This window comes from Lycorma delicatula, chromosome 5 (genome assembly GCF_047948215.1).
Source record: "Lycorma delicatula isolate Av1 chromosome 5, ASM4794821v1, whole genome shotgun sequence".
In the NCBI taxonomy this organism is placed as follows: domain Eukaryota; kingdom Metazoa; phylum Arthropoda; class Insecta; order Hemiptera; family Fulgoridae; genus Lycorma; species Lycorma delicatula.
This window is the reverse complement of record NC_134459.1, coordinates 145,199,635-145,323,484: the sequence shown is the minus strand read 5'-3', so window position 1 is coordinate 145,323,484 and position 123,850 is coordinate 145,199,635. Positions and strand designations below refer to the sequence as shown.

General features: G+C 30.9%; 1 protein-coding gene across 1 annotated transcript; it reads left to right on the top strand.

Moving 5' to 3' along the window:
* The first annotated feature begins 51,100 nt into the window (after window positions 1–51,100).
* LOC142325759 (abl interactor 2-like) lies at window positions 51,101–107,608 on the top strand. Its single transcript, XM_075367791.1, has 10 exons — window positions 51,101–51,223; window positions 61,539–61,606; window positions 66,012–66,178; window positions 83,077–83,244; window positions 89,552–89,699; window positions 90,215–90,266; window positions 92,432–92,637; window positions 96,239–96,574; window positions 98,310–98,529; window positions 100,844–107,608. The coding sequence occupies exons 1-9, from the start codon at window positions 51,153–51,155 to the stop codon at window positions 98,471–98,473; spliced, it is 1,380 nt and encodes a 459-aa protein (XP_075223906.1). The 5' UTR covers window positions 51,101–51,152; the 3' UTR covers window positions 98,474–98,529; window positions 100,844–107,608.
* Window positions 107,609–123,850: the final 16,242 nt, after the last annotated feature.

The window sequence follows — 123,850 nt, the reverse complement described above, 5'->3', positions numbered from 1 at the left end:
AAAAAACCAAAAGTGAGATAAAAGATGAACAGATTTGTTCATTATTTATAATAAATCATTTATATTACAGAGCTTGCTTACTCACGTATTATCCCCCCTCTCTCTCTCTCTCTCTCTATCTGTCTGTCTATCTATCTATCTCTCTCCCCCGCCACTCTCTCTCTCTCTCTCTACACAAATATATATATTTGTATATATACAGGTGATTCAAAGAAACTGGAAATTTTGAAAGTTGTGTTGGTAGCCGTGGGCGATTACCACTTGATAAGTGGCGCCAGCCTCTCTAACCTAACCTCTCTTTTCTTGTTTAGCCTCCGGTAACTATCGTTTAGATAATACTTCAGAGGATGATATGTATAAGTGTAAATGAAGTGTAGTCTTCTACATTCTCAGTTCGACTATTCCTGAGATGTGAGGTTAATTGAAACCCAACCACCAAAGAACACCGATATCCATGACCTAGTATTCAAATCCGTGTAAAAATAACTAGCTTTACTAGGACTTCAATGCTGGAACTCTCGGCTTCCAAATCATCTGATTTGGGAAGACGCGTTCACCACTAGACCAACCCGGTGAGTCTCTCTAACCTAACCTGCCATTTAGTTGTCGTGGATCCTTGGAGTGGTGTGTAACGTGCATTTGCTATCAAAGCGTTTTACAAAATCAATGACAGTGTGGAGGGAGCGCATAGAGAATTTCGCCGTTATTTTAATCTGGGACAGCACGACTGTGTTTCATCAGCACATGTAATTAAAACACGGATATCTAATTTTTATATCCTCCACTTTACATTCAGTTCAATTAACTGTTTTTATTTACAGTCGATTGTAGTATGTATCAAATTAAGTAATAATTTACTCCCGTAGTAATTACATCATAAAATTACAACGTCGACTTTTTCCTGTAACTCGACTATTTGTTACCCGATTTAAAAAATAAAATGACATTTTGTTCAAAATTAAAGGCGTAATATTTTAGCAAAGATAAAACCAACGTTTACGGAGATATAACGGATTGAAAAATAAACATTGCCGCCGTTTTGTAATTTAGGAAGGTATTTAATTTCTGATTTTTTTCTACTTTTAAAACTTTATTACCGAGACGCTTACCAAATATTAATCTTATTCCTCTATCCAATCTCGAGATATAAAGTTTTATATAAAAATAAGAAACTGGCGGACAGGGGGAGAACAAAGGAGAAATTGCTGTAACTAAGGATATTTTTCGTTTAGTTTTACCAGTAGAATCCGAAAAAGTATTGCCAGCCCAGTATTTTAGAAACACTCTGTATACACATACGTAATCGTGCCATTTAAAAATTAAAGCTCTATGGTTTATTCGTTTGGGAATTTTTTGTTTAGTTTTACCAGTAGAATTCGAAAAAATATTGCCAGCCCAGTACTTTAGAAACACTCTGTATACACATACGTAATCGTCCCTATTAAAAATACATTTAAAAATTAAGCTCCATGGTTTATTGGTTTGGGATATTTTTCGTTTAGTTTTACAAGTAGAATTCGAAAAAATATTGCCAGCCCAGTACTTTAGAAATACCCTGTATACACATACGTAATTGTGCCTATTTAAAAATTCAATATCTATGAAAATTGAATGTTTGGATTAATCGTATTAAAGATCTCTTTAAATTTTAAATTACTGCTTTTAAATGTTTTCTTATCCATGTAACACCTAGTGAGGACTTTAATCTTTAAATGTCTACTATTTCTACAACGACATAATTCATTTAAAAATTAAACCTCTCTGAAAATCGATTTTTTCGATTAATCGAATTAAAGAACTCTTTAAATTTTAAATATTTTCGTTGGAGGATAAATCGATATAAGACAGGTGAGGACTTTTAATTTTTAAATACCTCTGCTATTTCTACAACGTCATAATCCATTTAAAAATTAAACCTCTCTCAAAGTTGATTTATTATTTAAATCCCTCGTAACTATGTTTAATCCTTCATTTAATTACCTTGATTTCTTTTTTTTTAATTTATTATTTTCTTTAGTCAAATTTAATTCTTTTAAAAAGATATTTTTAATTTTTCCTTTTTTTTTAATTTTTACAATTGCTTTTATTATTATAAACATTTATTGTTATATTATTATTATATATCTATATACCGAACACACACACATATATATATATATATATATATATATATCGTGGCTTGGGAAAAATGTAGTACTTTTTAATAGGATCCGAATTTTTGAAAGAAAATCGCAAATATCTCGAAAACGGTCGGTCCTAGCGCTCTGAAAAATTTTCTCAACTCACCTCGACGCAACCCCATCCCCTCCCAGCGTTTCCCGACAGACGATAATGTTTTCAAGCGCCCCCGGGGTGCCGTTCGGAAATTGGGGAGGGGGTGCCGCCGTGATATCTCGGCAACCGGTCGTCCGATTTTTACTATTCAAACGGCGTAAGTATCGGCAGGTCGAGCGCTAATCGTTTAACTCATCTGGTACACTCTCGATCGACCGGATCTCGATTATCCGGAAATTAATTCATTTAGCCCTCTGTTTTGATCGCACTCACCCGACGTAATACCTACAGATCTGATCTTTCGCTAAATACGCTGAAATCTGTGCGCTAGCAATTACCGGTCTACAGGGTCTAGCTGCGGAGGGCACGCCTCTGCAGTTAGTATATGCGCAAAATAAGAATATGCGACGGAAGCTAAGAAGAAATATAATCGCCGAATCCTTCATTAAAAAAAAAACGTGTAAATATATTGTAATTCAAAAAAAGCGGGTACGGGCGCAGAAAGAAATGGGGTTCAGGAAAGTTAAAAAATCGGCATTACGGTGGGCTTTTAATTTTTTCCGCCGTATTGAATCAAATTTAATTTTTTAAATAGAAAGGTTGACGTACGATACGTGATTTCGGTTCAAAATTTTATGATAAAAACAACGGTGAACGCCGTTTTTCTGTTAACGCCTTCGTTATCGAGTTTTAAACGTTCAAATTTGGAATGATGGAAAAATCATGTCGGTAATAAAACACGATCCACGATCAATTTTATCGAGAGCTTTTCGACTATATATTATAAGCGGTACTTATTTTCATCGGTTCCAGAGTTATAGCTCAATAAAATTTTAATTAATTAAATATTTGGATCTTACAAGAGGAAGGGATATCGGTTCGAATCAGACTTCATCTCCTTTTTTTTCAATTTAAATATATTGATTTATTAATAATTATTAACCTCTGATTGTAAATACTAAATAATAAGTCAAGTTAATAATGAAACAAAATTTTATGTACTTTTAAAAATGTATATATGTAATTTAATAGGAAGTCCCGGTGGGAAATTCCCTATTCCCTTAATCCCAGCTGGATGTTTGAAATTACGCAGGGGCGTCAATTTGGTTAATATTTTCGTTTTAAATATTATTTATAATAATTAATTATAAAGGTTGGTTTGAATTAAATAAATAAATAATATTTAAAGTGAAAAAAAATCTAGCCCCCTAAGACTCGAACTGTGTTTCGAGCAACGCAGCGGAAAGACGCGTTATACCAATCGGCTACAACGGCAATCTGAGGCCTCGGGTGAAAAATGTTGTATATAAGTTGCGCAGAAGAAAAATTAAACGTATATTAATACACTTAAGTATAGTAATATACTATTTTCTAGGCGTCTGAAACCAGTGTTTTATTATGTATTTTGCAGCAAATCCAGTCTTCCAGCGGGAAAATTTTACTACAAACACGGGATAATCGTGGAAAAAACACGTTTAAATTGGTTCTAGGGGTGAAAGGTTAAAGCGGCTATTGAATGTAATCGTTATACGCTACTTGTAATATATAAATATATATATTAATTCGAAACGATTGCGATCCCATACAAGTTTTCACTTCGGCCGTGCGGTCCTAAGCACCCTTTTGTTTGTTTTTTTTGTTGTTACAAATAACAATTTTTAGGCGAGAATTAAGGAAAAAAAATATTTTTTTACCTACGCTCGTTGACATCGACAAATTAACAATAATGTTTTCATTATTTAAATAATAAATAATTGTTACAATTACTGAATTTATTATTTAAATACTCAAACCATTACCGTGTTAATTAGGGAACGTTAGCGAGCGTAGGTTAAGTTTGATTAAATTATATTAATAAAATAAATAACTATAAATGGTTATATAGAGTGAATTCCTAATATGTTCATACTTGATTAGCGAGGAAAAATATGTTTTTTTCATTTTAAAATTATTTTTATGCCCAAAATCAAGGAAATACAGGGCAAACTTTGACAACTCATTCTTAAGGCTAAAAATAAGAAAAAAGTTCACGTAAACATAGGTCCGAAAATGCTTCGTTAGCGAGTTATACAGGATGAAAGATTACGCCCGAGTTTCAGTTCCTCCGGGTAAATTAAGACTTTCTGAAATTCTGGGAAGATCAATTAAGGGACAAATTCAATTGTTTCTTATGGTTTTTGAGCTGGGAAATCGAAAAAAGTAACTCCCAGAACTGTATCTATCTTAGTTTCTATGATATCCCGTGTAAAACGCCAAAAAATATTTAATTCGTATCGTAAAATTTTCAGAAAACTGTTAAGAAGTGTAATATTGTATTCGTTTTACAGCGCATAAAAATCCAGTCTGTTAAAAAAAGGGAAATTCTGTTAATTTTTGTTTTGAAAAATGCTGCCTATCTTCACTAATGCCGAATATTCCGACGTGATTTTCATCTATGGATTTTGCAATGGAAGTGCTGCGGCAGTGGTTACGGAATATCGAAATAGGTATCTTGGTCGTGTTGTACCAAATCGTAAAGTCCGTTGGATTATTGTTTGTGGGGACGGTTGAAAAATGAAGTTTACAAGCAAAAAGCAGACGCACGCGATGAACTGATCGCTCCCGTTCTCAACGCTGCAACTATAATCAAAGAACGCAAAGATACCGTTAGACCGGCAACACAAAATCTAGTACAACGCGTTGAAAAATGCATTGAACACAACGGTGGCATTTTTGAAAGTTATTAAACCGCATGAAATACTACTTGTAAGCAGCATTTTATCATTATCATAAAAAAAACAGTAAGTATTCTTTCTTCCTCCAGTTATTTTTTACTATATATAACGAAAAAGTTTTTTAATCTGTTAAAAATTAATCAGTTTTGTTGTTAATAAGAGTCGACGTGTTTAAAATTTTATTTATTTTCTGTCGACATTATTTACATCTCAATCTTCTTATAATTAAATTCTCTACAATTTACGTTTTAAAAATGTATGATTTATCGCCAATTTAAAAACGTTATTGTTCGTCAAACGCAAAAAATGTGTTTTTTGACCCTATTTTTGGCGTTTTACACGGGATATCTTGGAAACTAAGAGAGATACAGTTCTGGGACCTATTTTTTTCGATTTCCCAACTCAAAAACCGTAAGAAACAATTTTCCCCTTAATTGACCTTCCCAGTTTTTCAGAAAGCCTTAATTTACCGGAGCAACTGAAAGTCGGGTGAAATCTTTCACTCTGTATAACTCGCTAACGACGCGTTTTCGGACCTATGTTTTTGTGAACCTTTTTCTTATTTTTAGCCTCTAGAATGAGTTGTCAAAGTATTGCCCTATCCTACTCTGTATAATGATTGTTGAAGGGGATTTGGGGGGGGGCGGAGCCCCACCGATTTTTACAATATACGGTCTAAATGTAAAATTATAATTTTACGTTCCGATAATTTAAACAAAAATATATAGAAAAAATCGAAAAAATATTTTGCAAAAATTGAAAAACATTTTTCCCATTTTTTGTCGATTTAAAATTGGTTTTTTAACATGATAATTATTTTTGAGTGATTTGGGCAAGAATTTTTGGGTAACATATAACGAAAGAGTACTGAACATTATCGCCAGGTATAATTGCTATGTTCAGCATTTTAAAAAGTTTACGGTTCAAGAATAGAGATAGAAGAATAATTGCTGACATTTACAGGAACCAAACCTCAACAGTAATAATCGAAGAACATAAGAAAGAAGCCGTAATAAGAATGGGACTACGACAAGGAAGTTCCCTGTCCCCGTTTCTTTTTAATCTTTACATGGAACTAGCGGTTAATGATGTTAAAGAACAATTTAAATTCGGAGTAACAGTACAAGGTGAAAAGATAAAGATGCTACGATTTGCTGATGATATAGTAATTCTAGCCGAGAGTAAAAAGGATTTAGAAGAAACAATCAACGGCATAGATGAAGTCCTACGCAAGAACTATCGCGTGAAAATAAACAAGAACAAAACAAAAGTAATGAAATGTAGTAGAAATAACAAAGATAGACCGCTGAATGTGAAAATAGGAGGAGAAAAGATTATGGAGGTAGAACAATTTTGTTATTTGCGAAGTAGAATTACTAAAGATGGACGAAGCAGGGGCGATATAAGATGCCGAATAGCGTAGGCAAAACGAGCTTACAGACAGAAATGACAGTTAAGAGTCATTTCAGAATCTGTCGTTAAAAATAAACATCACAACTATAAAAAATTAAAAATCACACGCTTTCGCTGAAATTAATGATGACTGATTTATGCAGAACATCGTTAGAAATTTACAGCGTTAACAGAGTAGCTGTTAGATTACAAAAAATTGAAAACAAAATAATTTTGAAGTTTGAATCGTAAATAATGATGAATGATATGCACACATATCGCTGCAAGTAATGATGACCTACATCGACATCATAAACCGTGGCTTGGGAAAAATTTAGTACTTTTTAACAGGATCCGAATTTTTGGAACAAAATCGCAAATGTCGCGAAAACGGTCGGCCCTAGCGTTCTGAAAAGTTTTCTCAACCCCCCTGGACGATAACCCCATCGGTTCCCGTCACATAATAATATTTTCAAGTGGCGCCGTTCGGAAATTGCGGAGGGGGTGCGATGGGGCGCCACCGTAATATCTTGGCAACCGCCGGTCCGATTTTTACGATTCAAACGGCGTAAGTATCAGCAGGTCGAGCGCTAACTGTTTATCTCATCGGGTACACTCTTGATCGACCGGGTCTTCCGAAATTAATTCGTTTAGCCCTATGTTTTGATTGCAGTCGCCCGACGTAATACGTATACATCCAATCTTTCGCTAAATACGCTCAAATCTGTGCGGTAGTGATTACCGCGTCAAGGTGCATCAGAAATGTACAAGGAGGCCTCGAGTCATTGTCTGTGATTAGGCGTCGACCTCACTCCCAAATACCGATCAGAGCAAAGAGAGAAGGGTAGGTTTTTATCAGAGGCTTACTAAATCTGTTTCGAGGACTTTTGAGTAAATCGAATTGTAGGACAAAACTGAGGTTGTAGCAGTCATATCTCAGGAATGGTCGAACTGAGACTGTACAAAACTACTCTTCAATTACACTCACACATATCATCCTTTGAAAAAATACCTGAACGGTAATTCTCAGAGGCTAAACAGGAAAAAAATATACACTGAAATCATGGATATGACAAATACCTGAGAAATATCTCCATTTTTTGTTGTACTTTTAAAGCAATAGTTTCATATGTATCAAGTAAAACAAATTTGTTAAAACTCAACCACTCAAAATGAAAAGTTTCTTATACTTTTCAGCACTGACTTTTCTGGGGCTTTCTAATGTTTTTTACATTACAAATGCTCATAACGGCAGCTATTTTAGTAATCTGTAAATGTTTTCGTACAATTATTGCTAACTGAACAATGATCTTGTAATTAATGGCAAATTTAAGTAAAAGAAACATGTTATTCGCATACATTTCAGTATTTGCATATTAGTATCAAAAATGAGTGTAATTTAAATATATACCAGTTAAGTATTACTTTTTTAATAATAAATAATTTAGTGAAAAAAGAGCTAGCTAAAGTAACAACCGATTTTTATTCATCTTTCTCAGTACATTTTTACATTTTCTGGTCATATTTCATTTCTATCTTCCATTCTTTGTATTTATCCTCTTAATTAAAAAAATAGAGTGTAAAAAACTTATATTTATTAGTCCATTTTTTAAGATGCAGAACATATTTTCTCAGAAATGGCTGTATATCCAGATAACAGTGTAAAAGTTAACCTTGTATAATAACAACCTTATTAAAGAACAATTTAGATTCGGAGTAACAGTACAAGGTGAAAAGATAAAGATGCTACGATTTGCTGATGATATAGTAATTCTAGCCGAGAGTAAAAAGGATTTAGAAGAAACAATGAACGGCATAGATGAACTATCGCGTGAAAATAAACAAGAACAAAACAAAAGTAATGAAATAGTAGAAATAACAAAGATGTATCGCTGAATGTGAAAATAGGAGGAGAAAAGATTATGGAGGTAGAAGAATTTTGTTATTTGGGAAGTAAAATTACTAAAGATGGACGAAGCAGGAGCGATATAAAATGCCGAATAGCACAAGCTAAACGAGCTTTCAGTAAGAAATATAATTTGTTTACATCAAAAATTAATTTAAATGTCAGGAAAAGATTTTTGAAAGCGTATGTTTGGAGTGTCGCTTTATATGGAAGTGAAACTTGGACGATCGGAGTATCTGAGAAGAAAAGATTAGAAGCTTTTGAAATGTGGTGCTATAGGAGAATGTTAAAAATCAGATGGGTGGATAAAGTGACAAATGAAGAGGTATTGCGGCAAATAGATGAAGAAAGAAGCATTTGGAAAAATATAGTTAAAAGAAGAGACAGACTTATAGGCCACATACTAAGGCATCCTGGAATAGTCGCTTTAATATTGGAAGGACAGGTAGAAGGGAAAAATTGTGTAGGCAGGCCACGTTTGGAGTATGTAAAACAAATTGTTGGGGATGTAGGATGTAGAGGGTATACTGAAATGAAACGACTAGCACTAGATAGGGAATCTTGGAGAGCTGCATCAAACCAGTCAAATGACTGAAGACAAAAAAAAAAAAAAAAAAATATCAACCTAACCAATCACGGCAATATTATAAATTAAATTAGTAGGCAATGAAAATAGTTTACTTTCTTAATTAAAGTGCAGTAAAATTATTTTTAAGCTGCATATCTTTCATTTGGTTTTAAATGAAAGACATCAGAAAAAATGTTAATAAAGTACGGGGAATGTTAAATAATTTTTCTATCATTAAACACCGAAAAACAACATTTATTTTATATGACGGTACAGAACTACTTCAGAAGTCCTGTGACAATCTTTGAAACTAGTGGTAAAAAATACTAAACAGCTGTAAAATACTACGTAATGTAAAAAATGGTTAATAGCTGGAATAGTAAGGGGTAACATAACCTGAATTTTTTTAATGAAAAAATTGTTGTTCTGCAATCACCTTTAAAATATTGTCGCAACCTTATCCTATACTTTGGTCCTTCTGATGCGTATAATCAAAGTTGTAACCGTGACTTAGGTTAGCTTTGGTGTTTTTTTAAACCGGTGTCAAGCGGTTACGTTCCCCGGGTTTTTAATTCTTACTGACTAATGTTTTAACAGCATCTGCATAAAAAGGGGTGGATTGTTCATGATTTGACCGTTTTCACCGAGTTCCTTTCTGGTATCTGGTGTTTGATTTAGACATGCATCTGCCTCAAGAGAGCCTTGTAAAGCGATCGACTTTTTGTTTTACAAGGCACGTGGCGAAGAAGTGGCAACGACTGCTGGTGTAAATACCCTTTTTATGTCTTTCTTTTTCCTGTTTAGCCTCCGGTAACTACCGTTTAGATAATTCTTCAGAGGATGAATGAGAAGGGTATGAGTGTAAATGAAGTGTAGTCTTGTATATTCTCAGTTCGACCGTTCCTGAGATGTGTGGTTAATTGAAACCCAACCGCCAAAGAACACCGGTATCCGCGATCTAGTATTCAAATCCGTGTAAAAATAACTGGCTTTACTAGGACTTGAACGCTGTAACTCTCGACTTCCGAATCAGCTGATTTGGGAAGACGCGTTAACCACTAGACCAACCCGGTGGGTTTTGGTATAAATACCCTGTAACGAGCAAAGGTTCGCCCAGGTAGGGCGGACAGTCTACCTGGGCGAATTAAGGCGATTACTCCTGTATACGCTCTTTTCAGAGCAGGGACCGAAATTAGTATTTTCGTAATTGCTTGCACTCGCTTAAACTATTCAGCAGCGGTTAAGACGTGCAAAAAGTGACGTGAGGGAATCAGGCCACCGGCTGCTCGTATTTCAAATATGTCGGCTTGCCCGACAAAGTAGTAGATGACAGAGACTAATTAGGGATACCAAAAATTAGTCTGAATAGTGATTTAGTTAAGGCTGGTAGTTCTGTATCTCTGGTACACAATTTGAGTAACTATGTGAGCAGTTGTTGGATTTCTTGAAGACGAGTGATCCCTAGGCATAATGAGTTTAGGGAAATGTTCTCTAAACATAAATGTTTTCTAAACATGAGTTTAGGGAACTGTGCTTTGGCGAACGGATTTGAGGCGCTTGTCTCTAAGCCAACTGAAGTCAAGGAGGTTATAGTTAAAGAAAAGAGGCAAATTCCGTCCCGGTACCAGCGCCCAGCGCCTGTACTTATTAGGGCGAAGCGGAAACTCTACGCCTAGGTGCTTAAAGGCAAGCGAGAGGCCAGCTTAACTCACAAGCAACCAGAAGTCACATTCATAAACAGGAAGGAAAGCTCCACAAAACTATTAAGGAAATTAGAAAGGAATAAAAGGAAATTTCAAGGAAATTTGAAAATTAGGAACATAAAACACAGTAGGAAAGGTCTGGTTGTCTTAGCGGATGATAAAGAGACAGTAGAGTCATTTCAGAATCTGTCGTTAGTAAAAGGCTGGAGGTCAAAGTGCTTCAGAAACGTAAAAGGAGGCCTCGAGTAACTATGATGAGGTGTTGACCTCGCTCCCGAAAGCGGATCAAAGCAAAGAGAGAAGGGTATGTTTTTATTACAGGCTTATTAAATTTGTAAATCTGTTTCTTGATTTTTAAGTAAACCAAGAGGACTCTGAGTAAATTGAATTGTACAACAAAACTGTCGTTGTTGGAATCAACACTTGCTTTCTTAGCATAGTATTTTTAGCGTTTAAAGACGTAATCAAAAACGATTTGGCGCATAGTCTAATTGAAGTTAGATATAGGGAGAATTTTTATGTGAAACTTCAGTGTTAGGAAAGGCGCAAACCTAATATATCCCTTTTAATAAAAAAATATTATGTCTGGAAATTAATTTATAAACAAATTCATTTTTTATTTATCAAATTTCATCGGTATTAATTAACAAATTAATACCTTTTACTGTCTTAGAGAATATAACGTAACCAATTTTTTTTTTCTTAACTGAAAAAATAAATACCGATGCAAAAAACAAAAGTTCAGTTCTGTAAATTACTATTCAAAAAAATGTCTGTTTAATTTTCAATTAGATCGGTAATTTTGATGACGTAATTTGTTTTTATTAATAAATATATTAATACAGGTTAAAGTAAAAAAATCATTTTGAAATTAGTTCCTTCTTTTTATTTTAAATTCAAATATATATTTTAATGCTATTATGTGTTGAAGATTACAAGTTACGACAGGATGGATTCATTAGAACGATTAAACAATTTTTAATACTATTCACCAATCAGAGACGCAGAAAAGTAATTAACTTGTTTTTCAATTCTTATAACAGAGTTGGTCTATTCTTTTAACGTTGAACGGATTAAGAGACGTCGCTCGGGTCTGTAACGAAACACTCCGATATTATTGACCAATCAGAGACGCAGAAATGTAATTAACTTGTTTTTCAATTCTTATCACAGAGTTGGTCTATTCTTTTAACGTTGAACGGATTAAGAGATGTCACGAGGTAGCCGCTCGGGTCTATGACGAAACACTCCGATATCATTGACCAATCAGAGACGCAGAAACTTGTTTTTCAATCTTTTAACCTTATACGAAGTAAGACATATTTTAGTTGCGTCGTTACCGTCTAAAAGTGAACAACTGTCTGTATGGTAACTATGAACAATCTTCTAGAAAGAAAAACCATACAATTTAGGACATTATTTTAAAGTGAGGTACATTTATTTTATTGTATGCAACATAGATTTATTATTTTTTTTTAATATATCTGTTTTAAATTAAACATTTTTTTTCTTAATTTACAGTTTAATGATGATTCAAATTTAACGTAGATTTTTTAAAGCACGTTGCTACAGTTTATATGATGATCTTATTTACATGAAATTTTGTTTTTTAATTTAAAATCTATTCTAGATTAATAATTATCTTCCATTTTACAAAATTTGTTTTATTAAAAAAAACAGGGGTGATGTAACCTTTTTTTGAAATGGATACATCAACGTGGCAAAATTTTTATAAAATTAATTACCGATGAATTTTATGTAGGAACTAAAATGAATTTTATTCAAGGAAATGCTATAAAATGTATTAATATTTTAAATAATTTTATAGGAATTGCCTAATTTTTATATTACATCTGGATACATTACTTGTATAAATAGTTAAGTGTAATTTATATGAACTGAATAGACATGTTTTTTATTGCGATTGGCTACCTTTAATGTGTACTGAAAATAAGTACAAATACCTTAGTACGATGAATATCTTGAAGGAACTATCAAATTTTATTGTTTGATGTATCAAACACTTTAATTATTATTGCTGAAACAGGAAATATTGTTTAGAAACTATATTAAGAAACAGTTTGTATTTTGAATTAGGAAAATAACAATGTGCAGTTTTATATCATATTTAAAATGCAGTTATTCTTTTTTAGTTTTTTCAGATGATAATAATTGTGTTATCTTCCCGTTAGAACGATCAGAATCTTCTTTCATACAAAATCATTGAACTAAATCTTATCGGACATCCACACATTTTCACATCTACGATGTTCAATTTATTTTTTCTGTAATTCTCCAGAAAATTCTAGAAATAAAAGCCAATTATCACATCTACAAATATTTTCCATTATTGCAGAGATATTCTTCATTTATTTCTCAAGAGTTTATATTAATAAGAAATTATCTTTTATGTTAATTAAACATAGTTTTAAATTTATTTTTGTTTCCTATATTTCTAAATTTTTCCTGGACGTCAGTTGTAGTTAACCGCATTCATTTCTGGGTCTCTTGATTGTAACCTGATAAAGAAATCTTTTGTAAAGCTGTTTCACAGTGTAATCAACCAATACTGTTTCAGATTTTTTGCCAAAATTTATTCTAATTCCTTCAGTTCACAAATAAATACCAACAGAATACACTAATCCAAACAAAACTTGCTCTAATCCATTTTCAATATTTTCCCCGTCCATTTTCATTTGATTTATTACCGTGTTTAGTGAATTGCCAACAGGCACGCAAATTTCTGAATACTGTATGTAATACAATCAAAAAAGTTTAATCGTATTCTTTAATTATTTTCAAGCAGGTGCAAATTTTTTATTTTTCTGTTTATACAGGTGACTAGGTAGAAAGAAAAAATAAGGGCATAATTTTTTTAATTACTTATTCTTCTAAATGAATTTTTGTCTACGCTTTAATATATTTTTTATGTAATTCTTAACTCTCTTAGGTTAGGTACTTTGGTGGCTAAGATACTGATGGTACCTCCCTTGTCGCTACATTTATATCAAAACGTTAGCCGATTATTTCAAATAATTTCTTCGTTGAAATCATTTACAATTTTTTATTCTGCTTTTTCTTTTCAGTTACAATTGTTTTACTCAATTTATTTAATTATGTATAGCTGTTTGAAAAACTTCATTCAGGAAGAAAAATACAATCCCGGTTTATATTCGTGCCTTTAAGCAAGTAGTCAAATGATCATATACTGCAAAGGTTTTATTTATTTTCAAAATAACAAGTAGTACACTGTAATTTTGTTCTTTATGTGAATTCTCTGTTTTTTAATGTAATGCAAATAGTACAATTTTTCAAAAATGTCAATAAGCATTATTTTCCTAACCTTTTAATTAAATATTTAACTTTAACCTCTTTGGAGAGAGATAAATGTTTTTACTATTTCATATACAAATTATGTTTACAGGTTTTGTTGGCCAAATACAGTAATTTTAATAATATACATAAAATAATTAGGTAGCTTGTAATTGCATGTACTTATGTAGCTAGTAATTTCATGTTTCTTTATGTAGCTTGTAATTGCATGTTCTTTTTATGTAGCTTACAAATATAACTGTTTTATCATAAAAAATTGTTTTGGTAACATCGACTAACTTACTAACATTAATTACACTAATTTAAGTTTAGATGATGGGTATTTTATGTATATCATTCATTCTGCTGTATTTGAGTAGAATATCTAAGTTTAAAAGTAATATAATTTGATTTTCAAGTATTAAATTAGAAATGTGTCTTCAAAGAGGTTAAATTATAATATGATTGATCTTAAGTAAGAAGGGTATATAAACCACTTAAGACTGTTTATACAACTTTACCATTTTTTTAAAAATAAATAGAAATTTATGATTTGTTAATTCATAGTATTGGCTTTTTTCAATCGTATTAGATCTGTTTATGTAAAACAGTCTCTCATTTTATTTTTCTTTCTGGATTCGCCTTTATTTTTATAATTATATGAAGTAATTTCTTAAATAAATAATCATATTTAACAACAAAATTAAATCCGAAATGTCCCTTTGATTATCTATATATAAATAAATTTAAGGATACAACACATCAGATTTTTTTAGCTTTCATTTAAAAACATCTTCTAAGTATTCTAAAAGCCCTAACTATTCTAAAAGCATCTAACATTACATAAATCTATTTTTGACACAGTCACACAGTATTTGAACATATACTAGTCTTCGGCCCAGAAACATCAAGGAACTATTACAGTATATCGGTCAGGAATCATTTTAGTTCTATTTAAAAGACCCATCATTATTACCTTTGATAATTTTACGGGAATATTAAACCTAAAAATACACTACATTAAACCTTTTGTATGAGCAAACTAAATATATAAACCCGCTGGTTTTAGTCTTCTAGAGTATATGCCATATCTTGCCCGATGGTTATCCACTGAAATTATTCGTTTATTTCTATAAATGTATATTTTTTATAAACCATTTTTCCAAACCGTGTAAAACTGAAATCGAGCACCTTCTCTTTTCTTATACAAGATTAGAATTTGTGATTTAATCGGTACCTGTCACCTGCTATTAATCATTCTGCACCACCCGGTGTTCACATATAGAATTCCTTTGTACTTATATTACATCGTTGATGAAAAAAGACCTCCTTACGGATTACTTAATAATAAGTTTTATTTTTTTTCTATAATCCTACAGATAAAGGTAACTTCAATATTACATTTAGTATTTGCATTATTTAATACCCCCTTTTCACTTGGATTGTCATCGATCACAATTTGATTCCATTTGCTATTCATTAGCAACTTCACCTTTTTTTCAATAATATAAATCGACTTTTTTTTAATTACAACCGGGATTGGCCATATTATGCTGTGAAAATGCATTCTTAAGAGAATCTTAAAAGGGGTAATTAAGAGGTCTGGATAGTAATGCAACATCTACACAAGTACAAAAGGGGAAAAAAGAAATATGGAAAATACAAGTAAATTCATTGATTGAAAACTCTCTGAGTAATTGATTACTTTGAAAAATCTTCTATTTTTAATATTGAAAATAATACAAAAATCCCTTAAGTTATATTTCTTCAAATCAGTAATATTTTCTTGTTGAAATAATAAAACTAAAATCTTCTGGTTAACTCATATATTTCCCTAGTTCAATCTTCTAATTCGGTTTCATTTTTAGAAATAGTTTCAAATTATGAAATTGTAAAAACACACAGATTAGAGTGTGTTATACATACAGCAAACCTGATGTGCTCTGACACAGTTCAGGGTGTATTATTTTAGATTTTTGATCAACACATAGCAAATTTGATATGCTCTGACAAAGTTCAGGGTGTATTATTTTAGATTTTTGATCAACACATGTCAAATCTGATATGATCTGACACACTTCGGGGTGTATTATTTTAGATTTTTGATCAACACAGCAAATCTGATATGCTCTGACACAGTTCAGGGTGTATTATTTTAGATTTTTGATCAACACATAGCAAATTTGATATGCTCTGACAAAGTTCAGGGTGTATTATTTTAGATTTTTGATCAACACATGTCAAATCTGATATGATCTGACACACTTCGGGGTGTATTATTTTAGATTTTTGATCAACACATAGCAAATCTGATATGCTCTGATACAGTTCAGGGTGTATTATTTTAGATTTTTGATCAACACATAGCAAATTTGATATGCTCTGACAAAGTTCAGGGTGTATTATTTTAGATTTTTGATCAACACATGTCAAATCTGATATGATCTGACACACTTCGGGGTGTATTATTTTAGATTTTTGATCAACACATAGCAAATCTGATATGCTCTGACACAGTTCAGGGTGTATTATTTTAGATATTTGATCAACCCATAGCAAATTTGATATGCTCTGACAAAGTTCAGGGTGTATTATTTTAGATTTTTGATCAACACATGTCAAATCTTATATGATCTGACACACTTCGGGGTGTATTATTTTAGATTTTTGATCAACACATAGCAAATTTGATATGCTCTGACACAGTTCAGGGTGTATTATTTTAGATTTTTGATCAACACATAGCAAATTTGATATGCTCTGACAAAGTTCAGGGTGTATTATTTTAGATTTTTGATCAACACATGTCAAATCTGATATGATCTGACACAGTTCAGGGTGTATTATTTTAGATTTTTGATCAACACATAGCAAATTTGATATGCTCTGACAAAGTTCAGGGAGTATTATTTTAGATTTTTGATCAACACATGTCAAATCTGATATGATCTGACACAGTTCAGGGTGTATTATTTTAGATTTTTGATCAACACATAGCAAATTTGATATGCTCTGACAAAGTTCAGGGTGTATTATTTTAGATTTTTGATCAACACATGTCAAATCTGATATGATCTGACACAGTTCAGGGTGTATTATTTTAGATTTTTGATCAACACAGCAAATCTGATATGCTCTGACACAGTTCAGGGTGTATTATTTTAGATTTTTGATCAACACATAGCAAATTTGATATGCTCTGACAAAGTTCAGGGTGTATTATTTTAGATTTTTGATCAACACATGTCAAATCTGATATGATCTGACACACTTCGGGGTGTATTATTTTAGATTTTTGATCAACACATAGCAAATCTGATATGCTTTGATACAGTTCAGGGTGTATTATTTTAGATTTTTGATCAACACATAGCAAATTTGATATGCTCTGACAAAGATCAGGGTGTATTATTTTAGATTTTTGATCAACACATGTCAAATCTGATATGATCTGACACACTTCGGGGTGTATTATTTTAGATTTTTGATCAACACATAGCAAATCTGATATGCTCTGACACAGTTCAGGGTGTATTATTTTAGATTTTTCTCTACAGATAGCAAATCTGATATGCTCTGACACAGTTCAGGGTGTATTATTTTAGATTTTTCCTCTACAGATAGCAAATATGATATGCTCTGACACAGTTCAGGGTGTATTATTTTAGATTTTTGATCAACACATGTCAAATCTGATATGATCTGACACACTTCGGGGTGTATTATTTTAGATTTTTGATCAACACAGCAAATCTGATATGCTCTGACACAGTTCAGGGTGTATTATTTTAGATTTTTGATCAACACATAGCAAATTTGATATGCTCTGACAAAGTTCAGGGTGTATTATTTTAGATTTTTGATCAACACATGTCAAATCTGATATGATCTGACACACTTCGGGGTGTATTATTTTAGATTTTTGATCAACACATAGCAAATCTGATATGCTCTGATACAGTTCAGGGTGTATTATTTTAGATTTTTGATCAACACATAGCAAATTTGATATGCTCTGACAAAGTTCAGGGTGTATTATTTTAGATTTTTGATCAACACATGTCAAATCTGATATGATCGACACACTTCGGGGTGTATTATTTTAGATTTTTGATCAACACATAGCAAATCTGATATGCTCTGACACAGTTCAGGGTGTATTATTTTAGATTTTTGATCAACACATAGCAAATTTGAGATGCTCTGACAAAGTTCAGGGTGTATTATTTTAGATTTTTGATCAACACATAGCAAATCTGATATGCTCTGAAACAGTTCAGGGTGTATTATTTTAGATTTTTCCTCTACAGATAGCAAATATGATATGCTCTGACACAGTTCGGGGTATATTATTTTAGATTTTTCCTCTACAGATAGCAAATCTGATATGCTGTGACACAGTTCAGGGTGTATTATTTTAGATTTTTCTCTACAGATAGCAAATCTGATATGCTCTGACACAGTTCGGGGTGTATTATTTTAGATTTTTCCTCTACAGATAGCAAATCTGGTATGCTCTGACAAAGTTCAGGGTGTATTATTCTACATTTTTGATCAACACATAGCAAAGCTGATATGCTCTGAAACAGTTCAGGGTGTATTATTTTAGATTTTTCCTCTACAGATAACAAATCTGATATGCTCTGACACAGTTCAGGGTGTATTATTTTAGATTTTTCCTTAACAGATAGCAAATCTGATACGCTCTGACACAGTTCGGGGTGTATTATTTCAACTTTTTCCTTAACGGGTAGGAGATTCGATGTGCTCTTGCACAGTTCCGGGTGTATTATTCGCATCTTAGCTTATCAGGTACCTAATATGATACAGAATTATTTTTAATTGTTATTCTTGATTACATATTGACATTTTAAATATCTATGTTGTATGCAATGAATAGCTTTCGCGAGTGCTGGGTACATAAAATATTCGTACCGCGTCAACCGCGTCGCGACCGTATTTCATCATCCCGATATCGTTCATCGGGTTTCGGTTGGGGGGTGCTGTGTATATAAATGTGTCTATATATTGGGGGGTGATATAGTTTATTTATATTTGCTCTATGTTTATTATGTTTCTTTGTCTTTTCAGCTCATCACTTTACTACCAGACCAGTGGCTGAAGTCCTCCTTATAAATCAATTTACATTTTTTTTTTAGTATTACATCACGTAAAAATTCCTTTTGTAGTTTTAATTGCTTTATAAAATTTTATTTGAAATATTAATTAGTAGGTTTTTAAAATTACCCTTTTTATAAATTATTTAAATTTTATTCATTTCATTGACAAAATTAATCATTTAGTTCAAGAAATTTAAAAAATAAGTAAAGATATAGAAGCAATTTCTTAATTAACTGTAGCTTTTAAATCTGGTTCACGTAGGATATAATATATATTTATTTATATATATATATATATATATATATTTTTTATATTTATTATATTACATAAGCTGTTTCTTAAATTTTTTTGGTAGGTGTTAATCAAATTGAAGGTTAGCATATTTATATCTAATTACAATTTTAAGAATTTTTTTTTTTATTTGAAGTATTTTAAATTTTGAATACCCCTTTGCTTTCCCCAATCAGCGTTCAGCCAGCCACCTGCTTCAAAGAAGATGCATGCTTGCATGTTAGTTTAATTTTTTCAAACCAGGGTCAGCCGATTTTAGAGGTGCCATAATAAATTATTTAACTTTATTTGCTTATTTTTTTATTTAAAAAATTAACTTAGTTGCAAAATTTACCATTTTTTTGTGGTAAACACCTAAGGAGAATGATTATTTGAAAAAATCCATCTAGCATAACAGTAATCCAAATTACTTCAAAATTTAATAATTTTTATATGTAATATATTTGCCTTGCATATTAAAAAGGCGTGAACTGACCCCGGTTTTTAGTATGTAATTATTTTATCTTTTTCATATTCTGAAATTGTGGGGTAAATAAAGTGATTAGTGTAAATAAAGTGTGAAATTAAAGTGCGATCAAGATCAAAGTGTGAACGTTATCTTCCTCACTATAAAAATTTACAAACTATAAATAAAAATGAGACTTGAAATAATACAGATTACCGGGTTATATTCAACATTTCGTCACTTCATCCTTCATTTCACTTCATCCTGCGTCCTACATCTTCACAGTACCAGATCGATCGATTCTTTCAGCTGCTCGATGGATTTGATCCTTGGATTAGCCGTGGTGATGAATGTAAAGCTGTGTAGCCAAATGGTATAATATTAAGGTACTATTAATTCTTTACTACATTATATATATTTCACAATAATACTAGTATTTATTAAAAGATTCCATCCGTTTATGTAATGTTTAGCTTCAGTTAGAACGACCAAGTAATGGAGCTTCTCTGTGGCTTCAACCAGCCATTATCACTTAACTTGTACCAGGGGCCAGGGTTAGGGCATTACCCGACCGGTCTAGTCTAGTCGTTAACTCGTCATTGCAAGTCAAATGATTTCAAAGTCGAGAGTTGTAAGGTTCAAATCCTAGTAAAGATTTTAAATGGATTTGAATACTAGATTGTGGATATCTGTGTTCTTTCACGGTAGGGTTTCAATTAACCATACATTTCAGGAATGGTTGACCTGAGACTGAACAAGACTGCACTTCATTTAAATTTTCATACATATCATCCTCTGAAGTAATATCTTACGGTGGTTCCAGAGGCTAAACAGAAAAAGAGAAGGTCAGGACATTAGTGATACTGCAGTTATTTTTATTTCTAACTTTTTTAAAAAATTTTAGGTAGATCTGATATTAAATGTCATTTGGGACACAGAAATTTTGTGTGGCAAATTACAATATAAATGCAATAAAGGAAACATCAGTATAATATAGAGACGAAACTTAGTAGCATTACATATAGAGAAGTGCCAGTATCCGGTCAATGCCTAATTTGTCTCTCATATATATTTTATTTGAAATATAAACCACCAAAACACAGTAATTATATAAAATAAACTTGCCATATAAGTTTGCACTGACTGTTTTTCGCAGTACCCCTGCATCTTCAGTCTGTATTAAATTCTGTTTTTATCGCATTTAAACTTATTCTTTTTAATGAGTTCTCTTTTTTAACATAAATTATAATGTTACTTGTTGTGAAATTTTAAATTATATTATGAACATAAATGTAGCTGTGGAAATATTTATAATGAAAAAAAAATACAAATCAATTAAAAAGAATAAGTTATAATTTAATACAAACTGAAGGTTTAAGGTACTGACTGCACAAACTAGTTATTGGAAATAAAAAAGGTAAGTGTATAAGTAATGTAATTACTGTGTTTAGGTGGTTTATATTTCATATAATGTTAAAATTTTATATATATATACACAAATTTTTATGAATTTTGTTAGTTACTGCAATGAAACTTCATAAGATTATCTTGTACATTTGTTGGCTTATATTTCAAGGGACTGTTATTCATATTTTTAACCTTCCTAATAATATTTTGAGTATTTATCGGTTAGCAGTAAATCACTTGATTTTTTCATCGTTGTTAATAAAATTGAAATGCAATATATAATTTAACTAAATTATTCTTTTTGTTGACAACAATTATTTGTTTCTAATGTAAAGAATAGTCATGAGAAACGATTGATATTGAGAGATTTCATCGTGTAAAATGAATGAAATAATTATCAAACTATTGTCGTGACAGTCATCTTTTCACTAGGATACCCCCAAACTTTTAATTATAATAAAAATGAATTTTATGTACGTTTACAGATAGAGAACGGGGTTTTGATAGATGAAACAAAGCGATATCTTCATTTAACGTATTATTTTAATAGAAGATATACTGTGTGAAAATTTAGAAGTGGTTTCACAAGTTTTTTTTTCTTTTTTGACAGAAATTTTGTTTAGTCCTTTATTGTTTTGCTTGCTTTGGCGATGAATCTCTTGCCTGGCAGCGGTTTGAAAATTGAATGAAACCGTGCTCGCACCTCATTGTCAAAACTTGTTGTAGAATATACTTGCAAATTAGACGGTACATAAATAAATATTTCATGAATTTTAAATACCAGAGCGATCAAAACAAGTGGAAACCTATATAAAATTGTAAAAATAATAAGAAAATAAATGATGCAGTTCATTCTATAAAAATATTAAGTATAATTTAAAAAAATAATATATATATAAAAATTAGTAAAAGGATCAGATGGTGTACTGAACCGACATCCTGTGTCGATTTTTGTTACCATTCGACATTATTCTTAGCTGAAAATTTTAGCTCGTCCAAATAGGTTCATATAACACACATTCCTGGATGCGATATAGATCTGCTACCATCTATATCGGTGATTCTTAATTCAGAATAATTTTTTTGCTTCTATTCTTTGTAAAAGCGCTCTGTTCTTGTAAGAGAGGAATCCCTGCTGCCTTAAAAGTGGCTTAGAATTTCTTTGAGCGAGTTGTCTTGTTTAGCGATCCTTGTGGATTACGCCTTTCTAACATCCACTTTATTCCTTTATTTTCTTTCACCTTGATCTATTAAAATGGTGTTTTTCAATGATTTCTCACAGGATATCTAACGATGTCGGAGATGTAAAAAATTCAGTGTTCTCGGTATCTATCTAGTGGAAGAGGGTATAGCTTATCTTATGTACCTACCTAGCTAGCGATTCTATTTCTATATTAAATTTAAACTATATTAATTTCACAACCGCTAATTGAATTTGTCTTATTTTCTTTTGTTTCAGGTAACTCAACGGTTCATTTAATATTCTAAGGGAGAGCTGCCATGTAAGTGGCCCTCCTTACATTGCGGTACTCCCTTTTACTGTAGGATAATTTTCTACTAAAGGTATTTACTTTTGTTATTATTGTTTAATATTATAAATTTGCATGTTAAAAATAAGTTGTGTAGTTTTTAAGTTGATAGTATAATATTCATATAAAATCGCGGTAGGTCCCAAGTCCCAGTAGGGTTCCCTGATAGGAACTTATCTGTAGAAATTTTTATGTGTATTTTTGTGTATGTTTCTGTTTCAGGTTCGACATAAATTTTACATTTTGTTATTATTGTTTAATATTATAAATTTGCATGTTACAATTAAGTTGTGTAGTTTTTAAGTTGATAGTATAATATTCTGATAAAATCGCGGTAGGTCCCAAGTCCCAGTAGGGTTCCCTGATAGGAACTTATCTGTAGGAATTTTTTATGTGTACTTTTTGTGTATGTTCTGTTTCAGGTTCGACGTAAATTTTACATTAGAATTACTTAGACAAGTAGTATAAATTAAGTTTTATGAAAATAGATGTAAAATTTTGTATATGTTGTGTATGTTTTTTCAGGTTCAACGTAGATATTATTTTATTATTACTTAGTTAAGTCGCGTCCGCGATCCCAATCCCTAATAGGGTCCCAGTAGGTTTCCCCATCGATAGAATATAATTTTTTCTATGTATTTGGCACACAACCGTGTGCCTTGTGGTTAGGTCCAGTTCCTATTTCATAAAGGGGGGAGGGTTTTTAGTCGGTGCGAGCCCGACACTACCGTCTGTTGCGGGCGCAGACGGTGGCTGCTAGAGCTTTTCCCTCCTCCTACGCAAAAAAAAAAAAAAAAAAAAAAAATTAACTATTCATATTATGTACATTACTAATCTTTTTGCCAAGTGATTTTGAGTTGTAGGTTCCGTACTGGAGGTACTTTCAAACTCACGGAAGCTGTGACAAAAAAAAGGTTACCGATTCTCAAATGTAATATTGAAAGTGGAAAATGATTATGAAAGATAAAGAAAATTTGAAACCGTAGTTTCAAATCCGGATTGAATCAAAAGTAAGTACAGTAAATGTCTAACAGAATTTTTAAAACGCAGCAAAACATAAAAAAAAAAATATGTATATCTAGAATTGTACATGGTGATTTTAACAAATTTTGGGTGCTGAATTCAAAAATAATAAAATTTTGTGTAATACATCGCATTTTTAGATACATACTATTTATTTACCGATTAATGCATAATCAGTGTGATAACAATATTTCAAAAAAGTTATTATTTGTGTTTATTCATTTATAATTTGTTTAAATCGGCTAAATTTCTGTTTATTGAAATACAGATGAATTGAAATATATTCGATACAGTTTTTAAACATTTACATCATCGGAACCGAATTTTTAAAATACGTTGACAAATGTTTTCGCTTTTACGATGTTTGATCGGTTTCTCTAAATAAAACCTAACAATAGTCAACCGTCATTTCAGGATCCCATCTTCCTTGGTAATGATGCTCCACAGTCAGAATATCCTGCCGGAAACGCTCTCATCACTGACAAAGCTCAAATTTTCAGGATAAAAGTCTACGTGGGAGTGTAGGAAATGAATTTTTAATAACATCCTACATGCTAAATGTTTGTAGGTTTTTAACCGCTTATTAACCATAAAAACATAGTTTTCATGATTTCTGTTGCCACAAAAATGCCTAATCAATGTCTTTGAAGGACTTCCATGCAGCTAATTCACATTCCCTAAATTTATCCTGAAAAGTTATATCCTTAAGCATAGTTTTAATTTGGGGACCGATAAATGTACTCTCCGTGAACTTACAATCGCTCAATTTAGGAAAACTTATTGTTAAACGATTAAATCCTCGTCCATTTTGTCTAGCGGCTTTACAAAATTTTTCATCGGTCCAAGTTTTACGCGAAAAGGCTACGGTATGATTTTACCGCTCATAATTAACGATAAATGCTTTAAATTTTTTTCACCGGCCATAAAGTTCTGCCAAAATGGCCGGATCTTTACTTAATAATGACTTTTTGTACCGCGACAACTTTCAAACGACTGCAAACTTGCAAATATGCTCTTTGTATTTTATCGCTTTTAATATCGATTCCACAGTTTCATATATTTCTTTCACGTAGACCGCATGACCAAAAAATTGATTTTTTTTGTATTTAGGTACACTTTTCTCAGCTACTATAAAAAAACTTGAAATTTTTTGTGAATGTACAAATGACTTTGCTCTTTCAACTGAATGTATAGTTTTTAAAAATGTTAAATATTTTTTGAGGAAAAAATGAAACATTTTATTATACAAAAGACTTGTACGTTCAGAATTTGTAAAACATACCAACGTATAAAATGAAAAAAAAGAAGGTATACCTATTTCGTTCAAGAGGTAAGTGTACCAATGTTAGTTAAAATTGTGTTGGATAGGGATCCATGCTGCCCTTTTATTTATATGAGTCTATACAAAACTTTTATTAAAAAACTTGAAATTTAAAAAAAAAAGCGTATGAATGAGGTGAATACATTCCTGAGATGCCAACTACCAAAGAGCACCACTATCCATGATTTAGTATAATCAGTATAATAGTAAAAACAAGAGACAACCTTTAAAGTGTTTGTAGAAATAAAATAAAATCCTTGAGTTTTGACTGTATAGAGAAATGATGCTTTGTCTTTTCATTGCAGTCAAAACTCAAGGATTTTATTTTATAGTGCTGGAATTTTTTAATTTTTTAGTCGCAGCATTTGTACAATTTTATGACCGGTCAATGTAAAATCATTTATTATTTACATTTATCATTAGAGTGTTTACTTCATAATGTGGTTTCTCCATCAATGGTTTCTCTCTGCCCTCTTTTCTTTAACCTTCTTTTGGAATTGATGTTTCGCTGATGTTTTTAAAGTTTAAAGTTAATCTTGTAGGCAAATATTGTTTGTGAATTTAAGAATTGTGTATTTTATACAGTATTTACGCAAGCCTAATGGTTAAAGCACCTGTTGATTGTAGAAAGGCTTTCTAAAATATAACGCTATTACTTTCCTTTGCTATTTGATGTATGTATAAACATTTTTTTTTTCATATTTATAAATATTTTTTATAAAATAAAACAATAAAATATTTTTATATTTTGTATTATATTTCAGACAGTTAGAAGGAAATTTTGAAAATTGAATTACACCGTGATGTTTCTGAGTTATTGGAAGTTTTCTTCAGATCATTTTTATTTATATAGAGTGTTTAAAACAATCGTGGAGAGATTATTCACTGCCGGTATGTTTTAATATATCTGTAGAGTGTTTATTTATTTATTTGTAAATCACAGTGCCTATGTGTTTGTTTCTAATTATTGATCGGGTTCTAATAAAACTTATGAACCGCCAGGCAAATCTGAATAATACTTTTACCGTTGTATTAACTGAAAATATATAGAAAATTAACATTGAGAAATGTTACAGCCATGTCACTTAGGGTCGACTGAGTCAATGTCTGCAAGGCAAAATTACCAGTTCCTCTAAGCAGTTAAAAATGTTACAAAAAAAAAAGTTCCAGTATCAAATGAGAAATCAATTTTGAACGTGTTCTATTTTACAGCTTTACAACTTTTACGTAGTAACAGGATCTCTTAGTTATCATGAAATATAAATATAATTATAAAATAAAATAAAAAGTTTCAAAATTTGCTTAGATTTATTGTGAAAGGGTCTGTCTCTATAATGAATTCAGGTCTTTTATTTTAATTAACGATTAAATTTTTCCTGTTATTATTTACTTCCAGAAATAGAAAAAAGTAATATATAGAAAATATAAGTAATTGATTATAAGTAATTTAAAAATTATGTTGTGTTTCAAAAATGTTATGGAATTATGTTTGGAGAAAGGTGTTCTACTTTATAATCTTTAGGTGAAATAGATTAAATGTATATTATGCCAATAATTGAATATAATTGCATCCTTATTTATTGCTCTTCAGTCCAAAGTGTTGTATATGGAGGTAGATTTCTGTCTTACCTACCTAAATCCTAAAGGTTTACCTACCTATAATTACCTCTTCTTTTTTAATGTTACTTGAAATGTTTGAGCAGCACACTATATCTAGTGTTTACTGAAGTTTCTCTTGTCTAGATGAAAGTAAATCTCTCCTGTACAACTGTTGAAATGAAATGAAATAAATATATAAAAAATGAAATATATATATATTTTCTAAATATATATAGTTTATATTTTCTACCTCAAAATGATCTATTTTTTTTGGTATGAGACTTCAAAAGGACATTAAACAGAAGTGTTTTGACATACAAACTTCAAGTTACAACAGTCTTAACCATAATAATGCAATTTAATAATGTCTTTCAAAAACTGTGTATAGTACCTCTTATATAACTTCTCAACAATGAAACAACATAGAAGAAAATTTAACAAATGATTTTTCTGCTTCTGCTTGTTTATAAATAAATTATAAATAAAAATTGTTTACGTAATTATTTTATTTTTAATAACTTCTGAAGCTGTAGAAAAGATTATAAATGAAATATTAACATTCAAAATTTAAATAACACTGGTAAAACTGGGGCTGCTCGTGTTGTTGGCCTTTCATAGCCAAAGCAGAGAATACCACAAAGAACAAAGAAAACGGTTAAATAGTAAAAAAAAATAAATGTTTTTATGTTTAAGTTTAAAAAACCTACAACAATTAATCAAAAGCAGCTGATCTACTGCATGCGGTTAGTACGCTTGGTTTTTAGATCAATTGTTCGTAGGTGACGTGGAAACTTTTATAAATACCGTTCATGTTATGTATGTATGTTTAATAAGATATATGTTTATGACTAGTGTGATGGTCTGATAAATTTTTACTCACTCAACTGCTGTTGGTCACACTGGGCAATAAAACGTCACTAAAAAAATTACATTCACGGTTATTTAAGTGGGGTAGTTTTTGTTCTCAGAATATGTTGATTAGATTATACATCCTGTTTGCCTGATATAATGTTTAAACAATAAATTTTAATTTTTTACTATCTGATTGCTCTTGCACTTTTTTAGGTTGTATACTTTTATTGTGTTAATTATATAATTTATAATTAAATTATTATTGCATAATAATTATAATATAAACTGACATTAAATCATCTAAGACATCCAAGTTGAATAAATTTTAGTGGAAATCACAGACTGATGAAATAACTCGTTTATGATGTATTGTTCTCCCGGCCTTGATCAGAACAGTTCATTGTTGACAATTGTTTTACAATAAAATTAGCCAAGCAAGCCTCACTCGCATATAGAGACACTTGTAGATAATATTATAAGAAATTGTTTAATTATCCTCGGTTTTTATCCTCCATTATTTTTTTTAAAATATTTAATATTTGTAGAAAAAATTTGTAAAAAAAAGATAACAAATAATAAAATTTGAACTTCTGTGTTAACGGGGATTCAATTTTGATTTTTGTTGTTTTCTGTTGGCAATATTCTTATTTACAAAATAAATAACTCGGTTTAGGTTAGTAATGTAACTAACTAACTAACTAATGATGGTTTACAAGTTTTAACGATCTAACAACCCATCCTAGAAACTTATTATTTTGACTTTTTGAAGGAGCCTCCTTCAAAAACAGATGACATATTTAGGATAACATTATTCATATACATAATATAGTCATGGGTACAAGTTTTATTAAAGCAAAAGAATAGGAATCCTAAGAGGTTGCCATCTAATATAACAACCAGAAATTTCACTCTATGGGTGATAAATATATATTATCATTATCATTACTGCTCATACAAGTAAGTAACAATGTTAGAATTATCCAAGTTTGAACATAATTATTGTCATTTAGTGTATCCTAACCGTATAAAATATTTTATTTCATTTCCACTAAGTAAATAAATTAGTCTTTATTCTGATCAGAATAATATATTATACAGATCAATCAGAAATCAGTGTAAGATAATTAATATAATATATATTATATCTGGTTATATTAATATAACCAGATTATAATAAGAAAGATTTGATTTAAAAAAATTACCACAAATTGATTCACAATTCAGAAGTCGCAATTGAAAATTATAATTTACGTACATTCTGAACAAGATGCAGATAAATCAGTTTCTTTTTAATTATCTTTTAATTAGTATTATTTAAAAATGATAGAATAATATTTATTTACACAAAAGAAAATCCTTGAGGCATCTTAAATAAATTGGTGGAAAGATTTTTCAAATTTTGTAAAAAAATCTAAAATTTCAGTGGAAGCATATTTCTTGTAAGCGTTTAGTTATAAGAAAACAGTTTTGTTGTATAGTTTGAAAGTAGAATTTTAACTGATAAATCTGTATTTTAAAAAAATGTATTTTATTAAGCTCCTACTTATAGAAGCAAAATTCACACTCCAATTTTTATCAAGGTATACGTTCGTTTGTTCATAAATGTGGTTATGAACAAAGTATAGGTTTCTTTTTTTCTTTAATTGTAAAGAATGGAAAACTGTTGAGCACTGGTTAAAAAATTTTGCTGGCATGTTAATGAAGCAAAGTTTTAGTTTGTACTGTAGCAAATAACAGATAACAGGAAATTTCTTATTAATATAATTTCTAAAGTTTAGGTTTATTAACTTACTACTGTATTTTTACTTTACAAATTGTAGCAAATAACAGATAACCTATCATTTCTACTGTTTCTATTTTAATGTAAAAAATTTTTTTTCACGATAGTAGCTAAGATTTCATCGGTATTACTACAGTTCATCGAAGTTGCCATCTGTGACAGCGATCATGAACTTTATCGAGAAGGTTTGAATCCTGATCACGGTTGGCATGATTTCATAATACAGTTACAAAATTCATTTCTTATCGTTAAAAAAAGTCTGCTGTAATTCTTCAGCCTAGTCCTGTTATTTCTTTTGTTTTTCTTGGAAACAGATATTTTGTAATTCTTTCTCATAGCAAATGTTCTTTGCTATGAAATGTTCTTAGCCTGTTAGGGTTCATATCATTCTCTGGTGTTTACTGGTGTTTATAAGTATGCGTGTAGAGCTATATTTAGAAAATTAAATATCTTATTTTTATCTTGTGTTTATTTATGAATATGCAATTCTTTGCAAAAAAAAATTGTCACATTTTAAATAAAATAACAATATCCCATCTAAATTGAACCCGACAGGAGTTCTGCTGTTTTTGTATAACTCAACACAATCTTTCATTTTACAAGTAAGAGCCTGAATTGCTGAATCGTTTTAAACGATTCAATTGAACCGCATTCTGAACAAAATATACACAAATATATGCTTAAAATAATTTTCATTAGCACCCCCTGAATTGTGAATTATTTAATGATGATTTTTGTATATTTATATATTTACATTAACATTATTTCATTTGTTTCTTATAAACAATTAATGTCGACTTTAATCGCTTTAATCCTTTTTTCATTTGTTGTGCCGATGCATCAATGCTAAAGTAATCATACAAAGGATTCCAGAATACCGATTTTAGTTTCCATTGTAGTAACCCATTTGTCGATCCATCAGGGCTTTGAGGAACGACACTTACAGCCGTAATATTATTAACTGATTAGATTAATAACATACACGACTGATAATGTATGCAAATATATATATATATAAAACGTTTTAATAAAAATAAATAAAAATTAAAAAAGGAAGGATTAGTCAGTCAAATAATCTGGTGTTAAAAATCTGAGTTTCATAATCTGGCTAAGGATGAACACAGCCTTCTTTTAAAAGGTTTTTAATATCGATGAAAAGATGTCTTGCTAATGTATTATTATTCTCTAATACACTGATTCCCATACTGTGCGCCCCAGTGCCCTGGTGTTGGAAACTGTATCCTGCAGGAATCTGAGGAACAGCAAAGTTTTCAAATGTCGAAAATGTTACGTGTGCCTTGTAACAGCGAGCTCTATGATGATGCCATTATTGTTCCGTCAGACATTAAAAAATCTGTATTATTACAGATTTCTTAATAATTGACCTTTGGTAATTATTAATTATTTTTAATTTTACAGGTTACTATCAAGGGAAGTACCAAGCGTTGCAATCCATAAATAATTCTGTGCGTGATGGAATTATAAAAAAAAAAAAATGTAAGTGTGCATATGGTGATGATGTAACAACAGAAGAAAATTTAGTCGAAAATATAAGTAGTTACCTATTCAGAAAGGAAAGAAATTGGTTTGTGAATGTTGCGATGAAAAGATTCAGATGTAAATTTTATTTAAAGAAAAAATAAAGTCTCTCATTCATGATAATGATTTAAAAACCCACCTACTACTCATAATGAAAATTTTGTCAGAAAAGTTTTAATCTACTTTAAAATTACATTACTTCAAAGACACTTTAGACACTTCTTAATACCCATACAAAAGAGGAAAAAATAAGTTTCATATGAAAAAGAAAAATTATGTCTGTAACTTCTCTCAAAAGGTTTTTTACCAACCTTAAAAGATCTTTGTAATTTAAAGAGGCATATTAATTTACACACCAAGAGAAAAATTGTTTGTAACGTTTGTCAAAAATTTTTAACGAGAGCTACACTTTAGAAAGAAATATCAATATTAGAGAATGGTTTTGACCATTAAAAATCATATATTAAGATTGATTAAGGTTGATATATTAATACCACCTCAGAGGATGAGATGAAATAGCAATTTTTACACTGTTAAAAATACTATACCTCACCTGACTGAATTTGAACCTAGGACATTGGGATTAAAGAGTGAGACACTAGAACTCTCACCACAGAGGCCAGCCTAGGTTATAAACTTCTTTAAAAAAAAAAAATGTAGATTTTTCTATTACTCTGGTTTATAATATGTGAATAACATTTATGAACATATTAAGCCGAGAACCATGCCGATCAGATATTTTGGTAGATCCTTAGGAATTCCACCGATTCAGCAAAAGCGGTGTAGATATGTAAAGTTCACAAATGAGAGTTGTCTTTGATACTGTTTTTCTCAAATGCTTTTTCACAAAACAGTAGTATTAATAATTAGAATTAGTATTTTTGTTAAGCTATTGGCTTTTTTGTTTGGTTTTTATTTTCTGTCAAAGATTCCCTTCAACTCCTGTACAGGTTCCATTGTTTTTATGTATTTGAATTTTCTTATTTAATTACTGAATATGGTTTATTGTTTAACAGATAATTTTTGTTTGGTATATAAATTATACTTAGCCAAAAACATTTAATTTCTGATTTATTTGGTAATTTTTAGTAAAGTTATTTTTTGTATGCATTTATTATATCTTTATTTATAGTTTTCTGTGGTCTCCCGATCCATTCCCTCATTTAATATTATTAACCGTGAAAAATTTGATTTGCAAAATGTATTTACTTACTTTAAAATAAGTTTGTTTTTTTATTTATCATTTATAAGTATCTTCTTTGTTTTTGATTATATTGTTTGCTAAGATCCTTAGCCACTGAAATATGCCAAGAGCATTGAGGGAAATTATATTCAGAGTTACTGAGTAATTTAATGCTATATTGAGTGTTTTTTTTATATTTGCATCAATTTTACTTTTTAACATATGCTGTAATTTACAATTTTTTTCTCATCAAAAAACAAAATCACCACTTATAATACTTGATATGTTCATTATAAATACTTAATGGTTGTAAAATTAACACGTAATTTATAAAAACTGTTTCATTAAAGGGTAAGTAGTTTTGATTTCTTTTCAGTATTGTAAAACAGGCTTTTATAACATATAATAATAGAGTAATAACAATTTAGATATATTATTTACATAAAATGATTTTAGTTTGTTATTACACTGTGTATTATTTTACATCAAAAATAATTTTTTGAAGTGAAGCTTCTTAATGCAGATTTAGGATGGGGAGTGAACTGAGAAAAAAACAAGCATATTTGTTAAATATTACTAAAAATATATTAAGTCACTATAAAAAGATAGTTATATCAATATCATTTTTTTTTTTTTTTTTATAAAGCAAGTAGTTTTGTTATTATTGACTTTGCAGGAATGTTACTGTTTCAGGATATTGTAACTATAAAAATGAGTTCTGTTAGTTTTCCATTATAATCAGTGTATCATGTAGAACATGTTGATGAGAAATAAAGTAGTATTTTCAGTCAGAAATACTGTTATGGCAAATTACTATAATGAATCAATCCATATGAAGTCATTCAACCAAAATATTTTTGGTTACTTCATCATTTTTTTTTAATTTTTTTATAAGTTATTCCCTAATAAATTGGCAATCCAAAACAGGTCTTTTTCTATTTTTATCCCAGCCTGCTTGTGACTGGTGGCCATGTTTGTTTAGCAGCACATTTCATTTTTGGCTTTGCAGACATTAGCATAAACTTTAGTGTTTTTGGACTGGATTATGCCAAAACATTGCAAGATAAACATCTCTTTTTCATCAAATTCTCCTTTTAATTTGGTCCTTTACATTGAAACCCTTAATAAGTTAATAAGTAAAAATGATCATTAAAATTTTATATCTAATAACAAATTACATTATTACAGTTTAAATTTGCAATGAAGGGGTGAAATATCAAGTTATTTTTTTAAAATTATTATTACATAAGGTACCATACTCACCGTAGCTTGAGTAAGAACTGAAAAGCTTTTCATTCTTTTTTTATTATTATTAAAAAATTTTAACTTTTGAAAGTTTTAGCTTTTTATCTGTGTTGACAGGCTTGGGACAAAAATCTTAATTTTTCCACATAATATATATAAGTCTATATAAGAACAAACTAGAGTAAACATTTCAAAATTTGATTCTGAATAAAGTTATGAATTTTCAAAATAGGTACAAATCATGTGCATTGACGCCATTATTAACCATTCTGAAATTTACACTGCGTGAAGTGTTCTGCAGATATATATGAGCGAGATAGCAATGTTTTGAAAAATGTTATTTTTTTGAAACGCTTGGACTTTTTGCCACATTTCATATATATGCTTCATTTTACCATGCCGTAAAATATTAAAATTGTTTTGTTTTACATTTCAAAAGCTTTTAATCTTTTTTTCTTAGGTACTACAATCGTCCAAGCTTCACTTTCATATAAAGCTATGCTCCAAACATATACTTTCAAAAATGTTTTTCTAACATTTAAATTAATTTTTGATGTAAGCAAATTATATTTCTGACTGAAATATATTTCATTTCTACTGTGCTATTCAGCATTTTATGTCATTCCTACTTTGTCCATCTTTAGTGATTCTACTTCCCAAAGAATAAGATTCTTCTGCTTCTGTAATCTTTTTTCTTCTTATTTTTATATTCAGTGGTCCTTCTACATTTCATCACTTTCATTTTGTTCTTGTTTATTTTCATGCAGTAGTTCTTGTGCAGGACTTCATCTATGCCATTCATTATTTCTTCTAAATCTTTTTTACTCTCGGTAAGAATTACTATCATCAGGAAATCGTAGCATCTTTATCTTTTCACCTTGCACCGATCTAAATCGGTTTTTAACATCATTAACTGCTAGTTCTATGTAAAGTTTAAAAAGTACAGGGATAGGGAACATCCTTGTCGGACTCTCTTTTTTATTACGGCTTCTTTCTTGACATCAGAAAAAGATGCAATCTTTCAATGCTTCATCTGATAGATCACATTTTTCTTGTTCTTGATAAAAGTTTAAAATTTGTCGTCATAAAATTAAAACTTTTATCAAAACCTGCCCTCTTGATAGCCTACCTGTTATTGCAGTAGTGCAGTAGATTAACACTACGTTTTCCTAGTCTAAAGTTTGCATCTGCCTAAATTCACTATAACACATTGCACTTACACAAATATAGTTGACAATCGCAATAGTTCTATCCAGAACGTCTTGCAAAATGATGGATTTTGCTAATGCAAAATACATTGAAATGAAGTCAATTTTTTCAAGTTTAAGTTTTCCTGTTTTAATAAAGCAACAAATCCTTCTTTTTTACTTCTCATGGAAAGTGCACCATCAGTGCAGACACTGGCTAAATTACTGACATTTAATTGTAATCGATGACATACTTCTCTGAAGTTTTCGAAAATGTCAAATCTGTGAGTTCTTCCAGTTAGTGTACCCAGTGGAAGAAGTTCTTCGTAATACTGAAAATCTTCAGTTACAGCACGAATAAAACGTAAAACTTGCGTTTTATCTGTGCTTTCATCTAAAGCAATTGAAAAGTAAACATCTTCATTTTGTATAATTGTACGAAGTTGTTGTGATACATTTTCAGCTAATTCTTGCTATTGATCTGTTACAGTTTTTCATGAAAGAGGCAATTGTTTGTATTTATCAAATTTTTCTGGATCTAACATACCCACCACTTCAACAACACATTCTCTAATTTCTGCATCACTAATTGGTTTGCCTCTTTTTCCAAGTATATGTGCTATTTTATAAGTAACGTCAATTGGAGTGGTATTTTTCTTTACAAAAGCACAAAAAAACGCCTGCTGATGCTTTTCATTTTTCAATTTCTAAAGCGCAGCTTGTCAAGATTCACCTTCTAAATTAAAATAATTATGTTTAACGAGTCAAATAGTGTTTATTTGCATTTGCCTTTTTCAAAGTAGTTAATATTGTATTGCACAACAAACACACCATTTTATCTTTCACAGAAGTAACGAAAAGTTCTAACTCCCACTCTACATTAAATGTTCTGTTTTCTTCATTTAATTTTCTTCTCTTATAATATGACATGATGGAGAAAAAATGAATATCAAATCGTATCTTTAAGAAAGCGTATACTTGCTAGAAATAGAATAAAATCTACTTAAGTTACGACAAACCAATAATTTCTGTGATAAAATGCAATGATTAAACTTCGATATTATGTTGAAATTTTTCTATGTTTTATGTAAATAAATATTTTTTGTATGTTAATTTATTTTTAGTTCAGATTTCTTATTAATAAAAAACTTTATCATTCGTGTATACATTATTTTACACCAATAATTCATATAATATTGCATAAGAAGTTTCACTTCTGTCGTGTCCTTGCACCAATGCTTGTACTTTCTTTGAAGAGTATGTTTAATGTTTAATAAAATCGGTAGTTGTATCTTGAGTGGTGAATGGTGGTCAGGTACATGCATCTTTAGCAGCAGAATCTGTTCATTCGTTACCCAGGATTCCCATGTGGATCTAGCAGAAATTCACTTATGTGTAATGATGATTCAATTCAGAGATTGTACTATGAATATCAGTAATGACAGATGTCTAGATAAATCCTCTAAAGCTTGGGGAGCATTACACGAATCACTGCGGTTAAAGATGTGACGATATTTTGACATAATGATGTTCAAAGCCATATTGATGGCGTACAGTTCAGAATTGTAAACGTTTGTAATATCAGCAAACACATAAGTTCCGTCGGTATCATTCCGCTTTGAACCATCTGTGTATACTGTTGCATCTGGGTTTGTCTGTGATAGAAAATGGTAAAATTCTTGCTGAAAGATGAGAGTTGTTAATTCTTTATTACATACGGTGAGATCATAATTAAATTTTATGGGGTCAAGTTTCCAAGTCCCCATGCGCACAACTAAAACTATTCTTTTTGTTCTTTGATTCTAGCCTTAAATTAAGCACTGTACATTTTATCCAAGAGATATTGCAACAAATTGAAGTCCCAATATTCTTTTTATTTTACAACCGATATAATTGTATACATTTGGAATTCATACATTCTATTGCAGTAAAATTTGAATAATTTTACCTTCAAATAATTTCACCTGTATCTTTTATTTTTTTAAATATGTAAATGTTTAGTAGTTGGTTTGATTGATTAGAGTCATAATTTATATTTTTTGTCTAGATGATATAATAAAAATCAGAATTGAAACATATTTTATAAATTTATTTACCAAATTTAAATTTCTGTTTATTAAAAATTATTAATTCATAATAATAGAAGTATTAATTTTTATTTAATATTACTAATATAATAATAAATATTACATTAAAAAATAAAGATAAAATAATTGATTTAATTACATCACAATAATAATTACTTTTTTACTGAGGGATATTGTACATAATAAAACATTAATTTTGTATATTATATAATATAACCATTGTTACTAAGGGTGGTACAAACTGCTTTTTCATTATAATTTACAATTTATAAATATTTTAGAATACTCTATGGGCTGCATTACATAAACTACCACGTACATGGTAATAAATATTTTTTATAAAACTTACAAGACTAGATAATGTAATAATTATTGTAAATTTCATAATTTAAAACTAATTATCATCAATTAATAGATTACTTTAAATTTCAACTTGTATCACAATGGAAAATTCTATTTTTAAGTATTCATTTATGTTTACAAAAACTGTACTTGATTGAAAAAATGGTTTTTACATTTCTATTTTCTATGTATTGTATTATTTTCACAAGCAGAAGGATAATGAATATAATGAGGATGTAGATGGTGGCTGGATGGGAATGTATCTATTTAAATAAACACACGTTACTTACCCACTGAGTAGGTGGGTAGGTGTAACCTCGCACAAAGTAGTTAGTAGACCCTCCACCTCGCAGTAGTTGATCAATGTATCTCTTCAGGGAATCTCTGACACCATCAACCTTAATCGTGTAGTGAAGTTTTCCAGCTTCTGGACTACAGATCCTTGTCTCTACATTAGTTTGCCAGTGGAGAGGTACCACCTTGTTATTTCATTTCCCACGCTTAGTTGATGTACACTGGGAGTGATATTGGAAGGTGATGGCGTTGTTTTCAGGTCTCGTTTAATATGTAATCTTCGTTTTAGGTATAATTCTGATGGAGATTTACCAGATGAGAGGGGTGTAGATCTATAATGCATTAAGATTTCGCGAATTTTCCTTTGAATAAGTAGTAGCTTGTTGAATGAAGTCATTGCCTGTAGTAACCTTTGCTTGAAACTCTGTATATTGTGTTCAGCGAGCCTGTAGGTAGTGGATGATCCAGTGCTATAAACATTTGGTGTACATCGATATAAGCTAACAATGTATCGAGAATGGGAGTGATGATGTGGACAGTTTTTATCGATAAGCATTTCAATGTTTCCTCATCATTGTTCATTATATTATAATAAATAGATATTGTTTATAATTTGAAAACACGTGTGTTTATTTAGGTAGAGATATAACAATTGGCGAAGAGAATGAGATACAACAGGAAGGTGAGTGAAGCGAACTCTGATCAGGTACTTACTGATAAAACTGTTATTTATAATTTTTTTTATGTAATATTATGTAGACTACAGGCAGAGAATTTTATAAATCCATTTTTTTGTTTTTTTCTTTCATTTTATTTATGGAATTCATTACCATCTAATGGTAAAACAATGAAGGGATAAAACTTTTTAAATCACAAGATTTGCAATTTTTTAAAGTTAGTATACAGGGAAAAACCTTATGTCTATTCTGAACAAGGGAAGATCCTTTACAGGCCCATATGCCTTTCTTACAAAAACCGTTATCATTTTTATATAAACTATTCTAAACCTATCAGATTCAGGTGAACCGCTTAATTTTTTCTCTTTTCCAATTTATTTTCCCTTTCCCAGTCTCACAGTGTTGAATATGAAACGGTTTTTATACTGGAGTTTAAAACATTTTCAGTAAAAAGTCGCAGAAATGTTTGCCTCCTTTTTTGCTTTAGATTCATTGTACATATAGATTGTTGAATCTTCTCTTTATGCTGAATGAAAAACACTGATTGAATACCCGCAATTGTCGGCTATAAAATATTTCTACAACCGGTAGAACAGGCAAAAGATGATTCTGTATATGGAAAGAGTTTTAGTGTGAAACCTTTGATGTTGGGGGATAGCGTGCGGGTCGCACAATCACAAATTGGTTAATTTGATAGTTGAGGGTTGTAAGTTACGGTAGCCGGTTGTGATTGGAAGAGCCGGTTGTATATTGTGTAGATACACTGATGGAAATGTCTGCCGAGGCATTTGCATCGGTGGCCTCCTGAAAGATGCCAAACTGATGACTGTGTTGAGTTATCAAGTTTAAGAGGGTCTAAAAGATTATGACCTTCAGTAAAGCAACTTCTGGCTAGAAATGGAGGGGGTGGTATGTTAATCAGGATCATCAGGTGTCTTCCCCTTTGAGGGCTAGGATTTTGAAAGTACATAATATTGCCAATGTACCATTTCAACAATGATACTGTTAATTCCATAAGATGTCCTCTCTCTAAAATAAAGTATACTGCACACTACGATTTATTAACAGTTTTTCATTAAGAGCTTGACATCAATTACCAATCAGCTTTTTTATTGTTAAATCTATTATAAATGATTTTATATGAAATAAATTATGACTATATGCATACTCCGGGCCAAAAATATTCGTCAAATAACAAAACTGCCCTGGTTCCACTATACTAATATTAATTTGTTTGTTCAAACACTAATAAATGGAGATATTGTTCAATTTATCTGATGTCCTATTAATAGAGTCAACGAATCTTTAACACTGATATAGTTTTATAATTTTTAGAAGCACCAAGAGAATTGATAATCAGGTAATTGATCAAAATTAAGAAAGGTATTAAACAAATTTCAATCTATAGGCAACTCTTGAATGAACTGAACAGAAGTATAATCTGTTGATATTTGAAAAGATGATTCTTCTGTTATTTATAATGCTACTAATATTTTTTATAAATGTCATCAAACAACTGGTGTAAGCTTTCTTTCAATATTTCTGATATGCCTCAATTATTACAACACCATTTTGTCTTGTAATAAATGTTACGACCACAAATTATATTAAGAAATCTTTTGATGATAGCATTGTTACAATAGGATGGCTTTCACTTATGTCATAGTTGCCAATAACAGCAAATGATGTATCATAAACTGGAACTGTTCATATTCAACTGAACATATTCAGTAATTAATTCTATTCCATCTGCTCCAAATAGTTTAAGTTTATTGATGTAGTCACTCAGCCTTTGGTTTTTAAACCGATCAAAATATTAAGCTAATAGTTTTATTAATGATTCCAGTTTTTTTTAATTATTGATAGCTTATTTATTTATCCTGCTTATGCGTTGACAAATGTATTAACATTAAAAATGTAGTAGAAATGATTAATATACAAATCCTACCTGATGTTTCTACTATATTTTTTGTATTCAACTTATCCTTTTCATTGCTACTATTATCAGAAGTACTATTATCATTCTCCCAAAGAAATTCTGTATAATTAATTTCATGAGTTTTTTATCGTCATAAATAATAGAATAATTTGTTTTTGTTCTTTAATTAAATACGATCTAATCAAATTAAGTGAAGTAAAGTTAGGTAGGTGAAGAAAGTATTATTTCAATATGTTTTACATGTGTTTTAAAATAAGTCATCATTTCTTATGGTTTAAATTAGTCTAAAACTATTGGGGAATGACTTAAGACTAAAACCATAATAAAACCACTAAATTTCAATTGCTATTCACAATAGCGTTTTAAAAGTGTACCGATTGAAAAGAAAATTGTTCTGGTCAGTTCTTGACAATGTCAAAAAGCCACTCATACAAAAAGAAATATGATAATTATATAAAAACTTTTTTTAACTTTATAAGAGACTTTTTTTTAAAAAAAGAAGGAATAAAAGCCAAAACAAAAAATGTAAGTGGCTTATCATTTTAAAGAAACAGTTACAATAAAACATCCTTATCCAAAAAAGCAAAATTAAGACACTAAAAAGCAGTAGCTTTGCCTGAAGTCTTATTCAGCTTGAAGGCCTACAGAATTTCTTAGGAAAAATCTAGCAAAAGTAAAAAATTATTAAATATTTCCGATGAAATAATTTTTTAACAAATAAAACTAGTAGATAAATCTAAATTTTCAAAGAAACAGAATGGATGAACCTAAGAAGGAGAGAGAGGTTAAATGAAAGAATTTTAGAAAAGAAAGAAGTCAGGACTATGGATGGGTGAAAAAATAAGGAAAGAAAAAGATTTTCATGAAGAAAATTATTTATTATTTAGTAATAGAAGATAATTACACCGGTAGCTGATCTTAAAGTAGCTAGCAACTGTATCAATGAGCAGTTTCAATTATGATGTGTTTTTGCGGTGGGGTGGGGGACAGAATACTTGCTTTTATTACATAAAAATATATATGTGATATAAGCATTACATATTTATATGAACACACTCACAAACATTTATTATGTGTTCATAACGTGCGCATGGGCACACATACACAAACACAATAAATATATTACATATGTTCACAAATTATAATTTTAAATAACTTTTCATAAACCACATCTCTAGCCACAATGGGGATAATTGAACAATTTTATTGAAAAGGAAAAGGGTTATGACACATTTTAAAGAACAAAGAAAAACAAAAGTTTTGACATAAAAAATGATCAGACAGCTCTGACCAAAATTGAGGCCATTTAATACCTTTCACAGCTAGTTTCAATAGTAGGTTACAAATATAAGATGCGGCGGTCTCATACCACAGAAATAGATTATACTACAGGCCACTTTTGAAAAATATTAAATGGCTGCCATTTTGATTAGAATTGCTGAAGCCTGATGTTTTTATAGCCCTTTTTTTTAATGCTTTTCAAAATGAGGTGTCATAACCCTACCCTCCCATTAAAGTTTCTTGATTAAACCCTAAGCCCTTTGGGTGCTTCAAGGTGTGGTGGTGGTCTTATTCTGAATTGTTTTAAGGAAAAGTAATAACTAAATTTTATTTTTCTATGTTTAAGGAGTAAAATTTCATTTAAGAGTTGCCATACTTGTGAACACTGAGTAAATGTGTATATAGTTGTATACAATCATTCATCATTTTAGATAAGAATGGAAAATTTAGTATTCTAGGTTGCATAGTTCTTCGAGTTAAAAAAAGACCCAAGTTATTTTTTTATCCAATATCCAATTAAAAGAGCTTCCATAACAGCACAGACTGTTATAAGTGAGTAAAGGAAAACCCACCGTTTTAGTTTAGCAGTGAACATGTCTTCCCAAATCAGCTGATTTGATAGTCGATAGTTCCAGCATTCAAGTCCTAGTAATGGTACAGATTTGAATACTAGATCGTGGATACCGGTGTTCTTTGGTGGTTGGGTTTCAATTAACCACACATCTCAGGAATGGTCGACCTCAGACTGTACAAGACAGATTTTTTATGGATTATATATATGTGATAAATTTAAAATGAACTGCATTTAGATGAATATGAGGAGCATGACATGAAAAAAATATTAAAAAATTCTGCACACACACACATACACATATATATATATATACGTAGATGTAAAAATGTTCAGTTTAAATTTAAAAAAAAACCAAAAGTGACGTAATGAAAAACGCAAGAAATATTATTATAAATAATAATATATATCCAAAAGGGGGAATATGGATAGAAAACATATTTGGAAACTTATTTCTTACTTAAAGTCTTTTTAAGCTATCAAATATTAACTTAATACTGTAAAAAATATTACCATCATGTCTAAGACAACATACTGGTTAATATTGTGATTTATTCCCTATACTAACTGCTTTATAAAGTAAGTTCCCATATAGATCCGATCTGTCCGCAGTGGTTTTTAATTTCTGATGAAGAAAAAATAAATGAACTAAAAAATTTTAAACCAGAGCAACATTATACCGAATAGAAATAAAAATGTCAAGTTTATTGATGGCATATTATTTTGTTTAGAACTAGGGATGTTATCAAATGGCATGATAGGGAAAAAATTCAATCTAAAAGTAAACAATAATTATAATTTTAATTGTGTTTGTGTGTAACTCAAAATATATTACATGTTCATAAATGAGAAATAGATTTTCTATTAATTGAAGAGTATTAAATAACCGAAAACACAACGACTGAAGCCACATTTAATAAGTTTTTTTTTACATCTCATCTGATTTAAATAATTATTGTGGCATCTATTATTATTTCATGACCTCAGCAATATATGATAATTTTTTTTAACAACAAATAAATAAAAAGAGATATTTATATACATATATGTTAGCAACATAAAACTTTTTGCAGTAATAACTGACATGCACGGAAACAATAAAAAGTTGAGAAATTGAATTACGATGTTACAACTAATGTTCTATATTATGTAACTAGTTAAAAAAAATTAAGAGAAAAAAGAAACATCATGAAAGTTTTACTGTATAGGCCACCAAGGGGGCAATAACATAAAAGTTCAAATAAGAGCAAACAAAAGTTTCAGATAAAATGTACAAAAAAAGTTGGGTCTTAACATTTGCTCCAAAGTAACTACAGATGTAATATCTGATTTTGTTTATAACCGATTCTTATAGTATTTCTCATGCTGATTTCAAATATGAAACCAGAATTCTTCTATCAGACTTTGTGTTGTTATAAATATTTTTATTTTCAGATAGTCACTTTGCATGAACTCCATAAACATAACATTTTGTGAATGTTTTTTATAATTTAATAGTTGAAAAAAATATGGCCCATTTGTTCGAAAATATACCCACTACACCCAAGAAAGCAGTGGAAAGTGGCTACCCTATCAGCTATTAGAATGTAATGTTATTGATGGAATGAAGATGGTAGCTGACCTGATTCCCATTGAAGGGATAAAGGATAAGTAAAGGAGATGGAATATGAAGAGATGAACAACCCACAGAGGAGCTGCATTAGACTTGTAGATTAGAGAAGTAGGAGTAATTGGAGGAAACATTGTAGTTATGATAATATTACACATACACATTAATTATAATCAGGAACAAAACCAGTTCAAAACGGAAGGGGCAGCTTTCTGAATGTAATCTCCTTCATTGGGTAAGGGTAGTCCATGAGGAGGGGGGTTACTATGCAATAATATATAATAACAAAAGGAAGAATAAAATATTTATTTTTAAAATCTAATTTTGTAACAATAGTTTGCAAGGATTCGATGCAAATTGACTGACTACAGCTTCAACTAATTGCTCCTCATTAGTGAAAACCCATTGTTGGAGAATGCTTAACATAGCTAATCCATTTAACCTGTTTTCACCAGCGGTGCTTCTTAGCCGTGTTTTAGGGAACTAATTGAAGCTTGATAGTACTTAATGTGCAGGACTGTGAAAGTAATATCAGCACAGCCTTTCTAACAGTCATATAAAACGATTTGCTCTTTTATAACCTCAATTATGTCTGGCACTTCCTGTTGCATCTGAGAAGCAGCAGTGGTATGTTGCTATGAAGTCCAGTGAGTTGACTTTGGATAAAGTTCGAGAAATTGAATAACATGCCAATGTCTTGTGGCAAGTTAGATGGGATGAGACAGAGTGTGGGTATTACATGCATGATCTCTTTCCAAATGTTGTTGGTTTGCGGACGCCTCTTGGGTACACTCTAATAAATATGTGACGCAATTTCTTTCTGGTCATGGTACTTTTAGGAACAGACTGCAGAAATTCGGCCTGGTAGATTCTGAGATGTGTTCTCAGTGTGGACAATTGGATGACACCTACCATGTTTTTTATGAATGTTAGAAGTACGAGTTAATGCGCATGGAGACCATCTGTCAGCTTGATATTATCGGCTCGATGTTGGATCTGCGTGTAAACTGGAGGAGCCAGGCCAAATGGGGCAATAGTGGAGAGTTTTATAGTATACTTAGCAAAAGAAATGATCACTGAGGAGATGTAGAGGTGTGGTTGGATTTCTCTTGTATTATGTTTTGTTTTATAAATTGTTTTTGTTGTGTTTGTTTTTTGTTTTGTTTCAGTGTTACTGTGATGTTATTGTTCCATGTAGTATTTTTATGTTTCGTGTTGTGTGTTGAACTCACTTTTACCTTTTACGGATAGGTAGTTTAGTTCCTTTGTTTAGTTAAGTTCTTTCAGTCACTTAAGACTCTGTAAAATGTGTTTTGTTTTGAGTTCATTAAATAGTAGTACATCGATGTAAATGTCACTCGTCGCATCGGTGGGATCCTGGCAGAGACGGACTGAAATATGTCAAAAGCCGAGGTTTTGGAGATGACCTCTGGTAAAGCCATAAGGGCTAGGAATGTAGGGGGTGGTGGAGAATGTCTTTCCCCTATGGGGGGTCAGCATGTACCTCATTCCACATTTTGAACCACAATTCCTTTCTCCTTCAACTTCTAAATTGTAGAAAGTTACACAAGATGACTTCATCTTGTGTAATGAATGGAGTGAAAGTACTTACTTTCACTCCATTCATCCAATGAAACACGTCTGATGTTAATTGGATAGAAATTTATCAGTGGAAATCCAGTTAATTTTTCTGCAGAAAATCTTACTTTTAAAGATGATATGGAATCTTTTCTAAAATTTGGATGGATTTTTGGCTGAACGATTGCTTCTATGCTTCTGTTGGTCAGCAATGGGGGTGCTGGTTATATCAACATTCAAATACATTGCAATGTCGCCTGTTTGTTTAAAATGGTAGTTGTCAAGAATAGCTAGCATGTCAAGAATAGTTTGAATGTGCTAGTTGGCTTTGACTGTGTCAAAAACACAAAGGCAAATGTTCTTCAATTGAAGGGCATTTGCTATGGGTTTCATTATAGCGGAATACTTAGCAATTAATGCTAGTGACACAATAAATGAAAATCTACACACTGCTGCATCTATTTGATAAGCATTTTTTCTTAATGCTGCATTTCCCTCTTCAGCTAAGGTCTCTAATGCATTTACAATACCAACGAAGTGATCCTTAAAAACACAGATGCTCTTGTTTTTCTCTGACCACCTAGTCACAGAATTCAGAAATGCTAACAATAAGCTTGTGTCCTAAACGGACTTGTGCAAAACTGTTATATCTCTTTGATAGTTCTAATGCATTTTCAAATTTCTGGAAATGTTTAAGTCATTCATAACAAGGTTAAGTGTGAGTAGGGCTATGGAATTAGAAGTTTTTTTTGTACTTTTGTCTCAAGATCGCCTGCACACCTTCTTTTCCAGACATGGTGGAACATCTGTTGAAGCCTAACCCCACACGCTTATCACGGTCTAGGTTTAAGTTTGTCACAAAATTTTCAATGGTTTTGGCAGCACTCTTGGTGTTAAGTACAAGCTCTACAAAGTCTAAAAATTCTTCTTTGATTTTGTTGGCCTTTTCATTGAAGAAATGTAATCCAGCTGTTATTTGCCAGGAATATACTTGGTTTTGTCAGCCAAAATGCTATAAACATTTTTTCTTTTTTGTCTTCAGTCATTTGACTGGTTTAATGCAGCTCTCCAAGATTCCCTATCTAGTGCTAGTCGTTTCATTTCAGTATACCCTCTACATCCTACATCCCTAACAATTTGTTTTACATATTCCAAACGTGGCCTGCCTACACAATTTTTTCCTTCTACCTGTACTTCCAATATTAAAGCGACTATTCCAGGATGCCTTAGTATGTGGCCTATAAGTCTGTCTCTTCTTTTAACTATATTTTTCCAAATGCTTCTTTCTTCATCTATTTGTCGCAATACCTCTTCATTTGTCACTTTATCCACCCATCTGATTTTTAACATTCTCCTATAGCACCACATTTCAAAAGCTTCTAATCTTTTCTTCTCAGATACTCCGATCGTCCAAGTTTCACTTCCATATAAAGCGACACTCCAAACATATGCTCTCAAAAATTTTTTCCTGACATTTAAATTAATTTTTGATGTAAACAAATTATATTTCTTACTGAAGGCTCGTTTCACTTGTGCTATTCAGCATTTTATATCGCTCCTGCTTCGTCCATCTTTAGTAATTCTACTTCCCAAATAACAAAATTCTTCTACCTCCATAATCTTTTCTCCTCCTATTTTCACATTCAGTGGTCCATCTTTGTTATTTCTACTACATTTCATTACTTTTGTTTTCTTCTTGTTTATTTTCATGCGATAGTTCTTGAGTAGGACTTCATCTATGTCGTTCATTGTTTCTTCTAAATCCTTTTTATTCTCTGCTAGAATTACTATATCATCAGCAAATCGTAGCATCTTTATCTTTTCACCTTGTACTGTTACTCCGAATCTAAATTGTTCTTTAACATCATTAACTGCTAGATGCATGTAAAGATTAAAAAGTAACAGAGATAGGGAACATCCTTGTTGGACTTCCTTTCTTATTAAGGCTTCTTTCTTATGTTCTTCAATTATTACTGTTGCTGTTTGGTTCCCGTACATGTTAGCAATTGTTCTTCTATCTCTGTATTTGAACCCTAATTTTTTTAAAATGTTGAACATTTTATTCCAGTCTATGTTATTGAATGCCTTTTCTAGGTCTATAAATGCCAAGTATGTTGGTTTGTTTTCCTTTAATCTTCCTTCTACTATTAATCTGAGGCCTAAAATTGCTTCCCTTGTCCCTATACTTTTCCTGAAACCAAATTGGTCTTCTATTAACACTTCTTCCACTCTCCTCTCAATTCTTCTGTATAGAATTCTAGTTAAGATTTTTGATGCATGACTAGTTAAACTAATTGTTCTGTATTCTTCACATTTATCTGCCCCTGCTTTCTTTGGTATCATGACTATAACACTTTTTTTGAAGTCTGACGGAAATTCCCCTTTTTCATAAATATTACACACCAGTTTGTATAATTTATCAATCGTTTCCTCACCTGCACTGCGCAGTAATTCTACAGGTATTCCGTCTATTCCAGGAGCCTTTCTGCCATTTAAATCTATTAATGCTCTCTTAAATTCAGATCTCAGTATTGTTTCTCCCATTTCATCCTCCTCAACTTCCTCTTCTTCCTCTATAACACCATTTTCTAATTCATTTCCTCCGTATAACTCTTCAATATATTCCACCCATCTATCGACTTTACCTTTCGTATTATATATCGGTGTACCATCTTTGTTTAACACATTATTAGATTTTAATTTATGTACCCCAAAATTTTCCTTAACTTTCCTGTATGCTCCGTCTATTTTACCAATGTTCATTTCTCTTTCCACTTCTGAACAGTTTTATTTAATCTACTCTTCATTTGCTAGTTTGCACTTCCTGTTTATAGCATTTCTTAATTGTTGATAGTTCCTTTTACTTTCTTTATCACTAGCATTCTTATATTTTCTACGTTCATCCATCAGCTGCAATATATAGTCTGAAACCCAAGGTTTTCTACTAGTTCTCTTTACTCCGCCTAAGTTTGCTTCTGCTGATTTAAGAATTTCCTTTTTAACATTCTCCCATTCTTCTTCTACATTTTCTACCTTATCTTTTTTACTCAGACCTCTTGCGATGTCCTCCTCAAAAATCTTCTTTACCTCCTCTTCCTCAAGCTTCTCTAAATTCCACCAATTCATCTGACACCTTTTCTTCAGGTTTTTAAACCCCAATCTACATTTCATTATCACCAAATTATGGTCGCTATCAATGTCTGCTCCAGGGTAAGTTTTGCAGTCAACGAGTTGATTTCTAAATCTTTGCTTAACCATGATATAATCTATCTGATACCTTGCAGTATCGCCTGGCTTTTTCCAAGTGTATATTCTTCTATTATGATTTTTAAATTGGATGTTGTCAATTACTAAATTATACTTCGTGCAAAACTCCATTTTTCGGTCCCCTCTTTCATTCCTTTTGCCCAGCCCGTATTCACCCACTATATTTCCTTCCTTGCCTTTTCCAATGCTTGCATTCCAATCTCCAATTATTATTAAATTTTCATCTCCTTTTACGTGTTTAATTGCTTCATCAATCTCTTTGTATACACACTCTACCTCATCATCATCATGGGCGCTTGTAGGCATATAGACGTTAACAATCGTTGTCGGTTTAGGTTTTACGCTATAAACATAAGCTTTTTTAACCCTTGTAATGATGTGATCCCTGATTATAGTGTCACATAGATCAGTTATTTAATTTTGGATGATAGGCAATTGGTATGATGTGTTTTTCAGCTCATGCTCAAAATGGTCTTTTAGTTGTGATTCACCTGCTTTAATAAGAAAATTGCATAATTTGATAAGTACGTCTTCACCCAGATTTTTGCCTCTAGGAGGAAATTATGTATGATGGAAAAAATGATGCAGCAAACAGTTGAGAACAGTACTTTTTTTGTGTTATCTATTTATTTTTGTGAAGACTGGTGAAGTTGGATGTTCACTGGTTCCCGTGAATGCCTCCGTGAATGATTTTGCAGATTCCATTGCTGTCTGATGTCCCTGGGACTGTACATGTGCTTTGTAATAATCATGCATGTCCTTAATGAAAGGTCTGATGAAAAAAGAACCCAAACCACCTCTCATTGTTCTGACTGATAGTGAAAACAACACATAATATTTACAGAAAGCACCTTTGAGTTGCCTTGAGTAAGCTAGCGATGGTGAAAGTGCATCCAGCCATTGGTGACTGAATTTCCTCTTGGGTTGTTTAGCATCTGTCACAAAATTGTAGCTCTTCAAAGGTCCAAGAGATTTTCCAAATGTACCGGCATAGTGCTTGCCAGGCCGAAGAATTTTCCACTGTCATCTTTATGACAACCTTGACTGCAATTTCACTTTCACTATGTTGCACATTGGTTTGAATCATAGAAGAAGGCCCTGTAATCAAAGTGTTTGAACCAAAGGGTGGTTGTACTTCCTTGTTCTCATCTGCATTGCTGCTGCTGGTATTTTATTTTGTTTTAAATTCATCGCAAAAAAATTAATAAATTTCATTTGCCCCCACGTGATATGCTGATGATTATAATAGTAGTGCAATCTTTGAATTTCAGCCAATGCTACTCTGTCGTACCAGCCCCACTATATCAGAACATGTTCTTTGATGTATGAATGATTTTCATTCTCTAGAGAAAGGTACCTCCAAGCACTTCTATTAAATTATGGAAACTGTAGCTGCCCAGATCTAAAATGAGGATTATTACAGTTGTGAATTAAACCAAGTGATAATAACAAAAAAAGACCTTGACTTAGACATGAACTTCAAGAGGTAGCATCTGGAAATTTATTAAAAACTTAATTAGTTCAGTAAGATCCAGATGTATCAGCATTTATGGTAAGAGAAATATAATGGTGCTGATTCAAGGAATAAGAAAAAAGAGACAATATTTACTGATCTTAAAACTATTTGAACTTATTAATACAATATTATTGATCATGCACCACAGCAACCCCATCACAAGCTTTTGTCAGCCATCAAGATAGACCTAAAATGGGCTGAAGAGCAGAGCATGTTTATTTATTATACCATATCAGAAGTATTATTTTAAACTAAATTTTAATTAAATCAAAAAAAATTCATTGGAAGGTTTAAATCCAACAGAATGAAGCTGAAAAAATTTACATTAAGGATTAAAACTGTAAGAACATGAAAACAGGTATAATACACAGGTATAATTCACAGTTCACAGGCACTTAAACAATAGTGTACTAAAAATTAGCGACATCAAGTGCATTTTTAGTTGTCTCAAGCAGTTCCTTCTGTGTACATTTGGCTGGGCAAAGATGCCCTATAATTACATCCAATTACAGGGCATGACTCATTGTAATATGAAAAAAATGCCAGAAACCTTTTTTAATTTTTTTTTATCAAATATTTCACACACAAAAATATTTTTTTGATGAATTTTGCAGCAACAAAATTAGATCTTATTATAAACCATTGTAGCAATTAATTTAATTAAAAAATCTCAGTTGCTGTCTACCAATAGGTTTATATTCTTTCTTGAATTATCTTTTGCTGGGTATTGACACCCAGGAGTCTGATATTTTTAGTATTTTGGTACTGATACTGATATCTAGCCTCAAGTAGTTCAGACTACCAAGATTATCTATATGATAAATTTTATGTTAAACTAAAATTAATTATTTCCATCTTTTTTTCTTCTTTAATATAACTGTCCAAACACATATATCAACTGGTGTTCCAAACATTTTACGTTTATTATAATATTAATTAAAAAATATTATACCAGTTTAAGCTGGTAGTTTTGTCATGTGGTATTATATTTGTTAAAAATTCTAGGAGCAATAAATTACTAATTATTTTGAATTATTAAATCTATATAAATAATATTTTTAGGTAGATTTCTTCTAATATTTATTTATTTATTTTTTTTAAGGGACACCTCTTCAGTGTCAGTTTTTTTTTTATAACAAGTGATAATTTATTACTGAAGTAAAATCTGCATTTTTTATTAGCTTTATCATGCTTAATAAAATAAATATTACAAATAATAAAGTGGGAAGTATTATATAAATTGAACTTTTATCTAATTTATATGTAAACAGTTTAATTGAAATGTTTTCATTTAATTTGATACATTTAAAAATATTAGCTAATCCACTAGTTTAATATTAAACATATATATATGTAAGTATAAAATTAACCTTTTATCTATTAATATTTAAACCATTTTATCATTTAAAATTTAAAACATCATATCTTTAAGAGTACAGTCAGATATGAAATAATTCAATAGAAATCTGTTAGTCATTTACTGTTTAAATTCCCATTACTCAGATTATAAATATTTTATTTGGTGTTCTTTTACATAAATTTCAATGAATCAAGCTAAAGTTATTTTTGATAGATCCTACAGTCTTTTATAACAAGTAAAATGGAAACAGTTTATGAAGAAGATGAAGATTTGGAATTCTTTGAAGAATTTCATAGATTAGCAATGTTATTGTAAGTTATTGTTTTTATTACTGTTTAATTTTAACCTATTAATTAATTATAACGTAAAAATAACTATGAAATCATCCTCACAGAAATGTACTAGTAGAATGAGATTTTACATAACAAGTAAATGAAAATATAATTTTGAGATATTGTTTAATTGTATTATTAAAAAATGATTTAGGTTAAAACAGTCATGTTATATTTCTTACCATCTTATTTCTTATCACACACCTCGTCATCATGTTAGGCCATGGGTGTTGTTTATTGTCCACTAGTCGAATAATGTGCACATTAATAATATAAAAATAAATAATAATATTTCTTATCAAATTATGCAGAAGATAGTTGCTATTGGACCAACATATATTTGACTTTTCTCTTTATTTAAGTAAACATTTTATGGTTGTACTATATGGGTTTTTTATTACCATCAGAATAAATTAAATTTATCTTCAATAAAATTTATGAAACCAGTTTTATGTCCAATGTGATTCACTAATATAAAAGTTTTATTTGACATATAAATATACAGAAAGCATATAAATTTTTTGATTAAAAAAAATTTCATTAAAAATTATGAAAATGTTTTCAAATTAAAGTAACTATAATTCTATGACCTTTTATGTCAAAGAAGTGTACATAATGCATTGTTACACTACAGAAAGATTAAAGATTAATTTACACAGTAGTCTTTCATACAGTACTGACACATGTAAACTGCCTGAGATACAAAAGACACCAGTCACAGCTGCTTTCTCTGATATTCATTTTACAGCCAGTCCTTGTGGTGAACAGAATGAAAGTACGACTTGCTGAGCTGAAAATCACATGGATTTTGATGGGATTAGCATGCTGTGCAAACATATATTTGGCAGCAGCAACCCACTTCATTCCTCATTTTTCATATTAACCCTGACATGGATTGCTTGTTATTCCTAGGGATAGCTATATCATATTCAGCGACAATCATTATGGTTACAACACTTTAACGTACATTTTAAATTTTAAAGGTATTTTGCAGCCAATTATCTGTAACCTCTTCAAAGGAGTTTCTGGTTGCATTGTTGTTAACAGCACCTGTCTTAAGAAGGTTAGAAAACCTTTTAGTATGATAATCAAATAATGCATTTAATCAATATTGTGCTTGTTTCATTGATACATGTTTGTTTAATCATTTGTTTCTGTCAAATTCTATGAGTTTGTAAATTTCATGTAATTCAAATGTTTACATCTTTGTTTTTATATGCTATGTCTAAAATTTGCATGTTGTGGAATTAGGAACATAATAATCTTTTACAGATAATGTTGTTGTGTTTGAGTCTGTAATGGGTGTATGTCCATTCAGTCTCTCTTATTTAATATTTATAATTACTACAGTTTAATTTGCCTACTCCTAGGTTGCTGTATTTTTTAGATTGTGTTTTGTCAGTATTCTGTATGATCTTGTGTATGTTGTATGACTTGCTTGTTTTTGTTAGTGTTATGTATCTTCAGTGCAACTTATTAGTGTCAGATGTTTTATTATATCAGGTTATTCAGTGTAGTTTTTGACAAAAGTGACTAAAATATACCGGACAAAGGTGTATGTACCAGGGTTGTTTGAAAGGTTCTCAGCCTGATACAGAGATTGTATAAATATGAACTTATAACTATGGTATTTATCAAGGATAATCCTTTAGACGGTAAAGTTTCAGATGCCTGTGTTTAGTTGCTTAAATGCAGTTATTGGGTAAAGCAAACAAGTTTTGACATTTTCTGAAAAATATATAAAATTAAAGTTGACCTATCATAATGTTCTTAAAAACATATGAAAAAAAGTTTATTCCTGATGTTCATACAAAAAGAGCTAGATTCCACTTTAAAGGATTCTTCCCCCTCATTTTCAATGGTAAAAAATTGGGCTGCAGAATTTAAACATGGTCAAGGATCCATTCAAGATGATGAACTCTCGGGATGTCAAAAACCACTACCACTGATGAAATTATTACAAAAATCTACAATACAGTATTAAATAATCGCCAACTGAAAGTACACAAGCTTCCAGACATCGCAAACATCTTGACAAACCATGTCCACTACATTTTACATGATGTTTTGGGTATGAAAAAGCTTTCTGCTCGGTGAGTGCTGCGTCTGTTAAGTTTTGACCAAAAAAGCATTTGACTGAACACTTCTGTAACAATGTATAGACTTATTTAAATGCAATTCTACTGAATTTATTCAACATTTTATAACAGTAAATGAAACGTGAATTCACCAATACAGGCCAGAAACCAAATAGCAGTCTAAATTGTAAATGGGAACAGGTGAAAGTGTGCCAAAGAAAATGGAAAATTGTTCCATCTGCAGGAAAAGTCATGGCTATGTTTTTTTGGGATTATTGTGATGTGGTACTCATAGACTACTGGAAAAAGGCAGGCCCATCACCAGGAAGTATTATGCTTTACTACTTTCTTTTTCCTGTTTAGCCTCCGGTAACTACCGTTTAGATAATTCTTCAGAGGATGAATGAGGATGATGATATGTATGAGTGTAAATGAAGTGTAGTCTTGTACATTCTCAGTTCGACCATTCCTGAGATGTATGGTTAATTGAAACCCAACCACCAAAGAACACCGGTATCCACGAGCAATGCACCGGTATGCTTTACTACTGGAGCAATTGAAGGGTACTATTCAACCTAAACAGCCACATCTGTATAAACAGAAAGTCCTCTTTCATCATGATAATGCTCTTACACACATGTTCCAGGTTGTTGCTGCGAAACTTGATGATGTATGCTTTGAAGTGTTTTCATATGAACTGTATTTGCTTTGAAGTGTTTCCACATGCACCATGTTACTTTCTCTTCCCAAACCTAAAAAACGACTCGCTGGATGAAGATTTACTTCAAATGAGGTAGTCAAAACTGATATTACTGCTTATTAGCTGGATAAATTGCATTATACTGTGGGTATTAAAAAGTTGGAAAGTCATTGGTCTAAATATATTGAATTATAAGGTGAATATGTTTAAAAATTGAAAAAAATCCTGCATTTTCTATATTAGGCTGAGAACTTTCTGAATGATCCTTGAATTACATAATGTAACATGATAAAATATCATGTTTATACTTTACAGAGTGATAAGATATGATGTGTTAGGTGAATTAGTTATAGTAGGCCTTCTACAAACTTTCTTTGTCTTCTCTTTTAAAGATGTGTTAATTACCTATTTTGGATACAGTGCAAGTCAAATAGGATGTGTAAAATGAATGGATTAACCAAAACATTCAAATGTTACATACGGTACATTAAAAACCAAGATCTCAACATTCTTCAGTAACAAAAAATTTAAAAACGAAGCTATTTGATAAAAATAATTTATTAAATGAACAAGAATAACATATATTAATATATCGGATTACATAAATGATTGTTTTAAATCATTGCAAGACAAGTTCCACTAATAACCAACAATACCAGAAAATTTATTGAGAAAGTTATTAAAAGGAACTTTTTATTGAAAAAATAATCTCTGAGTATCCATCAGTAAACCTTCGTCTCCTGTCTGAGAGCTGGTGACCTGATTCATATTGCACTGACAATTTCATGCTATAGCTCATGGTCCTTTGCCATTCAAATCAATATGACAAACGTTTCTCCAGTCGCCTCTTCAATTTGGCCCACCCATCTTTTTGTCAGTCTTCCATGTGACCTGCCGCCTTTGATTCTCCCTGTATTACTAGCTTCTCAAGATTTTTGCCAGACCTACAGATTATATGGCTGAAAAAGTAGAGATTACACTGGAAACATACTGCAGACAACCTCCTTTGCATATCCAATTTGTTTATAATCAAGTTGTTTGTCCTCTTTTCTATCTATGTGACGCCGAGCATTCTTCATAAGCCCACATTTTGAATGCATCAATTCTCCTCCAGTCTTCCACTTACGGTTCAGGTCTCAATGCCATACCTGACTACTGGGAAGACTAATAGTAGTACTTGAAGCAGTCTCAGCTTTGCATTTCTTGTGATTGCCTTATTCTTCCAAATAAATGTCAATTTCAGCCAGTGAGCCTCCATCTTTATCTATTGTGGATCCTAAATATATGAAATGGTCCACCTTTTCGAACTCACACTGCGAATCACTGACTGGAAGATCGTTGGCTGTGTCTACAATTATAACTTTTGTTTTTCCAGTGTTTAACTTCAGCCCTAGCGTTTCATTTTCTTGCTGAACTTGGTTGAGGAACTCCTTCATTTCAACTTCAGAGCCTGCAAACAGGGTCATATCATCAGCAAACCTTAAGTTGGTTATACACTGCTCCTATTTGCATACCACCATGCCATTTTTTCAGGCTCTTCTGGGTGATATCGTCGCTGTAAATGTTGAATAAGACTGGGCAGAATATATCTCTGTGTCTAACCACTGAGCTGTTCTTTACATATAGATTCTGAATGACAGTAACAAGATTATCAGGAATGCCCATCAGTTTCAATACTTGCCACAGATCTTTCCACCTGACCGAGTCAAAGGGATTGCCATAATCTACAAGAGGATTGATGAACTCTCTGGCTTTCTCTATCAATTGTCTAATATTTAGAATTTGCTCATGTGTACTATTTTCTTTGACAAATCTGGCTTGCTGTGCAGGAATTTCTCTATCTAGATAGTATCGTAGATGTTCATGCAATATATACAACAAAACTTTACTCGCATATGAAATCAGAGAAATGGCTCTATAATTTTCGCAGCGCTGCATGGGGCTTTTTTTATGTAGGAACTCCAAGATTGCCCAGTTATCAGGCCATTTGCCGATTAACCATATGAATTTACAAATCTGGTGCATAGCTTTAACACCCAATTAAATGTGATTTGTTTTCATATTTCCTCTAACATAAGGAAATTACAATTTGAAAACAGAAATTGTTTAGATTAATCTTTCTTCATGATATTGTTGTACTAAAATGCATTGAAATAAATAAATTTCATCTAAATAAGTCCATTTCATATTATCACATAAGTTTTGAGGTCATGTAATGAATTTTTCGTTAAACAAAAAAGAAATAATTTTGAATTGGTAGATAATTCAATACATAGATCATATCAGGAATGGATAAATGTACTACTTCACAAACAAAAAAGGAACTATTACAATTTGCCTGGATGGATCAAAAGAAACTATGATAAAATCCTGATCATAACAGTTTACAAAATGTAGATTTAATTATAAAATAAAAAATAGATGTAATTAAAGCTATATGAATATAATTAATAAGAATAATTTAGAATATACAAATAATATTAAAGTAAATAAATGAAGATAATAAACAAAAAAAATATATATACAATAAACAAAACACATTCAGTAAGTGTTAATGAAAATTATTTAAGCACATATTTCTGTATTTGTTGAACAGAAATGCAGAAAATTCTAAGCTTCTTTAATTAGTATTTGAAAAATTCATAGAGTAAAAAAAAATCTTTTATTTAAATAAATTGGTGGAGGATTTTTTTAATGGTTTGGTAATTTATTAAAATTGGTAGAATTAGAATAAAGCCCTTCAGTTTTATAGAGGTGGATATTAATATTTTTTAAGAATAAGTTGTAAAACATAACTAAACACACAGTTATTAAATTGAATAAATTTAATTGAAATTTTAATAAATTTATTTAATTGAATAAAATATCATATAATAATCATACAACAGCTGAACCAAATTTAATGAAATTTGCAAATAAACCAAGTTTTAATAAAAACTTGGTTGAGATTTTATTCAGTTTTTGTTAGTAAAATTTTTTGAAACTATGGTTGGGGATTTCTTGGCCTAGTGATACATAAGAATGGAAATTAGATGAATGTTGTGTTTTTGATTAAGTTTTCTGTTCAGCAGTCTTATAAAGTTTACAACAGTTTGAATTAAAATTAAATATCATTCTTCATGATAAATATGAAGAATGGTAAACATTCATTTACAATGTATGCTCTTTAATAGGTTGTCATTAGGAAGGGCTATTGGCAAAAATGTTATCAAATAAAATGTTTCCTGTAAGAAAGTGAAATAATATTATTAATAAAGTTATATCTCATAACATTTATGAAATTTTTTTATGAGGATACTATCATCTTATTAAAGAATACTTAAGTTAATAACATATAAAAATTATTTATCTGAATAAAATGATAGGAGAAAATGATGCCTGGTTTCTTAAATGAATTATTAGTTTATGAGCTAATATTAAAAAGAAAATCATAATTTATATTATTCAGGTACTGATTTATTAAATGTGCATGCTCAATTTACAGCTTATTTTGCAGTTTTTCAACAATCACCAGTCTTATTATATGCTAACAAAAAAAGTGTATTTATCCATTAAAAAAGGGAATAAAGGCCAACAAAAATGTTTTTATGTTTAAATAAATGTAATGATTATTATTTTTTTAAATTATTTACATTAGTCTGTCTCCGTTATTATGTATAAATATTTATATTCTTACTTTCTAACTGAAGATTGTGCGTGCATATGTTTGTTTGTATTTTTTTAAGATTAATAATTGAATTGCCTAATTTAATTTTTTTTATGAAAAATAAAGATAATAAACTAGATAAATTAATTCTATTATTGATAGTATTTAACGTAATATTTTTAAGTAATACAATAAAACTTAGATATAATGTGTTAGTTTTAAATTTATAAATACTTTTTTACATTGAATATAATTCTTTTTATTAAAATAATTATTTAAATTAATGTTGAAGCTAAAATTTCTCTCATTTTTTATATTAAAAATAACTTTACTTTGTACATGGAGATATTCTTATACCCACAATATTGCATATAATTTGTACCAATAAGTTAATAACAAAATTGAATGCTGGAAGGGAATACTACCTGAGTTGAGATCTGAAAGGAGCCAATCCAACACTTTATCCAGTTTTTACAAAATGTATCAAAAACTAAAAATCTAGTAACAATGAATTTTTTTCTATTTAAACTATTATTATTATTATTTGTGGAAAGAGTGAGAGAAGTTTTTTAATTTTTTTTTCACTATTTCTAATGGTCTTTGAAAGTTTCTTGATACACTTTCACCAGACTGCATTAGGGTTCTGATAGTACTCATAGGTGACAAAAGGACTGCTCGCTCTATTTATTAGAGACATATTTAATTGATTTATTATTTACTTTTCCTTTTTTAACAATAACATCTACCAATTACAACTGTTTTTAGCAATTGAAACAAATAACTATAATAAATTATAATTAATTTGATAATGCTTGTAAACAAAACTACTAGGTTCGTGCTAAAATGTAGGCTTACTATGATAAAATCTAATATACAAATATTTCTTATTATTAAGGTTAAGAATTAATTGCTTGTGAACATTTATAATAGTATATCCTGCATCTGTACATTACATAAATTTGCGTATCATTAAATATCTGTTACAAACAATTATTCATGCTTTATTATTAAATTTTGATTATGATATTGAGAATATATTAGTTATAAATAAAATTATAAAATTAATGCTGTAATCATACTCATAAGCAATTATACTCTCCACTATCATAGTTTACTTGCATCATAGTAGATTTTATTGATCATGATATGATTTGAAGAAGTAAGCCAATAATTCCATGTACACAACTGCTAAAAGTAAGAGAAAAATGACATAATTAGCTATATTATAATGAATATATTACAACTTTATGAAAGTCAATAAATTTCTTCTGAGAAATTTTTACGAAGTGAATTTTTTCTTGCCGTTAGTGCAAAAATGAAAGCCAGGTAGACTAGTAAACTACATAGGTTGGTTTCATTAAAATTAAATTTTATTGTAAAGATATTCAAAATTTAATAATCAGCTAAACTAGATTATTCTTTTTCTGTGAATTAAATTAATGAATTAATTTTTTAGTAATTATATACAGATTTAATAAAGGTACTGACGTCGAGATATTTTAGCTCCTTCCATTTTATATTCGTTAATCTCAGCATCTTTTTTTGCCAATAAATTAAATAACATTTTTTCTCTCGCTTGTAGCTCTTCAATCATTTGAATTAATGGAAAAGTTAAATGTTGACAAAGCTGTTAACAGAATAATTATATAAATTAATATATATATATATATATATAAATAACATAATCAATCAAGATATTTTAATGAATTTTTCAACAAAACCCATAAATAAAATCAGCTCACCGTCACAATCAATGTATAAATAAATATTTTATTTAGATCTATGTATAATTATACGTTATAGATCATATCAGGAATGAGTATGTATGCTACTCCATAGATAAAAAAGACCACCCCAGAGCTGCCTGGACGGATCAAGGAAATCTACCTTTGTTAGAGCAGTACCACAAAATATAAACTGGTTATAAAAAAGTTGATTAGAGTCTTTATTAATACATAAAAATAACAAAAATATTGATTTAAATAAATAACATTCTAGAACGAATTAATGTAAATTATTTGAACACCTTAAACAAAAATTTCAGATTTTATATATTTTTTTGAAATATATCAGCAGAATGTTATTGATAATATAAACAAAAAAAAAATTTCATTTTGTATAAATTGGTGGAAAGGTTTTTTAAATGGCTCAATAATTTATCAAATATCATAATGGAGGTATGATTAAGGGCCTTTCTTATATGATGAAAAATAATGTTTACATGTTAGTAGTTTCTTTGTTTGGTTTGCTAAAATAGAATATTGATAATTTTTTAGTTATACTGAAATATTATTGTGAGAGGTGCTTGTAAAACTGATGCTGATTCAAAACATCAAAATAAACAAAAAAAAATTCAGGTGTACAACAAATGCCCTCGCTTCATTTTTCTTGTTTCCACCATTTTGAGTTTTTTTCAATAAAAATCTGTATTATAAAAACAGACTGAGTTATTTTAATGAAATTTGATGTATATGTTTCCAAAACATCTACAAAATAATAAGTTCAAAATTTTACTTCTGAAAAGTCTGAAATGGTGACCATTTAATTCTTTTAATTACAAATAGTTCCATAAGTATTAGTTTTATTAGATTAATTAGTAAATATTTTAGCTCTGTAAATATTACATTTTTAATAGATAACTTATTAAGCTTTCCATTATAAACAAAATTATACCTCATTTGTTCAAATCAATTGTTAAACAGCTGAGATAGGGCTGAAATTATTTGAATGGATCTTAAAAATTGTGCTGTCTACAATTTTGTGCCTGTTTTCATTTCCTTCACTAACTGAATTAAAATAACAATTTCTATTATTGTTATTATTATAACAATAATAGAATAACAATATACAAGAAGACACCTCCCTTTTATATGCCATCTTTTTTTATTTACTAAGATGATACATACTTTTAAATTATGATTTGACTGTCCTATTTTTTGTATCTTGCAAACATATTTTAATTTTTTTTAATAAGTCCTGAATGATAATATTATATTTCAGATTGTTATATATAAACATAATAAAAATTTAAGAATTATAACCGTAGTGTTTTATTAAGATGCTTCAAAATGGTTTGATTTTGTTGCAGACAAGTTTAATTTAATCATCCGATGAAAATTTATCAAGCCTAGAAATTTCTTGTTATGATTATATTAATAGACTAGTAAGCCTTATACATAAGCCTTATACATTATACATAAGCCTTTTCAGCTTAAGTATAATGTTAGCTTATGCTATAATGTCTCTTTGAAAAGCACAATGAAATAGTTGTGTCTTCTCTTGTTTAAAGTCAAATAGTTATGACCCAACTAGAGAATGATTTTTGATTGCTAATGTATAATTTTCTAGTCTTTCAAAGTAATTTAAAAGACTTCACTAATTTCAGTGGTGGACAAGCTTTGAGCTTATGTTGTGAATTAATTCATCAAGCAAAAAAAAAAAAAAAAATTCAGGTGTAGTTACATAAATATCATTTGCAAAGAAGATAACAATGAATGATTTGAGATTTTAGGAAATCATTCATTAATAAATAATAAGAACAAGGAAGTTAGGTTATTTTTGTGTACCACATGTTAAAACATTTTATTATTCCTGATTTTCTGATTTTGAGAAAGACTGAAACGTTGGTGTTTTTCTTTAGTTTGAAAATTTTTCTATTTTTTTTTTTAAATCAATCGGACTAACACTCATAAAAATGTTGTGTACCTGAGTTGGCTATTAAAAGTGATAGAAAAAAAGAAGTTGTTACTAAAAGCAATTTGTTATAACTGTAAAAAAAAACAACATTAATTTTGTTTTCAGAATAGTGAATAATGTTTAATAACAGAATTAATAAAATCATGTCTTTTTTTAATTTTTTTACCTTTTCAGGAGTAGTGAGAGTGAGGATGAACTGAAACTTGAAAATGATACCTTTCAAGTACGAGATGAAATTCAGCGTAAGTTGATTTCCAGTTTTTAAAAGTTCTTTCTTAATTTGTAATTGTTTCGGATCTATTAATTCAAATATTCTTTTAATAAGTATAACTGGTTCAGCTTCATAAAGTGGATTAATTTCCTACAAAAAGAAATAATAAATTAAAAACAACTAAAATAACATTTTACAGGAATTATCCCCACTTCATACATTTTTTGGTTGAATGGTTAAAAATTATTATTGTTCTAAATGATGTCTAATGACATTTAAGTAAACATATACATAGAGGGGGAAGTCAGATTTCTGATTACAGTTCACTTGATTTCAAACTACATGCAAGTTTTAAATTTATTTATTGTGGGGAAGAGAGTCTCAAAGTCTTGAATAATTACTAATAATTAAGGAAGAATCGTGATGTCTCATGCTGCAGCTGCATGTATTTAGTTGACTATGTGTAGTTCTAAATGTATACTTTTTAAATCGTGCTCTAATGAGATTTCTGCTTATTTCTTTCTTTGTAACTGGTATTTATTCATTCGAAAATCTCAAAAGGCCATGAAATTGAAATTTTTGCCAGTAATCAAACCTGGGAATTTCATTGTAGCAAAAATGGAAACTTGAGAGGATGAGGAATAGTATGAATATGTTGAATCCAATTTGAGTTAGTTGATCTGCAGTAAAAAAAAACAGTATGTAGGAAGCATCTCTATACCAACCAATAGGGCTTACATATAGGCACTGTGGAACTGCCTATATATATATATATGTGTGTGTGTGTGTGTGTGTGTGTGTGTGTGTGTTTGAGTCCTTTTTTCTTTATACTTATACAATATATAATCCTTAAGCTTAATGTAAGTAACCATCTCCCAGTTTATGAAAAAGATACAAAAATCTTTATATGGAACTATGCGCTTCACAGTTCCAGTGGTGTGGTGTTTGGGTGTTGTGCGCATGAGAGAGAGAGAGAGAGAGAGAGAGAGAGAGAGAGAGAGAGAGAGAGAGAGAGAGAGAGAGAGAGAGAGAGAGAGAGAGAGAGAGAGAGAGAGAGAGAGAGAGAGATAGAGATAAATGTAATACAAAAGTATATGAAAGGAGTTGTTTATTTATTATAGGCTATAATGATATGATTTTCTTTGATATGATGTAATTATTTACAAAGATTATTTCTAAATACCACATATGCACCAACAACTAATATTCTTTTGAGCTTTGTAGGCCTACAAAACTACAAAATAAAACCATTAAATTGTACAAAAAAATACATATATGAATAAAGTGTTAAAGAAACTTGAATAAAAGTAATGCAATTATAATCATTATTAAATTTATTATAAAAAAACTATGAATATTACAGAGATATTAAGTTTGTACTATAATAAACATAAAATTAATTTAATTAATTAAAATGTTAATTTGTACTGTATTTTATAAATGTAAAACATAAAATGATTTCATACAAGATAATTTATATAGTAGCTCAAATAATAAATTACAGTAGAATAAATAAATAAAAGATGAAATAAACAATAATTAAATGACAAATTTAAATAAATAAATAATAACAAAATTAAATGAATGTGGTAGAATAAACAGCAATAAATACAAGAAATATCATTTGGAGGTATTATTTTTGTAGCAACCAGTAGCAAGTGTTCTGCATACTGGGTTATAAGGGTGGTGTTGACCAGGCAAGTAGAGGCAGCTTGTAGGGAGATTTGTATACACTTTAGATTTATGTAAAATAATTATATATTTTAATCGATTTTTTTCTATGATTACATATTTTTAATTTAAATAGATTTACATATCAGTAATCAACATAAAATTGTTACGTTATCTATAAAATGAAAATACAAAATATAATTACTTACCTTACATCTTTCAAGTATTTGCTCCTCTGTTAATATTTCTGACCAAACTTTGCTGAAATCTGACAAAAGTATATCATATTTATTTTCAGTAACTGATGTTCGTATTATGAAATCTTTGTCATCAATCATAATTCTTTTCCACATTTTCTACACGACCAATATTATTTAAAACTGCACTCGAAACCGATAGTTCTTATAAATAGCGGTAGATGGTAGTACGACAAATATATTTATATATATTGAGTGCGGTTCTGTTCCGTTATACCAAATATTTTCGGTTAAACGTCCTTCTTTTGGTTAATAAAAATACATCTATATGGTTACTATGTATTATTATCAAGGTATGTAGTTTAAATTGCGAACAGAATTTATGTTTACGTAAAAGCATTCACTAATTGTATTTCTGATAGGAATAATCTGCATAGAAATCTACGAGTATTCGATTGCCTTCACCAATACAAATCGTTCATTATGTACTCTAGTGTTAGTTTGTGTTTTACTGTACGAAAAACTTAAAGCAAGTTTGATTTATTGTGTACTTATTTCATTTAATAAAATGTTTATTCTTGTTAGTGTAACCTAAGTGATTTCAACGTTAACGAGGTTATGTTTTTAAATTTTACACTACTTTGATTCCATACTCCAATCTGTAATTTTTTAATTATGTAAAAAACGTTAAGAAAATATTTTATAAATTATTTATTGTATACGTAAAGTTTTCGCTGAAAATTGGTTTGTTAACCGCATTCAGACACCAGTATCGCGTATTGTACTCAAGTACACGAAGACTACGTTATTCAAAAGAACACGTTTATACGTCATTAAACTTATGAAATAATTACTATTTGAAAAAGGATTTTATTTTGCTATCATCTATAATGGGTGTTGTTATTTTTTAATTAACCCTTTTGAAATTTAATACAATTTTGTTTTTGTATTTTGATTGTATCTAGTCCTTTGATGTGCAATAAAAATCTCTTGGTAGCAGCAGCACATTGCCTTAAGGAATGTGCTTTTATCCCCGTTTCAAAGTAATGTCAGTGTCGTAGAAGACAGATAATTGAACGTCCTAATAATGTGGGAAGATAACTTGTCAGCTGGTAAACAGTTTTAATTAATTAGCTTTTAAAACAATCGTAATGAGATGTATCATTTTTTTACTGTACATAACGGTCTAATATATTATACAGCCGAAATTTAAAAACGAGGGAGTGGCCATGGGGTTAATGAATTAATTCACACCGGAATTTGTAAGATTCTCATATTTTTTAGGTGTAAATCATAAATATTGTTGGTTCACCGCCTGTCAAAACGTGCTGCTTGTATTTATGTAGATTGCCAATCGTTTTTTCTGCAGTTAATAAATTTTAGTGTTATATGTAGTTTTACAACTTGGAATTTTATTTTGTTGAAAATGTTTGTGTAGTTGAAATATTGAAGCTTTTGTTAATACTGTGTGTGAGCTGCAGATAGTTATTTGAGATGTGGTTTAATATTATATTTATATGATGCAAGTATACATATATTCATTCAGCTCTTGATAAACCCTTGATCTGTAGTCATTTATCTTATGTATACATTTTGTTTGTTATGTCATTCCCTTATGAAACAATTTACCTCTCATTATTTCTGATGTGTTACCTTATTTTTTCCACTAATCTTCATTTGACTTATCTTTATATTTTTACTTTGAGAAACGTGTTTGTTTTTGTTTATTTATATTGCCCTCAATTCTTGTGTCTTAATTTAATTATTTTTTGATATTGTAAATTTTTTGTAATTATGAATAATGTGTTGGTTTACCTATGGTTATAATTATTAAATTCCTATAAAAATTTTATGTATTTATTGATTTTCTCATAACTTTAAAGTGCAATTTATCCTTTTTGTAATTATGCTAACATTAAATTAATTTTTACTGCCCTCTGTAAGTATAATTATTTAATGTATTCTTTCTTTAAATGTAGCCTGGTTACTTTGAGTTAATGTTATTACTTTTTTTTTGTTGAGTTTTTCGTATGCCCTTTGTTAAGATTTAGTGAATTTGTCAGTTTATCATGTATCAATCTATTTGTTTATTCTATTTATCATGTTCCTTATTAACATTTATTTTGTATATATATGAAAACATGATTGTGGTGGTTAATGAAAAAAAGTAGATCTTTAATATAGTAATCCATCCTTAAAAATGAATTATTGCATGCTTTTTTTTGTACATACATAGTTAAGAATTATGTAGTAGATTGGTGTTTACATACTATATTGGTGTTTATTAATTATCTTCAATGTGTGCATTTGTATGCTCCTGTCTGTTTTTATTTGTGTGCTCTTGAGTAACATTCTGATGCCAGCTTATTGGAGTGAATATTATCTTATTTAGTTAATACATTTTACTTGCTTCTATAAACACAGTTACTATTCTATTATTTTTAGCTGTCATTAACTGAAATTTGTGACTCACTGCTCTGTTTTTTCATTATTTGATTCTTTAGAATAGAATCTTTGTTTTAATACTTTGTGCTATTTTTAATTGGAGTCATTTAAAATATTTTACAGGAACCGTTGATCCCAATAGGGAGTCCGGTTTAGGAAGTGATTCTGACAATATGGCAGAATTGGCAGCGTTGTTAAATACTGAAATACCAGAAGGTCAGAATAGCTTATCGGACAGCCATACAAATTTAGAAAGAGTTGCTGAATATTGCGAAGGAAATTATTTTCAAGTACGTTTTCTAATTAAACTATTAGTTTTATTTATGTTACTTTACTTCATAGTTCAGTTTGTGTAAATTATATTGTGTGTTTGTTATGTGTAGTTTGTTAGTTACCTGAGTTATTGTGGTTACTGTTATTAATACTGCTGATTGTTTAAAAGCTCAGCCCACTTAAAACCATATGCTTTTCTTCTCAGGAGCATTTGTTATTGTATAAAGCCAGTTCCAGTGCCTACGCCAGAGAGGGTAATTTCAAACAAAACTATCATGAGCTGAATCATCATGAGCTATTCAGCAAATAAGAAATTGGTCTGTCCATAAAGAATTCAAAATTAAAAAAAGTACCCCTTTTGTGTCATCCTTCTTGTGCTGCATAGTTCTATGAATTCTTTAGCAACTCTTATGACGTATTTTTTTTATCTTGAGTGACATTGTTTTTACTTTTCTTGAGAAGTGTTTTGAAAAACAATATGACAAATCTTTTTTTTCCCAAATTCTGTTTAATACTTTTGCAGAGATCTCTTCTTTTGTAGAAGAGATTTTTTTTATATAAAGATAATTTAAAACTTGAACTATAGATGTTAAGTATTGGTTATCAATATAAAATAAATATCTCTGTTTTTTATTAAAGTAGAGATATAAAAAAATTATGAAATTCATGAACTATTTTACTAATATGATTCCAGGAAGTGTTTCAACAGAAGAAAATTAAAAATTTGCTGGGAGCTTTGTATTAAGATGTATGGTGGAGTGTGTTGAGAAGGATAAGTGCCAGAATAACATGTTAGTATGTATATACTATGTCAGTAAATTAAAATCTCTATTATTTACCATGGCATGATAACATGTCATGCCGTACATAGTCATCGGAAAACAAAAAATATAAAAATAATTATACAGAGTGACTTATGGGAAACGGACAGTTTTCAAATGAGCATTACAAAGTTAATTTACAAAATAATATTATTTTATTGTTACACAAATAAAGGTAAAAACATTCTGTTTTATTAAAAATAATCATTTTATGAAAATTATTACACTCATGTGGTGGTCATCCATTTTAATGCAGATTTCCAGCCTCTTTAGAAAATCATCCTTATCTCGCATCAACATGTCTTGTTCAGTCAACTGCACCTCTTCCATAATTGCATCTTTCAAGTTTATTAAATTACTGGGTTTGTGAGCATAAACACGTTCATTCAAATATCTCCATATGAAATAGTCACAGGAGGACAAATCTAGTGATCTTGGCGGCCATAGTAAGTTACCAAAATGGGAAATCAGCTAGCCATGAAACATGTTTCTCACAACTACCATTGATGTGCAGGCAGTGTGCGCTATGGCACCATCCTGTTGGAAATAAATGTTTCTCATGTTTAATCCTTGCCTCTGTAGTTCTGGTCCAAGAAATGTATACAATATATGTACAAAGTGTTGTGAGTTCACTGTCAATGTAACGCCATTTTAGTAAAATTTTCCTCACACAATCACGGCTCATGTTGTTCTCATGCATGTCTGCGTGCAGATCGACTTTGACTCCTGATTAATGCCGCTCTCACTCTGGCAATGTTTTTGGGCATCCTTATGGTTCTTGGAGGGCCTGGTGGCTTTTTCTTTGTTATTGTTCCTGTTGTTCTGAACGCCTCAATCCACCTTAACAACATGTTTTTGCATGGAACTGTGCCATTCCGATGTTGTTGAAGTGATGACAAAAGATCCGCTGTGTTGTGACAATAGACTAATTATTTTGAATATAAGTATCATACATGAAAACATGATACTGTATCGTTCACTTCTCCATTGTGACTGTAACGGTAGGCCATGCTCAATTGAATTACTTAACCTCAATCTCCCCATCACCTGTAACAAAAATGCACTGGCTGTTCAAAAAAAATTTGTTTCCTGTAAGTCACCTTGTACATTGTACATACACGGGGTCTGTTCGAGAAAATAACCAAACTTTATTTTATTAATCTTTGTTATTAATTTTACAGATTATCGGTCTTTGTCCCCTTCAAAGAACTGCTCTCTCCCATTCACACACTTTTCCCAGCAGTGTTTCGATTTGGAGAAGCAGTTCTAGATAGCTTCATTTGAAATAGCCTTTAATCTTCGTGATGAATTTCCTTTGATGTCATCAGTAGTCTCAAAACAGCATCCTTTCTCACTGATTTTAATCGGAAATGAAAAGAAATCGCTAGGAACCAGGTCTGGTGAGTAGGGAGGCTAAGGGAGGACAGTCATCTGATTTTTGGGAAAAAACTGACGAATTGACAAAGCTGAGTGTGCAGGCGCATTGTCATGGTGAAGGAACCATGAGTTGTCTTGCCACAACTGCAGTTTCTTTGAGATTTTTTTCACATAACTGTTGTAAAATACCACGAGAGTATGCACAGTTCACTCGCTGTTTTATCTTGAGGTAAGAATTCAAAATGCACAATTCCATTAAAATTGAAAAAAAAAGATAGCATCACTTTGACATTGGATTGAGACTGACTTGCTTTTTTGGAGCGTGGAGATCCTTTGCTGATTCATCGTGATGATTGAACTTTTGTCTCAATTTTGTAGCTGTAAACCCGGCTTTTGGTTTCTGTTACGATCTCTTGCATGAATGTTTCATCGTCATCGGGCTTATCCAAGATGTCAACAAATGTCCACTTGATGTTCTTTCTGCTGTTTGGTCATCAAACGAGGAACAAACTTTGCTGCAACTCGATGCACGTTCAATTTTTCAGTCAAAATGTCACGGCATGTCCAACTGAGATGCTATCTCTTCTTCAAGTTCTCTGACAATCGATCGGCGATTTGCACGCACCATATCATTGATTTTCTGAACGCGGGTGTCATCAGTTGAAGTCAAAGGCTAACCTAATTGAGGGTCATCTTCAATCGACTGACAACCGTTTTAAATTGTGAAAACATTCGTAACATTGTGTACGACCTAGAGAATCATCTCCATAAGCTTGATTCAAAAGTTGAAACATTTCTGTGAAAGTTTTCCCCAGTTTTACGCAAAATTTTACATCGTATCCTTACTCTTTTTTTCTTGAAAATCGAACATTATAAAAATCACTACTAACACTTAAACTTGTTGCATTCAAATAATAATCGCACGAAAACTAAAGTAGATATCAACAATCCAAGAACAGTGGTTACAGAGGAGGTTATGCAAAACAGTGCTGTCAACTGCATGTCGCTAAATATCTCTTGTGTTTATTAAAAATGTTCAGTTATTTTCTAAACAGACCTCGTAGATGCACACGCACGTATGCGTGCTTCTGAGTATTGATTTTATTTGGTTTATAATTATTTTGATGATTATTGTAGTTAAGAAATAAAATTATTTGTTTTTTATTTATTAACTAATTATTTTTCATAAGCCAAGAAATATTAATAGGCTATAGTAGTTACAGATGACCGCTTCTACACGACAGCCAATCAGAGCGCAGCATTCTGATCACATAACTAAGCCACTCGCACTTTATTTTAGAGAACATTTTACATATTATGCAGCCTTGTAGGCAAATTCACATTTTCACACTTTTGCGAGCGTCATTAACGATTCTTTAACGTGATTCCCTAATCTTTTACAACGGTCTGATTCTTGGAATCCCCCATCTTGCGTTTGTAATGTGTTTATTATAGCCTGTCGATGACGTCAGGGAATTCTTATTGTATACAGCTGTTAAGTATTCGCTATAATAAATGTTAAATAAAATTAAAAAAACGCGACCTTGATAATAAATTTATCTGTACGTAGGTCATTCATTATACAGACAGACCGGTCGAACCAAAACCCATGCCATTACGTTCAGTTTCATCTAGTGTTCGCTTTCCTTCCACGATATGCGTTTGTGTTAGGATATTATCATTTCCGCTATTCTCATCCCCTTCTGCCCTGTAAAATCTTAATCGCCCGAGTTAATAAGACCGACTTTAATTTCACCTCGGTAATCAGCATCGACCGTGCCCGGCGAATTCACAATGTAATGCCATAGCTCATCGCCATATCCGACTTAGGTCTTATTTGTGCTTCGTACTTTTTAGGCGACGTATATCGTTGCCTAAATAATCGCAATGCCGGTTGCGATTATTTTTATTTCACCGGTTTTGAAAATCGTTTCGATTGTTGAAATTAAATCTAAACCGACGCTTTGTTCGGTAGCATATTTAGGAAAATCAACGAAATTATTCAATTTTAAAAACTTCCATTTCCAAATATTTATACTGAAAAAGAAATAAATACAAAACAAATAATTTATGAGTGTAAAAAAAAAAAAAAAATAAAAATTTCTACATTTTATTCTTGCGCTTTATCACTTCACCCGTCAGCGGAGAATATGCGATTACATTATCGTAAATTAATAAACAATACGCTACTGTATTTGGTTTAAAATTCTCTTCCACTTCAACTTTTAATTTTTAAATCGATTACACCAATTTTTACGGATTCATTTTTATGCGAGCAATCGATCGCATATAAAGGAGATTTGGTTTTGTAATCGGAAAACGTGTACGGTGAATCTATTTTTATAATATGATTTTTGAAAATTAATAAACATTCTATACATCTTCGCTTGATTCCCCTGTAAATCTTCATACGGATATTTGTTTGAATTAATCATTACACAAATATTTTTAACGTTACAAGAATCGAATTCTGACGCGTCCTTCACGGCTTTTTCTTTCCTATCGGTTTGAAAACTTACAATAACAAAGCAAGGTTTATCTATTTGCGACAACGTTGTCACATTCCGTGTAAAATAATTCGTTTGAGGAACCGCTGTATTTTCATGAAGATCCCACGCTCTGAACGCCATACGCACATCTTTATTTTGATTTCTCATTTTAGCTAATTCCAGCTCATATTCGGGTGTGACTTTTAAATATGGGACAACCCACACTGTCTGTTAATTCTATCTTAGATTTGCGGTCGTGAACCGTATCGCTAAAGCGTTTACGTCGCTATCAAAACTTCTCGACACTTATTCCTGTCTATTGTTTATGATTATTTTTTTATAGCCTTCAGCGAAACCCAACAGCATCGATATCGGTATGCGTAAAGTGAAATTACCATTTTCATCTAAATCGACTTTATTTTTTCCACCGACTCATCCCGCTATTTCGGCAGTTGTCAAAAGAGAATTTATCATTGAAAGAGCGTTTTTCATAACCGATGTCACGCCTACATTTTTCACCGAAGCTTCTTGTGCGTTAATAAGATATCGTATATCCTGGAATAAAAAGGCCACAGCAAAATTAACTAATTCTGAAGTAGTAGATTTTTTCCGTCTGCTCCGACGAGTTTGCCGGAAACAATCAAATAACTTTCACTCGGAACGGTATACATGTTGATTTATAGGAATTTTAATTTCCTTTTCGATTTTATTCGCTAAGGAATAACGATTGTGAAATTGATTATATGTTAGGGACTCATCTGAACGCGCAACTTTATTAACTGTTAAATAATTCATCACTATATAAAAAAATTGAATTCTTCAATTCAATAACGTATTGAGTTTCCCGTCAACAATCTCAAAACCTAGAGGTTTTAATTTTTCAATGTTTTTCTCCGTCAATTTGAAACGTTTTTTAACATCAATTTCATCATCAAATACCAGCGGCATATCTATAATAAAAATAAAAATTCAAATTACAATATTCTATTTATTATTCAGACATTTGGTAGCTGGAATTCCAGCAACCAAAATATTATGTATAAAGTCGATTCAAAGGGTACAAATCCGTGACTTCTGGTACTTATTTAGCGTGTAAAATTATTTATATTCTTTCAAAATCAACATGTTTACTCTTTCGCCGCGTAGATTTTATAAATTATCATTTTCATCGGTCAACGATATAACTAAATCATAAATTTCTCTCGCATTTACCGATAGAAATTCAATATAAAATGGATATTCTTCAATCGCATCACCAGGATCTACACTCGACGGAAACTCGTATAAAATACGATCTTGATCTTCATTTCTAAAACTGCAGGAAATAATATTACATTTTACACGTATTACATTTACAGGAGCGATATTTATTATTCGATCTTAAAGATGCGTCACATTCGGTTTGAGAATTCTTGCCCCGTAACCCAACAGACTGTCGATACTAGAATCTGTATCCGAAAAATCTCCATACAGTGCTTTTAATTTCACCCTGTAACGTATTGGTGTTTGCTCGCGAGGTTATGGTTTGATTAATTTTTTTCATTTCACTCTATATGTTCACCGATATCTTCAATTTCATAACTACCCGTTTGTATAGTTATATAATTTTTCTTTCTAAATACATAATTATTATTTTCATCTTTTTTAACATCCTTATCGAACGCATAACAGAATTTATTATTTTTATTCTCTTCAACGTTTGGAATAGTGTTGGCGGTCATTATCCACTTAAGACCTAATTCTTGTTGACCTTTTGAAAAGTCGATCGGTGGAAAAAATTATTTTTTAATCATCGAACTGTTACCGTCAATCGATAATAGACACGATATATCTATTTAGAAAAAAAACAAAAATGTATAATTTATTCACATAAAAATGCTTAACAATCGACCGCAAATTACATCGTCATCGGTTTTATATCTACTGTAATTGTACGTTACGTTAGATTTTCTGAAATATTTCATCAATTCTGGTGTGAATGCACATCGTCTATGCTATCAAAATAATTACATTTTTATCGATTTTCCGAAAACAAACCCAATGCGTACCGCGACCGCTCAAACTGTCTAAATTGATTATAGCGCATTCATTTTTCCTAATCTTTTTCGGTAAATCGTCCAACATAAAAATACCTCTAAAATGCGGAATTTTCAACTGTTTTGCGTACACAATCAACTCGTAATCGTATGAAGCGCGATTTAGTATTGAATCGATTATTTTTTTCTCTGCGTTTCTTAGCAATAACGCTGCCACCTTTCTTCAGTCTTAATCGACCACCGCTTTTTAATCTACCACCAAATTTAGATTTAAGTTTCATTGCGTTAGTTACCGCATAGGCGGCCGCTCTTTCAGTCAAATTACTATCCGGTGCAAGCACACGTTCCCAAGCTCGTTCGGCAAGCGCTTTATCGGCTTGAGATCTGGTTTTGCCGACTGAATATTTGGAATAAGCTATATCGTGCAGTTTATACGCTTCGTCTAATTTATTTATGCCTTTATCACCACATTTCAACCGCTTATCTAACTTCGTACCCGGGTCGCAATAATTGTAACCTGGAATATGAGCTTCAAACGGCAATAAACCAAAAATTTTGTTCAAAACGGAACCGATAATACCACAGCCTTTTTTCGTCTTCGTTATCTTCTTCGTGTCTACATATAAAAAAATTTATCTTAATTCAAATACATCATCGATACAAAAATCTAAATGATTTCTTAATGCGTTTTAAATTAGGTGGTCCGAATTCGGGTCCCCAAAATATTTCTTATAAAATAAAAAATATAATAAATTTCTCAATAAAACAGTTTCTAAATGATCAGTTTTAGTCGGCTCGAATTCGAGCCAAAAAAAGTTTCATATAAAGTAATTTTTATACAATAAAATGTATCTAAGTTTGCTCACTCAGATTTGAGTGACCAAAATGACTTTTCATTTTCACGAATCTTTTCTGCAATGTGTGCCTTGATGTTAGCTTTTACGAGATCTGTAATGGGACCATTTAATTCATCGTCTATATACTTTGCAATTTTTTCTTTAAGCGATTCGAGGTCATCTTTCATGAACTGTACAGTTTCGTCTGCAAGTTTCACTTTTTCATCTTCTATATATTTTTTGATGCTTACATCATGGTTTATTATTTCGTGATTTAATCGTTCCAAACCTACAAACTTTCACCGAGACCGTTTGTGTATTCGTCAAACATAAGTTTACACCGTTTAAAATTCAACGCGTCCGCATCATCGATATGATCGGATACGTTTCACAATCTGTGATGGTTTATATCAAAATTTCCATCGGATGTGAGGGAAAACCTTACCCCTGGTGGACCACGTTTTCCGTTTCCTCCTCGACGACCGTTGTGGCCTAATCTTAATCGTGACATGTCTCTATATAAAAAAAATTAAAAACCAATAACCTAATAATAAAATTCAATTTCTTTCAATTCTTTTACTACGGATATGATTTCGTTTGAAACTCTCGTGTTTCTGCCATCATATTCGCCCACAAGGGTATACAATCTATGTACCGATTCGTTTGGATCATCCCGATATAAATATACTGGATTGTAATTAAACTGAGCATGTAACAACCCAGAATCGCTAAAAGAGACGGATGGTGTTTTATACTGGGAAATAGCGTTAACAGGTGTTTTGCAGGGAACAGCTTTCTGATCACTTCGTTCGTTATATTTAAAAGATTTATTGGTTTTTACTGTATCTATCATGTCGCACCATTAAGTGGACACTGGCATGTTTCAACATTCACCCTAAGTTCGCATATCTGCTCTGTGAACCTTTTTCAGGTCTGGATTTTTATAAATTAACGACTCTAAAAGACCTGGTGTGGCTGGATAAATGAAATCTCCCAAATGAATTTTATCATCTATAAATTCAATTTTAATATCGCCCAAAGTGCACGTATCTGTATTTTTATCATACTTTACACACATTTAGAAATATTTTTTGACCTGTTTTTAACATTTCTAAGTATGATTTTATTGTTTCATTTGTAGTTTTGTTGGAAAACTGAGCATCTTCTAATATAGATGTATATTTTGTGTGTATTCTGGGTTCTTTGTCTTGAGTTTCTTCAGAGTGTAGCGGTAATGTTTGTTCAGATAACAATGTTGAAGAGGCACCATCATCATCTTGTTCCAAAAAACTCTTCACACATGACAATGAGTTTACAATCTATCTCCCAGTTCCCGTCCTACTCTATCTATATCAATTTCTCCATCGGTTGGAGGTGGTTTTGGCTCTATTTTTTCTTTAATTTCTTTTATAGGATCTATTATCGGTTTGAACGTTCAGTAAATAAAGCTTCCTCTTCGGCTAAACCCAACATGAAAGCCGCGTGTTTACGTTTAAAATCTTTATTCAATTTATCAATTTCAACCGTTTGTTTCTCCTTATACATATCTATATATATATATAGAAAAGAATTCAAATGAATAGTCGTTGCGTTCAGCTTGCGTTCGTTACGTTTAACGTTGCGTTAAACGATGATGAATTTATAGATACCGTTTCTATAGCGACCTTTATTTTTATCGCTCTCTTTATCGATAACTAGAAAACCATACCGGTTCGCGTTCCAAACGTGATCGCACAGCGATTTAAAAGCGTCAACGACATGTCAACGTTTACGTGTTCATCGTAAATGTGTTGTAAATTTAAACCGTCTTGTCTGAATAGAATTAAAAAATTGCAATTGCCCCGCTCGAGTTGTTTTGGTATTTTAGAATACGCTTGCGCTAGATAAAAGCAATCTATTTTATTGTGACGACCTCTTGCGAAATAAGCGCCGATATTGTTTTGTTTTTCTTTAATTACATCGTAGAAAATCATTATCGAATGGGGCTTAACAGCTTCCGGTTGCGGAACCTGATAGCTTTCACTATATTCATAGTAACCCAATTCTGGGTTTAATATCATCAAATTCGACAACATTCTATATAAAGGTTGGTGAACCGACTTGGAGAAAATGTATAAATTATTAAAGCGTACTCCGTTTGGTTGAACTAAAACATTAAAGACGATATTTGTTTTACCGCAGTTCGATGGCCCGCATACAATTGATCTGATGTGTTTGGTAATAGAACGTTGCTTACTTCGGTTTTTGAATCCGTAACCCATCATCGGGGTCACGATGGGGAACTTGGTTTTCTGTTGTATCTCTAATTATATTCATAATTCTAATTTATTTCTAGATTATATTCATATCTCTAATTATTAAAAAAAATATATTTTAAACTAATAAATTATTAAAAAGTTAAACTCATATCGATTCTAGTGGTTATATGAAATTTACAAGCACAAAATTTTGTAAAATAATTTTTGATAAATCAGAGAGAAATTTTTTTCTAAATGACTACATCATCAATATCGTATAAATAATCTTTATCTAAAACAGTGATCCTTTTATGATGATTGTGATAAAGAAAATGTATTTTCAAATTTATTGTTTCGCAACCAATATCCAAATCATTCATAATAGAATAGAACGAATCAATGGCGGATTTAATTTTAGATACTTCCTGCATTGGACTATATTCATCATCACGGTCTAGGAGAGCTTCATGGATATTCAAACTTAGATGTTGAAGGAATATATTCGTATTTATTTCTTAGATAATCTATATAGTCATCATCACCGACAATTTTATTATTAAAAAGCATCATCTTACTAATCTATATATATATATATATATATAAAAGCAACGAGTGATTTTTCAATAAACTATTGAATGTGTATGTGTTTCACGATTTGTAAGTTTTCTAGTATTTTCATCAATTTTTTTACTCAAATAATAAATTCTCAAGAAAAAGTAACACCATAATGCAATGGACACATTATGGAATCTATAAAAAGATTAAATATATACAGCAATAAATTATTGCATCATTTAAATCTATCCATGAATTGTATGATTTATCAAAACCAAACCGTTTTACATAGGCCTTGTTGCCTTTTCGTTTGATTGTTTTCTCAATTTGATATACATCCTCCTGTTTTGTTTTTTGTAGTTCGTGTTGATAAAAACGTCCTTTGACGAGTTCGTTTCGTGAATCGATCGATTCATACGTAACAAGACGTGATTCCGAGTGAACAGTGTGTATTTTAAACATTTATTTCGTCCGATTCGGCAAATAACCCTTTTCGAATACTTTTTTATGTTTACTTATGCGAACATGATCGCCAACATTAAATTTTACAGCACCCTTTTTTCTATCGTATTTTTTTGTTTAGATTCGCAAGCGCTTGCGATTTGTTCGTCTTATTTGCATCTTTCGGTTTCAATTTTGTCGTCAAATGTACTGTATCGTACTCGTCGACGAGAGCTTGCAGTATATCGATCCGCTTGTAGCTTCCCTGTTCTGTAAATTTAGTCAAATTTTAGTTTTCAACGTTCTATTGAAACGTCAGTAATAGCAGATTTTTTTATCTAAATATGTGGAATAATGATTTACGTCGAATCGTTTCAACAGGGCTTTCACTTTTGGATTATAAAATTTCTTTCCCTGATCGGTTTGAAAATGTTTCATCTTATGATTTTCAAATATCAGTTGCAAAGCGGACGCGACCTCTTTACCGGTCTTATTCTTTAACGGTATAGCGTACGAGAATTTAGTAAAACAATAACAGTCGACAAATATTTTATCCTTTATCGGTTTGGGTATCATTACGACTATATCTGCTTGCACAAGATCGTTTAGACCCTTTAATTCGATCCTTCTAATAGGATAATTACGTCTAGCCGGATCGTGTAATTCTTTCGCTAATCGGCTTTAATGGACATGCCCGCTGTATAGAAGAAAAAAATAACATAAATAATAACGTATTAAAAAAATAATTCTATTGACTCGACTCGACTTCACGTTCTTCTTTTACTGTTGTCGCGATTTGCAACTTATTAAAAGTTTTTTTACATAACATCTAACTTTTGTATAAAATCATCAAATTCCGTATTTATATTAAAATTATTACGTTTTCTTTTAAATTTAAGATCTTTAAAGCAAGGTTAAATAATCGTACACTATTTGGATCTTTTAATTTTCGATAAACAATTTTAAAATCGGGATATCTTTTTTTAGTTTATTAACGCTTCATTTAGATTTCTATATCGAACACGAATAGCATAATATTTATACTCTTCGTCGTATTTATTTTTATCCAAAATTATAATGCGATTATCACTTTTGCGGTGTGGAAAAAGTGTAGATAAATATGGTGCGGCCCACGGTTTTAATTTTTTTACATTACCGTTTAATTCGTTAATTTGCAACTTACGTTTTAAATTCACATCTACAAGTTTATTTTTTCGATTTGCAATTGTTTTTGCTTATTTTCTATACATTGCAACTTTGAATGCGACTGAGCAATATCATCTTTATACGACTTAAAATCTTTAATGAAATTCGTTCTAAAATAACATTTTTCGTAAAACTTTGATATCCACGAAACAATATTACGTTAAAAGTTTTTATAAATACGTACCAGATTTGGAAATTAGTAAATCAATGGATTTTTGTACCCTGTTGATTCACTGTAAATTGAAATATCCTATATAAATAGGATATTTTGTCGGCTCGAATTCGGGCCGACTAATTTTTTGAATAATAATTAATTCTTTAGTTTGTTTATTTTCAAACCGTTTTTTAAATCGTCTCCCACCATGTTGACATAATTTTGCTGCATTAAAAACTATATTTGTATCGATAATTAGTTTAATTTCTTTAATCACCAAAGATACCATACGAATAGTCGTTTAATGTTATTGTAATAATATTAAAAATAGTGAAATGATGCACAATAGGCGATATAGAATTGAAAAAGTGGAGTGTAAAAGACAAAAAATAGTGATTCAATATTTTTACCACAAAGATTTAATGATCTTACACTACCAGATTTGAATGAAATTAATATATATAAAGGTTTGAAAAAAACTGCCTAATGGACATAATTATCATGATGTAGAGTTTACATGCGGTATTGACGTTCCATATTAAGTTCCGTGTTTTAGAGATTTAGAACTCCATCACATAATTGTCGTGGTTGAAAAATAAAAGACGATCTAGTTGTATTTGTAAGGAGACTAAATTAACGCATATTAAAAAAAACTAAACTAATTAACGAAATCGAACAGTAATAAAATGGATGTAGGCTAATTTTTATTATTTTTTTCATATAAACGTCTCAATTCTAACGGTATATTGTGAATGACCCCAAGTCAGTGTATTTATGATATCTATGGCCACCCTTTTGTCGTCAGAGTTTAACAGCGCCAATTTATTTGTAACTACAGTATGTAACCGTGTGTTTATTCGTTCTAAACGGTGTCATAGTCTTGTAAGTTTCCAAATCTGAATCGTCAAGACGTGCTTTATAATCCTCAAAGATAATACTTTTTTGCACTTATTTTTTTACACCCTTTGCTTTTTTCGTAATTTTACCGTTTGCCGATTTAAATGTGTACATTTTCGATCTCGATGCGATAAATTCAACGATTTGATTACAGTTCACTTCGTCTTTAAATTTGCCTAGTACTTTTTTATTTTTCACAGAACGATTCGAATAATCTGACGTATCGAAATGTTGAAACAGATCATCGCCTCGCATGTCGGCGTAAAAATCATCGGTTTCAATGTCGTAGATGAAATAATCCGTATCCGTGTAACATAAATTGATTTTATCCCCGTATTTTGGCTTCATAACGTTGTAATGAAAATCGTACATTACGGTTTTACTGTGTTACAATATCGTAAAGTTCACGTAGATCGGCTTATTTAAATGCACCGTATCTTTGGCCATTTGTACGCCGACTAAAGACTCTGAATATTATCCTGTCTGTAAAGGTGGATTTCGCGATTAAATTTCGCATTTTGATTTCATCGACCGAAAGTTTAAAATTCTTTTAATTTCTTACGTTTTCCGTACTTTTTTTTACAAAACACGGAATTCATTAGTTTGAAAAAGTCTTTTTGAAATCGTTTGCTGCTTTCTTGCGGTTATCTGTATTCAAATCTATATAGCTCTTGAGCCACGCTTTCTGATCAAAGGACAGTATATTGTGCACTTGTTTTAACCCGTTCGCTATATCCTGTTTGAGTACTACATAGTGGCAGACGTAGTTTGTTTTGTCGTCGAGAGTGGTCAGTAATTTTCTGCGGTTTTAACCGGGCGGTACTTCCGACACCGGCAGAAACGGCAAATCGTTATGATGATCGTGCAAGCTTGTCGGATACATTATATCGACTTCGAATATATAGCCTATATCTGCATCGTGAGGATGATTCGTTATAGAATTAAAATATTCTTTATTTTCCCATTTAAAGTTGCCGTACGGTAAAGGCTGACTCGTACTGAACCCGTATAAGTTATTGGCGTCACCGTAAGTTATATATTTACTGGGGGCGTTGGGGTTATAGTTTTCCAGATATTTATTGTTTGCTACGACATGTTTTTGCACGCAAGTTGAAATGCCACCTCTGATACCGGATTCGATAAACATATACATGTCGACGTCTGTGAACAGTTCCGATTCAATGCCGGTTTTATATAGCGTGGCGTCGAAAGCTAAACCGGGTACTGAAATATAATGCGCGGCATCAAGGCGATCTCATAGGCCCGACCTGAAATTCTCAAAAACGTCAGCCGACAACAGTACATCGCATTTTAAATCAATGTCGCTGTATTCTCCTAAATTTTTGCATTTAAAGTGTTCCCAGACTTTTAGCGTGATTATATTCATCGTCAGTAATATATGAATCGGTTACCGAAAAAAGCAGCTGTATTTCATTCAATTTCGACCACGAGTGAGTGTATTCGTAAGGGTACACACCCTTTTTCGTGACCGTTGGAAAATAGTCTACCGTAAAGTGTTGTTTGACGCGATTAAATGATCGTTTTAGTAAATTGGACGCTAATTTTTCCAAACTAGAGGCCATAAATTGAAAAGTGTCTTCGAATTTTACACTTAAAAAATCAGACATCCGTTTCGTAAAAATTGTATATTTTTCGGTGGTTTTAGATATGATGCTTATATCCCCTCTATCGTAATAATCCAGCTGTCGTATAATGAAATGAGAGTCGTAACCGGTTAAATTGTGAGTGAATATCGGTATAGTATTTTGTGTTTGGCTTAGTAAATTGCAGCTATTACATAACGCGGCTGGATAACGACCGGTAAAGTGACAATGATCGCAAACTTTTTCGCAATCCAAACTGAATCTGTCATGACACATTTCGCATCGCTTAGCGTTGTCGAATTTTCTTTGTTCGTCGACGGAAAGAGGTGTCATTGCAACCTATATCATTTCATCTGCAACTTCATTCGCGAGATAGGATAGAACATGTATGAAATTTTCAGCCGCTTTTTCGCCTCTATAAAGTACAGGTTTTTGCGGGAGGACTTTTTTATTTTATCGAAAACCGATTCGTGACGAAATACAAACAGCAGCTATAATCGGTTCGTGCACACGGGTTGTATAACTATGATTTTTGTATACGTTGGATGATGGGGCGTCGGATTCAATATGCATTCAAAATCGGTGTATGCTACAACAGGCATTGGAAATTGATTTTCATACCTTTTAAATTTCATTATATTTTCACCCGGTTTTTGTGTTTTTATATGTGCCGGTTCATTGTGAATACAACGTTTTAAATGAGCTTTCATTCTATCTTCCCTATTTATATTTTTATAATAGAATGCAAAACAGCGTTTGCTTACATCTATTGCGCGATTGTTTTTCGTCAATTGAGATTTAACCGGTCGTGAAAAATCGTTTATATAGCAATAGTGTGAAATTGATGATTCATATAATATAATGGTGTGATAGTGTGATTCTTTAAATATAATAAATCAAAACGGTTTGGTTTTTCAATTATAAGGTCTAACTTATCATCATAATCTGACAGCGTATATATATTTATAGAAACATTGTTGGCGGACCTAAATTTTTTAATATCTTTTATCTCGACTGGAAACGTTAACTTACTAAAGTCATATGTACTTTTTAAATAACGTTTATCTCAGCGTTGCGGATTATTAATGGTTACATGTTTCGATAAAATAACCCGTTTAAAGAAGCAGTATATGTCTTGTTAACATTAATCACAGCCTTTCTTTGTTTTATTTCATCGGGTAAATCTATATATGTAGAACCACGTAACGGCTTTAATTTATTTATACCCAACATTAAACCGTCGATACTGATTAAAGACCAACCTAAAAATCTTAAAATCAAAACCTTAAACCTTAAAGACCTTGAAATTCGGATTCTTCGGTTAATAATTTTTCAAACGCTTCGTCTATAACTCGATCTAAATCATTACAATTATATACGGGTGTATTTTTAATTTTAAAAGCAATGTCTTGACAATCGATTTGGTCGCTCCGATTTTTTTCATATGTACATTTCAATAATAGATTAAATTTTACAGCGTCCGTTGTTACGTACGATTTTAAAATGTTGTAAACGCAATTTCTTTTACCGTTTAAAAAAATAAATAAATATCTTTATGTGTTTCGTCTCTATTTTCGTAATAATATGTGATTACATTTTTTTTAAACGCCTTTTCTAAAATTATAAAAGAATTCGCGTCACAAATAGCTAATCTAGATCGTTTTTTAGCGGTTGCGCAATCATTTTCTAAACACGCACGTTTTAACTGCATCGCTTATTATATAAATTAATAAAGTACTGCATAATATTGTATTTATATTATTAAATATGCTACTGCGAATGCGTGAACAAAACTAATTTACATTAAGGTCAACTATTGTTAATATCTAACTTTTACTGAATAAAAAAAGACAATTATGAGAAGAATTCCCCGACGTCTTCGACAGGCTATAATAAATACATTGCAAACGCAAGATAAGGGGATTCCAAGAATCAGACGATTGTAAAAGATTAGGGAATCCCGTTAAAGAATCATTAATGACGCTCGCAAAAGAGTGTGAAATTTGTTAATTTTACCTGTAAACGGCTGCATAATATGTAAATTTTTCTCTAAAATAGAGTGCGCATGGCTTAAGTCACGTGATCAGAATGCTGCTCTCTGATAGGCTGCTGTGCAGAAGCGGTCATCTGTATCTACTGGCGATTTAAAAAAATTTTAATTAAACATATTATGAATACTTTTGAATTAATTATTGCTACTGATTGTGTTCGGATTATATATTTTTGTTGTTTATACTAATAATTACTTTTTGTTAATTATAGTCTGAAAATAAAAGAATTGCCCTGGAAGAAACAAAAAATTACACTACCCAGTCGTCGGCTAGTGTTGCTTATCAAATTAATACATTGGCGTATAACTTTTTACAATTATTGGATTTACAAACATCTCAGTTGGCAGAAATGGAAAGCCAAATGAACCATATTGCTCAGGTAAGTTTATTTATAATTTTTAATATTAGTTCATGATTTATAAATGTAATTAATAATATAAGCATATAAATATCACTATCGCTATCAGCTTTTTAAAATATCCATAAATTATTGTAGATATATTTTTATTTGTGTGCGGTTATAACATATGTGTTTACAATTCAGATATAATATGATATATGATATGAAATAACCAGTTTTATATATGTATAGGTATCATATAATAAAATATGTTTATTACTGATTTTCATAAGCATATGTTAAAAGTATTTTTGCCCGTGACCAACATTTTTTTGAGTATTGTTATTTTTCCTGTCTTATTATTTTGTTAAAAATTGTAAAATCTTGAACTATTCTACACTTCTTTTGACAGTTATTGAACTTCTATTTTGATTGGCTATTGACTGAATTTCTAAATTTCTCACCTTCTTCCTTGGGAGTAAAACCGTCATCCTTTCTCATTGTTTTATTTATGTTGAATGAAATTTTGCAGCCATTCATCTGACGTCTGTTACTACCTGTGTTGATTACTATAGTGGTTAAGCATGTAATATATTGACAGTTTTTGGTCCAGTTATACTAGTTACCCTATTGTGGATTTCTAGCTGAATCATTTACGATCGGTTGGAAGCTTTCATACGGCATTGTTTATGTGATGTTGGAAACCTTAACATTAAATTTCACTGTAGTATAGTGCAAATATAAAATAAATGGGTGCTATGATCCTAGGAGTAGGTGTCATATTAATTCTGTAATAAACTTCAGACACTGCGTTTCTATAGTTGGGCTTCTTGAAATTGTTTTTTAGATCATTTTTAATGAATTATTCTTTATTGCACTGTGTTCTTTTGGGAATATTGACCAAAATAACAGTACATGTTTTTGTAAGTGTCTCCTGCTTTTGAGTTTTTAAAATTGAAATGATTATTTATTTTAAATATTTTTAATTACAAGTATATTTTGGGTTCCTTAAAACTATATAAAATTTGTGTAATTTTAATGTTTCATTATATTGTTTATTTGAAAAATAAAGTATACTTACCCTGTCATAATCTATTTTTTGGCCGTAGTTTTCAAGACCGCTAAACGGTTTTGAGTAAAATTATTGTTTTTGCATATTTTATAAATCCATTTACACTATATATTTTATGATCTTGCATCTGAAATTGTTTGTAGTCTGGAAAATGTAAATTATATTTTAATCAGAAACATATATCTTAAATTATCTTAGTATTCCTGTGACAAAGAATTTTTTCAAAGTTCAAGAGCCTGGAAATAGCATATACAAAAAAGACAAAAATAGTATTTCCTGCATTTTTTATGAGAATGTTAACTTTGCATTTATTGTTGTTTAAATAAGTTTTCCAGAACAACTAATATTGAAAGGAATAAGATTTGGTTTTGTATATCTTATATATAAAGGTATTCTGAGTGACTGATTCATTCACTCACCAACGTCTAACTTAAACTATTATAGTTAGAGACACAAAACTTTTAGCCTGTGTTTGTTTTATATGATATAGGGGGTACTAAATAAGGATTTTGTGAACTTAACTTCTAAGGGGGTGAAATGATACTTTGTATTATTTTTGATTTTCTCAGTTTTCAAGAGATAGATAATTGACTTGATCTTTGTTTTAAAATGCCCCTTTTACAGATATCTAAAAATCAATTTCTGCCTTATTTTTTTATATTTTGCATCTGAGGGGGTGAGAGAGGGTGGAGTGTGACCAAGCAGAAATTTTTAAGTTACCGATAAGTTCTTTTTAAGAAGTTGAAATTCAACTTCTTCGGGTAAATAGTATAAAACTCAATTTCATCTTTTTTTTGAACTTTTACTGAACAAATTAAGATGTTAGGTTGAATTTTGGTGAACATGTTGTTTATATAAATATCTAAAAACCAATTTTTGTATTTTTTTGATATCTTGCATATGAGGGGGGGGGGGTGAAATGTGATCAAATGGAAATTTAAAAAATCATTGATATCTTCTAAAATTAATGATTTATTTGTTCAGTTTCATATCGTAAATATAAAACCTGTTTATTATTACCTGTTTTTATTATTAACTTGATGTTATTAATAACACTGGCCAAACATCCTCTCACCACTCCTGTTTAAAAAAAAATCAAAATCTGTTTTGCAATGACAATTAATAATAAGTTAGAATGGTAGTCGTGAAAGCTGCAGGAATTGATTTAAGAGAAGACTATTTTTCCATGGCCAGTTATATGAGGCCTACTCCAAAGTATGTTCTCCATCAAGCTTAGTGATTTTAACACCAAATGGATAAACTACTAACATAGTGTATATAGAGTTTCTGACATAATTTTTGCGGGTGAAGCCGCAATGGGTATTGCATATTTTTACAGTGGTTTATTGACAAATGATTGCAGTCTTAAATTCAGGTGCATTCTTTCCTTTGTCAGACGTAAATTAGGTTGAAAAAAGAAATATAATAATATTTTTTAAAAATCATTTTAAAAACCTTGTAAGATACTAAATCCAGGCATTACTTAACTGCTCAGGCTTCAAATTGTTCAGAAAAATTTCCAGCTTCTTAAACATTCAGAGGAAAAGCAATTTATCCCAGAATAGATTTGGATTGGTTGTTACAAAATTATTAATCTGTTATTTACTAATCCTATCCTGGCTAAAAATCCCTGATTTCTCGATGATTTTATGCAAGATTACTGCCTGTTGCCTATAAGAGGAATGTTTGTTTGTCTGTTGGTACATCTCTATATCTACATTTTTCCTTCATCCTTGATTTCTTCTACCCTGGAGGTGACCTACACATTATAGCATTGCAACCATGCTGGTAATATGAGAACGCCGTGATTTCCCCTAATAAATATGTTTAACAACTATACTTTAATATTGCTTGATTTATCTGACCACTACTTTATATTGATTCTCTTTAATAAAGCACGGTGTGATGAACCTTGGATAATGCAGTTGTACGTACAGTCTGTATGTGAACATGAGATCCAGCACCTGTGGTTTTTAAAACAATTTAGATTTTACCACAGATACATTGGAATCTTGATGGTTTATCTTTTAATTTGTTACTGATCTGTTTCTGGTATACATTTTCATAATTCCTTCTCTTAATCTCTCTCTCTCTGTGTGTGCGTGCGCGCTTTCGTTCGTGCGTCAGCAGTTGTGATTTTACTTGGGAAAATACCTGTTGATACCACTAATCTAATTGCTAATTGATTAACTAGTGTTAGTGTGTTAAGTATATTTTTTTTTTTATGCAATAAAAATGGTTTTTTGATATATTTTTTATCAAGTGATCCAACCAGTTAAGAAAAGACTTAATGTTTATGTGCTTTTTTATGTAGGCTAAATCTGCATAGTTTATTCTTTGACTTTCATAAAATATTAAATATTATTTGTCATATACAAAATTTATTCAGATCAGCAATTTTATATATTGTCAATACATTAATTTTTTACTTCATTTTTTGTTAGTTAATTGTTGTACTATGAAAGAGATTAATTAAGTTTTCTTAGACATGACGTACAATATTATTTTTTAGTGTTGCCAATTAAAATAGATGGTGAGATACATACATATTATTGTATTGATTACATGTAATCTCGTAATTTTTTTTATCTTTCTATGAATGCTCTCTATTTTTAATAATTAAAATTATACATAGAAAATTAAAAAAAATACTAAAAAAATTATACTTATAATTAAAATTATTACTTATTATAATTATAATTTTTTGTCTACCTGTAACTTAGACATGACTAATATTTCTTAGTCATATCTAAGAAAAATTAGTCTTTCAAGTCTTGGTAGTGAGTACTTTTTGAGTACTTTTTGTTGTAACGTTTTAACTATAAAATTACTATTTGATTGATCTATATGTGATAAATAATATTATCTAATGTTTTATTAAATATGTATTTAAAAGAATATGAAAGTACGCTCTCAAAAATGAGTTTAACCTGCCTCATGTAGTAGAGGTATGTAGTGTAGTATGTCTACTATAGAATCTCATTATATGTTATTTATATTATTCCATATTAAACTTAGAACTTTGGACAGAATTATCCACCCAGCTTTATTCATTAATTTGTTCCCTGTTCATTTTATGCACAAACTTTAATTCACTCTGGTTCTATATACTCTTTCTAACACGTGCCTTTATTTATCTTACTTCCTTATTAGCCATATATGAAATGTCAGAATTATAATTTTGTTATATTATATATATTTATATAGTCTACTATGCGCCGGGTGAGATGAAGAATTGCAAAGCAGCGGGAGAAGATTAGACTTTTATAGAGATCTGGAAACATGCAGGAAGATCAGCAAAAGTTGCCCTTCATCAACAGCTTGTCAACATTTGGATCAAAGAACTACCAGAAAACTGGATGACAGCCCTCATCCATCTGTTTCACAAAAAAGGGGACAAAACTGACCCTAACAATTACAGGGAAATCTCCCTTCGAGATACAAAATTCTTTCAAGAATCATTCTTAGAAGGATTGGTTCATAACTCGAGAAAGAACTAAGCGAATAGAGATAGGTTTCAGACCCTGAAGGAACTGTCCAGACCAGATCATGAGTCTCAAGCTAACAATGGATTACAACAGGAAAAGAAACAGACATGGTGATAACATTTGTAGATTTCAAGAAAGTTTATGACTGCATCCACAGAGAATCCCAACTAAAAATTCTAAGATGCCTCGGATTGATACCAAATTAATTAACATGATAGAACTGACCCTCACAAACACTAAGTCAGAAGTAAACTTCAGTCGAGCTCTGGAACCATTTCAGGTCAAAACAGGGTTGTGCCAAGGTGTTGGGCTCTCATCACTATTATTCAACTGCGCTCTAGAAATGGTAAGAGGCAATGGCTTAAAAAATGGCCCTCGAAAGTAAAAGTTGACCAAAAAATCAAAACACACTGTTTTGGTTTTGCCGATGACTTTTGTTACACTGCTGGAAAATGACATCGACAAAGCTAAATCACAGATATTAGAACTTCAAAACATTGCAAATAACATTAACCTCAAGATATCATTTGAAAAGACAGAAATTATGCCTCAAAAACCAACTTTATTAAAAGAAGTAAACATAAACAAAAATCAAATCAAAATAGTAACCCAATTTAAATATCCCAGAGAAATAATAACAAACAAACCAAATGAAAAAAAAAAAACTTCATCCATATAAGAAGAAGGAAACTAGCTAAAGCTGAAAAATTAACTTGGTACATGTATATCCTGATCTCCTAGAGGAAGACACCCTTCAATCACCCCCTCTGTACCTAGTCCTGGTAGGCTTTACCAGAGGTTGTCTTATAAACCAACCTCGGCATATGACATCTCTCAGTCTCCTTGTCCTGGGATGCCACTGATGTGAATGCCACAAATGACATTTCCATTGATGTAATGAATATTAAAAATAACAAAACACATCTCTAGTCTCAAGCGAGACTGAAAACTATAGTCGTTGAAGGAACTGAATCACCTACCTACCCGAAAGGTAAAGTGAGTTCACATGCGACACATATGCGGAAAAACACAAAAACAGAAGCACGAAAATATAACTTAATAACAAAACCAAAACCGATATAACAAAAACAACACTAATAAGAAATCGTAACAAAACAAAGTACGCAGGAACAAGACCGAGCTGCATCAATAAAAAGTACCAGAAAGACAGGCAGTGGTGGATTGTGCCCAACAAAGTCATGTACAAGTAGTTGGAATCCATCACTGATACCATGTTTAAGAGAAGACTAGGATTGTTTGGACATATCATGAGGATGCAAGATTCAAGATTTAAAGATTAAGAAACAGGTAGGTAGTACAGTACATTCTCGACTTGAAAACACCAAGACTGGATGCAGGTGGATCAGAGAAATAAGAGAGGATCTGAAGGAAATTGGCCTTACACCAGAATATACCACAGATAAGATAAAATTAAACAAGAAAATCAAGAACAAAAACAGTTGCTTCACACTCACCACACAAACATTTTCAACACTAGAGAGGGCACAAAGATGGGAACATATGAAAAAGTACCGGGAGGACTGCAAGGCCCAAACAGTCCCATCGGACTTGGAAATGGACTCCTATGTGGTCATAAAAGATAATCATAACATATATGTATATTGAATTAATACAACTGTTGCTCTATTGATAATTTTTGTAACTTAAAAAGAGTTATTGCATGAATAATTTACTTTAGTATATGAGAATATTTATTGTAAAAATATGAACATCTTTTTCTTTTTTACTTAATTATTACTTTTTATTGTATAATTTTTATTTACAGACTGTAATGATTCATAAAGAGAAAGTTGCTCGTCGTGAAATTGGTGTGTTAACTGCTAATAAGACTACAAATCGACAGTACAAGATAATTGCTCCAGTTAATCCTGAAAAACCAATAAAATATGTCCGTAAATCAATTGATTATAATGGTATAGTATTTTTTTAAATTTTTATTTCATTTATTCTTGATAAAGAAAGTTATGAGCAAATTTTGAATTTGATGCATTATACATTTAATTTTTCTTAGATGAAACAGAATCTATATGTTATTTTAGTTAAGACTTGTTTTTGTTATGATTCATTTGAATTCTTTTATTATACATTTTGTCCTTTTTTCTGTATTAATTCCTTGGCATATGATGTTATAAACTGTGATTTCTCATTAAAATGAATATCTTGCACAGGATTAAAGTCCTTTATATCTGAGTAATCTGTTAAAAATTAAATAAATAAATATTTTAATTTTAAAGTTTGTAACCAAAGTTTGAATAAAGTTATTGAATTTTTTCTAACTAAAAAAATTCTAAGGCACTGACAGCCAGTGTCACAACTGCAAATAGCGCTCCAAAGTTGTTTTAATTTTGGTGCAGAATGGTTTATTAAATATGGCTTGATTCTTGGGATTTTATAATTATTACACATTAAAGTTTGTGATTCTGTACAGTAAGAGATATAACAAGATTTATCAATCATAAAGCTCCTAGGAATAATAAAATGTTTGAATTTGATTGTGATAAAAGACAAAACTTTGCGTTTTCATTACTATCCTATAAATAGGCTTAAAGGTACTAATGGAAGTAATCAACATCACTTAAAATTAAGATGAAGTTAATGGACAAGAAATGCCCAGGAGCTTTAGGCATGAAAACAAATGGATATGCTCAATTATGCATCCTATTCTTCAGAAAGGATATCATTGACAAAATTGACCACATTCAACAAAATCTGATATGGGATTTAAAAAGACTTGGCAGAGGTCTTTGCTAGCTCATGCCAGTTGCTTTACTGATTCAGAACGTATAAAATGCAGATAATATTCAGATGTTTGTTTTTTATTTCATTTCAAGTTATTTGTCTCATGTTTAATAATCGCACTGTGTATGTTAATATTATAATTCATTTTGGATTCATAATTTGAAATTGGTTTTTACTGATTGTTTCAGATTTGGACTTTCTCTCTCTCTCTCTCTCTCTCTCTCTCTCTCTCTCTCTCTTTTTGTTTTGTTTTGTTTGATGTTAAACTACCTATCTGTTGACTATCAGCTGACACCTTTATATATTTGTTTCCATGTTTATTAATGAGTTTTTCTTTTTTGGCACTTTTACAAATTTTGTTTTAGTTTAAATTTTGTTTTGTTGCTGCATTCTGTATTTATGTTCTGACAATCATAATCCTTTTTGATATTTTTGTATTAAAAAAAAGGATTTCTTCATTTAACTGTGTTAAAAATCTTCTAAAAAAATCTTGTTCCTTAAAAAATACTAATCGCATAATACTCCAGCAAAAGGTCAATATTTTTGGTAGAACTTTGGTTGATGAATAATCCAGTTGGTAATTGTTTGTATTGTTTGGTGTAGGTTGTATGATTCAACACAGTATTTTATAATCTTTATTACAGCATTGTTTGCTTTTTACCAAATAATCCAAGAAGTAAGAAAATATTGTTTTACAGCTCCTGTATTTTTTTAATATTTTATGTTTATAGAAATAATAATTACTTTTTTGAAAAAATACACACTGCTATTTTTCAGGCTCTGCGCAAGACTGTAAACTATCCTGGTCTACTGAAATGATGAGATTATTTCTTCTCACCATCCTTTTCTTTCTTACTTTTGATACATCTTTTCCATTGTTGGTTTTGTGGGTGTTGATCTAAGGCTTTATGTCTGTTTGGGAAGGCTGCTTGTGGTTGGTCTTGGTACAACTGGGATTTAGTCTCATGATGCTAACATAATACTCATGTTGCATCCCTAATAATTGAATACTCCAAAAATTCATATTTTTTTAAACTAGGGAAGATGAATGAGCGAATGCTCTCAACAGCATTGGTCAGTCGCCTAGGGATCTATCTGAAAATATGCGAGTTTTGTGTGTTGATTACCACTTAAATCACTTTCAATGCCGGAGCAAGATCTGCTTATATGAATGATACCTCCATTTGTTTATCTGTTAACTCGACTTCTATGAAATTCACAACATGATTGTTTCATTTGCTGCATACTTATAAGATCAAGAACATAAAGAGCTTCAACCTTTTTCATGATCTTTATGTTCTACTCATTTAATTTAATTATATGTTCTACTTATTTGCCACCAAAACTGCAAAAAACAGATTGCAAATCTTATGTACGGACAGACATAACAGTTACAACTTTTAAACTGCCTAAATCAGAATTAAGCATATTAGGAGTTTAGTCATCCATCAAGTAGACAACATTTAAACTAAGAACTAATCATTATTTGTAATACAGCAAAAATTTAATAAGGGGATTTTCACTCTTTTCTTCAAAATAACCTTTCTGGTTCACTCAAAAACAAAAATTTATTATGGTGTGTTGTTTAAAAATACACTCTAAATGGTATAAATAAGTTATTTTATGAGGAAACTACATTTTTTATTTTAAATTATTTATATTTTATTAGTAAGATATCATGTTGTTTCCAGTTTGTTATATTTCTTAATTTAATCAGCCAGCCAATATTGTGTCTAGATGTTATTTCAATCAGACTGGTAAAGAAGAGTGTTCTGCATAATGTGTTATTATTATTTACAATTATTATCTGTTATATTACTAAAATTTAATATAGAAAATGGTATAATATTTTATTAATTAAAAAAATAAATTATAGTTTGAAATAATTAATGGTTTTTATTTGTAGGTTCAGTCATTATGCACCAAATTATCCATTGGGTCATCCGAGACGCACTGGTGTTGGATATAGTACACTGCCAATGGCATCAACAGCTGCACCTGCACCATCCCCGCCACCACAAGTAGGAATGGTTCATCCATTACCACAAACTCCACCACCTCCTCCACCGCCAAATTCGTATAATACATTAGATCATCATGCTTCAATGCCACGTATGTATTTTTAAATTTTATGGTGATTAATTTACCCTAATGAAAGATATTATGTTATACATGGGGAAAAAAAAAGATTAGTAAATGTAGAAGTTTAAGGTAATTGATGCTTCATGAGTAATGTTCTTGCCGTGGAATTTCCAGAGATTTCTCAAATTGTAGTGTGTGGATTTGTTCCTGAAAAACTACGTTAATGTGAAGCGAGTACAAGTTGGGTGATTAATTTAAATTAATTAAAAATTTCAGATAGAAACTGACAATCTTACATCCCAGATCTTTTAAATTAATATAGACTATGTAAAAAAAATTATAAAGTAGATATGTACAATTATTGAATCTGTACAACTCTTCTTAGTTTTGATGTATGCTTAATACTTTAGATATTATTTTAATACTTGTTATATCTTTTTAAAGTAATTTATAATATATTTATACTATTTTTACAATTGATGTTAAGATATCCTGCTTAACACTTGTTGAAAATAGGATTCGAATTTCAAGCTTTGTGTTGTAGGACTTGCTAAGTCTGTTTTATTTAAACTTTTCCACACCTACTAATACATGTTACCAGATATTTTATTAAACTATACATACATATTTAATTATAGCCCATAGAAAGGGTGCACTGATTTGTTGCTTTACACTGTCTCCAATTTTTTTGTTATGGTTGTAAATGAAAATGCATGTAAAGAACAGGAATACCATCAGAATTATTTTTTCTGAAAGCATTAATATTCTTTAATTAGTCCTAGTTCATGTGGTGATCAAGGTGAGAGTGGCAGTAAGTTTTAATATAATCTGTATTTCATTGGATTTGGTATGTTATAAAATACATAATATTTATGAAAAAGGGGAATTTCCGTCAGACTTCAAAAAAAGTGTTATAGTCATGATACCAAAGAAAGCAGGGGCAGATAAATGTGAAGAATACAGAACAATTAGTTTAACTAGTCATGCATCAAAAATCTTAACTAGAATTTTATACAGAAGAATTGAGAGGAGAGTGGAAGAAGTGTTAGGAGAAGACCAATTTGGTTTCAGGAAAAGTATAGGGACAAGGGAAGCAATTTTAGGCCTCAGATTAATAGTAGAAGGAAGATTAAAGAAAAACAAACCGACATACTTGGCGTTTATAGACCTAGAAAAGGCATAACGTAGACTGGAATAAAATGTTCAGCATTTAAAAAAAATTAGGGTTCAAATACAGAGATAGAAGAACAATTGCTAACATGTACAGGAACCAAACAGCAACAGTAACAATTGAAGAACATAAGAAAGAAGCCGTAATAAGAAAGGGAGTCCGACAAGGATGTTCCCTATCTTCGTTACTTTATAATCTTTACATGGAACTAGCAGTTAATGATGTTAAAGAACAATTTAGATTCGGAGTAACAGTACAAGGTGAAAAGATAAAGATGCTACGATTTGCTGATGATATAGTAATTCTAGCCGAGAGTAAAAAGGATTTAGAAGAAACAATGAACGGCATAGATGAAGTCCTACGCAAGAACTATCGCATGAAAATAAACAAGAACAAAACAAAAGTACTGAAATGTAGTAGAAATAACAAAGATGGACCGCTGAATGTGAAAATAGGAGGAGAAAAGATTATGGAGGTAGAAGAATTTTGTTATTTGGGAAGTAGAATTACTAAAGATGGACGAAGCAGGAGCGATATAAAGTTCCGAATAGCACAAGCTAAACGAGCCTTCAGTAAGAAATATAATTTGTTTACATCAAAAATTAATTTAAATGTCAGGAAAAGATTTTTGAAAGTGTATGTTTGGAGTGGCGCTTTATATGGAAGTGAAACTTGGACAATCGGAGTATCTGAGAAGAAAAGATTAGAAGCTTTTGAAATGCGGTGCTATAGGAGAATGTTAAAAATCAGATGGGTGGATAAAGTGACAGATGAAGAGGTATTGCGGCAAATAGATGAAGAAAGAAGCATTTGGAAAAATATAGTTCAAAGAAGAGACAGACTTATAGGCCACATACTAAGGCATCCTGGAATAGTCGCTTTAATATTGGAAGGACAGGTAGAAGGGAGAAATTGTGTAGGCAGGCCACGTTTGGAGTATGAAAAACAAATTGTTGTGGATGTAGGATGTAGAGGGTATACTGAAATGAAACGACTGGCACTAGATAGGGAATCTTGGAGAGCTGCATCAAACCAGTCAAATGACTGAAGACAAAAAAAATAAAATAAAATACATTTAGTACATTCAGTTCTGTGTACAAGGAAAACAGGTTGACTAATTTTTGCTAGTAATCCCTCCATAGTATCTCATTTTTATTGAGAATGTCTATACCATTTTTCGATTAATATCTTGTGTCAAGTTGATTACATCTGCCTGATTATGCATAAACCTAGCATAACAAACATATCTTAAGGAAAAAGTTGTTTAGAGAAAGAATGAGATTATCTTTATGGTTTATTGACTAGCTACTGTATAGAGGGTCAGAAGTGTGGATAAAGCTGTTTCCTGCATTGAATGCCTCTGGGCTCCAGTGTAGATGGAAAAATGCCTACAAAATATAATGTAAATAAAACAAGCTCAAAATTTAACTGTAGGTGTAAACATGAGAACATTGATTACATCCAATAAATTCAGTAATTTGTAATATACCAAATCACATATCATCTTTATGGGTTATCTATGACAATTATAAATCATCTAGTTGAAGCAAGTTGTAAAACTGTTTTATCTTCATGATTTGTTTTCTCTAGAATGCTTTATGAAATATTTATTAAGGCTTCTAATCTTTTGTTTGAAAGATAATTTTGATACTTCTTCACAAAGTATACATTACATTCTGGAGTCGATAAGATAAAACTTAAAATAACTTCTCATGTGTCGTATCTAAAATATTTTCAGATTTGAAAAATAGATTATATATTGGTAAAGTTTTGTTTTTTGCAAAAAAATTGTTAACTACTGTATAATTGTTTTGGTTTGATCGGTCAAACATATTTTATTTATTGTATTTTTTCTTATCTTTGGTGGGTCAAACTCATGCTATAATGTTATCTTTTTCTTGAAAACATTAAGACACAGTGAGGCTATTTTATTTATTTATTTATTATCTATAAGGAGAGATACCCATTGTAGACAGTTGCAGCTGCATTCAAGTGGCCTCCATATATATGGACATCTTTTTTCTTCAGCATTTTTATTCCGTTGAGCCTCATAGGCTGGTTTTAAGTATAACCTTTTTCCTATTACTAGACACAACTAAAAATTATAGCCACAAAGCAGAAATAACTGGATTGGATCCATTAAGGATGTCGGTAGAATTTCCAATTGATGGATTTAATGTTATAAATAACACATAAATCCATTGCTTTCATATAATTATATTGCCTCCATGCTCCTTTTGTATTTAGTACTAAAGAATTCAACAAAAATCAGTTTGATTGCCCAAAAATAGTTAAAATATAGTTATAAAATAGTCAGACACACACCTTTTTTCTAGCCATGTTAGTAGTGAAGGAAAGTTAGTGTTGATTTGTGTTCCAATAACTACGTTAATCTTTTGTTTGTTGATTATTGTATAATTCAATTTTTTCTGAATTTAGTGTTTACCATTCATTTTTCAGCACCACCTTCTCCATTGACATTAAGCAATAATTCAGGTGTTCCAGCGAGTACAGTCAGTAGCATCGACTCTGAAAGTATGGATCATAACCGTCCAATACATAGCACAAGTACATTGCCACATTCCGGTGTTCATCATACTTCCAGTCACCATCATCATCATACGTTGCCTCATCACCATTCTTCACGATCCTCTCCACCGTTGCCACCTCCACCGCTTCCAGAAGAAGATCAGCATCCAAGATTCGGGCAACCGGCATCTAGTTCACGAGGGTTAGCTATTGTTTCTGATGAACCAGATTTACCCGGTTGGGTTCCAAAGAATTATATTGAAAAAGGTACTTCATTTTGTGGTGTATTCTTAACCGGTGTCTTTATTTTTATATTTATGCTTAATTTTTTATGAATGAGCAGGTGTAGTCATATATAGCCATGAAATATTTATTTTAAGGTATTAGTAATGAGAAGTAAATTATTAAACTTAAGTGCCATAAATATTTTTTCGAAGAGTAAATATCAAAATAAATTGTTAATAAAAATGAATACGTTAAACTCAACTATTTACAATATGAAAGTGAAAAAAATTATATAATTTTTTTCACATTAATGAGTTTTTTTTAATGCAACAGTGAAACTGATGATTGTTCTGTAGTAATAAAACTTATTAGAAGGACTCTACCCAAATGAATAAAAAAGAATACAATCCAAGATGGCAGATGATTGGCCACTGTAATTCATTGAAGCTGATATGCATAGCCATTGTCTTACATAGGGTTGAATGTGTCAATATAACTTTTCTAATATGTACGTTTAAGGTAATTAATATCAGGCATTTTGTATAAATGAACAGTAAGCATTCACACATCTTTAATTTGGGACATTTGGCTGTAAAAATCCTACCAAATGTATCCTACCTAAATTAAAAATTAACTACGTGAAAATGAACATTACAATTTAAAAAAAAGAATCGTGGTTTAATTTTGAACTTTATATTAAATGTGAGTCAAAAAAAACAATGATATGAAATTATCATCATTTGGTCTAAAAACAAACTGGCTTAGTATTAATAGAATTATTATGTGTCATATTTTTGTTAATTAGTTTTACATTTCAATTAATACGACTATTTATTGTCATTTAAATTTGTTTTTAAAGTTATATGAATGCTTAACTGAAGGTTTATTTTGTTAACTGCTGCTTCTATTAAAAACTATTACATGACGGTTTGATCAAGCAGGACAGAGTAGGATTTTTGAAAATATTACTATTTGAAATCATTCAGTTTTTTTACCAAAACTGTGATAAAAGAATTTTATAAATTTGCTTAATTATGTCTTTGCGTGTAGAAGGTTGGTATTGTTATCTAGCAAACCTATTGTACAATAAGTTTTATTGTCATTTCTCACCTCATGAACAAGATTTAACAAAATACCCGTTTTAACAAAATCTCTGCGAGTATCCTGGATACTTTTGGAGGATTTAACTGTTTATTAAACTAGAAGTGGCTGGAAATTTTGCTTGTTCAACTGACCTAGTCTTATCTAATTCATTATTGAGAAGTAATCGGTCTTCTTTTTTGATATGCATTTTATGAGATGAGATGAATGAAATAATAGTAAGAAAATACCATATCTTCTTTCTTTGTAGTTGAACCCATTATCAGCGGAAGCTACATTAGAGTAAAATAATTTTAAGAAATATATCTTTTTCAACCTATTGCTAATAAAGTTATTTCATTATACATAAATATGCTACATCTCCTTAATTTATGATTTAAGTTGCTCAACAGTGAAATGATGTAACTGTAAGCAGTTTCTGATGATAATATAAGTTCTCTCTAAACTTTTATGCTATCATTATTTGTATTTTATGACGTGATATGTGTTTAGTTTGTAATGTTACACATTTAATTTCATGATTTTGTGTATAGCCAATTTAACTTTTGTCTGTTCTTGCTAAAGAATACTTTGCGTAAGCAAGTTTTAGACTGCATGCAAATATTGTTTAAATACTGTGAAACCTGTAAAGAATAAATCTCCTTATCTTATTAATATTTTTTTTTTTTTTTTACAGTGGTGGCAATTTATGATTACTATGCTGATAAAGAAGATGAAGTTAGCTTTCAAGAGAGTGCTGTTATATATGTATTAAAGAAAAATGATGATGGGTGGTGGGAAGGTGTTATGGATGGAATTACTGGATTGTTTCCTGGAAATTATGTTGAACCTTGCGTTTAAATTTTAATATATAAGTTTGAGCAATTCTTCTTTTCACATGTTAATGAGTATATAGTGTAAGTATACATTTTTTTCTTATTTATTATAATTGTTGTTTTAAACATAATTATTTTGTTAAGTCTATTATAAAACGCAAGAATTGTGTGCGTAGCCTGTTTGAATGTTTATTTTACTAGTGTAATTAAAAAAAGTTTTGGGTGTAAATTTATTCATTTAATTATACAGGGTGATTACAAATGATTCATTTGGATTTTAAAAATCTGCATTTAAAAAAGTGGTACACATAAAATTAACAGTAACTGTCCACGTTTCAGTCATGCCGTCATAAATGTTCAATATGGCTTCCATTTGTCACACGACATACATACGTGGTAATCCAGTTCAGCCTACATAGGCATTAACATATCCCTATTGTTGAACATAAATGCAACTGTAATGCGTGTAGTCAACCAAAGTTGTTAGGTGTGTCGGCACATAAACACAGTCTTTCACATACCCCCCGAAGGAAAAAATCACAAACTATAAGATAAGGAGATCTAGGAGGCCATTTTAAGAGCACTAAGTCATCATCTGTACATCGCGCAATCCAGCGGTGTGGGAGTTCTTCATTCAGGAAGCCTCTGGCTGTGTTCTTCTTCAGGAAGTTGGCTGTGGAATATCAAGTTTATTACTAATGTGTTGAGTTGACTTCTTTAGACTATGAATGAAACTCACCCTGACTCTCTCCACTGTTTTATCCAAAATGCTTAGGTGTCCGGTGTTTTTACCTTTGCACAAACAACCAGTGTCTTTAAACTGTCAATACCGTTTTAGAATGTTTTGGTGGTCTGGTGGTTCTGTTTCAAACTGCAGTAACAACGGCTAAACATTTCTCATACTCTAAGAATGAGCATGCTTTCTGTTGCATAGATGCCATTTTAGAAACTGAGCTTGTGCTGCTACATGTTGATATTATATCAACTTTGTTTTACCAAATTTTTATAGGAACTGTTTAAAAAACAAAGTGAACAAAAATTCCTTACTTGATTTTAAATTAAGTAACAACTAGATCAGAAGAACAAATGCTTGTTTTTTTTTTAATAACAGTCACGGTGATGTTCTGTAATATATGTAACAGGAAAGTGTACAGTGAATGAAGAAAACTGGATTAGGTGTAACTGCATTTTAAAAATGTTAGAAAAAATTTTTAATTGAATATTGCCATAAAAAGTGAAACATACGGTGCTGCTATTTCATCGAGACAGCTAACAAACGTCCCAGAACTTTACTAAAACATCAGATTTTCATTTGTTTTAATTTTGATGTTCTTTATGGCAGATTTCATATTATTTAAAGTTTTTATCTCTATAATTTTGCCAGTTTTACCAAATGCATGTAGCATAGATCTATTTCCCAGGTTTGTTTCTTTGACGATATCACACTCCTGGGAACTTACACTTTCTGAATACTATTTTATTTTTTAGTAATTTTACAAGCAAATCCCTATCTATCTTTTCACCAAATGAAAAGGTCTTCTACCTTTTCATTTGGTGAAGATTACATTTTGAAATTACTGTAAAATATCAATTTGTGACATTTCTTTACTGAAGACGACAATGTAAATGATATGAAATTAAGATTATTTCATGTCAAGCAGCAACCAAACAAAAGTGACATAACATTTCAGAATGTTTCAGTATACATGTGTGTGATTCATTGAAAATGTAATAACTAGTTATAATTACTTACTAACTAGAAGTTTATCCAAGTGATTCTAAGTTAGACTATTTACTAGTGTGTAGTTTTAGCATCCTTTTATTTACATCATTTTGACTAATTGCTAAAACTACTCAGTAGTAACTAACTTTATTCACTTTACTGGCTGTTTAGTTCATTTTAATTACAGATAATGTATTTATTATGTAAATATTGCTTGCATATTTTTTTCTTATTGAATTACTAGAACTTTTCTTTACAAGAAACTTTGCAACGCATATATTTTTTATATCGAGTGAGAACTTAATTTTGCAAGCGATCTCTCTTATTTTGTAGAGTGTGGGTTTAAATTAAATGAATTCTAACAATAGCAGGATTCTGTACTATATAGAGGTAAATTTGGTTTTAAATTAATGAATTTAACTGTAGTGTTGGTAAGCATTTTATTCAACTGCAGATTACATTGTGAAATTCATTTTGTCTAAATTTTATTATTATTATTCTATTTAAATTTATGATCTACCACTTCCTCTTTGTGATAAGTTACATATCCTGTTACATATGAGGAACTGATTACTTATCTTTCATTTTTTTGTTTATTTACTTTTAAATCTAGAGATATTAAAATGTACAATATTTAATTTTTTATTACTTATATTGGTTTTTTTTTTTCAGGAGAGGAAACAAAATGCACAAGTTAGATCTGTAGTTAAGGGAATAGTAAATGAGGATAGAGAGATATAGAAAACATTTTTATAATCTATTTTGAATTTTTTTTTTATATATTTATTTAATTTAGTAATTTAGGCGCGATTAATAATATTAGGTTTAGTTTTTATCCATCTAGATTTATCAGCATCCCATAATTTATAACTTTGTTGTATTTCACCTATGTTAATGTTTGAAGGACTAAATGCATGATATTGTCAATGTCTTGTCAAATTAGAACTTATAATAAAAGACAAATCTGAAGGTCCTAATCTAGATATAGATCAACAGTAAGCAAGTTTGTTGTTTGTGAACATTTTCAAAAAAGTCACATCCGCACATATAAATCATTCAGCCCTTTGTTGTGTAGTCTTTCTTTGCATTAAGACAGTTGATTTGCAATTCACGGTGGAGATTTTAAAATTTTAATTAATTAATAATTCCTTCATTGTTATAAATAATTATTTGTTCACTGTAATAACATTTAACCCATTCCCATCCAAGTTTAACTAAAATTTCCCAGCCCACAGGACTGGGTTTTTTTTCTTTCTAATAACTATAATTTGTAGCACTTAAGACTTGTTTCCAAACTACTTTATTTACATTATTTACAAAGTATATTTACAGTTTTAGTAATTTACTTTTGTATGTTATTCTTCAAAACAAGTTTCTAGACCGGTACACTATTCACTTCTTCCTTGAGAGCACTACACACTTTACACCTTGATGGTCTTGCCTTGCTTGTAGAAGGTATTTTTTGAATAAAGTGACCCCCAATTTTTTGCCTGAAGATGAAGTGGATTATCATGGAATGCTGATGCCAGCCCCCCACTTCATTGCATTCTAGTAACTGAACACTTTGCAATAACAGGAAAAGATGATAACTTTTGGTCCTGCTTGTCAACACCTACTAATATTTTTATTATAGTCAACCATTACATTAGGTATTAATACTATTTTAGGGTTAGGCTTCTTTATTTCTGTTTGAGGAATAACCTCCTGGTACTCTACACGAGCATGAAGTGTGGACAACATTGTTACCATCTTCTGGTCATGCCACTTTACACACAACAAATTTTTACTAGAAAATGAAAGTTCACCTTTCTTCAATTTTATTTTCTTCAGATCTTTAGGGGTGTATTTCCTTTAATTTGTAAGGTTCCCACAGCATAAGTACCTTGATCGAGAACCATTCTGTATAATTTCAGTGATGTGTACCAGTTATCCATGCACAGAACACAGCTTGGTGAAGCAAATTTGAAAATTTGATTTTGTGTGAAGCTAATTTGTCTCATTGCAAATTTTCATTACACAACACAAATTTGCAGCGAGACAAATTTGAATCCAATTGTTCTCCCAAAAATTTATTGATAACATCCAACTCTGCTGAATCCGAAACATCACTTTTTTCACTACTGTTTTCATTTAGAATGTTTTCTACAAAATTGCTAAACTCCTTAGCCTTAACAAAAACTTCACTTCAAGACGTCATAATGTAAACAAAACACGAACAAGTTGGGAAATAACAATTGAAATCACGCCAATAACAGTTGATTTTCGATGTGAAAATTGATAGTACAATTACAAGGAGATTTGATAAGGTAGTAATGAGGCACAGTCTCATACTTACTGTTTTGGTGTAAATCATAATATGTTTAATATTCATTTTGCTGCAGTATGTAAGTAAGAAAGACAGAATTTTTTATCAATAGAAAAATAAGGATTTTTGTTATGTATGGCTGTTTTTAATTAATAAAAAGCAGAAAAATTTTTATAAATTTGAGGAGAAAAAACAAACTTAATGTTTCAAGTTGTGGTTTGAATGTGCTTATTAATAAATATTAAAAAAGAAAATCTGTTTGCAAACCAAAACAATACTGTTTACAAACTAAATAAAAATTTACAAAGTTCCGGGCTAGAAGAGACTGACTTTTTATTATTTTAAATATTTTTTGTAAATTTGTGCTCAAGAAATATACAAAATCATAAATTAAATGGGAGAACTAAAAAGAAGTATAATTTAAAAAAAAAAAAATAGTATTAAAATATATTGTTCTAACTTTAGATTCATATTATGTTGGGTTTTCTGGTTTTTACGATTGCCCTGGTCTCCTTCATTTACAGTTGAGAATTTCAATGTGCTTCAAAATGAAATGAGCTTGCTATGCACTGTCAGCTTTTTTGCAATAGCTATTTTACAAAAGTTAAAAGTGTATACATCTCGCATTTTCAGTTGCAGACATCTGAACCTACCATTAACCTGCCATTAACTATCTGTATTTAGGCTATTCAGGGTACCATAAACTACATGTAGTAGTTATACCTATCTTATATTTTTAGATAAAAGTTAGGGATTCCATTACATTAGGTGAAATAATTTTGTTAAGTATCTAAACTAAGATATTTAGTAAACTAAGATCAGGTAAAAACCATAAATCCACCAGGTTGGTTTAGTGGTGAACATGTCTTTGTAAATCAGCTGATTTCAAAGTCGAAAGTTCTAAGGTTCAAATCCTAGTAAAGGCAGTCACTTTTATACGGATTTGAATACTAAATCGTGGATGTTGGTGTTCTTTGGTGGTTGGGTTTCAATTAACCACACATCTCAGAAATGGTGGATGTGAGACAATACAAGACTACACTTCATTTACACTCATACATATCATCCTCATTCATTCTCTGAAGTAATCCTGACGGTGGTTCTGGAGGCTAAACAAAAAAAGAAAAACTGTAAAAACCATAAAAAATAATATGAGACTTTATGTTTGATTATAATGTTGAAAAAAACCTTAAAACATAGTTGTTAGATCTTACCTAGCAACTTTTGGCTTATTTTTCTTCCAGTTTTGTGGTTTCCAAAATCTTTTTCTACTTCTCTGACCTTCAACTGGTCTAAGATTTAGTTCCATCTTCATATTGAGGGAGAGGGAGAGAGAGAGAGAGAGAGAGAGAGAGAGAGAGGGAGAGAATAATGCTAATTACATTCATTAGAGCAAACAATAAACATAACCTCAAAATCATGTTGAATTCCAAATAGCTGATTGGTGGGACAGCAGCTAGCATCAAAACTACATAATCCATTGGATTATCTGACTTTTGTAATTAACTACGACTTTAAAATCCTACTTTTCCTTTAAAATCCTTTTCTTAACTTTACTTCTTTACTTTTCTTTAATATCCTACTTTTAAAATAGATTTTATTGATTGATTGAGTTTTGATACAAACCAACAGTAAATTTGGATTCCTTGCCTAAAACATTATAAGAAACCACTGCTAACTAAATATTGCAAATTTTGAATTATCTGAGTCTTTTTGATTCTAGCCCCCTCATGTAATAGAAAACAAAATTGAGCTTCTCGTATCTCTTAATACTGACAGCACTATGGATTTCTAATCTTTTCTTCTCAGGTTCTCCGATTGTGCAAGTTTCACTTCCGTATAAAGCTACACTCCAAACATATACTTTCAAAAATGTTTTCCTGACGTTTTGATGTAAGGAAATTATGTTTCTGACTGAAAGCTTGTTTCGCCTGTGCTATTCAGCATTTTATATTGCTCCTGCTTTGTCCATCTTTAGTAATTCTACTTTCAAAATTACAAAATTCTTCTACCTCCATAATCTTTTCCCTTCCTATTTTTATACTCAGTGGTCCATCTACATTATTTCTACTATATTTCATTGCTTTCATTTTATTCTTGTTTATTTACATGCGGTAGTTCTTGTGTAGGACTTCATCATAGCATATTCATTGTTTCTTGTAAATACTGTTTTACTCTTTGTAAGAATTTACTCTTTAAACTATATCATCAGCAAATTGTATAATCTTTATCTTTTCATTTTGCACTGTTACTCTTGATCTAAATTGTTCTTTAACATCATTAACTACTAGTTCTTTGTAAAGATTAAAAAGTAACAGGAATAGGGAACATCCTTGTTGGACTCCCTTTTTTTATTACGGCTTCTTTCTTATATTCTTTGATTATTACTGTTGCAGTTTGGTTCCTGTAAATGTTAGCAATTGTTCTTTTATCTCTCTACTTGAACCCTAAGTTTTTTAAAATTCTAAATTTTTATTCCAGTTATGTTATCATTGCTATTGGCAGTTGCCTTTTCTAAGTCTATAAGTGCCAAGTATGTTGGTTTGTTTTCCTTTAGTCTTCTTTCTCTTATTAATCTGAGTGCTAAAATTGCTTCCCTTGTCCCTATACATTTCCTGAAACCAAATTGGTCTTTTCCTAACACTTTTTCCTCTCTTGCCTCAGTTCTTCTGTGCAGAATTCTAGTTAAGATTTTTGATGCATCAATAATTAAGCTAATTGTTCTGCATTCTTCACATTTATCTGCTCCTGCTTTCTTTGGTATCATGACAATAACACTTTTTGAAGTCTGACAGAACTTCCCCTTTTTCGTAAATATTACACACCAGTTTGTATAATCTATCTCTCTTAAATACAGATCTCAGTATTGTATCTTCCTTTTCATCCAATTCGATCTCCTCTTCTTCCTCTATAACACTAGTTTCTAATTAATTTCCTCCATATAACCCTTTAATATATTCCACCCACCTATCTACCTTTATTTTCGTATTATAAATCTGTACCATCTTTGTTTAACACATTATTAGATTTAATTTATATACCACAAAATTCTCCTTAACTTTCCTGTATGCTCTGTCTATTTTACCAATGATCATTTCTCTTTTCACTTCTGAACACTTTTCTTTAATCCACTCTTCTTTTGCTAATTGCACTTCCTGTTTATAGTATTTCTTTATTGTCAATAGTTCGTTTTACTTTCTTCACTTTAGCAATCTTATACTTTCTATGTTCATCCATCAGCTGCAATATATTCTTTGATATCCAAGGTTTTCTGGTAGTTCTCTTTGTTCTGTCTAAATTCGGTACTGCTGATTTAAGAAATCCTTTTTAACATTCTCCCATTCTTCTATATTTTCTACCTTACTTTTTTTACTCAGACCCCTTGTGATGTCCTCCCAAAAATCTTCTTTACCTACTCTTCCTCAAGCTTCTCTAAATTCCACCGATGCATCTGACACCTTTTCTTCAGGTTTTTAAACCCTAATCTACTTAGGGTGCTTATCCTGTCTGTTCCAGGATAAGCATTGCAGTCAACAAGTTGATTTCTAAATCTTTGTTTAACCATGATATAATCTATCTGATACCTTGCATTATTACTTGGCTTTTTCCTTGTGTGTATTCTTCTATTATGCTTTTTAAACTGGGTGTTGGGAAATACTAAATTATACATCGTACAAAACTCGGTAAGTCGGTCACCTCTTTCATTCCTTTTTCCTAGCCTGTATTCACCCACAGTATTTGCTTCCTTGCCTTTTCCAATGCTTGCATTCCAGTCTCCAACTATGTATATACACTCATATATCACATATTTCCTCGTATGTACACTCTACCTCATCATCTCAAGGGACTTGTAGTCATATAGAGAACGGAGTCAGGAGTCAGTAAAATATTAGTTAACTTTTATTGTTAGTTGGACAATTAACAATTTTGAAACTCTTAAAAAAACTCAAGGAAACTACGTAACAATAAACTATTTTTAACAAAATATTTTAATGAATATATATTGATCTTTTAATATGTCATTTTTTAAATTTAAAATATATTTATAATTTTTGTGAAATATAACAGCGTGTCGTTGCTGAATAGTAATGTTTTATAGATTCTTTTATATATACCAGGATTTTCAGGAGATGCTTGTGAATCAGCCTTCTAACCACTTATGTGCGCAGTCTTGAATTCTACAAGCTAACTGAATTAGGTATAGACATCATTAAAAGTACTTTGATTTAGATACAAAATATTTAGATTGGCAACAGAAGTGTAACAGAGGGGATATTTTAGTTGTCAAATTGCAATTTTGCCTGAGGTTACACTATATTTATTTCTTGTATATTTAAAATGATATTATATACATAAAATTATATTTAAAATATATATTGTATAATTAAAATTTTATCAAGTAACTGGGACAAAATGACAAATTGGCTGGGATGCTGGGACCTCATCATCAAAGCGGGACGACTGGTAAGCCTATAAATATATCATCTCGGGCAATAAAGCTAAATGAAAACAGACTTATGCTGGTAATCAATAAAACTATTGAATTTATAAACTGTATAAATAATTATAATTTATAAACTGTACAATTTATAAAATTGTATGGCCTCTTCTATAATCTTATCATGTTTATTTCAAAAATATAATGTATACACGTTATATTTAATTATATTTTAAGCAGTAATTAATTATTTATAATATTATTTATTATAACCATATATTATATAATTATATTTTAAGCGATGAATCAAGAAAGAAGAAAAAACTAAACTATTCTAAGGGGAGAAAATTTTTTATAAATTCCTTAGAGATATTTGATAAGAGATAATTAGGTGTTGACAATATTATGTGTTAGTCCTTCAGTAAATTGATTAATTATATTGTATGATTTGATGTGTCACAGAAAGGATTATTTCCAATCTAATATAAAATTTCTTATGCCAATGAAACCTTATTTACATTGATATTGTTTTTTTTTTTTAATATATATAATGTATTGTATTTTATTTTAAAAAATTGAGACCTTTGTATTACATATTTTATTGATTTTATTGTAACTTATAAGAATTATTCATAGAATTAAAATTATAATTAATTCATATTATGGTGTTTTTAAGGAATAAAACCTGTTCACAATGAAATTTTTTTAAGTATTAAAAACATTTTCGTAAAATTTCTGTTACATTTTACTTTCGTTATTGCAGTTGAGTTAATGACATTTACTAACCTTGAGTACTAACAAGTAAATATTGCTGCTGAAGTTATGAATACGTTATAAAATGAGGAGAGAAATTAAATTAAAAAGTAAACAAGATTAAAACAATTTGTTAGTGAATTGTATCCTGGAAATTGAATGGTATGATTGAAGTATAATAGAATGCCTGCACCTAATGCTGGATTCAGTTCACTACATGCTATTAGCATTTTTGTTGTTAATGAATACTAGAGTTGCAGTTAAAAAAATGGGTAAACAAAGGACAATTTAGTTTACAAAGGGGTAATTTTATGAGTTTGCAAAATCTAGTTTACCAGCTAAGGATTAAGGTTGTAAAGCTCCCCAAAATATCAGAAATAAAGAAGTTGGAAAGTAAAGTAATTATACAGTATTAGTATTATTTATATACCTCTAAGATTGAGGTTGAACCCACTGGCTTGGTCTAGTGGTGAGCGTGTCTTTGCAGATCAGCTTATTTCAAAGTCGAGAGTTCCAATGTTCAAATCCGAGTAAAGGCAGTTAATTTTACACAGATTTGAATACTAGATCGTGGATATCGGTGTTCCTCTGTGATTGGGTTTTAATTAACCACACATCTCAGAAATGGTCAACCTTTTTTTTTTTACTTCTCGGCCCTCGGCCCCCCTAGTTCAATCCAACTTTCAGGTACAGCTCGAACCAGAGGGGTGTCTATTTCATCGACGAGCCTCCCCACATACCAGCTGTATGTCTGGAATGGCAGGTTAGATCCATTATCATTTGCCTGTTTGACGCCATGGCCAGACACAGCATTGAGTTTTTCAACATTCATTTTAAAACCTAATGCTCCCCTGGAGTTCCCAGCCGATCATTGAAACTTACACACCTAAACATGCCAGCCCTCACAACTGGGGCTATCCACCCTTCCCTATTCTAAAAACTCCTCTGACGCTCCTCGATTTCCTTGGTCCGCAGCATCTCTGAAGCAAATCTGTCAACTTGTTTCCATTTTGCAGCATATAATCAATGATGCTTTTTGTTTGATCAGAAATTCTGGCCTTGTTTCGTTCATTCCTCCATCTGTTATACAGGAAAACTGCATGTTTCACTGTGTCTTCTTGGTTACAGAACATACACTACGATGTTGCACATCTCCCAATTTTATTGAGGTAAACTTTCCTTTCCACTAGTTCATGAATTTATCTCCCTTCTCTCCATACCGTTACAAATATCGGTCCTTTCTTCAACCTGCAGGTCAATCAGTGGTGTTGATATGACCATACACAATGCCGCATATGAAGCTGTTCGATAAGCTGATGCAACCCCCAGCAATGCCCTATGGTGGACCCTGGTTACTCTTTCCATATTTCGTTTAATTTGTAGCGTAGCACCTCAAAGAGGAGCTGCATACAGGATTGATGAGGCAATAGCCAACACTATTACTTTCCTCTTGGATGCTCTGGGGGCTCTCTGAGTATTCATTAAAATATTTAGGGCTTTAGGCATTCTTTCTGCTTTGTCAACTTTTCATCACATGTTCCGTGAATCTGTTATGTTTATCTAAAAAGACTCCCAAGTATTTCAATACATTCACTTCTTGCACCCTTTGTCCATCCATAATCAAGTGTATGGGACATATGTTCCTCCGTCCTGTAACTACCAGATATTTGCACTTCTGTGGTGCATACCACAGAGAGGGAGTTCTCTTATCTGTTCTCTGACATCACTAAACAGTGGTTTCCCCTTTGCTGCATCTCTTCTTTGTCACAACCTCAGGCCATGATGACCTGATCATCGGCATAGGCTGTTAACTCTACCCTTGGATTGTTGTAGCCTCTGGACCTCATCATAAGCCATGAATCACAACAAAGGCCCCAAAACTGAGCCCTGTGGCACACCTCCAAAGATTCGATATCGAACCTTCTCTTCCTGTGAGTCCAACACACATATCACCTCATTCACTCTCTAATTTGTCTAATGAGATAGCTGCTAATTCCTCTCTCTCTCATCGCCATAATGATAACACTCCATGGAAGCAACCCAAAAGCGTTCTTGATATCCAAAGAAATCGGGAGCGGAATTCCCCTCATCCTCCATGTCCCTGCCTTCACTTCTGCCGCCCAATTTTTGACCCTCATTACTGCTTGCACTGCAGACCTCCAATTCCAAAAACTAATTGCGGCTAATACCATCTCCAGCTAAAATTTTCTTGACTAATTTCCCAAAATTATTAATAAGGCTTAATGACTGATACTCAATATTTTCCTCTTGGATTGTAACTTTTGGTAAGAATACCACCCGGCCTCTTTCCAACACATTGGGAATTCTCTGTTCTCTGTGCTATAACTGATCACATCGACCATCTCCCAGGGTGCTTTGTAACGGTATTCCATCTGGGCCAGGACTATGTTTGTTGCCCAATTGGCTGACCGCTGCCTGCACTTCATTGAGTGTAAACCTTCTGGTCTCACTGCCATCTATATCCTCATGTTCTTCTTCAATGCAAGGAAAAAGAATCGTTGCCTGGTTCAGCACTGGCAGACGTCTTCCAAAACACCGTGTGATAATTTTATGTCATATCTTATGGGTCATTATTTAAATCTTCACATAATTTACTCCAGTACTCTTTCTTAGAATTCTTTATTTCGTTATTTAACCTTTGTCTACTGTGTACATAATTTTCAACTGCTTCATTGTATGCATCTCCTCCTGATCTTCTCAGTCTTTGTTTTTCCCGCCTATCAGCTTGAAGTTGTCTTCTCAGCTCGGCGATATTTGACGTCCACCAATAGGCTTTATGTTTGCAATCGTTTCTGTTGATCTTTTTTTCTATTTCCTGCTGAATCATGTTTTGAAGTGCTACAGGTGTGAGGTTCTTCTCATTAACGATTCTGGCACCTGACTTGTGCCACCTGATCAACAATTAAATCCACTTGATGGGCCATTGGATGCAACAGTTGGGGTCTTGATAACACTCTGAATGTCAGATCATCTTTTTTGAGGTATGTATCCCTATGATCACTTGCTATATCTTCTGAAAGTACTCTCCACTTCTACTGATGTTGTAGCCATCTGTCTTCAAGTATGGTCTGGTCTAAGACAAACAAGTCCCCTTGCAACATATGTTGGAGTGCTGTCATTTATACAGAGACATCCAAAATGTCAGTCAATACTCGTCCTTGCCAATTTGAATAATTAATTCCAGTGGCTACATATTTACTATTAAAATCCCCTAATAGTATTATTCTTTTATTGTTAGTATATACCACTCTTTGAAGGGCATCTACAAAGTCGTCAAACTCATTGCGACTACAATTGGGTGAGACCATAGGCTCCTAATAACAGTGCTCTATTCATCTCTATTGTGATAAAACCTCTGCGTTTGTTCTTGACTTGCTGTGCAATCGTACCAGTCACATCCAAGATTGCGACGTCACGTTCTGTGTCTGCAGACCACCCTGATCTGACTGCTATGTATTTGTTGGGCTCTGTGACACATTAGCATATCTACTCCTTTATCTCTGTCAACCTCTCCTACCAGATCATGTGAGAGAGTACTTCGATTAACGTTTGCTAGTACTACTTTAAGCGTTGCCAGGTTGTCCACACACCCAGGTTCCGGTGCAGTGGTGATCTTTCTTACCACTGTTTAAGCATTTTTTTGGCTCTTGACATGTCATTATCTTGTGACCTTTGCCACCATAATTATAACATAATCCGAACAGTCCGCTCCCTTGCACTCAAACCTCCTATGACCCGTTTGGGAAACAGGTCCCAACACCTGAAGCATTGTTCTTCCTCCTCTCTTATGTAGGCTCGACAATTCACCCAGCCTACTTTAATACATTGTGTTATGGTTTTACATACAGCCATGTAACTGAGACATTTTGTGTTTCACCAAAGCCTCGTCTGATATAAGGGATATTATAGTCTTCATTTTCTCCAATCCGATTGGTGATAGCGGCTCTTATTTCTTCTTCAGAAGTGTCAACATCTACAACCCTAATGTGGACTGCTGTACGTCTTCACCAGCTCTGGTTTTGGTAAAACCAGAGGTTTTGGTTTTGGTTTACCAAAACCAGAGCTGCAGACTTTATGGTCTTCAGTAAATCTGCATAACACTTACCTGCTGCTTTTACTATCACAGTTCTACTGTCTTCAGCAGGTGGTGTTGCTTTCTTTGTAAGCACCTGGCCTGGTCTGTCTGACTGGTCATGTTTCATTCTCCGTTTGCTGAATCAATACCTTTGTATTCTCTATTTTTTCAATATATAATGCCTTCTTAATGGTTTTCCAGCTGGTAATATAAAGGCTACATTTGGATATAACTGCATCACTTAAATTCTTATTGAACGTATTATTACCATCATCGTAAAATGTACTGTTCCAAAAAAGAAGTCAAAAAAGTTGGAGGTCCCAAAATTTTTTTCGGGGGTTCAGAAATGTATGAACCCAAAAAAGCCCTCGAAAACTTTTGCGGGGGTCAGGGAATGCGGAAGGACCTGGGACGGATAGATCCCGGGGGGTTTGGGCTGGGATGAAAGGGAAAGGAATTACAGCTGGAAAAAGGTTCCACCTTATAAGTCGATTCAGCACTTAAAAATTTCTTTAAAATGGCTCACTACTATGAAAAATTTTAAGTCCTTGTTTAGTTCTTTTAGATTGATGTCACAGACTAGTATTGGCCTGTGAGTTTAACTTAGGAAATTTTAACTCTTATAATGTTTATACGTATTAGCTCACTTATATAAAAAGTTGAAAAACTACAACTACCTTTGATATAACTCACTACAGAGTACTTTAAAACACTTCTTTGTTCAATCTGGTAACACTGACAACATCAGTGTCCTAAAGTTCTTCACAACTAACTACAATTTTAAGTTTTAATTAAACTATAGCTCAAAATCAACTTTTAACAGAAAAACCGCAAAATTTTATAGTCCGCAACCAAAAATCTTAAAACTTTGTATCCGTGCCCATAAGAGTTTCATCAACAGTATCCAACGTACGTATCCAATAAAATCAACCAAAAAACCACTCAAAATTAATAAAAACGTGGAGCAACAAACAACATGTGGGACCACTATGAAGCCTTCAACTTTACTAGAAATGGTTGACCTGAGACTGTACAAGACTACACTTGGGGGGGGGGGGGGTGATTTTTATAGTGTGTGACCAGCGCTTACAGAGCTCATTCTACTAGTGAAAATAATGGAAAAGTTTCATATAAACATGGGTTTGAAACAATCTGTTAGCAAGTTACGGCTAGTGAAAGATTTTACCTTGATTCCTGGGCAGATTGTGAAATAAAACAATTTTGAAATTCTAGGAACCCAAGTTAAAGGGTAAACTTGATTGTTTCTTATGATTTTTGACATGACAAACTGAATAAAACAGGTTCTAGAAACATATCTCCTCCAGTCTTTGTAACATCCGATGTAAAACAGAAAACCTTTTTGTCTAAAATCATTTTTTTTATGTTTGTAATACAAAAACATTGTTAAATGACTAATAACTGCATAAAATATATTATCAAAACTTGTAGAGAATTTATTATGTAAAACTGTTAAAGCTGTTTTATGTAAAACAGCTTAATAAAAACAAATATAAAGTCAAGAAATTTGATTTTATTACTAACACTTACCATTTGAAAACTGTTACCAATTACAGAAAATTTGTAAACATCTGTCCAGCTTCAATACATTTTGGATGAATGCTTTAGGATTGCTAGCGTTTCTCTCTGCAATTCTGCAGAACTTTCTGAAGTTATGTGGTGCATCTGTCCAAGCAACCAACTCTTCACACGTATAAAATTTTCTGTTGTACACAGCAGATCTTTTCATCCAACCCCACACACAAAAATCGTTAAATGTCAGAATTTAGACATCCTGAGAAAATGAATGGTCCAGTTAACTAATTGTAAACTAGAACACATCCAACATTGATGATGATAAATTAGTGTTGGAAGTAACATTCTACTGTTACGTGTGAATTGACTTCTGCCCAAGTCTGTTTATTGTGAAAGTTATTGATGCCATCCCTAATAAACTGAACCTTGTCAGTAAATAAAATGAATCTATGCAATTGGCTGTTCATTTTCAGTCAGGTGCAATATTGCAGAAAAAGAGGAGGATTTCTTGGTTGAAGATTTTGTACTTGTTGATTACGTTATGATAAGGTTACAGCTTGTTATAAAGTGTTCTCTACACCATAGATTGGGAAACTCTGAACTGCCAGGAAAGGAATTGTGTACTAATACTTGGACTATGTTGAGTTACCTTGATAATGGTTGTAAAAATATTACCATCATGATGGGCAGCAGTGAGTACTAATGCTGGGAAGTGTACACATTTCTCATAACATATCGAATGTTCCACTAATTGTTTTTAAGATTTGGAACTATGTGATTAGAAAAACATCTTTGATATTCAGCAACATTTACATTTCCATCACATACCCCGAAGATAAATATACCATGTCAATGTATTTCTCAGTTGTAAATAACAAAGACATTATTGCAGCGTGACATCAATTAAAACAAACACACACACACACAGTTAATTAAGTTTACACTTTACTGGCAACAATTCACAGCAGAAATTGAGAACATGCAGTTCACTGATGACAACATAAAATGCCAGCTGATCTCTGTATTTCTGAAATTATAATTTCTCAGTTTTCAATTTGACAATGAATTCGAAAAAGATACATTAACTTTGTCTGAATAACGTTAGTCCTTTTTTTTTTAATCCGTCTAGACCATTAAGAATCACATTTACATAATAGTTTTGAACTTCTTTTGTTTTTCCAATATATTTTCACTCTGTTGTTTTTCAAATTCAGTCCACTTTCTTCCTGTACTCCTCTTATCCTTCTTCCCTGGAAACTTTGTTTCTTTTTTAATTCTTTGTTTAATTTTTTAAATTGGTTTCTATTTAAACAGGTCTCTTGGAGATTTTTATTGTTTTAAGATCGTTTTCTACTTTAAACCAGCTAGTTTTAATAGTTCTACTGTTGTAAAAGATAAGTATTTGTTTTGTTAATCTGTTTTCGCTCTTTCTTTATAAATACCCATTAAATTGTAATTTTCTTCTCTGGATGGTGTCTTATTTTTACTAATTTCTGTTTAACTTTTTAATTTATAAATTCAGTCCTGGTAATCAGGTCCATATATGTATCTGAAAATTCTTTTTACCGTTCTAAAAATGTCTTTTATCAAAAAATTTTACAAACGCCCAGTGCCATAAAACACTTCCAAAAGAATTACTAGTTTTTTATTTTATTAATTTTTTAATTCTACTTTTATCTTATTATTTTTTGTATCTTTGCACTTAGTAGGAAAGCAAATATGCTTTGTATGGTTAATCCCTTTGATTCATATAGAAAGTATTATTAGTAAAAGAAGATTATTAAACTTTTATTTATTTTTTATTGCATTATGTTACATCAGTTTTGTCAGAATTAAATTCTCTAAAAGTTTTGATAATAAATTTTATGCATTTATTTGTCATTTACAGTTTTTATACTACAAACATAAAAAACATGTTTTTAGACAACAGATTTTTCTGTTTTATGTCAGATATTATGAAAACTATTGTAGATATGGTTCTGAAACCTGTTTTATTCAATTTTGTCAGGTCAAAAACCACAAGAAACATTAAGTATACCTGTTAATTTTGGCTCATATAATTTCAAAATTGTTTTCTTTCACTCTTTGCACAGGCTCATGGTGAAATCTTTTATTATTGTTACTTGCTAACAAATTGTTTCCAGACCCATGTTTGTAACTGTTTTCATTATTTTTGCTAGTATAATGAGCTCAGAAAGCGCCAACAACACTACGTGAATCACCTGTGTATAAAAAAATTCTAACTAAAAAATACCATATAAATTATGGAAAATCCTATGTTCAGGACACCTTCACATAAAGGATCATCATTAGATATAACACAAAACTGATTTTCGTCAAAGGCTTACTACAAACAGGTAAGTAATTAACTATTTCTTTGCCACTTTCTAAATCAGTAGTAATATTCTGTTAGGTGATTTTTGACATCTGCCACTCAAATAGGGATTATGTCTGTATTCTCATAAATCATTGCAATTCTGGAAGCCTCATCTGCGCTTTCATTTCCTGTGGTACCAGCATACTCTGGAGTCCATACGATTATACATCACTGTCTTATTTGGTTTTTCCAAATAGCAGTTAATGCTGTTTAAAGAGTAGCAAGATATAAGCACTCTGTTTTCATAGAAATGAGTTCTGCCGTGTAAACACGGCCATAAATGGCAGTTTCCAAGCATGAGCTTCACTATTAATGTATATACTTGTAGAGCCTTCCAACACTGTTCATTTTTAGCACTCTCAGTATAAATTTTTGTGTATTCCTCATAGCTATTGATGATCAATGAAAATTTCTGTTGGATGATCACTGCTGGTTTTTCTTTTATTTTTCCGTATAACAGATCTAATCTTGTATTTAAATATAATAAAATTATTAAAATATCTTCAATAATATAATTAAATCTTTAATATAAACTTTAAAATATTTTTAATAAATTATTTAAATATAAATATATTTAGTGAAAGCCATGCTTGTATTTCTCTTGTCGAAATTGCTCTGACTCATTCATCATATGAGTTCTTCATCATATGGTCTATGAAATTACCATGTGTATATATTTTCCTCTTTTTTTTAAACATGGTTTTTTTGTATTCTTTCTATGTTTTATTTTTACATTCATCTTCTACATCTCATCATCACCAAACTAAATCCAATTTGCTGTTGTTGCATTTACTTCAATGTATTTTAAACCTAGAAAAACTGTTGTATAAAAGGTTGTTGAAATTATAAAATTCCTTGTTTTTATGAATTTATATTATTTATAATAAATTATTTGTATTATTTATAAATTTATGTATTTATAATAATACATAAAGCAAGTTACTAATTTATCTGCCAAACTGCAGTATATAATATTGCAGTAATACTTGGTAAAAGGACAAGAGGAAGATAATCCTGATGATTTTTAATATTATTTAAGAAGTTGTTATTGTTATTTTGTATCAGTTATTAAATTTGGTTGAAATGTATCTAAGAAGAAAAGAGACACCTTTGTGAACACATGTATGTACATAGTTACTCTTCATTTATTAGTAGTGAGAAAATCTACTGGAGTAAGTTCCTTACTCCAGTATCTTGTATCCATAATAATAATAATAGTAAAAAGGAAATGAAATAAATCATATTAAAAGCACACAACTTGTACTGAACTATCGCTTACAAACTTAGTGCTACAAGTGTCACGGTAATACCAATATTATAATTTCTGACCAAACCAGTCAAATGACTGAAGACAAAAAAAATAAAATAAAATACATTTAGTACATTCAGTTCTGTGTACAAGGAAAACAGGTTGACTAATTTTTGCTAGTAATCCCTCCATAGTATCTCATTTTTATTGAGAATGTCTATACCATTTTTCGATTAATATCTTGTGTCAAGTTGATTACATCTGCCTGATTATGCATAAACCTAGCATAACAAACATATCTTAAGGAAAAAGTTGTTTAGAGAAAGAATGAGATTATCTTTATGGTTTATTGACTAGCTATTGTATAGAGGGTCAGAAGTGTGGATAAAGCTGTTTCCTGCATTGAATGCCTCTGGGCTCCAGTGTAGATGGAAAAATGCCTACAAAATATAATGTAAATAAAACAAGCTCAAAATTTAACTGTAGGTGTAAACATGAGAACATTGATTACATCCAATAAATTCAGTAATTTGTAATATACCAAATCACATATCATCTTTATGGGTTATCTATGACAATTATAAATCATCTAGTTGAAGCAAGTTGTAAAACTGTTTTATCTTCATGATTTGTTTTCTCTAGAATGCTTTATGAAATATTTATTAAGGCTTCTAATCTTTTGTTTGAAAGATAATTTTGATACTTCTTCACAGAGTATACATTACATTCTGGAGTCGATAAGATAAAACTTAAAATAACTTCTCGTGTCGTATCTAAAATATTTTGAGATTTGAAAAATAGATTATATATTGGTAAAGTTTTGTTTTTTGCAAAAAAAATTTATCTACTGTATATTTGTTTTGGTTTGATCGGTCAAACATATTTTATTTATTGTATTTTTTGTTATCTTTGGTGGGTTAAACTCATGCTATAATGTTATCTTTTTCTTGAAAACATTAAGACACAGTGAGGTTATTTTATTTATTTATTTATTATCTATAAGGAGGAGGTTATGTTCATCATACTTCCAGTCACCATCATCATCATACATTGCCTCATCTCCATTCTTCACGATCCTCTCCACCGTTGCCACCTCCACTGCTTCCAGAAGAAGATCAGCATCCAAGATTCGGGCAACTGGCATCTAGTTCACAAGGGTTAGCTATTGTTTCTGATGAACCAGATTTACCCGGTTGTGTTCCAAAGAATTATATTGAAAAAGGTACTTCATTTTGTGGTGTATTCTTAACCGGTGTCTTTATTTTTATATTTATGCTTAATTTTTTATGAATGAGCAGGTGTAGTCATATATAGCCATGAAATATTTATTTTAAGGTATTAGTAATGAGAAGTAAATTATTAAACTTAAGTAATAAAACTTATTAGAAGGACTCTACCCAAATGAATAAAAAAGGATACAATCCAAGATGGCAGATGATTGGCCACTGTAATTCATTGAAGCTGATATGCATAGCCATTGTCTTACATAGGGTTGAATGTGTCAATATAACTTTTCTAATATGTACATTTAAGGTAATTAATATCAGGCATTTTGTATAAATGAACAGTAAGCATTCACACATCTTTAATTTGGGACATTTGGCTGTAAAAATCCTACCAAATGTATCCTACCTAAATTAAAAATTAACTACGTGAAAATGAACATTACAATTTAAAAAAAAGAATCGTGGTTTAATTTTGAACTTTACATTGAATCTGAGTCAAAAAAAAACAAAGTTATGAAATTATCATCATTTGGTCTAAAAACAAACTAGCTTACAGTAGGACATCTGATCATTGCGTGTAATATTAGTATTAATAGAATTATTATGTGTCATATTTTTGTTAATTAGTTTTACATTTCAATTAATACGACTATTTATTGTCATTTAAATTTGTTTTTAAAGTTATATGAATGCTTAACTGAAGGTTTATTTTGTTAACTGCTGCTTCTATTAAAAACTATTACATGACGGTTTGATCAAGCAGGACAGAGTAGGATTTTTGAAAATATTACTATTTGAAATCATTCAGTTTTTTAACAAGACTGTGATAAAAGAATTTTATAAATTTGCTTAATTATGTCTTTGCGTGTAGAAGGTTGGTATTGTTATCTAGCAAACCTATTGTACAATAAGTTTTATTGTCATTTCTCACCTCATGAACAAGATTTAACAAAATCTCTGCGAGTATCCTGGATACTTTTGGAGGATTTAACTGTTTATTAAACTAGAAGTGGCTGGAAATTTTGCTTGTTCAACTGACCTAGTCTTATCTAATTCATTATTGAGAAGTAATCGGTCTTCTTTTTTGATATGCATTTTATGAGATGAGATGAATGAAATAATAGTAAGAAAATACCATATCTTCTTTCTTTGTAGTTGAACCCATTATCAGCGGAAGCTACATTAGAGTAAAATAATTTTAAGAAATATATCTTTTTCAACCTATTGCTAATAAAGTTATTTCATTATACATAAATATGCTACATCTCCTTAATTTATGATTTAAGTTGCTCAACAGTGAAATGATGTAACTGTAAGCAGTTTCTGATGATAATATAAGTTCTCTCTAAACTTTTATGCTATCATTATTTGTATTTTATGACGTGATATGTGTTTAGTTTGTAATGTTACACATTTAATTTCATGATTTTGTGTATAGCCAATTTAACTTTTGTCTGTTCTTGCTAAAGAATACTTTGCGTAAGCAAGTTTTAGACTGCATGCAAATATTGTTTAAATACTGTGAAACCTGTAAAGAATAAATCTCCTTATCTTATTAATATTTTTTTTTTTTTTTTACAGTGGTGGCAATTTATGATTACTATGCTGATAAAGAAGATGAAGTTAGCTTTCAAGAGAGTGCTGTTATATATGTATTAAAGAAAAATGATGATGGGTGGTGGGAAGGTGTTATGGATGGAATTACTGGATTGTTTCCTGGAAATTATGTTGAACCTTTGCGTTTAAATTTTAATATATAAGTTTGAGCAATTCTTCTTTTTCACATGTTAATGAGTATATAGTGTAAGTATACATTTTTTTCTTATTTATTATAATTGTTGTTTTAAACAAAATTATTTTGTTAAGTCTATTATAAAACGCAAGAATTGTGTGCGTAGCCTGTTTGAATGTTTATTTTACTAGTGTAATTAAAAAAAGTTTTGGGTGTAAATTTATTCATTTAATTATACAGGGTGATTACAAATGATTCATTTGGACTTTAAAAATCTGCATTTAAAAAAGTGGTACACATAAAATTAACAGTAACTGTCCACGTTTCAGTCATGCCGTCATAAATGTTCAATATGGCTTCCATTTGTCACACGACATACATACGTGGTAATCCAGTTCAGCCTACATAGGCATTAACATATCCCTATTGTTGAACATAAATGCAACTGTAATGCGTGTAGTCAACCAAAGTTGTTAGGTGTGTCGGCACATAAACACAGTCTTTCACATACCCCCCGAAGGAAAAAATCACAAACTATAAGATAAGGAGATCTAGGAGGCCATTTTAAGAGCACTAAGTCATCATCTGTACATCGCGCAATCCAGCGGTGTGGGAGTTCTTCATTCAGGAAGCCTCGTACTTCAGCATGCCAGTGAGGCGGAGCCCCACCTTATTGGAATACAAAGCTATTGGAATCATCTTTCAATTGAGGAAACAAGCATAACTGCATCATATTGAGGTATGAAATACCCATCACAGTATTCTCTGAGAAAAAAACGGTCCGTACATCTTTGTTTCAAAAATTGCAGCAAACACATTAAGTTTTGGGGAATTACGTTCACGTTCAACAGAATTGGGTTGTTTAGTACTTCATATTGTGATGTTATGGTGATTTACCTTTTCATTCAAGTGAAGTGTCACCTTGTTACTAAATTCCAGATGGTTAACAAAATCGTCATCCTCCATAGTTTCCTACATGTCATTACAAAATTTGTATCATTTGTTGAGACCTTTTGATTATAACTTTTATAATAACTTTATATGGTACGGTTTTAGTTGTATTAGAGTTCGCAAAATCTTCCAGACAGTTGGCTGTGGAATATCAAGTTTACTACTAATGTGTTGAGTTGACTTCTTTAGACTATGAATGAAACTCACCCTGACTCTCTCCACTGTTTTATCCAAAATGCTTAGGTGTCCGGTGTTTTTACCTTTGCACAAACAACCAGTGTCTTTAAACTGTCAATACCGTTTTAGAATGTTTTGGTGGTCTGGTGGTTCTGTTTCAAACTGCAGTAACAACGGCTAAACATTTCTCATACTCTAAGAATGAGCATGCTTTCTGTTGCATAGATGCCATTTTAGAAACTGAGCTTGTGCTGCTACATGTTGATATTATATCAACTTTGTTTTACCAAATTTTTATAGGAACTGTTTAAAAAACAAAGTGAACAAAAATTCCTTACTTGATTTTAAATTAAGTAACAACTAGATCAGAAGAACAAATGCTTGTTTTTTTTTTAATAACAGTCACGGTGATGTTCTTTAATATATGTAACAGGAAAGTGTACAGTGAATGAAGAAAACTGGATTAGGTGTAACTGCATTTTAAAAATGTTAGAAAAAATTTTTAATTGAATTATTGCCATAAAAAGTGAAACATACGGTGCTGCTATTTCATCGAGACAGCTAACAAACGTCCCAGAACTTTACTAAAACATCAGATTTTCATTTGTTTTAATTTTGATGTTCTTTATGGCAGATTTCATATTATTTAAAGTTTTTATCTCTATAATTTTGCCAGTTTTACCAAATGCATGTAGCATAGATCTATTTCCCAGGTTTGTTTCTTTGACGATATCGCACTCCTGGGAACTTACACTTTCTGAATACTATTTTATTTTTTAGTAATTTTACAAACAAATCCCTATCTATCTTTTGTCTTCTACCTTTTCATTTGGTGAAGATTACATTTTGAAATTACTGTAAAATATCAATTTGTGACATTTCTTTACTGAAGACGACAATGTAAATGATATGAAATTAAGATTATTTCATGTCAAGCAGCAACCAAACAAAAGTGACATAACATTTCAGAATGTTTCAGTATACATGTGTGTGATTCATTGAAAATGTAATAACTAGTTATAATTACTTACTAACTAGAAGTTTATCCAAGTGATTCTAAGTTAGATTATTTACTAGTGTGTAGTTTTAGCATCCTTTTATTTACATCATTTTGACTAATTGCTAAAACTACTCAGTAGTAACTAACTTTATTCACTTTACTGGCTGTTTAGTTCATTTTAATTACAGATAATGTATTTATTATGTAAATATTGCTTGCATATTTTTTTCTTATTGAATTACTAGAACTTTTCTTTACAAGAAACTTTGCAACGCATATATTTTTTATATCGAGTGAGAACTTAATTTTGCAAGCGATCTCTCTTATTTTGTAGAGTGTGGGTTTAAATTAAATGAATTCTAACAATAGCAGGATTCTGTACTATATAGAGGTAAATTTGGTTTTAAATTAATGAATTTAACTGTAGTGTTGGTAAGCATTTTATTCAACTGCAGATTACATTGTGAAATTCATTTTGTCTAAATTTTATTATTATTACTCTATTTAAATTTATGATCTACGACTTCCTCTTTGTGATAAGTTACATATCCTGTTACATATGAGGAACTGATTACTTATCTTTCATTTTTTTGTTTATTTACTTTTAAATCTAGAGATATTAAAATGTACAATATTTAATTTTTTATTACTTATATTGGTTTTTTTTTTTTTCATTAGAGGAAACAAAATGCACAAGTTAGATCTGTAGTTAAGGGAATAGTAAATGAGGATAGAGAGATATAGAAAACATTTTTATAATCTATTTTGAATTTATTTTATATATTTATTTTATTTAGTAATTTAGGCGCGATTAATAATATTGGGTTTAGTTTTTATCCATCTAGCTTTATCAGCATCCCATAATTTATAACTTTGTTGTATTTCACCTATGTTAATGTTTGAAGGGCTAAATGCATGATATTGTCAATGTCTTGTCAAATTAGAACTTATAATAAAAGACAAATCTGAAGGTCCTAATCTAGATATAGATCAACAATAAGCAAGTTTGTTGTTTGTGAACATTTTCAAAAAAGTCACATCCGCACATATAAATCATTCAGCCCTTTGTTGTGTAGTCTTTCTTTGCATTAAGACAGTTGATTTGCAATTCACGGTGGAGATTTTAAAATTTTAATTAATTAATAATTCCTTCATTGTTATAAATAATTATTTGTTCACTGTTATAACATTTAACCCATTCCCATCCAAGTTTAACTAAAATTTCCCAGCCCACAGGACTGGGTTTTTTTTCTTTCTAATAACTATAATTTGTAGCACTTAGACTTGTTTCCAAACTACTTTATTTACATTATTTACAAAGTATATTTACAGTTTTAGTAATTTACTTTTGTATGTTATTCTTCAAAACAAGTTTCTAGACCGGTACACTATTCACTTCTTCCTTGAGAGCACTACACACTTTACACCTTGATGGTCTTGCCTTGCTTGTAGAAGGTATTTTTTGAATAAAGTGACCCCCAATTTTTTGCCTGAAGATGAAGTGGATTATCATGGAATGCTGATGCCAGCCCCCCACTTCATTGCATTCTAGTAACTGAACACTTTGTAAAATCTATTCTCCTAAATTGGTCCTGAATTCACACATTGTCTGTATGTTGTTTAGTTGTTCTTTTAGTATCAATACTATGTATTAGTTTGGTGTTGTGTAACACAAGTCTAAAAGATAAAAAAAAGTTTTTTTTATGTACTTTCACGCCACTTTACATAACAGGAAAAGATGATAACTTTTGGTCCTGCTTGTCAACACCTACTAATATTTTTATTATAGTCAACCATTACATTAGGTATTAATACTATTTTAGGGTTAGGCTTCTTTATTTC

Coding starts and splice junctions, on each gene's coding strand:
- LOC142325759 (XM_075367791.1), top strand. CDS start 51,153: ATGGAAACAGTTTATGAAGAAGATGAAGATTTGGAATTCTTTGAAGAA. Junction 83,245..89,551: donor AAATGAACCATATTGCTCAG/GTAAGTTTATTT, acceptor TTTTATTTACAG/ACTGTAATGATTCATAAAGA. Junction 90,267..92,431: donor GCTCCTAGGAATAATAAAAT/GTTTGAATTTGA, acceptor TTTTATTTGTAG/GTTCAGTCATTATGCACCAA.